The following is a 141107-nucleotide window of genomic DNA, read 5'->3' as shown; positions in this document are numbered from 1 at the left end:
TAGAGCTATGCATGTGACTCAGTCATTTGATCCATATGGTTTGGCTGCAAATCACTACTCAGCACGTCAGGCATTTGGACCGGCATATCAAGTCTCACGAAGTCGGAGGAATGGGTGTTGGTGTTGTGGAAATCTAACTCACTTTAAAGCACAGTGCTTTGAGTACAACAACCGAATGTCAAGGACCACTCAACATGTGACTTATCCTAGAGATATGAGACCACTCAACAAGCCGCTGTTTGTTAAAAGGAGTGGTATGTATTGTAATGTAGCACAAGCTGAAGATAAGTTTGGTTCGGATCAAAAGAAGTAGTACTTTGATAGCGGCTGTTCCAGACACATGACTGGAGCTCATACCAATCTGTCGGAATTTGAGAATGTATCTACTGGTCGGGTTACCTTCGGTGATGGAGCAAAAGGTGAAATCAAAGGAAAAGGAGTTACTGGTGGGAGTGCACAACCTAGTCTGAGGGATGTGTTCTTGGTTGATGGTTTAAAGGCGAATCTTATTATTGTCAATCAATTGTGTGACGAAGGCCTGAATGTCACTTTCACTAAACGAGATTGCAAAGCTGTTGATCAACAAGGATCTGTGAAACTCGAAGGCAAGAGATCGGGTAATAATTGCTATATGTGGAAGTCAACAAGTCATTGCTTTCATGTGTCCACTAGGACCGACACTGACTTGTGGCACCAGAAGCTTGGTCACCTGAACATACGCACCATCCAAAAACTCTCACATCAAGACATTGTTCGAGGAATACCTAAACTTCAGACTGATCAATCTTTTGTGTGTGGACCATGCAACAAAGGAAAACAAGTGAAGGTGTCACATAAGGCAGTTCCCGATGTGCGCACTGAGCGTATTTTGGATTTGGTGCACATGGATCTTATGGGTCCAATTCGTGTCAATAGCCTGTCAGGAAAACGATTCATTTTCGTTCTGGTTGATGATTTTTCTCATTACACATGGGTGCGTTTCCTTAGGGAAAAATCAGATACACTTGAGTGCTTTCGCATCTTGGCTCTTTAAATCAAAGGCGAGAAGTGGGCTATCAAGGCGATACACAGTGATCGGGGTGGTGAGTTTGTGAATGAGCAGTTTAGTCAGTTCTGCACAGCTCAGGGGATTATGCATCAGTTTTCCGCACCGAGGACTCCGGAGCAGAATGGCGTAGTTGAACGAAAGAAAAGAATTCTGCAGGAGATGGCAAGAGCAATGCTACATGGGAATCAGGTTCCACAACAGTTCTAGGATGAGGCTGTCAATACTGCATGTTACATTATCAATCGGGTGTATGTTTGACCAGGGACCTCCAAGAGACCCTATGAATTGTGGAAGGGTTTCACTCCCTCTGTCAGCTATTTCCATGTCTTTGGTTGTGTTTGTTACATCTTAAACGACAAAGATCAGCTGGGCAATTTTGATTCCAAGAGCGATGATGGGTTATTTCTGGGTTATTCTGGCAACAGTACTGATTTCCGTGTGTATAACAAGCGCCTGCATTCTGTTCAGGACACTGTCAATGTGGTGTTTGATGATATTTCTTTCCAGCGAGTCTCGCTCATATCAATTCCTTCTCCTGATGATTTGGTAACTGATGCTCCTGATGCTCCTTCTTGTGTTCTCGAGCCGCCAGCTGTCACAGTACCTCCATGTGTCTTTTCTGAGGTGTGTCCTCTTCCGGATGTCTCTCAGGTGCATCGGAATCACTCCTCTAATGACGTTATTGGCGAGATTCAGGGGGAAGAGTTACCAGGGGGAAACAAATTGATTTTCTCCATCTGGCTGGAAAGAAACAACGATCAATCATTCAGCAAGTGCCTCAGGACTATGAAGTTGTACAGTTTGCATGTTTCGTTTCCTCGGTTGAGCCAAAGAATCATAAAGAAGCACTGGCTGATGAATTTTGGATAACAGCCATGCAAGATGAGCTTGAACAGTTTGCTCGGAGTAATGTATGGGAAATTACACGAAGACTGGTGGATATTAATGTGGTAGGAACCAAATGGATTTTCAAGAACAAGAGCGATGAAAATGGATGCATTGTGAGAAATAAAGCTCGTCTTGTTGCTCAGGGTTACTCACAAGTAGAAGGAGTCGACTTTGATGAATACTTTGCACTAGTAGCGAGATTGGAATCCATTCGCTTCCTGTTTGGCATGGCATGTGCATTAAATTTCACTTTGCATCAGATAGATGTCAAGAGTGCCTTTCTTAATGGAATTCTTCAAGAGGAGGTCTATGTTGAGCAACCTAAAGGGTTTGAAGATCCACAGTATCCGCAGCATGTGTACAAACTGAAAAAAGCTCTGTATGGGCTTAAACAAGCACCTAGAGTCTGGTATGAAAGGTTGACAACGTTCCTTATGGAACAAGGCTATGTTCGCGTGAATGTGGACAAGACTCTGTTCGTTCTTAGCCTTGACAAGGGCCTGATGTTTGTACAGATCTATGTCGATGACATTGTCTTTGGGTCAACTTGCCAGCAACTCGTTAATCAGTTTGTCCAAAATATGACTGATGAGTTTGAAATGACTATGTGTGGTGAACTAACTTATTTCTTGGGTTTTTAGGTACAACAGTCAGCTGATGGCATATTTGTGTCTCAAAGCACATATGCAAGGGGCTTGATAACAAGATTTAGTCTTACAACCAGTAAGGAGGCCAAGATACCTATGGGGGCGAATGACAAGCTCTCAAAGGATGAAGGAGGAGAAGATGTAGACGAGAAGTTGTATCGAGGGATGATTGGTAGTCTTCTGTATTTGACCGCAAGTCGTCCGGACATCTGCTTAGCGGTTGGCCTGTGTGCTCGATATCAAGCCAGACCTAAGAAGTCACATCTCCTAGCTGTGAAGAAGATCATCAAGTACATCAAAGGCACAATCGAACTGGGTATCTATTATACCAAGGACACTACCACCAGTCTAACAAGCTACTGTGATGCTGATTGGGCGGGTTCTGTGGATGACCGCAGAAGCACGAGTGGTGGTTGCTTCTTCATGGGAAGCAATCTCATATCCTGGCACAGCAAGAAGCAAAACAGTGTCTCTGTCAACAGCTGAAGCGGAGTACATAGCCTTGGGTAGCTGTTGCACGCAACTGATATGGATGAAGTAGATGGTCGCTGATTATGGTATTGTTTCTGATTCTGTTTTAATTCATTGTGATAATCAAAGTGCAATAAACATCTCGAAAAATCTTGTTCAACACTCGCGAACTAAACACAAAGATATCAGACATCACTTTATTAGGGAATTAGTTGAGGCGAAACAGATTGAGATCGATCATGTTCGTACTGAATTTCAATTGGCTGATTTGTTTACTAAACCTTTGGACTTTACCAGATTCACTAATCTGAGAAAGTCCATTGGGATCTGTGAAGTCTAATTCTTGTTGAGTTATGCTGTCATGACTGTTAGAGACACATTTCAAATCAGACCATGGAAATCCTAGGATATATAGGAGGTTAGCAGTTGTCTTGTAATTAAAGACTGGATGGAAAATAGCTGCCTGTCATGCCGGTCCATGTCCCAATAAAATGTTGTCATGTCATTAGGAGGTCAAAGAGCTGAGGAGAGACAAAGCCTTGTGTTATATTTAGAGGCTTAAGCTGGCATTAGTGATTGATTAAGTCAAATGATATCACTGGGTGTCAAGACCTTTGAAGCACGCAAAAGGTATCAGTTCTAAGCCCCAACACTGTGAAGCTTCAACGCAGTGAAAAAAAAAAAAAAAAAGAAGGGGGGAACGAATCGTACTGCTAGACCTCTCCAAAGAATATCCAGCTGCCTATGCATGTTTGGTCGGCATCAAAAGGACTAAAGGCATGACAGTGTGAAAGTCTAGCCATCATTTTCGACTAATGATCTTTGACAATCCAAGAGGTTGTGGTAGTATCTGAGGTGTGTACCGATACAAGCGAGTGACATGATCTCACAATGAGAAGGGTTTCAGGTATGTTTCATGTGTTTAAAATTAAAATATCATGGTCTGATCTCTTTCTGGGTTCCTCAACAACTCTCTATGAGGTATACACAGGATCTTAATGTTGAGTTACATACTCTTTCATGTTTGCGTTTCCCCTGCTTAGAAAGGGCTGTGTTGCACTAAACTGTTGATTGAGTGTGTGCAGTACAAAGAGGTGCTGATTTGTGTTAGGATGATGGTACTGTCAGCTGTTTGATGAGATCTCTGGATTGATTCTAGCTCTGCTAGCAGGTAAGTGACTCTCATAACTCAGACCACATGTCAGTTTTTGACTTGGTTGATCACTCAAGCTAGGGGAAAGTGTCTGTTTTTTTATTTCTGCTGTAAAGAGCTCTGTGCTTGTGGGGGAGAATCCTTGTTTATAGGGGAGACTTAATGAATTAATTGGGTGACTTTAGATTACTAATGGTTGTGAATATGCCGATTGCTTAAGTCTGTGTAGAAAGCTATTAAGAACATGATTTCCGCTGCTGATTGTTCGGGTCCTTAATGATTGTTTCTGCTAGATAATGATTGGTGGTGTTCTAGTTGTTGCTTGCGGTGTTTTTCGCTTGTGTTTGTTGGGATGTCTTTTCAGGTTGAACCAGAGAGATGCTTGAGTGTCGAACTCAGTCAAAAAAGGGGAGATTGTAAATGCAGATTCTGCAACAACTCACTTAGAGGAACAAGTCGTTGTACCGAGCAGATCATTGTGTCAATCAGGGAGCTGCTTCAGATCATAGACAGACGAGTTGCTGACATGGTTGCGTGTGCTGACTTGGCAAGTCTGGGTGAGATGTTATGAGAAGATAAAGCAGAATCGAGAGAGAGGATATCTAAAGAATATCATGTGCGATGGATAAGGAAAGTGGATTGTGGCAAACAAGATATTGCCTTATTTGAAGACTTGAAGATCTTTTTAGGGTTTAAGGATGATCGAATATAAAAGATCTAGGCTGTGTGTGGTAGTTTTTTTTGTACACTTGAAAAACCTTTGCGTGAGATTGTAACTTCAAGGTTAACAAAAAGAAAGCTAAGAAGGTGAGTGTTGTTCTCTTAGATCTATACTAGTGAGAGTTTAGATAGAGAAGAGAGGTGTGCTTAGATTTATTCTTGTAAACCGGTTAAGAGTTTGATAAGAATAAATATTAAGAATGTTTGTTTGGTGTTTTTCCAAGCAGGAAATTGTGGTGTTGTCCCTCTATACCTTTACACTTCCTCGATATTGCTAATTGATCCTCTCTTCTCCCACTTAGCCCATCTTCTTGTGTTCATGTTGATAGACAAGTTTTCACCAAGGGTATCAATTCCCTATGCAGTTGTAGTACAAAGGGTTATCAATCCAAATGGTTGTTATGCTAGCAGATAGGATGCAATCAGAATCAAGCAAGTCAAGCCAAGAAATAGTAGGGGGTTTTGGTTCTAACAGTCCTAATATAAACAAAGTAAAAGAATATGAACAAGTAAACCACACGACCTAAGCACTCGATGCAAGCAATCGAGTACAGGATCGAGTGGGATGATCGAGTATGCAAGTGAACTATAAACAGCTCGAGGTATTACTCGATGCAGGTTATAGTGTACCTGATCGGGTAAGTGGTCGAGTAAGTAAGGAAAATGCAAGAAATGAAATACGAAAGTTCCTAAGGATGGGGGTAATCGAATCCTAAGTGTTCTAGACCAATACAGATGCCTTACATGCCTCAAGCAATTATTTCCTAGACAATGAACCTCAAGCAATCATTTTTGTCAGTATACTTAGACTTATCTGATTTTGTCACTGAAAGTTAAGTATACCTCTAGCATTAACCTAATCAAGCATTTTATCTACTCCTTTCGGCCTGTAGTATTATAAACGCCCTAGATCTAATCTCAACCTTTCGGTCTGTTGACCGCATTAAGAACATCAACCTAGAAGGAAATTTATCTATCATAACAATCAACTAAAGCATCCTAACCGATCAAAAACACCTAATCATCTATCCCATCCCTAGAAACTTTGCTACACTACTCGGACATAGAAACGAATGATAAAGCCATAGAAATAAACGAAAATAACATTATTAAAAAGATAGAGTAGAGTAGAAAAGAGTAAAGATGAAAGATCTATGAAAAACTACAAAATAAAAGTACAAAAACAAGAAAAATATGTTGAGTCGCTCAGTTCTCTCACAGAAGCTCTCGCTCTCTAGTTTGAGGGTCTACGGCGTGCTCGTTTGCTAGCTAGGGAAAGAGAGGGTTTATATATGGAAACTCATTTGACCTAGCTTCCCAGACCTGCCCGATGGTCTACTCGATGGGGTACACGAGGCTTGAGTCGGGTAACTCCTCGGGTGGATCTTCGGGTTGCTCTTCGCGCTCTTGGATCCTCTTCAATCGTGTTGGGGTTCGGACATGTTCTTGTAGCTCGATGGCTCCTTCGGGTACATGCTCGAGTTGTCCTTGTTTTCCCCCATTTTTGGCTCTTTAGCCCATGTTTTCATCCAATATATGCAAATGCAGAAATGCAACACCCTAAATGCTCTAAAACTTGATTCCTACAGTAAATGGTCTAAAAATGCTAAGTTAGAGGTATGAACAATGCAAAATATGGACAAAAAAAGATGCTAAAAACATGTAAATTAGAGTGTTATCAGACCCCCAAACTTAAATCTTGCTAGTCCTCTAGCAAGGAAGTAAGAAGGTACGGTTTGAAAGTGGAGACTCATAACGTTAAAATGCTAACCGAAGGATGCAAGCTATAGTCCTTAAAGATAGTTTAATGGTGCTAAGATCAATCAACATACATACAAATATTTTTCTATGATTATTGCCATGCATCGATCTAGCTCAACCTCCAACTAAAGATAATGAACATCTCTTTCACATTCAATTAAGTGTTTGGCGAATTCTTGCAAATGGAAGGTGAATCAAGCTCAATCAGTTTCAAGGGTAAGGCTTTTTGATAAGGTGGTTTCAAGCAAATTTTTTAGGTGGTTTCTCTCAAAAAGTGGAATGCTAGACAGTCGTGAAAACTATCTAAGACTGAGAACAATTTGGGCATACAAAGCTTAACTCTTGATGATCTACCCTTTTCTCATACATTCATAATATATATATTTTTTTATTTAAACCTCCACATTTGATTTTAACTCTTTCTTCTTCTTTTTTTTTACTCCCTAAGATTTAGACTTTTAGACTTTAAAATTCTAGCTCTTAGTCTCTTTTCTTTTTTTTTCTTTGCTAAACTCTTAATATAGATATATTCTTTTTCTTTCTTTTTAGGAGACTATAGCAAGAATTTTTTTTTTTTTTTTTACTTAGAGACTTAGAGCTAATTAATTCTAACCTTAGGGACTTTTCTCTTCCTTTTTTTTTTTTAATTCCAAAATCCAACCCCAGATAAACATTCTAACCACCTATCCTTCAAAACTGAATCTATTAGCTAGTTCAAATCTAACTTAGCTAAATCAAGAGGCAGTTCTTTGTCGTTCTCAATACTCTCAAGGTTTCACAACCTATAGCACAATGAAAAAGGCCTCACTCAACAATTCACAACAAGGTTTGAAAGAAAGGTTTGGGTTCAAGGGTAGGACAAATGATTCGGGTTAAACGAAAAGATTGGTAAAAAGTGGAGTGCTAACCCGAGTTTTAGAGTTATCATGAGCAAGTATTCAAGTTCCATAAGCAAGACAATTAAATTTCAAATTAAATCCAATAATATAGAGATGTTCTAATGTTCACGCAAGTGGAGGAAGCATTCAATCGACACAAAGGGTCTAAGCAAAGATTTTTCATTTTTTTCCAAAGATTGATCTAGCAACAATGAACTGTGACTAAGGGCTATAGCTTCAATCCTAAGGTTTGATTTTTAAACAAGGTGGTTTTAATCATTGTCCCCTAAGATGCATATGCAACAATCCTATATGAAACAAACTAGACTCAATCCTAATATGTAAATGCAACTACATGAACACTCTTTTTTTTTTTAATTTTTTTTTCGAACTTTTTCAATTTTTTTGGGTTTTTTAATGCACATAGATGCAGACTCAAATGAATAAAACTAGCACGCAAAAATTTGAAATGATAAAAATAAAAAAAATAAAACACAATGTTAAATACATTCTAGGACCCTCCCCCAAACTTAAATTACACAGTCCCTGTGTAAGTAAAAGTTGGAAAAGAATCCAAGAATCACACAAAATGAATTAAACTAAATACAATGTTATTTACAAAGTTTGGATGAATGTGGTACCTCATGGGTTGGTGAAGAAGGAGGTTGCAGCAGCCTCCATACTTGCCAATGTATAGCCAGGGTCATCTCCTGCTTCAGCAGGTGCCGGTGTTTGCTCGTCAGAGAGCTCAGATATGCGTACAGACGACTTACTCGGACCAGCATCCGAGGTGTTGATCGAGGGTGGGGTCGCGTAGCTCATCGGGTAGTAGGACAGAAATGGCGGAAGAGGCCCAGAATGATCACCGATGTATCCACTTGCAGGGTGCATTGTGTACGGCATCGTGTATGGCATATGGTACGGTGGAGGAAAAAGTCCAGCATAATCACCCGATTGGGTGCTCGATGGGTGCATTGTATAGTGCATAATGTAACCCATCGGATTGTGTGTCGGGTAAGCGTCAGATTGGCTTCTCCTCGATGCTTCTAGTCGGGTGATGTCTTCCTCAGCTGGAGGCTCGTATGATGATGCTCTTTGAGGTTCAGAGGTGGCAGTCCTCGATTTCCTCCTAGTGGTCCGCTTCTCCCCATCCATGTAGGTGCTTGTGCCGAGGTAGGAGCTGAGGCACAGCTTGCCTTGTCTTGCAACTCCTTGATCTGACCTCCCATTACCTTCACTGAACTGGCAAGATCCTTCACCTTCTTCACCAAGAACTTGTTCATCTTTTTCAAACACCCGATCCTTTTGTGAGCTTCCCTCACTCCAACCGGTTGCTTTTGAGAGCATGTATACTCCTCAAAATCAAACTCCTCCGAGCTATCTCCTTGTCTCTGCCCGGTTTCTTCTCTCTTCTCAGCCTTGGACTCCTCCTCCGGGTTGTACAGCTCTTCCAACGGTGGTGCGAAGTCAATGTTGTGTCCTAACCGAACCTTGGTGCAGACGACATTGGGTAGAACCATTTGAGCAGCTCCGGCGGTTGGATGGACAAACTTGAACAATGTCATGTCATTAGGCCTCTCATAGGCCAAAAATCTCGCCAGCACGAGGTAGTCCGTATCCAGCCACCTAGGTTCGTGGACAATTCCCTTTAAGGGCACATCGCATGCCACTAAGATTGGTGTGACTAGTCCCCTAATAGAGATCTCTCTGCCTCTTTCTCTCCTTTTCACAGCCCAAGATTTCAAGTACAGGAATTGATCGAGTAGCACGAACAACATACTAGTATCAGCTATGTCTCCTACTAGCGGTGTTCAATCCCAATGCAACAACTGAAGCTCATGGTTGTTCACATTCCCAGTCTCTTTTTTGTAGCAAAAAGAGTGCATGCGAGGGACTTGTGAAATTACCTCAAAACAGGGCTCCTTATTTGAGCAGATTTGGAGCTCGTGGACTTATAGGGGTGCTTGTCTCCTATTGTCATCCATAGGGACCTCATCTCTTCCTTGCTGACCTCCATACCTTTCCCACTACCAGCTTTGAAGCCATACAGAGGCTCCATCTCTTTGAAAGTCAGCCGGTATTCCGTGTTCCGAACGGAGAAGGTGATGAACCCAATTCCCCCATCGGGTAGTAGGGTCGGGTAGTCCTCAAAATAGTGCAGCTTTAGGGTTGAAAGGAAGTGGACCGTCTCCTCCTCATAAGCCTCTAGATGGGATCGCATAATATTGCCCAAGTGGCACATATCGAACAGAAATTCAACTTCTCTAGCGATACCCAATTGCTTCATGGTCTCACGGTGTGGGGTATCGGGTACCAACAAAGCTCATCTTCCGGAAGACTTTGAACAATCTCGCCGGAGTGTCTACTTCCTTTTGCTTTAGCCTCCGGGAGTCTTGGCGGGTTCTCTCTCTATGCTCCTCTTCTCTTTCTCTTTCCTCCTCCTCAGCGTGTTGATCTTCTTCCACCACTGCTCTCTCAACCACCTTCTCAGCCTTCTCCGAAGCCGGTCTTTTCCCCCTTGTAATTGCGGCTCTACTCCTTGATCGAGAGGTTTGGATCTCACCTTGTTCTTCTCCTCCAGCATCAGAATTGACCTCCATAGGGTCGGTAAGTGTCTTTTCAGACGTAGACAGATCCCTACATCGAGGAACACAGCGTACAGCACTCGCCATTGGACTCGGTGAGCGAACTCGGGGGCTTACTCGATCGTTTACTCGAGCATCGGGTCGGGTGGTGGATCGAGTTGTGCATCGGGTTAGGGAGGCTAAACGTCCACCCAACGGTTGGGAAATGTGGAACATTTCCTCTTCCTTGGGGTTGTCGAACTTCGGCGGCGTCTCCTCCAGTTGTAGCAGCGGCGGAGGTGGATCTTCTTCCTTTCCTTTGGTAGGTTCTAGCGGTTGGCTCCATATCGATTCCTTGAGAAGAAAAAGAAAAGCTAGTTCTTGGGATTAATAGGGTTAGTCTCCAAAGAAAATCGAGTAAGGCTTGAGGTTGAGAGATAATAGAAACTTTGAAACACAAAAACTTTAGGGTTGAGAGAAACTTATCGGTGATGCTTGGGGAGAGAAAATCGAGACCCTTAAATAGGCTAGGGTTTGGTTGGTGGGCTTCGCTGAGAGTGGGCTAGGCTTGTGGAATTCAGACTCCACGCGCTACCCAAGCAGGGACACGATCAGGCGCCTCGAGTACGGTGTCGGGTTGACTCTCGGGTTTACCAATTTCCTCTTCCCAATTTTCCATTTTTTTTTTATTTATAAAATATCAAAAATAGAAAAATTAAATAAAAGTAAATAAAGCAAATAGACTAAAATTAAAAGATACCTTTGGGACTTCCTCCCAAGTGAGCTTGTTTAAAGTCACTAAGCTTGACTTTTCATGCTCCTTAAGCATAGGATCCATGTGGAAGAGGTTATGGAATCCTCTCCACTACAGTAGGTTGGTTCAAAAGCTCTCCCAGATTTTGTCCAGGTTCCATGGCAAATGTGGTGTTGACCTCTTCAAGATGTAGCATTTTTCTTTGTTTGGTCCTGGTGGAAAAAGCTTGACCATCTATGGTTGGCCTCTTAACCCCTTTCTTCACCTCAAACTCCATCTTGAAGTGTTCACCATGTTCTATCCTGATCTTGCCTCGTTTCACTTTGATCACCGCACTAACTGTTGCCAAAAATGGTCTTCCTAGAATCAGTGGATCGTCTGGTTCCTTATCCATATCCAGGATCATGAAGTCGGTAGGCACTTCCAGTCTCCCAATCCTTAGAGGCAGATTCTCTAAAATGCCAATCAGATGTCTTACTGTTCTATCAGCTAGAACCAGATACTGCTTACTTGGTTTGAAGTCGTTGAATCCCAGCGTGTTAGCAACTGAAAGTGGCATAATGCTGACCGAAACTCCAAGATCACACAAATAGCTCTTGAAAATCCGAAATCCTATTAAACACGGCAATGTTAAAGAGCCAGGATCTTCAAGTTTTTCCTCAATTCTTACCTCAGGATCCAAACAAATTCCACTTCTCAGAATTTCAAATCCGATCTCCTTGACAGCCTCCTTAACCTCATCCTCCAATCTAGCTGCTTCCTTTGCAGCTTCCTGCTGAATCTCATGTGGGGGCAAAAGCTTAGGTGGTGGAGCTTTGCGCTTAGCCATTCGCTCTGCAAGCGCCTCCAACTGGATGTCAAGTGCAGCATTGAACCTTTCCTCCAACTCCCCTCCTACCAGTGCAGGTGGTTGAGGCTGATCTCCTTTCTCAACATCTACTCGATGCATCATCCGATCAACACCATCGTGTAGGTCATCGAGTTCCACTTCGGGTTGTTCATTAGTTTGTGATTCTCGAACCAGTGCTCGATCATCAACTCGATCAGTCTCTTCGGGTGTAAGCTCGGGTTCATACTCGGATATATAGTATTTGGCCTGTCATCCACATCCTCCCCATCTTGATCATCACTGTCCCCAGTGAGGTAGTCCTCATAGTCATCATCCAGGAAAATGGCTTGAGCAGTCGCATAATCCTTGGGGTTTTGAACAGCTTTACCCGGCAGTTGATTGATCTTTGGTGTGGGTTGGTTGTTGTGGTGGCCTTCCAAGTATCGAACCTTTGTGTTGAGTGATTCGTACTTGGCATTGAGGTCAATGTATCCTGAGTCGATCTTGTTGCTCATTTCCGCGAACCGTTTTGCGATGTCCATAGAAGCTGTAGCCTGTTGCTGAATCATTTGCTGAATAAGACCTCGTAACTCGGCTTCTTGTGACTGGTTCGGTGGACCTTGGTGTTGTTGGAACCCTGGTGGTTGGTTGTAGGGCCCTTGGTATTGTTGCTTAGGTGCATAGCCTTGGTTGTATTGGACAAAAGGCTTTTGTTGGGTCTGGTTCCCTTGAACTACAGATGGGTAGGTTTGGTCTTGAGGATTCGCAACATTCGGGTTCTGATAAGACAGATTCGGATTCGGCTTGAAGTTGTTGTACCCTCTGTTGTAACCTCCTTGGTTGTTGATGTAGTTAACATCCTCCAGCTACATAGTCTCCCCATCTTGTTGTTGAAACTGCTCTTCCTCTGATATAGCATGTACATGCTTCTGCTGGTTGAGGAGCTGATCGAGCTTGTCATTGAGGGCTTTCATGTTCCTCTTGTACCTGGCATCTTCCTCTCCTGTAGATCGCACAGAGCGATCATATTCCTCATTGTAGTTGCTATCAGATTGAGCCAAGTTCTCAACTAGGTCCCAACCTTCATCAACATCCTTTTTGAGGAAGTTACCATTGCTTGCAGTGTCCAGCAACATCCGTATCTTGGGGACCACTCCTCGGTATAGTGTGCTCAGCAATGAAGTATTACTCAATCCGTGATGTGGACATCGAGTAGTGTACCCCTTGAAACGTTCCCAAGCTTCATTGAACGTTTCGTTGTTCTTCTGTACAAAGCTGGAAATTTCATTTCGCAGCCTTGCGGTTCTGGAGTTTGAGAAGAATTTGGCCAGGAATGCCTTCTTGCACGCTTCCCAAGTGGTGATGGACTCCTTAGGGAGCGATTTCTCCCAGATGTGTGCTTTATCTCCCAAAGAGAATGGGAAAAGCCTGAGCTTGAATCCATCTTCACTGACTCCATTTATCTTAGTTAGGATACAGAGCCTATCAAATTCATCCAGATGATCCAATGGGTCCTCCATTGGCAGTCCATGAAATTTATTGCTCTGTATCATCTAGATGAGACTACTCTTGATCCCAAAATTGTTGTTCTGCACAGCTGGTGGCACAATGCCATTCCTCTGAGTGTGAGTAGTCGGAGCATCTCCTGCTCCTATGTTGGTCCTTGCTTGAGGAGCTGGTGGACCGTTCTGATTATTCATCGTCTCCTCAATGGTTGCTAGTTCCGGTTGAACTTGTTGTTTTCTGAGTAGCCGAGGTCTGTCGATGTTGTCGATAAAAGGACTCAGGTTCTGGCTACCTCTGGATCGTGTTTGCATGCACAGGCAAGTATCCGAGTGTGTACACGAGGATCAACTCGATCCAGGTGATCGTGTGACGGGTCGGGTGGGTGCTCAGGTTGTACCTGAGATTCAAAACAAACAAAGGCAAAAGCAAACAAGTCAGTATCCGAAACAAATATAAACAAACGAACTTGATCTAGCAAGTCCTGAAATCCTAAACGTAACAAAATTAAACAACCAAATGGCAACGGCGCCAAATTGAAAGACTAGTTTTCACCAAGGGTATCAATTCCCTATGCAGTTGTAGTACAAAGGGTTATCAATCCAAATGGTTGTTATGCTAGCAGATAGGATGCAATCAGAATCAAGCAAGTCAAGCCAAGCAATAGTAGGGGGATTTGGTTCTAACAGTCCTAATATAAACAAAGTAAAAGAATATGAACAAGTAAACCACACGATCTAAGCACTCGATGCAAGCAATCGAGTACAGGATCGAGTGGGGTGATCGAGTATGCAAGTGAACTATGAACAGCTCGAGGTATTACTCGATGCAGGTTATCGTGTACCTAATCGGGTAAGTGGTTGAGTAAGTAAGGAAAATGCAAGAAATGAAATACGAAAGTTCCTAAGGATGGGGGTAATCAAATCCTAAGTGTTCTAGACCAATACGGATGCCTTACATGCCTCAAGCAATTATTTCCTAACAATGAACCTCTAAAACCTTGTCACCACACTGTCGCACTAGTGACAATCAACCTTGAACATACTACCACACTGTCGCACTAGCAATATGAACAAGCATGCATTAAGAACAATTCATTTTTGTCAGTATACTTAGACTTATCTAATTTTGTCACTCAAAGTTAAGTATACCTCTAGCACTGACCTGATCAAGCATTTTATCTACTCCTTTCGGCCTGTAGCATTATAAACGCCCTAGATCTAATATCAACCTTTCAGTCTGTTGACCGCATTAAGAACATCAACCTAGAAGGAAATTTATCTATCATAACAATCAACTAAAGCATCCTAACCGATCAAAAACACCTAATCATTTATCCTATCCCTAGAAACTTTGCTACACTACTCGGACATAGAAACGAATGATAAAGCCATAGAAATAAACGAAAATGACATTATTAAAAAGATAGAGTAGAGTAGAAAAGAGTAAGGATGAAAGATCTATGAAAAAGTACAAAATAAAAGTACAAAAACAAGAAAAATATGTTGAGTCGCTCAGTTCTCTCACAGAAGCTCTCGCTCTCTGGTTTGAGGGTCTGCGGCGTGCTCGTTTGCTAGCTAGGGAAAGAGGGGTTTATAAATGAAAACCCATTTGACCTAGCTTCCCAGACCTGCCCGATGGTCTACTCGATGGGGTACACGAGGCTTGAGTCGGGTAACTCCTCGCGTGGATCTTCGGGTTGCTCTTCGCACTCTTGGATCCTCTTCGATCGTGTTGGGGTTCGGACTTGTTCTTGTAGCTCGATGGCTCCTTCGGGTACATGCTCGAGTTGTCCTTGTTTTTCCCCATTTTTGGCTCTTTAGCCCCTGTTTTCATCCAATATATGCAAATGCAGAAATGCAACACCCTAAATGCTCTAAAACTTGATTCCTACAGTAAATGGTCTAAAAATGCTAAGTTAGAGGTATGAACAATGCAAAATATGAACAAAAAAAGATGCTAAAAACATGTAAATTAGAGTATTATCACATGTCGTTGCTTAATTATGATCATTCATTATTGCCCACCCTGAGAATTTGGACTAGCTCTTGTTCTATAAGGTATCATATCAGATCTTCCTCATGTATGTTTCGTAGCCACTAGATCCATCTGCACTTTAGGTTTAAACTTAAACCTCTCTCCCTCTTTCCCTCTCTCTCTCTCTCCCTCACTGATAAAAAATGCATTTCAGTCCAACATCCACTGCAAAACTGTGTGCAACTTTTGAATACTTGGTTGATTTCAAGTAAACTGTTGAATACTTGGTTGATTTAAATTGAATATATTGTATAGCCTTAGTGTTGGTTTACGAATTCTTATCCGTAGCCTATATTTGTCTGGCCACCAAAATGAATTTTTAAGCGTTTGTTTAATTGCCTGCCTCCCTAACAATTCCAAAACTGGTTTTGGCAGCTTCAATTTATTTAATTATGCATTTTCACTTTCGTGCAATGCTACCATGTCTTTTGCAAGTAAGAACCCTCCATTTATTTTCTTGTAATTGTTTATATTCTAAGCTCTTCAATCATATTTGTACTTCAATTTCTTTCATGCTTTATGAGTACAATGGTTAGGTTGAAGATATAAGAAAAAAAAAAGTTTAGTATTCTTTTACTTCTTTTTTGTTTTAAAAAAAAAATTTCCAACCGCAAACGCTTGCAGGAAGCAGCTTTTGGAATTCAGAGGTTGGGAGCGATTGGGAGCGGTTGGGAGCGATTGGAAGCGGTTTGTGTGATTGGCATCAAACGCTAGCAACCGCTACCTCCCGCAAATGCAGCGTTTGTGGGAGGTAGCTGTTGAACCAGTCAACACCTTAAACAAAGCCACCAAAGTAATCAACTAAAAGAAGAAGAGGAACAAGAACAGTAATAACAAACTTGTGAAAAAAGATCAAATTCGCAAATGTTGCAAGCAGGCCGCTGCTTCCTCAGTTCCTCTGCTCAAACATTTGCTTGATATTTACGGAGATTCTTGTCAAAAGACTTGCGCTGCATCTTCCGCAAGAGCTCGGGTTTACCTCTCACAAAATAAGCATTTCTGCATTCCATGTGCGGAGAGGGAGACCCCTTAACTCTTTTAAATCCCTACAAACAAACAACATGCTCATATACATACCAAGGTTCAAAACTGTACGATAGAAGACAAAGAGAGAGAGAGATGAATCATTTGTTAAAACTTACATAATACTTGAGGTCGTAGAAGAAAATTTTGATACTGGCGCAAGACGTGAGGGCCTCAAAGTCGAAAGAAGCTTGATGTGACTATGAAGATCTCTCAGATTCCAAATGATGAAACTGTTGTTGCTTTTGCCCCACGAGATTATTGAATCCAATGAATGATCGTTCACAACCTCATATATACAGGTGTAGAATGAAGACAAAAATTCCTGAAAGTATATTTGTTACTGGTTGTTAGACTGAGTATGTTGATGCAATAGAGACGAGTGTGCAAAGTTTTGTTGTTCAACAAGGAGCTGTTGTGTGATGCAAGATGAAAACTAAACATGGACGAATCAGGCTTGGATTGAAGATGATGTGGCGTGGTTCTATTGGAGACGTGAAGTTTCCTTGAGTGGCTATCAAGATACTCTCGAATAAAGAAAATAAGATTGCGAGAATAATTGGAGCTTAGGGTTTTTGTCTAGAGTATATATAGATGGCAGCCGTGACAAAGATAGGTTGCGCGTCTAGGGTTTATCGAGAGAGGCACACATGTGTGTGATGTTGCCCCATCAAGAAGATGAAAAGATCTTTTGATGGTTTTGTTGTGAAGCTATACTCGTCGGAGAAGACAATAGAGTAGTAGTTTCTTTCATTATAATTCTAGAAAAGAGTGGTGGATGCCATATAGCAATTCTAGGTTGCTGCCTTTTCTAGTGGATGATTTCTGGACTAGGTCTCGGGGATGTAGGTTGTTAACCGAACCTCGTTAACAAACTCTCTGTGTCACTTTACTTTATGCACTTGCAAACGCGTTACACCCCTCATCATACAAATCGATAGTTCTAGCACACATATGTTTTTACAATTGGTATCAGAGCGGGAAACCGACTTGAGTCTGTAGTCTCTAACGGGTTAGATCATGGATGTGTAGCTAGAAGGAGAACATATAAGCGAATGGTGAATTTGTGTGTTGAGTTCTTGTGGAATTGAAGTCTCATAGTCAAAGAAGTTACAGAGACGGAGATCGTATCTTAGAGGGGATAAATCATGAAGCATGGTCAAGTATTCTGGAAAAAGTGGTACAACAGAAGGTCTCTGTTGCACCAACCAGGAACTCCCTCTTGCTGAAAAGGAGTTGTTTGAGAGGAAACTGAGAAATATGCAAGAAAAGTATGGTTTAGAGAAGGAAAGATCGACAAGCTTAGAAAGGGAGTTGAATGAGAATCACAAAAAAAAAAAAAAAAAAAAAAAAAATCAGAATGTTGAACAATGGAGGTCAAAAGCTGGATGAGATCTTATCGATGGGAATTGTAGGATCCCAACATCGAGGTCTGGGTTATGACAAGGAACAAGCTGTTGAACTGTTGCCTCCCAATAAGTCTGTAAGTTTTGTGATAAGCAATGTAACGCATGAAGTGGAGTCTTCTGTTCTGAACAGAGTTGAACAACAGGAGAGGGTTGTAGCACCAATAAGAAATAGACAACAACAGATAAGGTCCGTAAATTCACAGAAAATCTGGACAGATTCCAAATGAGGAAGAAGGACATATGTATATTTTCACTGTGGTAAAGCAGGTCATGTTCGAACTTATTGCTACAAATTCAAGAACAAGATCAAGGAGCTTTGGATGGCAAGAAAGTGTTTTACTGATCCTTATCGTTTTTGTAAAGTCTGGGTGGCTAAAAAGGATCTGTACAATAAAAAATTCGAGAATGATGAGAAAAAGTATGATCAAGGTTGTAGAGAGTCTGAAGAAATCAACCTATGCTACAATCTCTCGAAGATAATCACTAAAGACAATGTTGGGGTTGAACCTCAGGTTCTACAAAAGCATGTTGCAGAACCACTTGTACAAGGGATGATAGGAAGCTTGTTGTGTTTCTATGCTTATATGTCTTCATCTTTGTTTTTATATGAATGTGCACTCATGCTGGGGGAGAGTATGCATATTGGTGATGTTGTAGCTGAATGAAAGCATGAAGACATTGGATACTACAAGGCTGGTCTGTAGGGCAAGAAAGATCTCTGATTATTGAAAGAAGAAAGAGAAGCGAGCACTCAGTTATTGAAGTTCAAGCGAAGGATTCATTTTCACTATTTGTATAAGATGGTCGGGATCAATCTGAGGTAGAATACTCAGAGTTGTGTAACTCCAATTCAGTTCTGCAAGGTTAGCTTAAGTGACATCAACAAGGAGATGTTGGTCGGGATCAATCTGAGGTAGAATACTCATATTTGAGTAACTCCGATTAAGTTGTAACCCAGGAAGCTGAAGTGTCTTGTAGGTGAAAATTGGGATATCGCTTCTGAAATTCAAGAAGTTGTTGCTGCTAAAGTTCTAAGTTATGAAGGAATTTGTATGAGAATATGTGTTTAGTGAAGCCAGATGTACACATACTACAACGACAGCTGCTTCAGATATTTTTTTTAACTGAATGATTATTTGCTTGAGCATCAAACAAAGCTAAAAAGGGAGAAACGGAAGATGCTAAATCGTTTGAGTGGCTATCAACTCAGCCATCAAGGGGGAGATTGTTAGTATACTTGTGATATTGCTGAGTTGTGTAGTTGCTGAGTTGTGTAGTTGCTGGAACATGATAGAACTGTTGCAACATGTGAAACATACACATTGGGTCAAAATAATCACAGATGCGGTGACAATTTAGAGAGAGATTCTGAGACAGTATTGAAGGTTAAAGATCATCAAAGTATAAGTTACAAGATGAGCTTGAGTTCTAAAACTCAGTAACAAAGGGGGAGATTGAAAGTATATTTGTTAATGGCTGTTAAACTGAATATGTTGATGCAACAGAGACGAGTAGGCAAAGTTTTGTTGTTCAACAAGGAGCTGTTGTGTGATGCAAAATGAAAACTAAACAGGGACGAATCAGGCTTGGATTGAAGATGATGTGGCAGGGGCGGATCTACGTGCATATGGGGTGGGGCAAGTGCCCCATGCTAATAATAAAATATTTCTGATTTACCATTGTTTAATTATCTCTCATAGCTTATTTGGTAGTTAAGTGCCCCATGTAGTTTCTTAGGTGACGAGTTCGAAAACTACTCTTTGAACTTATTGGTTGCTTTTTTTATGTGTTTCTTTTTAACGTACGATCACTGTTGTCCTATTTAATACTGAATGTTTTCCTATCATTTTTTAAAATCAATTAAATTTTATTTTCTACTTTTTTCTCAACAATTATCCTTCTTTTTCTATTGTATATTTGTTAAAATATTACAAAACTAGTAAATTAGTATAACATATTATCGCTTTTTGTAATTTATCTTATATACAAAGAGTTTAAACTATTTCACAAAAATATAAAGAGTTTAAATATGTAGAAATAATATATCTTTAGATATAATTTCATTCTAAATATGTTTACTATGCAATTTAAATAAATTTAGAAACCAAATAAAAATAAAATCTTAAATTATTGTATTTAATATTTTATTTTATATTTAATATCATTAATAATAAATGATTTGTGCCCCATATAAATTTTTATTCTGGATCCGCCACTGTGATGTGGCATAGTTCTATTGGAGACGTGAAGTTTTCTTGAATGGCTATCAAGATACTCTCGAATAAAGAAAATAAGATTGCGAGAATATTTGGAGCTTAGGATTTTTGTCTCGAGTATATATAGATGGCAGCCGTGACAAAGATAGGTTGCGCGTCTAGGGTTTATCGAGAGAGGCACACATGTGTGTGACGTCGCCCCATCAAGAAGATGAAAAGATCTTTTGATGGTTTTGTTGTGAAGCTATACTCGTCGGAGAAGACAATAGAGTAGTAGTTTCTTTCATTTTAATTTTAGAAAAGAGTGGTGGATGCCATATAGCAATTGTAGATTGCGGCCTTTTCTAGTGGATGATTTCTGGACTAGGTCCCGGGGATGTAGGTTGTTAACCGAACCTCGTTAACAAACTCTCTGTGTCACTTTACTTTATGCACTTGCAAACTCGTTACACCCCTCATCATACAAATCGATAGTTCTAGCACACATATGTGTTTACAATTCTGCCATCGCTAAACACTTTGGATTTAGAAATCCCCAAAACATACATGAAACAAACCCCCAAAGACCACAGCTTTATACACAGTGTTAAAAAGACCACAGCTTTGGGCTTTTCCATATACAACCTAGTGTTTGGCTATATATAAAATCAAATAAAAGTAAAAATATTTATGTTTTAATTAGGTTGAGAGATTTAGTTATCTTTTAAATATTACCTAGAATTGATTTTAGAAATTTGGTAACTAAATATTTAAATGTCAATGACATCGCTATGTAAATAAGTTGAAATTCCGAGGTTTTTTTTACAAATGTACTTCAAAATGTATATATACATTATAATATTATATGCAGAAAATAATCACAAATTTTATTAACTAAATCTATTATATAATAATTCAAAATTATTTAAATATAAATCGAATAAAAGTGGAATGAGAATCACATATTTATGTTTTAATTAGATTGAAAGATTTTTTTATCTTTTAAAATATTATCTAGAATCATTTTAGAATTTTGGTAACCAAATATTAAATGCCAATGGCATGACCCTATAATTAAAAAAAAAAAAAGGAGCACATTACCTAACCAAGTAACCACTATACTAAAGAACTTTTTAATAATTGATGCCCCTAAAACTAGATATAAATCTGCTGCATTTCTGGTACAGGGATTAGTGATGCACATCCCCTGTCATTCCTGATACACTTGTGTCATGGTTTTATTAAAAAAAACTGGTCAGTTCGTGTTACTCATATTTACCAGGAAACTAATCGTCTAGCAGATGGGTTGGCTTAGCATGTTTTTTCGTTACTTTTGGGATTTGTTTTTTTTGGAGTCTGTCCCACTTGAGTTATAGTCGATTTTTAGGGAGGATGAGCTTGGTTTCTGTCATCCATGACAAGTTCTTGTATAATTTTTTTAACTTAATAATACAATGGGAGGTTTTCTCCTGGTCTTCTACCAAAAAAAAAAAAAAAAATCTGCTGCATAAAGCCCCTGCTTGTTGGGCTTTAGTCACATGTTGTCCCTGGTTCTATATAAAAACTTATGTTCTATATAAAAATTTCTTTCATGAGTAACATGATGACTATCCCCTGAATCTATGATCCAAACTCTAAAAACACTTAGTTTTACGAGTGTAGGGGAAGTTAAGATGTCATATAGGAGTCAAAATCCTATTCAAACAACAAATGCATGGTTTAGGGATGGGCTTAGACATAGATGCATTACAAGGGATCTTGAGTGGGGAGTGCCTGTCCCACATGAGAAATATAAGGAGAAAAGAGGTGGTTTGATTCTCCTATTGGATATGTCTAGATAGCGTCATGTTACACATCTGAATCTGGGTGAAGTGGTGGAAGAATCCTGAGAATGTGGAGCTTTATCAGTTAACTAGTATTAAACCCCGTATTACGTACGACCCATGATGTAGTTTTAGAAAAATCTTTTTATACATTCATAATGTAGTTAAAAGCAAAAGGAAAATAAAAAAGAGAAATCTATATACATGATATATTGACTATCTAACTGGTATTTTATTCCCAAAAAAAACATTGTTTTGATTTCAGTAGTTTTTTGAACACAAAATACCAATTGGTGGATGCTTTCAACACAAAACAATTGATTAAAAATTTTTTAAAAAAAAAAACAAAAAAAAAAATTGTATTCAGTACTTTTTAAGCAATTAGGGGTAACATCTGTGTTGTATTTTAAGTATAATTCAACAAAAAGTTATTTCAAACAATACAACACAAAGCTTTTGGGGCTGCTTGCTTTACCATTAAAACTTAGTTGCATTTTATGTGTTTTGTGAATACGTTGACGTTTAAAGCTTTAAACCCTCCAGAAACAGGTTCCAGTAGAATTTAATGTGGATTTGGAATACAATTGGAGAAAAATAGAGATGACATAAGTCTAAAGGATGTTCTAATTGTTATATTGAACAAATGATAGTATAGTACCTTTGAGTGTATGGCGATGGACGGCGAGACTCTTCTTGGGTATCTGTCATAGCATGTTCAGCAACTTCCTAGTATATGTGAAAATACTAAAATTGCCCCAAAATATTTTAGAAAAAACTATGGAACAAATATTTTAAATTGAATATTGTAATTTGTTTTGACTAATGTAGTTATGTAGAGCGCATTGTAGTTACTTTGTTTTTTTTAACGTTTATTTTTATTTCTTCGAAATTGAGTTTACAAAGTTATAGACCATATATGAAAAAATATGAAAAAATATCTCTAATCACTGCTGCAACTCTTCAAACTATTGACAAAATTGTAACTCTTAAACCATATATCCATAGATTTATGGTTTACGCAGAGAGGAAGAAGTGGCTCTTTGATTCAATCTCGCTGCATTTTTTGTCTTTTGGTGATGCATCTACTTTCTTGGGACATGTTATAAACCTCTCTAAATTTTTTATGTAAATATTGAAACTGTTTTTGTGATATAAAAAAGAATAAAATACATGAATATGTCTCTTTGCTTTTAATGAGGATAGACAGGTGGCACCGTCACTCAGATGGAGAGAGTTGGTCATCTTTCATAATATAGATGCATTGTCATATATATTAGTAGAGGGAGAGAAAACAGTTTTAACAGTATTGAGATCGTGCAATCGTAAAATATTCGCTTCGATTTTATTTTCTTTGATTTTTAAAAAAAATTTAGTTTAAAATACCATGGGTCAAAATTTTTTTGCCAAATAACTTGTGCTTTATAAGATAAAGGGCATAAAGACAATGTGCCATTTCACACTGTAACATTTCAGAATTTTGTTTACCGCCATTGACTTTTTTTTTTTTTTTGACAACTATAGATCAGCTCATATGAGCCAATGCGAAGGAAATGAGTCTACAAATAAAACATGATGCGGTGAAGTACGCGCTTGGCGTGCCAAAGAATCCGCACTAACATTAGCACTTCTTGGGATCAAAGAGAGGGAGAAAGATGTGAACTCCTCCCTATCCGAAACGATGTCATTGAGATAAGTCTTGAATGCCGGCCAGTCTTGAGGGGAAGACACCATCTTCACCAAGTCTGAGCAATCTGTATAAAACGCTACATCTCGAAAGTCATGTCCAATCATGCAGCGCATAGCCCAAACAAAGGCTTCTACTTCTGCATGCAAAGGGGAAAGACTCTGACGGAAATTGGTGGCTCCTTTAATCAGCGACCCATCCATAGCGGCTGAACAGACCCAACCTGCACCCGCGTAAACGTCTCCCATTTTCCAGGACCCATCAACTAAACACCTGTAACCCGAAAAGACAGTGGGTAACGATCTTACCGCCATTGACTTGTTCCAATGGTTTTAGTTATTTTCACTTAAATAAACATCAAAAGTCTGTTTGGTTCTTGTCTTTTTCTGAAGCTATCTTCAAGGTATCCTTAAGGTTTATCTTATGTAAATTTAGTTATTTTCTGCCATTTATAGAAAACAAGCACATGTTTTCCTCCAAGAGCAAACGTGTTTGGAATTTGGATGTTAAGAACGTCGAGAGAACTAGCTGACGAACAGGCCTGAGTTGACTGATGCTTCGAAGGACATTTTTGTCATTTACCCTCTTATTTTTTATTTCTACACCAAAAAAGTAAACAGCTTTCTGGTGAAAGCGGCTGCAGATGAGTGAACGCAACGGCGGCAAGTCGGAGAATTGCTGCATTTCTCATGAATTCCTCGATGCAGCCTCCAAAAACCCTCATAAAATCGCCGTGATTCAAGCTTCAGGCTTGACGGCGAGGAGGATTAGCTCGGAATCAGCTGAACCTTCTACTTCTCCGCCTGTTTACGACGGAGACAAATGTTTCACGCTCGCCGAGCTTTCCTCATCCATCGATTCCCTCACCTCTCGTCTCCGTCGTTTCCTCGGTGACGATGATTCTCGAGGTTACCCATTTAGGCTCTTTTAATATTTCTATGGTTCTCTGAGTATTAAAGCTCTTTACTTATCTCATAAAGTTTTAACCTTTTTGACATTGCAGAGGCTGGTTCAGCTGTGTATATGCCAAAGGTAGTGGCTTTATATATGCCACCTTCAGTTGAATACATAGTCAGTGTGTTCTCTGTTCTGAGGTGTGGGGAAGCTTTTTTACCTTTAGATCCTTCATGGCCTAGAGAAAGGGTTTTGTCTCTTATTTCCTCTTCGAATGTTTCTCTTGTTATTGCTTGCGGCTCTTCTTCTGATGGATCACATTGGCTTGTGGAGAGCAACGTCTGCCCTGTATTATTGTTTTCAATGGATGAGAAATTGGATGTGGAAACTGGTTGCTCAAGCTTTGTTTGGCCTTGCAAGAAAGAGAGGCAAAGAAGATTTTGTTATCTCATGTATACTTCAGGTTCTACTGGGAAGCCAAAAGGAGTTTGTGGCACTGAACAAGGTTAGGGTTTGTTTCTTTTTCATTATACAACTGTTTGAACCTGATTCTGCTACTTCTGTGAATGCAAATAAATCGTTAGGTATGATGTTCTTATTAGTTTGATAAAGAGATGTGCTTATAGCATTCGGCATTTATTTATAATAGATCACTTGTTTGACCTTAAAATTGATGGCAGTTCTGGGTTTTCCCCTAGCTGTTTACATATATTTCAATCTTTGTAATGATTGATTATTCTATGATTTATTTTCTATCCATTGTAAGTGACATGGTGTAGCTGTTGGATTGCTATTGGTTCTTTGTGAAGATGGTACCTATAACTCTCTGGACTTGCATAAAAACTTAGACCCTTTGTGATATTTGCATATCTTGTTGGAATATATATGCTATATAGCATATCTGTAGCTTATCTTATACAATTTAGTTTGTCCAAGGTTTTGCCCTAGCTGTTTTCATACTTTCAATCTTTGTATTGATTGATTATTTAATGATTTATTTGCTATCCATTGTAAGTGACATGGTGTATCTAATGGTGGGTAACTTTTTTTTTTTGTAGCTGATGGATATGAATCCATCTATAGTTTTTTTTTGTGTTTGCACTTCTTTTTCATACAAAATGATAACATCTTAAATTCCTGTCCCTAGGACTTTTAAATCGCTTCTTGTGGATGCAAGAGTTCTATCCTGTTGTCGGAAAGCAGCGATTGGCGTTTAAGACTTCAGTTGGTTTTGTTGATCATCTGCAGGAGTTTCTTGGTGCTATTCTTAATTCCACCCCATTAGTCATCCCTCCATATACTCTACTAAAAGAGAATATGATATCCATCATTGATTTTTTGGAGGTGAGAGTTGTGTTTTCTATTATAGTTTGGAAAGAAATAACAACCTCTTTCTATAGGTGTCATGTTGTTTGAGAACTCTGTAATATTTCCTAACCAAATTATTTTTGTTGCCAATATATTTTGTTCATCAGCCGTTTCTCGTTTTTCTGTTCTTAACTATTCATTTTAAAATCTGAAAATTGGTTTAAGCATCTTCATTAGGCTGCATATTGGGATCAAATACGTAACTTATAGCAATAACCAATGCTTAAAGTGGTATCGTATCATATCTTATAGTCGATTGGATGCCATGTTGCATAATGATAGTTTTTTAGTTTCTTTTATGTAACTTCAATCTACTTATAATTTATCTTCAAGAACAGCATATGGTGTGACTAGAATATTTTGTTGGATCATGAATAATGTAACTAATTAAGTCGTCATCAAGAACAAATATAGCTTTTCTTGTTGGTTGCTTGAGTTAAGGTTCCTATCATTAGAGGAAAACTGCTTTATCTTTCATTTTATTACTTTTACTTTGCATTTAAGTAATGGTCATGAAAGTTTATCCATCTTTAGGTGTATTCTATCAGTAGGCTCCTAGCTGTCCCATCGATGATGAGAGCTATTCTACCAAATTTACAACATCGTGGACACAATAAGCTTCAAATGTGCCTGAAGCTGGTAGTTTTAAGTGGTGAACCCTTTCCTGTGAGCTTGTGGGATTCACTTCACAACCTACTTCCTGAAACATGTTTTCTGAATCTATATGGAAGTACAGAGGTTAGAAAATTATGCTTACCATAATTTAATATTACAAAATCTTCTTATGGGGGTTGTATTTAAAAAGTTTGTAGCAGCATCAGCTGGTTGGTACCAGCTATTGTTTATGTCTTAAAAGATGTCGAGAATTAGTATCTGCTTTTGATTTGAAAGATGTAAATACCTTGAAGACTTCTTAATTTCACTTTATTTGATACTTAGGCGTTGTCTAACTTGTTGTAGCTGGTCAGAGTAATAATATATCCTTTATGCATTCTCTTTACTTATGCAGTAGTTTGTTGAAATTGAAAGTGTATGAATTAGCCTTTTGTTTTGTTAGTAGGTATCAGGGGACTGCACTTATTTTGACTGCAGTGGGTTGCCAAGACTCTTGAAGACCGACGAGATTAGTAGTGTTCCTATTGGCAAGCCAATTTCCAATTGCAAAGTTGTACTTCTTGGGGACGAAGATAAACCTGATGAGGGAGAAATATGTGTTGGTGGTCTCTGTCTTTCACAAGGGTACATGCATTCCTCGATAGAGTCCCAAAGCTACGTAAAGCTACATAATAACTCGCTCTGTAATCATCTAAAGAATGATTGTGGAAGCCAGCTTTATTATAGAACTGGTGATTATGGACGACAGCTTCCTAGTGGTGATTTGGTTTTTATTGGGAGAAGGGATCGAACTGTTAAACTCAATGGAAAACGCATGGCCCTTGAAGAGATTGAAACAACTCTCGAACTAAATCCAGATGTTTCTGAAGCTGTTGTACTACTTAGCAGAGATGAGAAGCAGCTTGCTTCACTTAAGGCTTTTTTAGTGCTGAACAAGGAAAGCAATTTCAGTGATGGTATCATAGTTGATATCAGAAAATGGATGAGCGAAAAACTTCCTTCGGTGATGGTTCCAAACCAATTTTTTTTGGTGGAGTCACTGCCACTTACTTCAAGTGGAAAAGTTGATTATGAAGCACTAGCAAGGTTGAATTGTCCTACAACCCTTGCTCAAAATATGATGCATAGCAATGTAACTAATAGTTTACTGCAAACTATTAAAAAGGTCAGACAATTTCCTGTTCTTACATACACGTTTTATTTTCTCCTTATGAGTAAGCCTTTTTGGTATCTGATTGCTTCTTTCTCTCTCTAAACCATATTAAAAATGAAATCTTTGATCATTTTCTTTGGGTAACCTTTGGACGGTTGCCATTCTGGGTGGGAGATATAGTTGGAATGAGAAACTAGAGTTTTGCAAAGGGATCTGGTCATAAAGGTGACTGTTTAGGGTGTAAGGGTATTTTTCTGTCAGATTTGTGATCATAATGTTTGAGCCTGGAGTAAAGGAACACGGAGTAGAGAACATGAACATGAGGTGCAAGGAATTTAAAAGCAAATGCAATACTTGTGTTAGGATACTAATCTAAATTTCTTTGGAAAGAGAGAAGTTTAGAATCTTAGTTTTTGGTTGAGTAATCATGCTTATGAAAAATGTAGAGAACATTGTTTGTTTATTTTTAATCTTCAGAATCTTATTGATGATAGAAAAGGAGTTATATCATTTCGTTAACTTTTGATATAGGCTGTCTGTGATGCATTACTGGTCAAAGAAGTTTCAGACGATGATGATTTCTTTGCGATTGGTGGAGACTCCTTAGCTGCAGCGCATCTTTCACATAGTCTTGGTATTGATATGAGATTGATTTATCAACTTCGAAGTCCATCTAGACTTTTCATCTTTCTGTCAAAGAAGGAAGGTAAATTAAGAGAAGATATGCAACACAACACCACTCAGAAGCTAGACCTCAAGACAGAGAGTCAGAATGGTAATGTGTTGGTTAGTAGAACTGTTTCACTTCATTCTGGTGTTTCAGCAGGCCCAGAACCTTCAGGAATGCAGTGTAAGAAGAATAATTCCCCAAAGCGATTGAAAATTGATTCTGAACATTTTTCTCCCAAAAGAATGAAAAAAAATATATCATGGGATTCAGGATTTTCTCAAATACAATGTGCATTCAGTCGGTGCAATAAGGTATATTCTCCAAACTCATGTAGTAATGAAGAGGCGAACCAAGAAAACTGGTCGGTGGAGTCTCCAAGGAACCAAATGGTCTCTCTGCAAGAAATATGGAAAGTTCATATGGATTCTTGTGTAGATGCCTCGCCCCTAGTCGTATTGAAGCATTCAAAAACTTACCTATTCATTGGGTCTCACTCACGCAAATTTTCGTGCATTGACGCCAAAAGGTATGCATCATTATAAATCTGCTGTAACAGATGTTGAAAGATGTAAGTTATCATAATCAAAGAGGTGTCATCATCGTTATGGTTAAATTGAAATCACTATCTAGCATATGAAATTTTTGAGTTTTTGCTGATCATTGGATTAGGATCTAATATGAAATGAGAGGTTTGTGTTTATTTTATTTTTACGAAATAGGCTGGACTTTTAACAAATGATACACTTTACTGTGCTAATTAGTGGCTCTATATATTGGGAGACTATTCTAGAGGGAAGGATAGAATGTTCAGCCATGGTAGTTGGTGATTTTAGTCAGGTTAGTCTTCTCATCAATTTGTATAGATCACTGTATCTTTTCTAATATACTTAAACAGTTTTAGGGACATCTCCAATGCTAGGTCGTTATTGGATGCTACAAAGGAAAATTATATTTTTTAGATTTCTCAACTGGAAGCTTATGTTGGACATTCCAAGCATGTGGCGAGGTATGCTCTGAAGGAAAATTGATCGTTCATAGCTTTGTACTCTGTTTGTCTACCTTATTGCCGCTTTAATTTCTGTGTCATATATTCGTTCATTCCTAGAATTTGTTCTCAGATGGCTAGCTGACTTAAGACAATTTGTTTCTTTTTCGGATGAAGATAAAGTGCCAACCTGTTATGGATACATCTTCGCAACTAATATGGTAATACACTGTGACTTTTTCTTTTATCATATCCCACCAAGTCACTTTACTGAGTTGAAGAGGAGTGGTTCTGTGATCATAGTCATAATATTTGTGCCACATGTTAAATTCCTTTCCAATCTTGCTTTTGTTGGAGTGGGCGTTACATTCATACTTTCATAGTTACCAATAGTTAATTTTATGGTTTTCTTCACATTGAACTGCTGATTATTTATTTTGTTTTCCATAGAAAATATGTGAGGTCCTTGAAAAATTGTTATGACAACCAATTCGAACTGGGTCTGTGAAAGGATTTACCTTAGTAAAGATAAATAGCAACTGACAAAGAAGTTTCAAGAGAAAAGTAGGAGCAGTGACTGAAGTAAAATAGTGTTACTGTTTTAGCTCCCTTTGTGTTTACTTAAAGTTTTTCTTTAATTCTATAGACTAGATTTTTCCTAGAGTTCTTGTAAAGTCACCAACCATTAAGCTTAATTTTGCATCATTCATGCAGGTGCGGATCACATGACCACAATCTTTATGCCCTTGACTATAGGAGTCAACGCTGTGTTTATAAGCTGCAATGTGGTGGGAGCATATTTGCTTCACCTGTAATTGATGAGGTGCAGACTTTAACTACTCTATCCAAGGCATACTTGCTTGTCCACAGCTAAAACAATGTCGTCTGTGGTCAAATATTTTTTTGATTACTGAAGTCTCTTGATATCACCTGATTCATCTTTGATGCTTCACCCAGGGTCATAGTTCACTTTACGTGGCTTCTACAAGCGGTCGCGTGATAGCTGTATCAATAGAGGTATGTGTTTTCTTCTATATCTTTCGTATTCCGTTTTTGCCCCATTTTTTGCATTCCAGTCGCCCGTCATGCTATGTATAGGCCATGTCAGATGTAGAAAGTAAAATTTTCTGCTCTACATAAATTAAGCAGAATAGTCCTTGGAAGTAATGGTTCATTACTAATATTTGGGCCAAATTTGGTCATGTATGGTCTGCCTTACCCTATAGAGATGTTTAGCTTAACTAATCAGACTTCCATTTTTTTTTTGGCTCCAGAGGGAGATTTGGTCTTATAGATTAATATTGGAGATAGACCCTTGTTTATTCGGGTTAGTTTTGCAAATGCAGGATTCTTCGTTCCACACCTTGTGGTTACTTGAACTAGAGGCACCGATTTTTGGTTCCCTATGCATTAGCCCGACAAGCCGAAGCGGTTTTTTCTTCCTCCTTACTATTTTCTTTCTGTTTCCTTGATTTCATTATCATTGTTAATCTCTATTTTCTGTCACAGTTATTTGCTGCTTAGTTGATGGCCACGTTATCGCAATGAGTCCATCTGGAACTATTATTTGGAGGGTATGTGTATGAGTTGATCCCAGTTCACTTGAATGATATCATAAAGTCCATATGGCTTTCCACATCTTTTGTTCCTGTCAGATTGTTGCCATCTCATAGTGCTCAAACTTAGTCGGTTGTTACATTGATGCAGTATAGGACTGGTGGACCAATATTTGCTGGGCCTTGTATGTCACATATGCTTCCTTCTCAGGTGCTCTTGATTCCCAGTACATCTGCAGTCCACCGTTTTTGTCTAGAGATTTCTCGTTAAGGCTGATTACACGTCTATTTTGCTTCAGGTACTAGTGTGCTGTAGAAATGGAAGTGTTTATTCACTAGAACCGGTACGTTCTTATATCCCTTGGACATCGGTCGTGTACAGTTCACTTATGCTGTCTACCGATATTTATTCCAAGTAGGCTGATGTGCATGCAAGTACAACGTTATCATGTCTATGCATAGTCTAAACCATATCTTTTCCTATGCATCTTCAAGGAGTCCTTTCTGAGAGACATCATTTTTATAAGAGTCTCCTGCCTTCATTGGCTTATGATATCTGCGTTTAGATTAAAAGGAAGATACTCTCTTGAAATTAACAGCTTGTGAATGCACTAAAGATATACTTGTATCTGTAGCAAAATCAGTGGAATCAAATTTATTCCAAGGGAAATCAGTTTTAGTTTTGTGTTAATCACTTTTATAATAGGTTTGACGTTAATAGGGACGTTCATGAGGATTAGTTGTTGTGGCGCTAGTCTCAAAAGTTCAGTATAATGAGTCATGACTGTTCTGTGGAATTCACTTCAGGAATCGGGATGTCTTGTGTGGGAATACAGTATCGGGGAACCGATCACAGCATCTGCATACATCGATGAGAATCTGCATTTTGAATCGTATCAACTGCTTGCATCCGACAGGTATTAATTACAGGAATAAGCACATATGAATGCATGTAATTATCATGGTTCATTGATGTATGATGATACCTCCTCCTTGTGTTTCCATTTTCCAGGTTGGTGACTGTATGCTCGAGCTCGGGAAGAGTTCATGTCCTTCGTGTGAGTCCCATACTCATCAGAGATTCACATGACTCAAAAGTAGAAGAAATCGCGAGGCTGGAGCTGCAGGCAGACATTTTCTCCTCACCGGTGATGATCGGTGGCCGGATATTTGTCGGCTGTCGTGACGACTATGTGCATTGCCTCTCTCTTGATAGTTGCAGGTAGGGGAAGTTATAGCTCTATATACCAATGGAAGAACCAAGGAAATTTTGGAGTTGTTGTGTATATATACAAAGTAAAGCCTATTGTTGCTTAATGTTGTGAATACGAAAGTATCATAAAGCAGATGAAATTTTAGGTGCAGCAACAATGGAAAATAAAAAAAGCATTACTAGCCTCTAACCTGTGTTACATTGGAAAAACATAAAAATAGGAACTAATGTTAACAAATGGAGGACATCATACTTGTAGACATCCTCAGTAAGCTGATCAAATATAAGCTTCACCTCAGTTGTCACCTACACCTTGGGATAATTATTGTTGTTGGAGTTCCCTTTCAACCTCAAAGATTGCACGATGTAACCCGAGTTATCTGACGGTGCTATCTTATTCAAATTTTAAGAGGTGCTACAACATCAATTTAAGCTAGTTTGCTAGAGAAAAACAGTTCAAAATTGCCAACCGGGTCACTTGACACCCTTACTTGTAACATGGGTCGGACTATGGTTCTTTTACTGTAATAGGGAGGACAGCCTCAGCAGAATCAAAAACAGTTTATGCATTGGCAAATATAACTAGTTGTCACCTGAAATGCAGCTGCATCAGTGACAGTGACATTGACAAAATTAGTATATAACCATCTATAACTTCGAATGAGTTATTCTTTTCGCCAAATCATTGTGGATATCCTTACAATAACTCGAAACATCCAAATCTGGAAAAGAATGTTTACTCTCTAGGCTCGGCTCATCCAAATGTGTCTTTGTGTCTCTACTAAGGATAGAAGGTGTATCTAGTTGCAAAACACGATTTATCCTTTTCTCAATCCAAGCCAATCTTGTCTCAAAGCTCAACACAGCTCTATGCATATTCCTCGCATCAATCTAAGCGACCTTAGCGCAAACCCGTAAAAGAATATAGTAATCTGCATGAGCCGCGTATATCAATCCTCCACCATCTTTTTTCCTCCCATATTGAAGATAATCTCTTCTCTTTACTTTCTCGCGAGGCGGTATGTAACAGAACAAATTCTCCCCCATGTCTGTTTTTAGTCTTCGTATCGCTCTCTCCTTGGATATCTCCTCGTGATTATAATTATGTGGCGATGAAACACATTCCAAAGAGGGCTCATCACAATCCATTGACTTAGTTTCCCTTTTTCTTATATAACTACTACAAGTGTTTCCATCCCTCAACTTGTCATCGTTCAAGGACAGTTGGTTAAGTGATAAATCATCTTCCCAATCTCTTCCCCTCTTGGTTGGAATCTGAAACCGTTCAAAATCCTACAAAATGAGCGTAAAAGAGAGATAGTTTATTATATATAATTTTTCAAATATCCGACAGTAGAGTTTATATATATACCTCCTCTTTCGGGTAACTATTCCACAAGTTATCAACAGTTCTGTATGTGTCATCAGCTGATGCTTCTTCTAAACCAGCAAAGAACTCGTCTTTCCCGTGTAATAAATATGACAAGAGACCCTCATTTTCATACTCAACTGTCTCAGCTGCAACCTCGTAATATCTCATTTCAAGATTCTTCAAAAGCTCCGCAGTGTCATATTCAGTTTCTTTCGTAACATCTGAAAACTCTGCTTCCACTTCACTAGCATAAACAAAACCCAAACTCCGTTCCCAAACACCAAAACCGTTGATATTATAAAGCATCCTTATAGCTACAAGAATTATAGACATGACATAGACACGCGTGGGAAGCCTAAGCTCGTTCGTCAATAGCAAGGAAGAAACTTGTGACTGAAGAAAGGAAAAGCCCTAGGGTGAGATCACTCTTGTATCAGATCAATAGCATCGTAAAGACAGGGCTTTTCGACAGCTTCAGAAATCAGCTAGCTTTGGTTACAAGAATCTTCTATTTGGTTTCTCGTGGCTAGGGTTCTATCATCTTCACTGTCCTGCCTCTTCGACGATTAATCCAACTTCTCAATTCAATTAGTGGTTTAGTTTCCAAACCGGTCCAATGACTCGGTTCTTCTTCGGGTTACATTTAATGGTTCAGTTGGTTCCTTAACCACTAATGGTTGCTTGGGCCTTAATTAGGTGGAAGAAAAACGGAAAAAGGTTAATGAAGCTTCTTATTTGATTACGTAGTACTTGATAAATGGTTGGATTGAAATCAGACACTGACAATATCTCTACGTGGATTGGTAACTTGATGGGTATCATCAAAATCTCTCAAAAAATTAGCGTAGTCATCGATGACATATATAAGATGAATTGATTTTTTTTTTTTTTGGTCAAATAAGATGAATTGATTATAACTTTGAAATTCTTGGGAAATTTTAAAATTGGTGTTTCAAATTAGGCCTTTGGTTAGATGCAAGTAGAGAGAAAAAAACATCTTATGTATGAATGTATCTAACACCAAAGATTAAAAATGCATCTTATGTATCTAACATCAAAGATTTTTTTTAAAAAAACATCTTATGTATATCACCAAATAGGCAAAAACCAAAGATTAAAAATGCATCTTTAAAACTTTATTGAAAAATGCAAGTCGTAGTTTTAAAAGGTTAAGAAAAACTAAGAAATTAAAGGTTTTTAAAAGTCATAATCTTTAATCATGGGTGTGATTGGTAACCAAAAATAAAGCGCGGTACAAGTGTACAGCTTTGATTTAATTTTTACCAATCACAAAAGCTTTACTAAACACTTTATTAAAAACTTCACTCTCAGCATTTTTATACCGCTTTCATGTACAGCTCTTTCTTACAGCTTTGCACTATTCCGTAAAAGCTTACGGCTCCAACTTATAGCAGTTTTCTGTACAGCTTTGGATACGTTACCAATCAGACCCCATATATTTAGTTCCAAATTTTCACTGCAAATAGTCCACATTTTATCATGCAAATAGTACTAAAGTTAAACTAGATGCTCTTCAATACAAGGCAAATCTAGATATAAATTCTAACAGCTTAGCCCAACACAAATTGTACAAGAAAGTTTAGGAGCCAAGAACTGATCAAATATCGCCCATATCTAAAAAATTGATTCAGGAAATCCTAAAAATAGGCTGTCCGACACTGATTCACCAATCACAAAAAAATTTAGTACAGTAATGCTTTTGGGTAGGGTGGAGGATATATCCGGTGTAGTAGAGAATAAAAACATGCAATCATATAGATATTTCTAAAATATAATTCTTGACGTTTATTTAAATAAGTATGAATATAAAACTCAAACTCACTAAACATTGACATTAGACATCGGCTACATGCACCAAGCACCAGCTTCATCAAACTCCTCCAATCATGCATGAACCATCCAAAGCCTTTCTTTTTGTATTTTATTTAGACCAAGAAAAGTTTGAGAGAGAGAGAAGAATCAGTGAAATTGACGATGCTTCCACACTTATTTAATTGTGTTAATTTTAAAGTAAAAACTAAAATTTCCAAAAGCAATAACTAATTTTCTGGAAAGCAATTTAGGCAGTCGTTTTAGGTCAGGATATGACCATTTTTAATAGATTTTCCTATTTTTATCTTTAAACTAGAGAAACTCTAAAATAAAGGTGAATTTTACTTCAACTCACCTATATTCTCAAATTTATAATAGAAATTACTATTTTTTCTCTATATAATTTGTTTCTACAATAGAGATTGGTATATTTTTCTCTATATATAGAGGCAAATATAGAAATTGATTGAAAATGCTCTAAAACACTCACATGATGCATATAATCATTTACACGGTAGAAATTATATATTTTTACGTATTAAAATTATACATTTTTGTTATATAAATATTTTTAGTGTTTTAAGCGATCATAGCTAAGCGCTCTTAAGGGATCATAGACGGTTATAAGCAAAATTGTTTAGTGTGTTTTCCAACTTCTAATTATATATGTTTAAATTATACCATTTTATATTTAAATAAATTTTAACTCCACTTATGTGGTTATAAATGTTCATATGTTGTTTAATATGAATAACATGATTTTTTTATTTAATTCTTATTTACGATTTAACTTCTAACATATATATTTTTGTATAATTTTCATCTATAATATAATATCATATTTGTAATGAATGTGATACTCCAGCTTGCAGAGAGGTTTAAAAGAACTGATTTTGCCACCTATATCACCAAAGTACACTTATATTTTCGGTCAAAGATCCTAAGAGAACTCTAGAGTTAAGCGTGTTTGAGCTGAAGTAGTCTCAGGATGGGTGACCTTCCGGAAAGTAATTGTCAGAACTGTGCGAGTGAGGACAAAACACAGGAAAATATCATGTAGTGAATTGTATGGACGGTAACAAATCATTAAAGCCTCCCAGACATAGCAAACTGACCGTCGGATATGGATGAGTTCACGGGCCTAGTGAAAAGACGTGAAACTCATTAAAAAAGATGGCTCATGGACTGAAATTGGACATAGGACCCACTAAAAAGTGGTAGTTGGGACCCTTATGATATATCATGGTTTTTACGGTTTTTAACCATGATATAAGTGTGCTTTTTGAGTCTTTTGATTTGTTTCTAGGTTATTTTTGAGTATTTACAGGTTATTTAGGAATTTGGCTCGAATGGAGCAATATGGAACAATCTGGATCATTTTGGAGCACTTTACCGAAGGAAATCAAGTTGGAGTCGGATCAGAGTACGAGCGTCGATCGACACCACACAAAGGAGCATCGATCGACACTAATGTTTATCCGACGAGAGAACAACAAATTTGGAAGTTTTACAAATTTGCCCAAAGTCTTCTATAATTGCAACATAAGCCCCTGGACGTATTTTAGGATGTATATATATGGTTTTTGGGTTTTAGAAACCCTGAAGCTATTTTTCTAGCAGTTTTTGAGAGAGATATTGAGAGCTTTTTGGGAGAGATCTGATCTTCATTGAGAGAAGAATTTCTAAACTCTTTCTTACTTTTCAATATCTATTGCATGTTATTCAGAATTATGATTTGTTCTTCATTAAACATGTCTGAGTAATTTGCTTGTTAGGTTTAGGGTTTTTCATAGGGTTTTTATGATTTATTAGATCTGAGATTTTTAGGGTTCTTAATCTTTTATGATCTTCATCCTTGGTTGTTCTTCACAATAATTCTTGATTGATCACATAGAATTGTTATCTTAGGGAAATAAATTGATATGAGAATATAATTGTTTTCCTGATTAAACCATTGATGAGCAGAATTGTTTATTACAAAGAGATTTGAATTAATAATTCTGTGAACTTATCTAAACCTGTTCTTAAAGCTGATTTATTACTTGGAATTTTACAAAGAGATTTGGATTTTCTGGTTTTAAATTTAGATTATAATTGCAGTGAGAACTGATTATTTTACCAAAAGTTTAGAGTTCTAGATCTGATTTTTATTGCTTGAACCTTAATTAATTTATCTGATTTAATATTTCATAATTTCCTGAGAAATTCCCTAGGCTTAGCTCTTTTGATTTTCTGAATTCACAACACTTTTATTTAAATATTTGCATTGCTTTATTTTAATTCAATTTAACTTGTTTAGCGTAATTTACAAAACTTTACAATCTATTGTGTTTGATCTTGAGTCTCTGTGGATTCGACCCCTAAGTACTGCAGTGATCTCTTGTTTGAGAGAGTAGCTCTAGGGATTAATTTGAGCTTATCAAATTTTGGCGCCGTTGCCGGGGGACTCTCTGATCTACCATTAGATTTAAGTTTTTAATTTCGTCTAAACTTTTCTTTTTATTTTCTACTTACACGTTTTTGTTTTTTTTCTTCTCTTTGGTGTTTCAGGTGCATGCCTCCTAAACCTCACACAAGGAACAACAAGTCTGGTCCTACTGTGAATCTTTCAAACAAAGAGTTGGGAAAACTTGAACGTGAGAACAGAAAAGCAGCTAAATCTCTGAAGATGGTTAATACGATCATTCTGATGCGTGATGAGGCTGGTGTTTTGAGGGATCAAGAGGGCCACTTGCGCAATGAGCAGGGCCAAAAGCTTGATGCAGAAGGAAACGTGATTCCTGAACATGTTGTCAACGAGCAGGCTGTTGTGAACCAGCAAGCTGGTGTTGTTGATGATCCGGATCTTGGTGTTGATCGACACCAACCAGGTGGCATCGATCGACACCCACCTGCAGACGTGCGTGGAGCTGCCAACCACGTACAGAACCCAGTTCGACGACAGGAGAACAACCGGGATCTGATCAGGACTATTGCTGACTACAATCGGGCTGATCTGGTGTATGAGAACCGGTCTGCTATTGTTCCTCCCCCTTTTCAGAGGAATGATTTTGAGTTGAAACCTGCATACTTTCAACTAGTTGGGCAGAGACCTTTCTCTGCTTTGCCCAATGAGAAGCCCTTGGATCACATTGAGCATTTTGAGGATCTGGTGTAGCCCTGGGCATTCGGGTACTCGGGTCGGGTTCGGGTAAGACCCGGTCGGGTTCGGGTTTTACGGGTAAGGGAGTTTAGGACCCAATAGGGTAAATAAAAAATTTCGGTTCGGTTTCGGTTCGGGTTCTATCGGGTTCGGGTCGGTTCGGCTTTGAAATCTCAGAACCGATAAAAACCCGAAAAAACCGGGTATCAATCGGTTCGGGTAAATTTTACCCATTTATACTAAAAAACACCTGTGTACCCGATTTGTAATGCAATACTCGAAAAAATTACAAACAAAATCTTAGTTGAAACCTGCAAATTTCACATCTGACATTCAAATCCAAACATCTTAATAGATAAATATAGAGTACAATCACTCAAATTCATATGACAAAGAAAATACTTAAGCAAAAGAATAGTAGAAAAGTTTCTTAGAAATTCAAGTCTGATGCAAAACATAGATAATATATAGAGATAGCAGTAGGAAATACTACACATTCAATCTTCATTATTCAGACTTCAGGCTCAGAAATAGCGATTGTTCTCTCTTAGGTCCTATACAATTCAAAAGAGAGAAATATAGATTACAAGTCAAATTCAGTATAATTGGTAAAACAATATCAAAAGAAGAATTCAGAGACTTACTTATCTCACCCTAAAGATCTTGCATGTTGAAATCAGGTTCAAACTCTATAGAAAAATAAAAACATAATGTTAGAAATCACAAGCCATAAACCAGAATTATAACTTGTAAGTGTTAAAAGTTACCTCTCATAAGATCATCTAGCAACTCTACTTCAGAAAGTAGTTGCTGAATTGTTGAGACTCCTTTTTCATTGATGTGGATCTCACATTTCAACCATTGCTCAGTACACATCAACACTTCAATCATGTAGTGTGTCAAGTAGCTTCTGTATGGAGTTACAATTCTACCACTTGTGCTAAATGCAGATTCTGATGCTACTGAAGATGCTTGCATTGCAAATATATCATTAGCTATTAGTGATAGAACTGGATACTTCCCACTGTTGACCTTCCAAAAGGATAATACATCATATTCTGTACCTTTTAGAAGATTAGAAGACTCGACATTCTCTTTCAAATACATATCCAACTCATTAGATGAGTTTTGAACTCATGTTTCCTTCACAATCTCATCATATATGATCTCCATATCCTCAAGTACAACTCCATTAGGCAGAACTGTTGTCGGACAAGAATCGGTTCCAACTTGTTCTTGCTCTTGATAATGATTCCACGACCCTTGTGATTGAGAAGATGACCAATCTGACCCTTTGTTCAATAAACTTGCTCTAGTGTACTCATCATACAAATCCCTCAAGATGTTCTTAACTGAATCAGAAAGATGATTAGACTCCACCGAGTTCTTACCATATAGCCTATCAAAGCATAGCTCAGCAAACTTCATTTTCTTCCTTGGATCAAAAACGCTTGCTACCATCACAAGCCTATTCATTTCTACCTTTTCTCCAAATGGATTCCAATACTTGTCCAGCTTTGATAACATAGATGATGCCTTACTCTTCAGCTTTTGATCAACTATCTGTGTGCTCATCGAAGTTAAGTTTTTAGTAATGAAAACTATCTCATTGTAGAGCTTATGAGATGCAACAGAGGTAGAAGCTGAAAGAACCAATGTAGATTTGTAGAATATGCCAAGAATCTGAGCAAACGTTTCAAGATCATCCAAATCTTTTTTAACCGCAGGTCCAATCCTTTTAGCGCCATCCACTTTTTCCAGAAAATAGTCGTTATATGGTTTATCTTCAGCCTCCATCCTCTCAAATGCCGATCTGAACTTCAGAGCTTGTTCTAGCATGAGATATGTTGAATTCCATCTTGTCCTGACATCTAACGGTACACTTCCCCTCCTCATCTTCCCTGTTTCAACTCTGAATTCAAATGATTTCAATCTATTTGTTGAAGACCTCACATACTGGATTCCATTTCGAATAGCAGCCACACTGTGATCAACCTCTGTCAAACCATCCCTCACAACCAAATTCAAAATGTGAGTAGCACATCTCAAATGCAAGTACTCACCTTTCAGTATCAATGCATCATCTCCTCTCTGCAACATAGCTGCTTTAAACTTAGTCATGGCTGAACTATTAGCCGTAGCATTATCCACAGTGATGCAGAATACTCTCTTTATGTCCCACTCACCTAAAACCTGAATAAGAACATCACAGATTGTTCCTCCCTTATGATCACAAACATGCTTGAATCCTATTATAATCTTCCTTAACTGCCATGTATGATCAACAAAATGAGCTGTTACAACCATATAGCTGGCTGAAGTAGTAGGACAAACCCATATATCTGTAGTCAAGGACAACCTCTGCTTGTTATTGTCAAGAATCTTCTTCATAGCTGCTTTTTTCTTCACATATAGCTCAACAATGTCTCTTGTAGCAGTTCGGCGAGAGTGAGGCTTATACAATTTAACTTTGGAGCAGAAATGTCTCCAAGCTAAGCACTCAACAAAAGATAAAGGCAACTCAGCCAACACTAGCATCTCATTTGTAGCTTCCCTAAACACTGCTTCACTAACCTTACTCACTCTAACAGAACCATCACCATCAGGAGTCAAAACAGTTTGAGTACTGTCTTTGTTAGCACTTAACCATACCTGGTATGATTTGCAAGTGTTTAGAACATGCTTCTTCAAAGTGGAGGTTCCAGATTTGCTTGGACACGACATTTCTTTACCACAGTAATTGCAATTACATAGGTCTGGATTGCTTACAAGTTTGGTGAAATGATTCCAAACCCAAGACCATGTCTTCGGTTTCAACTTTGGACCAGATTCTTTCTCTTTCCCTTTCCTCTTGGTTCTCTTTGCAGAAGCAGGTGTTGGAACATCATCGTCCGTCGTCAGGTCAATCTCATTTGTTTCATCACCATCAACATCACTCATCGGAGTATTAGTGGCTGTAGGATTAGAAGAGGCCATCTGCATAAAATTAAAAATGAAAAACAATCATGAAGCAAAAAAACACGATTCGGTTTGGATTTAAGACTAGCCCGGGCAAAAAACACAGACCCGAAAAAACACAGACCCGAAAAAACTTTATTCAATCAAGAACAGAAGAACTCATCATCTTAGATTCTTAGTTACGACCATGAAGCAAAAGTTTTCAAAGAAATCAAAAAGACAAAAAGCATAACCCATAAGCTTTAAAGTTCAAAGAAATCAAAAATCAAAGTTTTCACATTTCACAATGAAGAACTAAAGTTACTGAACTATAATCAAATGAAGAAGTAAAATCAAAACTCAGAATTAGAAGTGAGAAGTTAATACCTCTGATTGATTTTCGTTTCTGGAAAACGCCGATGGTGGAGAAGTGATTAGAGATGGTATCAATGGAGCTTCTATTTCTAGCTCTAGGTTTGTGTTGGAAGGTAAAAAAAAGTTGATAAAGGCAACAAGAAGACACTGCATATCGAATAAATGCAAGAAACTCAATCGACAAAGTCACAAAAGTAAGTAGGAGGAAACTCAATCGGCTGTTCGAATTGGAAACTTGGAATGTGTAAAAGTAACTTAACCCTAAGGGGCTAAATCATATTAAGAGGTTTGTGTATTGTCGGTTTTTCGGGTCTGTAGGTCGGGTATCGGGTAAAACCCGAAACCGAACCGATACCCGCGGGTACACATATATAGGACCCATCAGTGTAAAATACATATATCCGAATCCGAACCGAACCGTGTTTTTCGGGTCGGGTACGGTTCGGGTTTTCGGGTCTGTGTTTTTTGCCCAGGGCTAATCTGGTGACTAGCATCAAGGCTAATGAGGTAACTGAGGACTACATCTTCTGCAAACTCTTCCCTTACTCACTTGCAGGAGAGGCATCTCAGTGGTTGAAACAGCTGCCTGCTGGATCATTGACAAGCTGGCGTGATGTCAAGGTGGCCTTCCTCAACCACTTCTATGATGATGCAATGTCAGATGAGTTGAGAATCAAGCTGTCTTCCTTCAAGCAGAGACCAGATGAAGCTTTCAAAGCAGCTTGGGTGAGATTCAAGGCTTACCAAAGGGACTGTCCACACCATGGTTTCTCAAGAGTTCAATTGCTAAGTATCTTCTTCAGAGGGTGTGACTGGGAGTATCAGTTGGCTCTAGATGCTGCAAGTCATGGGAATTTCAAAACAAGGATGCCAGAAGATGCTGAATTATTGATTGAGAACTTAGCTGCTAGCAATAGTACTAAGAGAGCAGATGCTGAAAGGAAGCGATTACATGGAGGATATGACTCACACCAGTTAGCTTCTGTTAATGCTAAGCTGGATTCTGTGCATAATCTCCTTGTGGGTAAGAAATCTGTTCATTTTGCTGCTGAAGTTGAGACATATGAGCCAGAATCTGATCAAGGAAATCATGAGAAAGAAGAGGTGAACTATGTCTATGGGAATCAGGGGCAGAGGTTTGGAAATCAGCAAGGTAGTAGGCCTTACAGTGGGAACTCTTCAGGCTACATTCCCAAACCGGACTACCAGAAGCAGCAACAAGGGAGCAACTTCACAAGGACTTATGGGAACTCATCCTATCAGTCTCCGCCTCCACAGACTTCTTCTGAGAGTAGAATGGAAGCCATGCTTGAGCAGATTCTTCGGGGACAAGAGAATTTGACAGTGACATTAAATGGGAAGATTGATAATGTCTACAATGAGCTGAATGGGAAGATAGATGCATTGAATGTTCATGTTAAGAAGCTGGAGAGTCAAGTTGCACAGACTGCTGGGTCTGTCAAACGACAAGAGGGGTATCTTCCTGCGAGAACTGAGTCAAACCCCAAGCATGCTTACAATGCTATATCAGTGAGAGATGAAGAAGTTGATGAAATTGATTCTGCAGAACACGGTGAAAAATCGACAAAATTCTCGGTTTCAGATGATGGTGTCGATCGACACCACATGGGTATCGATCGACACTCCTCTCAGACGAACCCAGAAACTGCAAAATCTCAGGTTCCAGCTGTTGAAAGGGTCTACAAGCCTAAGGTTCCTTTTCCCAAGCCAAGAAAGTCTAAGCAGGAGATGGAGGAAGCTAGATGCAAAGCAATGATGGATAAGGTGATGATTGAGATGCCTTTGATTGATGCAGTGAAGCTTTCACCACCACTTAAACGCTATGTAAAGAGAATGGTATCCAATGGTTTGAGCCCTGAGGAAGGAGCTTTGCTAACTAAGGATGTTAGTGCAATTCTGTTGAACCAGCCTGTTCAAAGGAAGAAGGAGAGAAAGCAAGAAGTGGTAGTTTCTGAGAAAGTTAGTGCAGCAATTCAGTGTTGGACTGCTAAGAAGCTACCAGATCCTGGAAGCTTTGTGCTTGATTGCTCAATCTCAGCAGGAAGGTTTTCACACTCACTCTGTGATCTTGGCTCTAGCATCAACTTGATGCCACATTCTGTTGCTGTAAGACTTGGGATGACAGAATTCAAGCCAACTCAGATTTCCCTTATCTTGGCTGATCGCTCCCGACGAATTCCTGAAGGTGTTTTAGAGGATATTCCAGTTAAGGTTGGAAACTTCATGATTCCCACTGACTTTGTGGTGCTGAAGTATGAGAAAGAGCCTAATGATCCTCTCATCTTGGGAAGATCTTTCTTAGCTACAGCTGGTGCCATCATAGATGTGCAGAAGGGAAACATAACACTAAATGTGGAAGGTTTGACTATGAATTTTGAGATGGATAAGCTGAGGAGGTTTCCTACTGTTGATGGACAGACTTTTTGTGTTGAGAAAGTGTCTGCTAAACGATCATCAGACTATGTGTCGATCGACACTGATGTGGTGTCGGTCGACACTCCTCCACATCCGCAACAGAGTTTGTCCAAAATTGATACTCCAAGTCATAAGTCTGTTACTAAACGGAAGACTCACTCCTCCACACTCCAGAGTCCTCAGATGAAGCCACGATGCACTATACCCAAGTATCGTTCTGGTCCTGCTTCTCATGTCCTTGGTAGACCTCATTCATCTACTGCTTATACACCACCTTGGATGATGAGATATTCCTCTCAGAAGCATTCACAGCCACGTTCTGATCCGCCGGACGCCTGAGCTTCGACACAGTCAAGCTAATGACTTAAAACAAGCGCTGAGTGGGAGGCAACCCACTGGTAGGAATTACTTATTTTGAATTTTTGTTTTTTTTTTTAGGATCACTAACATATTAATTTTTGGTTTTGAGTCTTAATTGTTTCAGAAAAAAAAAAAAGAGAAAAATCAGAAAAAAGAGAGAAATAAAAGATGAGATGATTTTGATCAGTTTAGAGAGGTAGGTAAATTACCATTGACCTCATTATTCTACTCTTGAGTCAAATGATCACACAAAGCTTGGAAGCGAGGGGTAGGTAAATTACCAATGACCCCGGTATTCGCTTACACCTTTGCTAAAAAAGAATAAGAAAAGAAAAAAAAAAAAAAAGGAAGTGAGAAAAGGGAGAGGAAAGGAGATGTAAGAAGAATGTCTTGGCCTGAAGAGAGTCCATATGCCACTATTTGAATACACCAAGGTAAGAACTCACCTGTACTTGCTTTAATTTATGTAATGAGATGGCAATGGTTAGACTAGAGATTCCAGAGGATTGTGGGATTTGAGTAAGGAATGTTGATGCTTTTCAATTGACAAAGTATATGAAGTAAGTTCTTGAGAGTCAAGGCGATAAAGAGTGCGAAGATCAGTTACCAGCAGTTGAGTGAATTCTATGTTTTCAAACCTCTTTCACAGGTTTAAGTTTCTGTTTTGCTTGAGGGCAAGCAAAGGCTAAGTCTGGGGGAGTTGATATATCATGGTTTTTACGGTTTTTAACCATGATATAAGTGTGCTTTTGAGTCTTTTGATTTGTTTCTAGGTTATTTTTGAGTCTTTACAGGTTATTTAGGAATTTGGCTCGAATGGAGCAATATGGAACAATCTGGATCATTTTGGAGCACTTTACCGAAGGAAATCAAGTTGGAGTCGAATCAGAGTACGAGCGTCGATCGACACCACACAAAGGAGCATCGATCGACACTAATGTTTATCCGACGAGAGAACAACAAATTTGGAAGTTTTACAAATTTGCCCAAAGTCTTCTATAATTGCAACATAAACCCCTGGATGTATTTTAGGATGTATATATATGGTTTTTCGGTTTTAGAAACCCTGAAGCTATTTTTCTAGCAGTTTTTGAGAGAGATATTGAGAGCTTTTTGGGAGAGATCTGATCTTCATTGAGAGAAGAATTTCTAAACTCTTTCTTACTTTTCAATATCTATTGCATATTATTCAGAATTATGATTTGTTCTTCATTAAACATGTCTGAGTAATTTGCTTGTTAGGTTTAGGGTTTTTCATAGGGTTTTTATGATTTATTAGATCTGAGATTTTTAGGGTTCTTAATCTTTTATGATCTTCATCCTTGGTTGTTCTTCACAATAATTCTTGATTGATCACCTAGAATTGTTATCTTAGGGAAATAAATTGATATGAGAATATAATTGTTTTCCTGATTAAACCATTGATGAGCAGAATTGTTTATTACAAAGAGATTTGAATTAATAATTTTGTGAACTTATCTAAACCTGTTCTTAAAGCTGATTTATTACTTGGAATTTTACAAAGAGATTTGGATTTTCTGGTTTTAAATTTAGATTATAATTGCAGTGAGAACTGATTATTTTACCAAAAGTTTAGAGTTCTAGATCTGATTTTTATTGCTTGAACCTTAATTAATTTATCTGATTTAATATTTCATAATTTCCTGAGAAATTCCCTAGGCTTAGCTCTTTTGATTTTCTGAATTCACAACACTTTTATTTAAATATTTGCATTGCTTTATTTTAATTCAATTTAACTTGTTTAGCGTAATTTACAAAACTTTACAATCTATTGTGTTTGATCTTGAGTCTCTGTGGATTCGACCCCTAAGTACTGCAGTGATCTCTTGTTTGAGAGAGTAGCTCTAGGGATTAATTTGAGCTTATCACCTTACATAAGGTTTTACAGCCCTAGGCGTTCGGTTTAACCAGGTTATTCTGGTCGGGTTAATCGGTTTAAGGAAAATTCGGTTTTTAAAAAATTCAACCGAATAGACCCGAAATAAAATTCAGTTCGGAAGTCGGTTTATTCGGGTCGGTTATTGGCTAAAATTTATATTCCGAAATTGAACCGAATTGTTTTTTCTTCGGTTTATTCGGTTTCTATTTCGGTTTACATATTAAAAATATGAAAATTTACTATGAAAAAATCCAAATCCACTAAAAACCCATTACAAATACAATATTAGGCCCAAAATACAATTAACAAAAATCCAACATACAATTAACAAAAACCCAACCCATTAAAATGTTAGGGTTTTGACAAAGATGTGAGCTATCATGAGCGGCTGTGGCTGTGATGGCAACAGTGACAGCAACGACAGCCTTGCATTGAACGAGGTTGATGAGTTTGTCTCTATCATTTTCACTAAAACAAGAAAGAAAACAACTAAATCAGTCAATATAATCATGAAGTCTAAGATCTAGACAACGAAAAAGCATGCAAGACCAATAATCAAACCCAAACATGAACCTCACGCTGTAAGTTCATTGAAGGCGGATCAAGTTGAGGGAGATTCACGGTCGCAGCTGCCATTGTTAATTATGGATTAAAGCTTCAATTTAGAATAAAAAGATAAACAAAGGGAATATGAGGAGAAAGACGAGAACAAAGAAGAACAAGATGTAGTAGAGTCTAGAAAAAGAGGAAGGAAAAGAAGAATGAAGATCGTAAAGGAGAAGAGAGTGGAAGAAGGAGGCGAGATCTTTTTTTCTGTGATGGATGTAATGAATTAGATCTAGGGTTTTAAGTTTTTATATCATGTTCCTTTTAACCGAATAAACCGATCGGTAATCGGATACCGAACCGAGAAAACCGAAATCCGAATTCCTAAAATAATTGTGCCAATCAGTTTACTTCTTCTCTCTCATTCATTGCCGAAAACCGAATGTTTCGGTTTGATCGGTTCGGTTTTATCGGTTTATGCCGATTGCCAAGGACTAAGGTTTTATGTTGTATATATTTTTGCTCTTTTTATAAATTTTTAAACTGCTTCAAATTATCTAAATTTTGTGGACTAAAATCTCCTGTGCCCTTTGACCAAAAGTCATATTCGCTGCTACCCTCCTGTATTCTAAGTACCCTTTGACAATTTGTTGACCAATTTGTATCATTTTTGCCCCTGAAAAATAATAAATAAATTAAATAAAAAAGAAAAGAAAAAACATGTGGAGCCCACCAACTCCAATCGGGACCCGATCCCACCAGCATCCTCCCCTCCAATCGGGATTTCTCTTTTTTCATTCTCTACTGAACGTCCTTTTCTATTTTACTGGATTCAATTAGAGCTCGGATCCTATCCCAGAGCAAAAGATTGAAGCTAAAGATTAAAGCTGAGGTGATTTGTTATCCTTTTTGTTTTCATTATACTCGTTTATAGTATATAAAAGTTGTTGTTGTGTTGTTTGTCCTTAATATAACAATTAGGGGGACGTATATTGTGTGGAGATTTAGGAATAAGATTTAGCTTGAATACTCATAGGATTTATTCTTGTTTGTAATAATAGTCGATATGGGTTAGATTTTGTTGATACTACGTGAATTTATACAGTTCAATCGAGCTGAATCATAATGATTTTTTTTTCTGAAATTAGTAGTTTCGATGTAGTACAGCTGGTAGATTTGGTACAACTTATAAGGGTACAACTGTTATTACTTGGTATACCTGATACAGGTACAACTAATATGTCTGGATATACTAGATATGGGTGCAACTGGTAATACTTGATATACCTGATACAGGTACAACTGGTAATACTTGGTATACCTGATACAGGTACAACTGGTAATACTTGGTATACCTGATACGAGTACAAATGGTATAACTAGGTACAACTTGGTAATACTATTTACATGACAGAGATGATAATGTGATCTTTTATTGTATTTCAGGTAACAATGAATAATAATCGTCGGATCATCATTATTTATGACTATGGGGGACATTATGCAACAAACGGAAATGAACTAAGATGGAAATCAATAGGAAAAGTTCATCAATCTCTTAGAATGGAGACATCTATTGAGGAGGTCACTTATTCTGCATTAGTGAACAAAATATGTAGAAAGGCAAGGGTTGATGAAGATATGATTGAACTGAAGCTGAGCTATGTTCCAGAATTAGTGGATCCTAAGAAACCGATATATATACATGATGATGAAGATGTGATGTGTTATTTGGAAATGAATCAAGATCAATTCCAAGTTTTACATGTGGAAGTCGTGAATGATGTTGAAATAAACCAGGAGCATGAGCAAAGTCGAGGTAGTGTAGGTTGTGCACTTAATGAGGAGTTTATTTCAAGTAGTAGAGCGACAGATGGAAACATGATTTGTGAAGGTGAGCCGTCTGAACGTCATGAGATGGTGGACAATAGTGATGAGCATGGGATCATGACTCTTTATGAAGAACAGTCTGAAGAACGAGTAATAGTAGATAATGGTGATATGCTTGAAGGTGTTGAGGTCACAGCAGTTGTAAGACGTGAATGGGAAGATGGTATGAATTTGACTTTACGTCAAGAATTTGAAAGCAAGCAAGCAATTAAGGATTTAGTTGAAAAAGCTGCGCATAAGAACTGTTTTGAGTTTGTTATTAAGAAGTCGGATACTATGTTGTTTGTGGTTAAATGTTGTGAGTTTAAAAAGGGTTGCAAGTGGTCATTAAGAGCTGCGAGGAATGAGAATTCTGACAGTTTCTCGGTCAGAACTTATAACAAGATGCATACGTGCTTGCGGTCAGATACAAGTACAATGAGGAATAAAAGAAGAGGCACACCACATTTAGTTGCATCTGTTTTGCGTGAAGATTATCCATGTTTGATAGACACTCCAACACCCAAAAATCTCATCCCTTTGGTTCAATCAAGAGTTGGTGTTAAAGTGTCATACTCAACCGCAAATAGAGGGAAAAACTAGCTGGATATGATCTTCGTGGAACTCCAGAGGATGGTTTTAAGTTGGTGCATTGTTATATGCACATGTTGGAGAAGGTGAACCCAGGTACATTTTATTATGTTGAATTGGATGAAGCTCAGAGGTTTAAGTACTTATTCTTCGCCTTGGGAGCGTGCACTGAAGGCTTCAAAGCTATGAGAAAGGTGATCATTGTTGATGCAACGAGTATTAAAAATGTATATGGTGGAGTACTACTTGTGGCTTCAGCTCAAGATCCGGATCATCACCATTATCCGGTTGCATTTGGTGTAGTTGATGGTGAGAAAGATATAAGTTGGACTTGGTTTTTTAGCAAGTTGAAGACAGTTGTACCAGATTGTCCTGAACTGGTCTTCTGTTCTGATAGAAATTCCAGCCTAATAAAGTCAATAAGTATGGTCTATCTGTTGGCTCACCATGGGTATTGTATTTATCACTTGTCCCAAAATGTTAAACTGAGTTGCAAAAACGTGAGCAGGGATTTAGTGGCGACCAGGTTTATGGAATGTGCTAAGGCTTACACAGAGCCTGAATTTGAGAAACTCTATGCTGATTTTATTTTAAGGTATCCAGCTGCAGGAACTTATCTTGATGAACATGTAGGACAACAAAAATGGGCTCGATGTTACTTTCCAGGAGCTAGATACAACATAGACACGACAAATACAGTTGAATCTATCAATGGTGTCTTCAAAGACGCAAGGGAATACATGTTATTACCAATGATTGATGCGATTGTTGCTAAAGTGGGTGAATGGTTTAACAGATAGAGGAAGATAGCCATAGAGACGCCAAGTGAGCAGAAATTGGTCCCTCATATTTAGTCATTGATGCACAAAAGGTGTTCAGAAGCAAAGCTCTTACCGGTTATTGAACTAAACAATTATTTTCTGGAATATAGTGTTACTGGAGTTTATGGTAGTAGTTATGTGGTTGATCTGAGAAGTAAAACTTGCTACTGCAAACATTTTGATATTGACAAGTATCCGTGTGTGCATGCTATTGCTGCTGCCATGGAAGCAGCAAGGAACACAGGAAATGAGATCCAATTGCATGAGTTGTGTAGCAAGTATTATTGGATGGAGCAGTGGGTATTAGGTTATTCAAGGACGATATATCCAGTTCCTATTATGTCAATGTGGATGGTTCCTGATGATGTACGTGCTAAGACAGTTCTTCCCAAGTTTTATGTCATAAAAAAAGGAAGAAAACGGACGAAAAGGATTCTATCAACTGGAGAACATGGACGCAAGAAAAAGAAAAATTCGAATAGGAGTTGGTTTGATAGTGAGGGTTCTCGGGCATAATTGTTTTTTTTTAAGTAGTATCTTGTTTGGACAACTAAGTAAACCTATTTTCTTTATGGTACAACTTGACCAAATTGAATTTGTTTTCTGTTATTAACATGCCGTGATTCGCTTATGAATTAGTAGCAAATATAATATAAATTTTACTTAAAAAGAACAGCATTTTTAGTTGATTTATCAAAAAAATAAGTACATCTAATATAAGAACATTTTTGCAATAATATACAATTTTGTTTTACAACTATGATACTTGTTTGTAGAAAACTATCAACAAAAATAATTTAATAACAATACATAAAAATTTTTACATTAACATTTTCATTATAGAATTCATTGTATTCTAGATTTATCATGAAACACCTTATACTTTAAAGGTTACTTCCTCATTGTAAACTACATATAATTACAAAGCTAGGAAATTTTTGTTTGACAACATATAATTATATAATTGCATGTACATGTGCTAAATATACCTTAATTAACTAAAACCATGTGTGCAACTAAAATTCTTTAGATTTAAACATGGTATAACTAAAAATTTTTAAAAAATCAAAAGTGTACAACTTGTCACTATGGGTACAATTTCAAAAATAGGAACAACTTGTGCATTTTGATGGCTACACGTGTACAATTTGGCGGCCGGACAGGAATACATGAGGATCACGTGTTTGTTGTGTGAACCCAAATTTTCAAATTTTGAAATTTTGGTAATTTGAAATTTTTTTGTGCAATTGGAGGGATAAAGGAATGGGCTCCAAACGAATTATAAAAAAAAACCAAAACGATTAACAAAAAAAAAAATCCCCTCCTTCTCCTCTCTCCTTAGGTTTTGCGATTTCTGGAGAGCTAGGTCATCGGAAATGAGCAACGACTCTGGAGCATCAGAGATCTCATGTGGTAATTCCTCTAACCGAGCAAGGTTTCCTGGCATTCAGAAAAAGTGTCATTGTGGCTCGACAATTGCTGAGATAATCTCTCGATCGACTCCAAACCCCTACCGTCGCTACTACCATTGTGCGTATGCATCACAGAGAAGGGTAAACACATTCTCCCTAAATTAATTGGATTAACAATTGTTCCAATTTATTCACCAATTGGTATTTTTGCAAAATCTGAATGTAGCTGGTGAATGATACCCATGTCTTTAAATGGGTTGATGAAGCATTGGTTGATGAGGTACAACAATTGGATTTTCAAGTGGGTTTTCTCGAAGAAGAAGTTGGCCTGATGAAGTTGGATAGGATGAGAGATATGAAGGAAATTAGAAAAACGTGTCTACTCGTTTTCTGTGGATGTCTGCTAATCGTAGGTTTTGGAATATGGTACAACTAAGTAAAACTTGTACTTTGTACTAGTACAACTAGGTATAACTTGTTCTTTGTACTAGCACAACTAAGTGTAACTTGTTCTTTGTACTAGTACAACTAAGTCAAAACTTGTCTTTGCATTATCTAAATTTCTATTGTTCGTATAATTTCTTATTTTCTAAATTTCATAATTTCTTAAAGACAAAAATCCCAAAAACAAAAAACACACATCCCATGAACAAAGAGTTCACATATAAAATGACTCAAACAAAACATAAAACATAGTTAAACATTCCGACCAAGTTGTACTTAAAAAAACATAGTTGTACCGACCAAATTGTACTAAAAAAAACATAGTTGTACCAAGTTGAACATTCCGAGTACTTAACAAAAGAGTTCAGATAAATTGACTCAAAACAGCTTAATTTTTGCCACTCTTCTGCCTTGTGACAACGGGACTACTCCTCATGACAATGGTTGATCCCTTCCCCTTCTTGCTTATAGTCTTCACCTTTTTACCTAGTTGAGCATCTGTTGCAACGTCTTCTCCATGTTTTTCTTCTTCTCTTGTTCTTTTTTTTCCATGGTATCTCACTAGACCTTTCGTGCTTCCTTCACCATGTTCCTCTTGGGCCACATCCTTCTCAGTTGCCTTCTCAGCTTTCTCCTTCCCAGCATTTTCTTTTTCGACTTTCTCCTTGTCGGCTATCTCTTTCTCCGCATGTTCTTTCTCATCTTCTTCCTTCTCCACCAGTTCCTTCTCGGCTTTGTCCTTCTCGGCTTTGTCCTTCTCTTGTTCCTTCTCGGCTTTGTCCTTCTCCGCCTGTTCTTTAGCAGCTTGTTCCTTCTCGGCTTTGTCCTTCTCTTGTTCCTTCTCGGCTTTGTCCTTCTCTGCCTGTTCTTTAACAGCTTGTTCCTTATTAGCCAGTTCCTTCTCAGCTTTGTCCTTCTCAACATTCTCCTTCTCTGCATGTTCTTTCTCAGCTTGTTCCTTCTCAGTATTCTCAAAGGTAGGTTGTTCCTTCTCAATTTGCTCATAATCAGCATTCTCCTGATAATGGTCTTCATTCTCAACACTCTCATAATGGTCTTCAATGTCAAGCAATCCCTTCTCAGAGCCAAGTTGTTCATTCTCAGACCCAAGTTGTCCCTTCTCAGACCCAAGCTGTTCCTTCTCAGACCCAAGTTGTTCCTTCTCAGATCCAAGCTGTTCCTTCTCAGACCCAAGTTGTACAATCTCAAACTCAGGTTGTACCTTATCCTTCACATATAATTCCACAGATTTGACCCTAGCATCAAGGACATTAAATTTGTCAGCGATATCTTTAAACCCTTTGTTCACCCGATCTTCTAACTGAAGCAAACTTGCTGCAAGTTTTGACAAATTCTCTTGAGCCACATCCACAGGATTCCCATCATCTTGATCAACATCTTCACGATCCACATCATCTTGATCAACATCATCACGATCCACATCATCCTGATCAACATCATTAGGCTCCACATCATCATGATCCGCATCATATACTCGGGCCGCTATATCTAGGTTGTAAAGCTCCTCGAACCATATTGGCTTCCTTTTTTCAACTAAACGCTTGTTCCAACCATCAGCAACTGGATCATCCTCATCATTCCATCCACTATCTTCATCCATGATACGACTTAAAAGGCATACCTCTCGAGTAGTTGGAGCTATGATACTATGAATCTCCTGAGAATAAAAAGAAATATACAGAAACACACAATTTCAGTCAACTCAAATGATACAAAATAATGAATATGATAAGTAATTCACTTTATCATGGTTTCTAACCTTAGTTGTCCCAAGTTGGTCATAAATTTCATTCAAAGAAAAACCTTTCTTTTTACTTGGTTTATACTTCATCTTGCACATCCGAGGACAATTACGATGTGCGTCACTAACAACTGTTCGAAAATTGTTCTTTAGAACAGGAATTGCTTCAAACGCCAGAAACTACACACAAAACAAAAACATTCAATACTTATTTCGATCCTCTAGTTATACCTCTAGTTATACCAAGTTGTACATTTAAAAATCTATTTACCTCCAAGGGAATTATGAAACTAGGAAACACCCACTGTGTACCCACATCTCCACCAAAGTGGCCCATCATATGAAAGATGTCTTTCATGTTCTCATCAAACGCCAATCGACCCCAAGGGAAGGTTTTACACACTTCAAGATCATCCACGATTCTAAGAAATAAAGGCTCCACAGAGGTTGCTTTCTTCCCTCCTTTTTTCTTCCCTATGATGATGCTACTTAAGAAATACAATACTGCCATTTTCAAACGATCTGTAGAAGGTCTTCTCATGGATAGTGGCTTGGCTTTGACATCTTCATATTTTATTTTTGATCCAACCCCAAAGTGCTCCCCAACAAAGGTTAAACTGCCCAAATCTTCCTTGAAACGTGGATAATCATGACAGTATAACCCAGAAATGATTGCCATTTCTCTGAGAGAATACCGGATGGGTACACCGTTTACCATGAACCAACATTCTTTTTTCTTTTCCAAACGCGCCATGCGAAGCAAGAGCATCCACATACCCATCAACTTATGATTGGAGTCTTTGGGCATATGAAAGAAATGCTTGAACTGTGGGTGCAATAGGAACCAATCCAACTCGTCTTGTTTAAGATGACTTCCCAATAAGTTCACCGCCTTGAAATATAACACTTTCCAGACAACTTGAAAGGCTTCATATACTCGGTGTAATCGAAGTACCTATTTAGAGGTTGCATTACTTCGACATCATCCTCAGATTCCTGCAAACAAACATATCTAGTTATACCAAGTTTTACTAAGTTATGCTTTTAAAAAACGAATAAGTTATACTAAGTTTTACTAAGTCATCTAGTTATACCAAGTTATACCAAGTTTTACTAAGTTACCAAGTTTCTACTTAATTGTTCAAAGTTTAGATACATACCGACGAATCCCGATCATTTGACTCAGTTTTATCTGAATCACCTTCGGAATCATCTCCACAAGTCTCGTCTTCTTCTTCACAAGTCTCTTCTTCTTCTTCACGAGTCTCTTCTTCTTCTACAATTGTATCTCTTCGATCTGATGGTCCAATGTTTGGGTTCTTTGTGCGTGCCATTGCGATTCTTCCACAAACAAAAAAAAAAAGAAAACAAACTCGATTAACAATTGCACTCGAATTCTAATCTACTTACCCAACATTCACAAAATCGACAAATTCAATGTACCCAATTTCAACATAAAATTGAAAAAAAACAAAAACAGAATTCGAGTTACTTAGAGACTTGAGTTATCCTTAGTTGTACTAACACTGGAGGGAGAAGAAGAATTTGACTTAATGCGATTTTGAAACTGTTTTCGTTCGGACTAGGGTTCAAAAGAAAAATAAAAGTGGAGAAAGAGGGTCCGAATTTTGTGGTTTTCCTTGAATGGGTGGGGGACGTGAGATGGGTGGTTATGGTAGGTTGGATGTGTAATTTAGAAAAAAGGTTAAGGGTTAATAGTCTTTACCCAATTTTTTTATTTTTTAAAATTATTAAATAAATTCGACTTTGGTCAAAGGAGAAACTAGAATACCAATTTTAGTCAAAGGGTACTAGAGATTTTAGTCCAAATTTTATTTACAAGTTGTAGATGTCACATTACTATTTATTTATCGCTTAGTGATTTCTTAACTAATTAAAAATATCCTCAAAGATCTACAAAGTTATCATATTTCGATATCAGCCCTAAATCAAATACCAAATTATTGTAAAATCTAGATCAAAGACCAGGTTATTACGTTATTGCCCTAAGTGTATATACTAATTAAAATAGCTCTACAGTACTTTTTCTCAATCAATGGTGTTCCTAAAACCCTAGCCAAGCCGAGATACCCTAAAATCACAATCTTCTGATTGATCTCTCTCTCTTTCTCAAGCCGAGAATGAGCGACGGTAACATGGACGTCGACGATTCACCGCTTTCTTGGAAGGTAAAGTCCCTGGAAGCATTAGTCGATGGTTCTTTCTCGAAGTCTCTCTCGAAACTCTCATCGTCTTCCCGTTTGATTCCGGCGAGTAGAGATTTCCATTTTTACTACAATTTCGATGAGTTCAAACGCCCAATCGATGAGATAGCTGGAACCTCGCAGTCGGCTCTCGAGACGATCGGTGATTCCGAGCAGGTTTGGGAGAAATCGATGAAGTTCCCTGGCGATGTTGATGAAGTTGAAGCCGAGGATTGGCTTTGTAACGTGAATGATGAATTTATCGAGAGATTTGATGTTTCGGTTGATGAGTTTAAGAGGATTAGGAAGAAAGAAGAGGAAATTGGTCGGCCTGTGGCTTACGATGGGGATGATGGGTTTCAGATGGTTTATGGGAAGAAGAAGAAGCCGGTTGGTAATGTGATTACTGGCTCGGCGGCTAAGAATACTAACGGTGGTGGTTCAATGATTGATGTTAAGTTGGCTGAGAGGGAGAGGAATTCATCTGGCAAAGCTAAAGTTCCTTTCCATGTACCAACCATAAAGAAGCCTCAAGAGGAGTATAATATCTTGGTGAACAACGCTAATCAACCGTTTGAGCATGTTTGGTTGGAGCGGAGCGAAGACGATCAGCGGGTTATGCATCCCCTGGTTAGTGTTTTGCGTTTTCAGAATCATCTGTTTAGATTTGCCTTTGAAAAAGTTAACTTTATATGAAAATTGACTCAACCAACACTAATTAGGGAGGATGCTGATGGTATAGTGTAGAATGAGAGAGTTTTTATTTGAGTGTAGTGAAGTTATTTTAAAAAATCCTGCCCTGTGCTGCCATTAGTGTAGTATTTTGATTTGCATTATCTTTGTTTGTAAGTGCTTCATTAAGACTCTAGACTCTGAAAGCTTACTGTATTGTATTGATGACATTGTGGCTTGGGAATAGATATGCTCATAACTCTCTTATGCTTAATTTTTGGCTGTCTGCATTTGGCCTTTTCTTGGCAGTTATCTTCTCGTCTTAAACTTTTATAATACTATGCAGGAGAAACTTTCAGTGATTGACTTCGTTGACAAAGATGTAAACGAGATGGAACCTGTTAAGCCCCTTTCATTGGAAGAGACTCCATTCAAGTTTGTTCAAGATGTGAAAGATCTGAAAGAATTAGTTGCTAAATTGCGTAGTGTTGAAGAGTTTGCGGTAAATTTCTTTTTTTGGTTTTCTTAAGTGTTGAAGAGTTTGCATAGTGTATTTTTTTGACCATAATGTCTTTTGATAGAAGTAGTAAGAAATTTGAGAATTCTATCATTATTATGTAATGGCTTGTTACTTGATCATTCACTTTTACAGAGCGTCTTGAAAATAATACTAAACTACCATGGGTTTCAGCATTTTGGTTTGGAGAATATAAAGTTGCTTATCTAAAAATTTTCATTGATTATGCCAAAAACAACTCAATTTGTGAGTTGCCAAGGCTGATGCCTCTCCCTTCTCTTATTATCGTTTTTCGTTTTCCTTTGTTTAGGTTGATCTGGAGCATAATCAGTATCGATCTTTTCAAGGATTGACATGCTTGATGCAAATTTCCACCAGAACAGAGGATTACATAGTTGATACATTTAAGCTTCGTATTCACATTGGTCCTTACCTAAGGGAGATATTCAAAGACCCTAAAAAGAAAAAGGTTTTTCCTTGATACATTGATCTTCTTTATAAAAGACCTAAATATATGTTCTGTACTCTGAAATCTGTTTATGTAATTAGGTAATGCATGGAGCAGATCGAGATATTATCTGGCTTCAACGGGACTTCGGCATATATGTCTGCAATCTCTTTGACACAGGACAGGTTTGATGTTTTTTCAGCAATGGTTTCTTCTTTTTTGTTTATTTTTTGCGCGATATTTACTATAAAACATAGTATATCCATTTTCCGTAACATACACCTTTTGCTACATGGGAGAAGAATGATGGTAACGTATGGGCATTTGAACTGGGTATCCAGCGTTCTTCCTTTTTTTTCCTCTATGGGTTGGTCATGGAAAACTAGAATTTTCCTCCATTACAAAAAGTACCCTGAACTAAGAAACTATTTTCAGAATGGTTTTGGTTAACTATACCATCAAAGGGATAACGCCATCGATGGTTTTAGTTGTCCTTTAACAGATGCTTTTAACACCCTCCTGACTTTTAGTAACTTCTGGTATGTCTTGACTGTTGTAAGATACTAGTCAATAGGTCAAGCTTTGGATCTCATATTGTGGTGACGAAGAAGCACCTACTGGAAAGAAATTTTAGTTATTTAGCCGTTTTTCCGTAAGTAGGAACATTCTGATTCAGATTTAATTCTTTCAGGCCTCAAGGGTGCTAAATTTGGAGAGAAATAGCCTGGAGTTTCTTTTGCAACATTTTTGTGGAGTTACTGCAAATAAAGAGTGAGTACTAGTCTGGCCCTATCTGGATTTATTTTCACTCTCGTGTCTCACTTGTCGTTCAACTTTTTATTTATTTATTGCTGTAGATACCAAAATGCAGACTGGAGAATACGACCCATTCCAGAGGAAATGATAAGGTCAATCTTCTCCGTCCTGTGTCTTACTGTTCTGGCATCAGTTGACTTGAGCTCACATTTTTTTATTCACTGCAGATATGCAAGAGAAGATACCCACTACCTTTTGTACATATATGATGGAATGAGACTAGAACTGCAAAGAATGGCAAAGGATGACGCGCATACTGATTCTCCTCTGCTTGAGGTAGTCATCATCAAATTATGCTGACAAGTAGCTTTCTTTTTACTATCTTTCTGTTAGTTTCCCACACTGGTCAAGTAGTAATTTGTGTGGCTTAAAGAAGTTGATGGCATAGTATTATTGTTTGTGGAAAATGATGTGTGGTCAAGTTGTTGGGTGTATTTTGGTGAGTTATGTTTTCTTGTAGGGTAATTAGATTTTCAATATTCTTATTATATTAGCTGCTAACCTAGGTGATTCTTCACATTTACAACATTCTTATGTTTTTAGAGGGACTTTGGGAGGAACTGGTCAGTTCTAGATAATTGGTCATTTGTGTTACAGCATACACAAATTGGAATTTCAGTGTTCTTATGGTATACTACGTGCCTCATCTAGGTTATTTTTGTTATGCAACAGTCTTATACTTTTAAGAGAACTTTCAATGTTATCTGTCATGCATAAAATAGCTCTCTGGCTAAATTCTTTTTTTTGTAACCACAGTCCAAAATCTCCCGACCACATTTTGGGAACTCGCTATGGTTATTGGTATTCACATTTGTCTATAATTGGTGATAACTCCATTGACTCATTAACGTCTTTGCTTGTCTAGATTAGTTAAATCCAGTGGATGTATAGCCTAGGAAGAATATGCTCTTTCTTCTTCAATATTTTCAACTATATTGTCTTGCTGTTTCTTACAGGTCTACAAACGGAGTTATGATGTGTGCACACAACTATATGAGAAAGAGCTATTGACCGAGAATTCATATCTTCATGTCTATGGGTTTGTTATATTTTCTTGAGAGAATCAACATACTTGAGTTTTGTTTTGTTTTAGCAGAAAAACTGTATGCGTTTGTTTTGATGTTTCATAAGCTGGCTTTTCTTAAGCTAAGATATGTAAACCAGTATTATATTTACTATCCTGGCATTTTGTGGTAGGCTTCAAGCAGCCGGCTTCAAAGCAGCTCAACTTGCCATTGTTGCAGTACGATGTTCTCATGTGATGTAATGAATTATGCATACGTACTCTCCTTTTTCTTATACTATATAAAGCTAACTTAGAATCTTCTTTCTTTTAGGGGCTCTGTGAATGGCGGGATTTCATTGCACGTGCAGAGGACGAGAGCACTGGTTATGTGTTACCAAACAAAGTTCTCCTTGATATAGGTATATAGCTGAGAGTTCAATTTTGCCATCTGCCAGAGAGTGGATTTATTTGGCAATGGCTAACTTGCTCTAATGTTGTTATCCTAATAGCCAAGGAGATGCCTCTTAGTGTTGGAAAATTGCGTCGGATGTTGAAAACAAAGCATCCTTATATCGAGCGGAATGTTGATTCGGTGGTCAGTGTCATCAGGCAGTCGGTGCAAAATTATGCTGCATTTGAGTCTGCTGCTCTATCTTTAAAAGATGCGTCTCCTGGAACTGTAAGATATCACTATTGATTTATTTTCTTGTCTCTTTCTGTTTATTTTTAGTTATAACTGTTAAGCTTTCTGTTGAGGTGTATAAGCTAGTTGAAAGCCGATTAGTGTATTGAAATCCTCTGCTACTCACCTGCAAAGAAAGCCATAGCATAGAGTTGGAAAAATGTCAAGGGATAAATGTGAATCCAAATTTTTAGTTCTGAAACCTCACCAATAGCTCAGACTCAAAGTGCACGTGCTGCTTTTTGGTTTCTACTGTTTTCCTGTATTCTTCATGTCTGTTTTAACTATGGCCTTCTTTGATTGTAGGTAATGGATAAGAATATTGAACCTATTATTGAGAAGAAAGACGTTTACACAGGAGATGTAGCTTCTCCAAGTTTGAAAGATAATTCTTTGCAAGTTGAAAGTACCAGAGGCCTAAATACGGTTGCAGCAAGTACTAGTGAAGGGAGAGATTTAGGCACCGGCTTGTTTGGTTCTGCTAAGGTGACTACTAGTTATTTCTTTTCGTTGGTGCTCTTTATTATCCATGCTAGTCTTTCAAAGACATGTCTGTCAATTATCAGGTTTCTGCGGCTGTTCGGATCTCTAAGAAACCAAGCAGTGGTTTAGGAGCATTGCTGGGAAGTGCAGCATCGAAGAAGAAATTTCGAACTGATGAGAAGGTGAGTTTATTTATTTGAAAACTCTATAGCTGCTTTTGGTTGCAGAATGATTGATGAATATGTTTACAGGTGAAGGAAGATGTGAAGCTCGACCAGATAAGATCATCTGTAAACCTGTCATTCCCTTCGTTTACAGAAAAACTTCCCGAGTCAAGGTCAGCTACTGGAACATCGAAGCTTCATGGGAAGCCTGAAGAGGTGTCCACTACTATGCCAGCCTCTGTTCCCAAGGAAGATGGTGTGGCAAAGTTGAAAGATGATTCAGAAGAAGCCTCAGAAATTGTTGGTACTTCGGGTAGAGTTTCAGTGTCTGAAGTATCTAGTTCCGAGACTGGTGATATTATACTATTAGAAAATGATGATGGTGATGCGAAAAAAGTTGAGACTGAAGATGAACCAATGTCTCTCTCGGAGTTGTCCACAAACTTTCAGAAGTGCTTTAACTCCATGAAAAAGAGCAACAAGGCCCAAAAGCAGACCGAGTTTATAAACATAGAGCCGTTTGATTATGAAGCAGCAAGGAAAGAGTTGAAATTTGGGGAAGGGCAAAAGGGCAGACAAGGAAAAAAAGAAGCTGGAGCAGGTCAGAAAAAGAAGGGGTCTGGTCCGGAGCAGTCAGAGTTTGGTCAAGGAAAACGTCGTCAAGCCTTTCCGGCATCCGGGAACCGAAGTGCGACCTTTAAAAGTTAGGTTGACAAATTCTTACCCTCTCTCCAACTGAATCCAGAAGTACAAACTGATCTTCTGGCAATCAGTATGGTTAAGTTTTTAATCATTATTCATTTTGGTGTTGGCCAATGGTGATTTTGTTTGATCGTTTTCAATTTATCTACTACATAACTCCCGCTTTGATGGGACTTAGGATACACAAACTCTTTTGTTCGAAACTTCAAATCTGATTCATAGTTCAAATTATGAACCTGTATCACTATGCTTTTTATATATCTGATTTAGTCTTTGACTTGGAGTGGTATCACTTCTATATCTTGTAACCAGATAGGGATTTCATTCACCGAGATCGGCCATAACAAACTTGCCATTATTTTTATCGTTCCACTGAGGCCGTTCAATACACAGAGCTTTGGTTCAACTGATGCAGTTCTGCTTTGTAAGATAGTGGCGAAAGTGTGATGCAAATTAATAACGCAATATCTTCAAAACAATCAGTAGTAAAAAGGCATAAAATGTGGTAAGGAAGATAGGAGAAATTCTAAAACGTTGGAAAAGTATTGTAGCTAATAATTTATAACAATAGAAAACCCCCATGAATGGAGAGATCTAGAACAAAAAAAAAACACATGAGCACTTGTGACGTGCAAAAATAAACCGCAATTAATATTACTATACATCCGATATTTTAATAGCTTTATATAGTGATAGAAAATATATGAAAGATGTATCAGGCTTTGATCTGGAACCTTGAACACTTGATGGATCCGATGGAAATGTCGATTTCGATCAGATTATCGTCTTCATACTCGGCTGATAGTTGGATAAGCCTGAAATCTGGGATGTTGTTGTACATGACCTTTTGATCTTGTTGTCCAATCATAGTACTGTAGTGGTGGCCAACGTAGTGACCACTAGGTAAGGAGAGCTCTATGAGGCTTTCCTCATCAGGGATTGTTCCGTCTTCTTCGTCATTATTTTTGACAGTATCATCAGTGGTCGTCGTAGATACTTCACTCTCTCCTAGAGAGTGCTGATCGTGTTGACTAAGATCTTGAACCTTGGAGTTTGGTTTTTGGATTGTGAGAGGGAAGAAGAAAGATGACAAGAACAAAGCAGCTGAGGTAGCTAGGATTTGCGAGAAGCGAAGTCCTACGATGTGAAGAAGTAGTGGGGCAAGAAAAGACAACCATGAAACTGGTCTCTTAAAAAGCAATGAAATAAAACTCACCCCTTCTTTCATTTTTATGCTCTCAAGATTCATATGAAAGCAGTTACTTTGTAGCTCCACCAAAAAAGATAGAAGAAACAAGAGTTCAACCATTTTATAACACTCAGATTCAAAACAAGAAAAAGATTGAGAAAAGATGTTGCTTGATTAAAACACTTTTCAAAAACAAAACAAAAACCCTAGAGAACTAAATATGAGTTGATGTATAAATCTGGAAGAACGAAAAAAAAAAAACCCAAAAGAGGTTAATGTTCTACTAGACTTAAGAGACTCCACTAGGAAATAGTGGGTATAATAAGGAGAGAGGACTCCAAAAAAGTTTAATACGTAAATGTACTTCAAATAATCAAACGTGAAAGGGTTTAAATAGGTGATTTATAGGAAGAAGATTGAGCATAAACAGATAAACTATTATATTTTGCATCGAGATTTAATCAGGAGCAACAGCTCAATCCATAACTAGTCCTCCTCATTAACGAAATTTTGGAATCTCGAGATAAATCACCCTACATTAAACTAGATAATTTTTTGTTTGAATATTGCAAACAATACAAAATAAAATAAAATACTGTAATGGGGCTATATTTCGTATATCAGATATATAGCAAAATAAGGAATAACTAAAATTTATAGTGGGTTAGCTAAACATGATAACAAATTTGTAGAAAAAATGTAAAACGCTAAAAAGCTAAAAATCTATTTGAAACTAGACTTTCAATTATTCGCTAGCAAAATTCAATTATTCTATAATATTGCTATTAATTTTATGATATATATCACTCATGCCTAAAGATTAATTTTTATTTTATTTTTCAAAGTTATATTTCTAACATATTAATTAATTATATAGCTAATTTACTTTTTAAAAAGTTAAAAACTTTTTACTAATGGAAATCATCAAATTTATGAAAAGGGCCATTTTGTTGGAAGACTACAAAATATTTAACAAAATGCATTATTGGTTTAAACAAACACTTCTTTCTGAGTATATATAATAATAAACTATTGAGTTTATCATTAAAAAAAAAATTTACTTTCTAAAATATTTAAACGTACTAAATTAAAAACTAAATTCATAGTCGGATCATCGAATCGATCTACTAACGTGAGAATTTTCTGATCCAGTTATTTAAAAATTGCTATTAAAGTACTGGTCTTATAACCTTTGATCAGTCATATTAATTGTTTTCAGACAGTTTTTCAATTTAAAATGAAACCGTCAGTTCAGTCTTCTGTGTTTATCTTTCAAAATATATTAACACTTTCTTACTAGAAATACATGTTGTAGTACAAACTACAAAACAAGAAAAGAGAAAAACAGTGAAAGATAAAAAAAAAAAACAAAAAACGTTCGTAGTCTATTCTTTTGGAATCGGAGAAGCCAAAAGAGCAAAAAGACCATAACTAATAAACCTTTTAACTGTACTTGCTCATAATGCTCCTCCATTCACCAAGGCTTTTTAAAACTTGAGAGTCTCGGTGAGCCATGTGCAACCCTCCCTGCTTACCATCTGGCGACATTTTAATTCCTCCCGTCTCTAAAAAGTTCACTACAATCCAAAGCTTACTTTTTTTTTTTTTTGTCGGCAATATAACTTTCAATTCCACAAACATCAAATTACATGTACCATGATATTACAAAGCTTGTTTGGTTTATTCTAGCACTTTTTGCTAGATCATCGGCTACAACATTAACAGAACGTGGAATTTTAACAAACTTTATAGATTCATATGAGCGGGCAATGTTCTCAATATCTTTTAAGTAGGTCGCCAATAGAGTTTGGTTTGCTTGATGATAACAATGGCTACCACTGGAAAAATGGGATAGTTGCTGATATAGGATCTCCGCATCCCCACAGAACGTAACATTGCCATAGCCCAACCTGTTAATATGATGAGTCGCCATCTTTAATGCTTCAGCTTCAACTTCAACAGGGGAACTCATAGGACGGATAGATGCCATGCCTCTAAGGACAACTTGCTCTTTCCTGTTGTATAAAACCCAGCCAATCCCTGCACAATCATTTGGAGAGCTCCATGAACCATCAACAAAGCAGCTATATTCCTTAGCTTGTTGAATAATAGAACTGATTGATGCATTCGTTGCAGTGGGTTGCTGCTTCTTTGGAATCTCTTTGTTTACTTCACAGCTCTCTTTCCATTGTTGAAAGTCGAGAATAGCTTTATTAATGGTATCTGGTATGGACCATTTTTTGTTACTGAATATGAAGTCATTTCGCATTTTCCAGATACGCCAACCAATGAAAGGGAATAAACTTGCTTCCTTTCCTTGGTTTTTATTGAGACTCAGCAATAGCTCTATGTTCTTATCAACAGAGGTAAAAGAGAAAGATGAACTTATACCATAGAAATTAGTGGTGAGATCCCATATCTCCTTGCTGATGCGACAATGAAAGAGTAGATGGTTAATATTCTCTGGAGCTTCACCACATCTTTGACATGTATCATCCTTCAACAACCTTCTCCTTCTTAAATTCTTTGCAGTTGGTATCGCATTATGAAGACATCGCCACTAAAAATGCTTGATTTTCTGAGGCATACTTTGTTTCCAGAGTTTTCTAAAGGGTTTCCCGGAAGTGATATTATATGAATGTGCAGAGGAAAGTTGTCGTTGAATATGATACCCAGTTTTTACCGAATATACACCATTTTTAGTATGAATCCACGTAAACATATCATTCAAACTTGTTATAGATGGTCGAATCTTCTTTATATGCGGGATATCCTCAGGATGAATGATGCTATTGAGAAGAGTTTCATTCCAATATCCATGAGATAGCAGGTCACTAACTTTGAGATTGGGGTAAATAGATGCTCCAGGTCCTCGAGCAGGTCTTAGTGGGTTAAGAGGTAGCCACTGATCCTGCCAAACATTGATCTGCTCCCCATTACCGACAATATATTTAAGACCTTTAGAAATGATGTTTATACCTTGAGAAATGCTTTTCCAAGCATAGCTGGCAGTCGTTTTGCATGTTGAGGTGAGAAGATTCTGCTTGGGGAAGTATTTGGCTTTAAAAACCTTTGCAAAAAGAGAATTTGGTTGCTGTAAAAATCGCCAACTTTATTTAGCAAGAAGAGCTAAATTGAAATCCTTAAGATCTCTAATTGCCAAACCTCCAATATCCTTTGGGTCAGTTATCTTACTCCATGCTAACCAAGGTATTTTGTGCTTATCTTTTGTGTTTGACCACAAAAAATGTCTCATCGCTCTTGTGATTTGATTGATTATCTTTGAAGGAAGGAGAAAGCATGACATGCTATAAGAAGGAATTGTTGTAATTACTGATTTTAGAAGCACTTCTTTTCCTGCAGAGGATAGAAGTTTAGTATACCAACTATCTATTTTTTGATCAATACGTTGTGCTAGATACGAAAAAGCATTTGCTTTATTCCTTCCAACAAATTCAGGTAGACCAAGGTATCTTCCAAATCCTTCTGTCTTATGAATTTTCAAAAGACTGCTAATATTTTTTCTACTTACTGGATCAATACCTTTGCCAAACGTAATAGCAGACTTTTGAAAATTGACGCTCCGTCCTGAAGCTTGTTCATATTGCTGAAGAACATTTAGGAGGGCTGTGCATTCTTCTATTGATGCCCTGCAGAATAGTAGCGAATCATCTGCAAAAAGTAAATGGGAAATTGCAGGACCATTTCTACTTGCTTTGAAGCCATGAAGCTTTTTCAACTGAATATTATCTTGAATTAGAGCTGACAAAGCTTCTGTGCATAATAAATATATGTAAGGTGAAATAGGGTCACCTTGACGGATTCCTCTGTGAGGCTTAATTTGGCCAACTGGTTGTCCATTGATAAGCACTGAATAAGATACTGTGGTGATGCACTTCATAATCCACTTGCTCCAAATCTCAGAAAAGCCTATGTGCTTCATTACTGCTTCAATAAGCTCAAAATCTCAGAAAAGCCCATGTGCTTCATTACTGCTTCAATAAAGGGCCATTCAACCTTGTCAAAAGCTTTACTAATGTCTAGTATTGCAGCAATAAAAGGTTGAACTAGCTTCTTTGTGTGGAGAGAATGTATAAGCTCATGCGCAATTAATATGTTGTCTGTAATCAGTCTCCCTGGAATGAAGGCAGATTGATTTGCTACATTACGACAAAAAAAAAAAAAAAAGACTTGCTAGATCTTCGGCAAAGGAGTTGGTCATGGGTTTTCGAATTTATTAAAGATCTCCCAATTTTTTTGGTAAAAAGTATTCATTGGCTAAAACTTAAACTTAAGATTTTAGTTACAAAATGAAGTATTTTTGTAAAAAGGTATTGAAAAAAGTATTTTTGTAAAAAAGTATAGAAAAAAAATAATTTTGCAAATATCCTATCAAGAAACGCTAAAATAAAAATAATTAATAAGTGAAAAGTTTATGTATGACTAGATAAGGTCCCGCACGATGTGCGGGTTTAAAAATTGATGAAAAAAATAGATCGTAAACCTTAAATAATTTTTTAAAAATATATAAAAAAATTATTTCCTAAAATAAATATATAAATAATTTAAGTTAGAGAATAGTTGTATTTACCTACATACATTTATTTATATTTATATATTTTTCGTATATTATAACAATTATTACAATAATTTAAAGCTAAATTATATCCCACTAAAACTTTTGCCAAATACTCATCATTACAAATAATATTATTGTCAAATTTCCAAAACGTTTCACAACTTATTCACAAAATATCTTACATGCAACAAATTCATCAAATCAACATCTAATAAGTAATCACGGACAATTTTACTATATGTTTTACCATTAAAAATATGTTTTTACACCCAAAATTATTTTATTGTTAAAGTATGCTCTTTATCATCACCTATAAAATGTCTTCTAAATAAATTAAACAAATTTTATGTTGCTTTACTTTCATTTTGGCATAATTATAGTTCTTATAATTACTAAATTTGTTTTGTGACACAATTTTTTTAACCATGAAGTTTTTTTTTACTCCAAAGATATTGGATGAACAACTGGTGAAAATTATCTACTCGATTACAATGATTTTATGACTAACCAATAAAAGTTGAGAAATTGAAAAAAAATTAATATAATATAATAAAAATAAAAATTTGAAATTATAATCATGATGGTATATATAAGTCTTAGATAATTCAGATATACAAAATAGAAACTTTATATACAATAAAAAACATGACATATGTCATAATCATGTTAAGGATCAACGACCTATTTACTCTTCAGAAGTATCCAATTGTACCAAAAAAAAACTTAAAGTTATGACCTCGTCTCAAATATTCTCGAATCATAAATTCTCAACTTATTTTTATCCGAATCAAAAGTTCTCATATATTTCTCCATATACCTGGTTTAAACGGTTTACAAACCTAATCCGATAGAAAACCACATAAATCCGGTTAGAAACCAATTTTAAAATGGTATACCGTTTCAACTTCCCAAATTTGAAAACGCTTCTCAAATATTCGATCAAGCAGCTCTTGTTTCAATACCGGAATCATCAATATTATTCAGAAAAGAAAACTTTAAATTTTGACCAGAAACATCAACCATCAACTTATCTTCCAAACTTATAATACTACTAACTGTAGAATCACTTTTAGAACCTCCATCAGTGTCTCCATCTTCGATTAAATTAGCAGACATTATATACTTCGATTTCATTTCATTGCATCTGATAGCTTCCATTGAAAAATCTGCACGAATCAAAGACCCACACAATAGATCTACAAAATTGATCTCTGATCGTTAACTGACAGGTGTCACAATCTGGTTTGATATTTAATCGTTAAAATTGATACGTGTCACGATCTGGTTTGATATTTAATTGGTAAAACTAACACGTGTCACGATCTGGTTTGATATTTAATCGTTAAAATTGATATGTGTCATGATCTGGTGATTTTTTAACTTTGATCTCTGATCGTTAAAACTGACACATGTCACGATCTGATGAGTTACTAACTTTGAGAACTAATGTTTATATAATAAAATATTTTTTTGACAAAAATTAGCGGAAAACTCATATCTCGTTAGTATTTACCTTAAAAATCACTAAATTATAAATACATATATATTTTCACCTTTTTTAAGATCTAAACAAAATCGCTTAGACTCAGCTATCCACAAAACTTGCCGCTGCCACTGCCGAAAACTATATGCAGCCACTTTACCATGTTGCCGACTCCAATTTCGTTCTTTGTCACCGACCACATTTGCCATCTCATTTAACATTGAGGTGAAATTTAGGTAAATCTCTCTTGTTTGTATTTCTTTGTTACTTCCTCTCATTTCTCTGTTTTAAGTTTAGTTTTAATTTTTTTTTTTTACAAATTTACGTGTTATCATTTAAACCAAGTTTTAGATATTAAGATATATATGTAGAGTACTTCTTGAACGAAAATAGAATATCCTATCTAGATAGATATATGTGTTGTAAATATAGAGTATGTTTTGGTGTCTAACATGTATGTTTTGTTAATTAAAAAGTGTATATTGTTCTTTGCAAACACCAAAAAAATGCATATTATTTTGTGTGTAACGACTAACCAAAAGGATAGAAAAAGACTCTTGGAAGCTATGAACGAGGATGTGTCCCCTAAAACTGAACATGATTATTTTTGGATGATAAACAGTAAAGTTGATAAATTTCACGCACCGAAAAATGCCAAGACCTCTGTTCGCACTATTACTTTGAGTGAAACTAAATCAAATTATATTCACAGACCTCTAGATGTATAGTTATAATCTCTTTAAGAATTTAACGTTCCAATCCTATTATTGTAGCATATAATCTGGAACATCTTCTATTTCTCTCCACGTACACCTACAATAACAATACAAAAGAGAAAGTGAAGTGAACTTAGTGCAATGACAAATAAGTCCTTAATGCATAAAGCATCATTATACCAGGAATTGAATCTCGCTTCCTACGAATGAAGGGATTTGGCTAATGGTCGACCTGTTGTGGCCAAAGATTGATAAAAAAAAGAACTGAGACAAAGAAAAAGACTGAAATCAAAAAACTATAAAAACTTTTAGAAATATATATATCAAAGAATGCACATGTTTAGAGAATTGAACACACAAAAAACCTTAAGATGCCAAAAATATATGTTACATAATATAGAAAGATTTATATATATCTAATTTTAGCTTGTAACCAACACGTGTCAAACAGTATAAAGTTTCATTGGTCAAGACATAAAAAGAATCAACAAAAAAAAGGACTAAAAATTGCGTTCAACTAAAAATGGTCCTAATACAAAATTACTATTATAAATTAGGTAAACAAGATTACAAAAATAATGCAATCAATAACTTTGGAACGAAAGAAGAAGAAAAAAACAAGAAAAGCACCAAAGCACCAAAAAAAAAAAAAAAAGCAGGTGCCACTTGTCGGCCAGTTGCAAAGGTAGTAGCTAAGCATCCTCTTGTTTGAAGTTTTGGGTACAAAACACCTTGAAACCATGAATTAACAGCTTTAATTACCAAGCAAATCTCTTGATTAACAAATTTTTTAATTTAAGTTGTTGATGAGCTTTGCCTAGGAAGTGACATTAACTCGATAGGAATGTCGTGAAACTAGGAGATTGGGGACCATCTTCTCAATTTGACGAGGGGACCCGTACGTGTGATGTGGTGTGGACCATCCTCTCAATCTAGTGAAGCTAGAAGATCATGTTTTGATCAAAATACTTCCCTTGCAAAATATATAGAGTGAAGGTTTACTTCCCAAAAACTAGTTGAATTTTTTTGAATCATCTTTTTCCTTTTTTTTTTTTTTTTTTAATAAAAATGATCAAATTTTAACGAATTTATGATAGAAAAGATTCATCTCAATTTGATCTTTAAACATTGTAGTTCATGAAACTCGAATTAATTTAAGAATACAAAAAGATTTAATAAAAAGTTGTTGATCAACTTTAAGAATAACAGAGGGATTGTTATTATTTTCAGAGGGAACTCATCAACCTCTTCTTCTGTTTTGAAGAGAATAAGTAGTCATCAACCTCTGCTTTGATTTCTCCAATGAGTTCGTCTTTGTACTCTTCAAACGTGCCTTGGAAGAAAGTCACTGTCCCATCATTTACAAGCCTAATTTCACTCTTCTCTTCGTCCTCACAGACACGAGATATGACGTGACTCACGAACACAACTCCTCCTTTGAACCCAACTAGTGCATCTGCCAACGCTGACGCATCTATAATCTGCATGTCCAGGTGTCGTCAAGAACCAAAATGTGTGGCTTCTTCATTGAGATAGAGGCTAACACAACCCTAGCCTTTTGTCCTCCAGACAATCTCGCAATTGGAGTTAAATGGTAGTGAGTGGTAGGTCAAACTTGCCTAGTTTCGCACGCACCGCTTCTTGTTTGCTACATCCTTCTTGGTCAGGATACAGACGAAGAAGATACTGAACCGGTGTCTCCTCCATTGTTAACTGGTCAACAAAGTGCTGAGAGTAGCTGCCAATCCTCAGCTTCTGGCTTCTAATCACTTCACCCTCAGTTGGATCTGAACCTCCGGCTTCTCCCTTTCCCACAAGAAGATTCAAAAGAGTGGACTTGCCTTCCCCGTTAGGTCCAAAGATCGCTACTCGTTTCCCCATATCTATGGCTAAATCAACATTCGAGAGCCTGAAATCTTGCCTGTTGGGATAGCAGAAGCTAGCTAACCTCTCTCAACTTCAGAAGAGGACGAGAAGGATGTTGATTGGTTCTGGAAAGTCAAGCACCACGCTATAATAATAATCTCTCCACTTTAGTTACTTTGAGATTCGAGACATACATGAGAGAAGCGAAACCGGAATCGATCGAGAGGTTGAAGGAGCTTTGAGACAGAGAGAGTAGTAGGCGGCGGGTTGTATATGAAACTGATGCAACACCATAAAACTCTCGAATATTGGAGCCCGCATCATTCAACTGAACCAAGCCTATTTTTATTATTGACTTTTTCACGGTTTATACGACATAAGCCAATCCGGGTAAACAACATGTATGATATAAAGTATATTTATCAAAATTATATTACACAGTTACAATAACTATAAGCACCACTTTTATTCTCAACAATAATAGAAATATTGACGACAGGTGGTGTTGTGCTTCAAACCAAGGGAAATTGTGTGAGGATCACAAAGGCTGACATTTCAGACTCTCTCAGGTACCTCAACGTTCCTCTCTCCATGAGTTTCACCAGCTTCTGGGTGATGTGTAGTCCTAAACCTTCCCTTGATGTTCCCTTCCTCAACGGCTGAAACATCTCTCTTACCAGATCCTCAGGTAGCCCCGGTGCCGGGTGTATTATCCTGAACTCTAGCTCCACTCTTTTCATTCTTTTCCCTATAGCTTCTATCCGCGCCATTACCTTGAATGACACGCATAATCCCTCCCATGCAGGCGTGAATCGTATGCTGCTTAACAGTGTCTCTGAGAGGATCTGCTGAAGCCTTAGGTTGTCTCCATACAGTCTCATTGATGAAACTTCTTGAGGATAGTCGCAGATGATCTGAACTTTACGTTCTATGCTGAGCTCCGTCACTTGTTTTACAACTGCTTCTAGGGATTCTTGCAGGCTGAATTCGCTGCAACCCAGTTCCACATAGCTGATTTAAAAGCCATAAATAAAAAGTAACAGGATTAGAACAGAAGATTCTAGAGTTCACAACTAAGCTAATGAGAACTATAGAAGAATCAGGTTTTTGGTACCCTTGTTCGATCCCCTCTATGTCTGAGTCGCTTATGACTTTGGCTAACTGCTCCCTGCATAAAACACTTGCCCTCAAGAGCTGCTTTTGCTCTTCACTTAATCCAGATGAATGTAGCAAATCTTGAAGGAAGGAGATTGCCTTTTCGGGGTCCTTCACTTCATGGCGGAGATATGCCAATTTATTGAGCGTGCAGGCAATCGCCTGCTCTGATATTTGCTGAACCTGTAGAGCATATTGGAGTTCTGGACTAGGTACTTGCAAAAAGCACAAAATCCCAGTAACCTTTCCCTCAATATCAGTCCTTTTGTTTGCTGAAAGCAATGCCTCTATGAAGTTACCATCACGATGGTAGAAGCCAAAGAAAAGCTTCTCTATGTTCTCCTGGCCAGAACCCACAGCATTCAAAGCTATTCTCAGTTTAGTTAATGTGTCATGGTCTTTAAGACGGCAACCATAATCATTTGAGGTAAAAACCTCCCCGAGAAGCATTTTATTGACAACTTCATCTCTCTTTATCCCAGAGAGCTTCTGCATTGCATCGTTCCACTCTGAGCATAATCCATTCTCATTGGTCATAAAAATTGGCGGAATGAGTGTTGAAGGGCTCCACATGATTCTGGCATAATCTCCTTGGACACGGCTGTAGTTTTCAATAAGTGTTTTCTGGCCTGTAACATCTTGTCCAATGAAGCATACACCAAGAACATTATTTGCCGTATCTCTGCTACAGCAAGTGTTGACAACTAAATCAACTGGACTGCTTTTCCTTTTAGGACCAAATGCTCTGATCCTGATTTCAGCACCACGTTCTTCACTACCTATTATGTATTATGAACACAAGGCACAGATGAAAATCTGCGAAAACAGTCAAAAAGGATGAAAACAAAATATAAAAGGAAGCCAAGAAACCAGATAAAGGAAATTTGCTTCCAGACTGGAGAGGAACATGTTAGCATTACCTTCAAGTGCCAATGCTAACATGTTCTTAACGGTTTCTGCATTATCTTCCTCAACAAGTTCTGATACAGGTTTGCCTATTGCTTGTTCAACTGCCAATCCAGTTACCTCGGCCGCTTTTGAATTCCAACCATTTATAACACCAGAGGCATCAACCGCAAATATTGGAACAGCGGCTGTATCAATCAAACGCACCATTTCATTCACGATAACACACAATTCATCTACCTTCTGAACCCTATTATCCACAGGCGGGACATCCACAGCAGTCTTTGAATGCTCCTCTTGCAACGAGCCTTTTATTATTAGCTGCAGAGAATTAATTGCGTCCAATTCCATGTCATCCCATGGCATACTTTTCCACCTTACTATTTCCATAAAAGCCTTGAACGAGGATCTAGGATGCATCCTCTTACCATCTCTGTCATTGGGATCATGTCTTGCACCACCCCACTTGATCTGTTTTGCAGTGCTAGACCGGAACCAGAAAAGGAAATCTTTTTCGGTAATATATACGGCAGCCATTCCACAGATTGACTCCCCAAGAACAGAAGCATCCGGATAGCCAGACTCCATTAGACTTTCAGTGGTAAAGCCAGTATTTCCTCCATTACTTTTGAGAACCCAATCGATCAGATCTCTAATTTGTGTCTCTGTCGGAGTAACCCCCAGAGACCAGAGTTTCTCTTTGTAATAAAGGGCTGCTCCATCACATTTAACAAGATCCATTATATTTGGTGATTGAGTGACTATACCTATGGGTGCATTACGAAAAAGCATGTCACATAGCACACTCTGAGTTTGCAAAATACGCTTCTCTTTCAACAGAACAGCTGATTCCGCTTCTTTGTTGATCTGCACACCAAATACTTGAGTCAAGAATTCACAAGCATATCTTAACGGAAAAGGCACGAATCTAGGACTTGCGTGATGACAAACCACCAAGCCCCATAAGTGTCTGCCAGTCTGTAGATCTATGTTCATCTCATCACTATCGCTACCATTGATTGTTACGGACATGGCAAGAGACGCTACTGAGCCCATATTACTCATATATTGTGCGTGACAGCCATGAGGAGCTCTCAAAGTAGATCCAGAAAGACTTATTGGCTGTGAGAGACTCTTGTCTTGAACTACTTTAACAGGAACAGCTGAGCAATCACAAATCATCCTAACCTTGTTTCTCATAAAGAGAAATCTCGAAGCTTGGGGTATATCAGTGGCAGAGTAATGTAACCCAAGATAAGGTTCCATGTCTTCCCTGCAGCATTCGGCGACCACTTCCCCATGCCCATCTTCATGAAACTTATACACCATCACCCTATCATAACCTGTTAATTCACTAACTTCCTTGACAAGAGCATCACATAACAACGACATATTCCCACTAGGCAATGCCTGCAACCTTGAAATCGATTTAGCTGCAAGCTTATACGATCTCAAAGCCCCAGCAGTAGTAACTGGCACCTCATCCGGACTCACTGGCTCCAAATCTATAACAAGACCCTCTTCAATCCGATGCAAAATCGCATAAAAGGGCTTACTTGAAGACTTACAATGAAGCGTGATGGGATTCAGAATACTAATCTCACCAAATTCAACAGCTTTCTGCAAAGCAGAACAACCTGGAGACTGAAACAATGAATTCACATCAGTTCCTATACTGAGAGCTTCACGCTGCTCCATACTTGGCACAGTATGTGGAGTCAAACCCAACATCTCTTGAGTGTTTTCACTAAAGGCAATAACTTTGAGGCTTTTCTCATCAACAACGATTAAACAACCAAAGGGCTGAATCAACATCCCTCTCTGAATCTTCTGTAAGTAAGTTGAGACAGCTGAAGAAGGTATCTCACATGACGAACTCGGCATGTTCAAGTTAACTGAAGCTGAGTAGTCAAACAAACGCTCAGCTTCTTCGAAACTTCTGTTTAGCTTTGCATCGACAAGGACCTGTGAAGAAACTCGGGAGTTTGGTCTAGATCGAGTAGAACAGCTTCCTGAAGTATTCGATGACATCACTCAAATTCTAAACGAATCTGCAGAAGAATGACAAAGCTTTTTCGAAATTTCAGAAGTGTAAAGCCCAAAAATTTCAAGGATCCGAATAAATCCTCATTAGGGTTTCGTTTCCTTTTAGATTTTGCTGCGAATTCTCTGAGAGAGGATCTTTGGAATGTTCTTCCTTGGTGGTGTGAGAGAGAAGCCGAGAGAGGAAAGGGGGAAGAAGATAGATGCGTGAAAACGTCATGCTCATTTTTAATTGAATAAAGGGAACTACGTGGCGGGTTGAAGCACGGAGCACAATAACTGTTGTCTCGTGTATTAAGAGTGTAACTGCGTGCCGCTTTCGTCATGTTGGTGTTTAGATGTCCAAATTATATTTCCAGTTGTTCACTACATTACAAACGCAGTCATTTTCGTTTATATAAATTAGGATGTCGGCCGGTGCAGAAATTGAAAACTTGAAATGACTAACATAGTTAATGTCACATTTCGAGTGAAATCTTTATGGTAATTATTTAACTGTATAGTCTAAATATCGAAAATAATGATTAAGATGAATCAACCAAATTAATTAAATAAAATTTTTGTTGTATATAGAAAAATTGATACAGTGACAATAAGAGAACAATGTTAAAGATATATTTGCTGAATCTTACTTAGATAATCAATTCTAAAAAATATTCACATAAAATAAAATTTAAATTATTATTCTATCAAAAAAATAATAAGAGAAGCACGGTGAAAGAGCTCATAACTGCAACCAACCAAATTGACTAAAAAAATAAATCTATGAAAAAATAAAAATCACAATCAATTACGTACCTACATTAATACTTGGAATAAGATAGAAAACGACACCAAACAAAAATTAGATGAATGAATCAATAAACAATCCAAAGGTGTGACAAAGTGAATTGATTAATAAATTGAAAACAATATAATACTTAAAAATTATTAAATTTAAATGTGTGAAACTATACTCAAAGAACAAAAACTCTTTTCAAGGTACATAAGATATATATATATATATACTAGATGAGGACCCGCCCGATGTGCGGGTTTAAAGTTTTATAAACTTAATTAAATTTAATAAAAATATATTAAAATTTATTATAGATTTTTTATAAATTTTATTTTTGTTATAATACACTCTATATAGGGAAATTGGCACAGATAACTCAAAAAAAAACTATAATTAACTATCTAACTACTCTAACCATATAAATACTATACACACTATATAATCTACAATATATACAATTTTACCCTTGATTCAATACTAATACCAACCCCTCTACCTCCTATCAACCACCCACCACCTCCGCCGGACCGCCGCCGGACCACCGCCGGACCGCCGCCGGACTACCGGCGGACCACCGCCAGACCGCCACCAGACCACCGCCGGAACCTCTTAACCACCATCCCCTAGGGTTCCCAATATATTATCCCTTAGGGTTTAGTTTTCCCCTAAACCACCACCGCCGACCACCGGCCTCCGGTCGCCACCACCACCGGCCGCCTCCATCTCCGGCCACCGGACCACCACCAGACCGCCACCAGTCTACCTCCGCCGGACCATCGCCGGGCCACCTTTGCCGGCCACCTCTGCCGGCCACCTCCACCGGTCACCTCCGCCGGCCACCTACTCCGGCCACCTTCACCACCATCAACCACCACCTATCAACACTAAATTGGTAATTTTCCCTACCCCTAATCCTACTTTCCTAATTTTTTCAAATATATGGTTATTTTCTTCTATACTTTTATTGGTTTGGTCAGTCAGCAAATTCACCCCTCTATATATCCATTTACAAATTTTTTATGTGTGTTACTATTAAAAGTGTATTTTCTTACACCTAAATATACTTTATGTTACAAATATATTCTTTATCACCACCTACAAAATGTCTATATGAACACATTAAGCCAATTATTTTACTTTCACTTCTGCATAGTTTTTTAATTATTAAAATTGTTGGCTCAAAAAATATTTTGAATAAAAAATATATTACATAATATACTAATCAATGAGGAATCATCACAATAATGTATGACCACCATAGAGAAAACCTCGGTTCCGCCCTCATCCTTTATGGAGAGAACCTTGCGTCCAACCTCCTCTACCGTGGAGATAACCTTGGCTCCACCTTCCTCCCTTGGGGAGATAACCTTGCATCCAACCTCCTCCACCTTCCTTCCTTGATAATCTTGCGTCCAACCGTCTCCACCATAGAGAGAACCTCGGCTCTGCACTCCTCTTGTGTGGAGAAAACTTGTTCACGTCTTTTTGCTATCTCAAAATGGCTTGCTCTGACAACCAATGAAAGTAAAAACCTTTTTCTAACATCACAAAATCTTTTAATAGTAACTAATGTTAAAATTTCCAATTTATTCGTAGAACTATCTTTGATACATCATGATGTAGCCTCTATAACGCCTCAACCGCCACCTTGCTTAGTGAGCCCATGTCCACACTTAGTCCATGGGTCCACTTTCCTAAGTGGGCCCTACATCTATTCCTGGCACGTGGACCTACCCATATTTGATGGCCGGTTTGTTACGTCTAAGAGTCTTTAAAAACTTGTTTACTGACCCTACAAATCAACAAATGATATTTTCCTGTGTTTTTCCTGACTCGCACAGTTCCGATAATCACTTCTATGAAGGTCACCCATCATGAAGTTCTCTCAGGACCCTTGACCAGAAAAATAAGTTCATTTTGGTGACATATGTGGCCAAATCAATTCTTTAAACATTTCCATAAACCAAGGTGTCACAGTCTTTGCGCTCCTATGGATCTACCAACAACAATTTATGTTTTTCTAATCTATCTATCTATGTTTATTGTAAACTTGTGTTTGATTAGCCTATATTATCTATCAATTAGGTTGATGAGCTCCTATAAATTAAATTAAATAATCTAAAAATACTACAATAAATTTTAAAATACAGTATTAGGAAAAGAAAACGCATATATATATTTTTTTTTTGGATCAACATATTAATTTTACCTATTCCCAACTGAAAAAGTAAAAAGTAGGAAAAAATTTTGGTTAAAAAAAAATAAGAAAAAATTATCTTTCCATTAAAAAAAAATTCCAATTAAACAAAGTTGAAAGCAGTATTTTTGAAGAAATTATTTAATTATAAGATGATCTATGTTTATATAGAAGTGAGTATTTACAAAATTTAAAATTAATAATTAACTGTATATTTTCCTTAATCCCTTTTTCTATTTTTTTTTTAGAATTAAGAACTTAAAATTAAAAATAAGTAAATAATATTGTTATTTCGAATTTTATGAAATAGATATAATCTCCTTATAAATTATTTAAAAAGACTTTGTATTTTTTAATAAATTCTATAATTTTTGATAATTATCTTTTTACATTATTAATATTTTATTTTTGTTGTTATCAAAATTCTTCTTTTAAATATTAACTTTTACACATGTCAAAATCTGAGATTGATAACTTGACACATGTCAAAATCTTGTTAATGACTAACATTCAAAACCCAACTTTATATAATAAGATATATATATAAACAAAAAGGTGTGAAAACAAAGAGGTGTGAAACAAAAAGGTGCAAAAACTAACAAGTGTGAACATTGAAAGTTGGGAGTACGACGAAAAAACATAATTGTTAAATCAAAATTTTGTAACTTTTGAGATCATTAACAAATGTAGACCGTTAGATGAGATAATAAAAATAGTCACATCCGTTAGTTCTAAATTGACCCTTAAAAGTGGGTTTGCTGTTATATATAAATGAGATATAAAAATCTGATAAAATTTACTAAGAGCCTAACAATTGCTGATTTTATTCTACAAATAAAAAGATTCATAACGTCTCTCTCCAAAATAGAGCCGTTACAGACTTTCAAATTAAAAGCCATAAATTAAAAGTAGGTTTGATATAATATATAAACATATAAAATCTATGAAAAGTAGAAATCACAATCAATTATCTAGATTAATACTTGGAAGAGATGATCGATGAGGGTATAAATAGAAAATGACACCAAACAAAAGTTAAATGAAAGAATCAATAAATAAAACAATCCAAATTTTAACAAAGATGAATGAATCAATGTTGATTAACAAATTGAAATAAAATAATACTCAAAAATTTTAAAACTGGAAGATGTGAAACAATACTCAAAGAACAAAAACTCTTTTCAAAGTCCATAAAAATCTATGTATATATATAATAACAAAGAGGTGTGAAAACAAAGAGGTGTGAAACAAAAATATGTGAAACAAAAATGTGCAAAAACTAACAAGTGTAAACATTGAAAGTTGGGGGTACGACGAAGAAATACAATTGTTGGATCAAAATATTGCAACTTCTGAGATCATTAACAATTCTAAACCGTTAGATGAGATAATAAGAATCTCATCTGTTAGATTTAAATTGCTCTCTATTTTCTTGCATATTTAGAATGTTTCTATATATTATCAAAATGTTTGATACCCCCAAAGTTAAAGAAATTAAAATTTCAAGTAAAATTTCTAATAAACTTTATTTACAAAATAATGGAAACTAACCTGGATCATTTATATCCAATGGACATCCTTCATAACAAAAACAAAAAAAGGATTATTACATTTATACCATGTTTGTTTAAAAATTTAAATAGGTTAAATAAGACAATAATAGAACATATATAAAATTATACCATATTTGTTAAAAAGTTTGGCTTATTCGTATATCTAGCATCATTGCATGTCATCATGCCTCTCGTATCTCGGTTTCGGTTTTTCTGGGTTACCGTTGCTGAGTGACCACGGCTTGGGCGTACTCCGGGCAAAGAAGATGATGTTATTGATATTTTGGACTTTTTGGAGGGTACTGTCCTACAATAGAACAATACAAAAAAGAATAAAACAAACTTTGTATGCCTGAAGGTTTTATGTTTTTATAGATCATTAATGTTATACTATCTCCGAACTATATGACCACACGTATAATAATAATACTCTAACAGAGAAAAATTTAACTTTATTCGTAATTGACAGAATGGACACTAACAAGCTCATCAGTAGACACTAACAGGTTCATTCATGAGCTTTTGTCATTGGTTCAGTGAGTTTCATAAATCTATCTATATTTATTACAATGCAATGCAAATAGAAAATTACCTTGAATTGAAGATTGATGCAAGTTAATTAAAAAACACTCCAAAGAACAATTCTTTGATTTAATTTATTAACTTGTAAGTTTTAAAAATACTCAGAAAACCATAAGTTTGAAACTTGTTTTTGTAGTCCATACAAGTTTATATATAATAAACAAAGAGGTGTAATATATAAAGGCGTAAAATATAGAGGTGTAATATATAAAAGTGTAAAACATAGAAGTGTGAAACAAAAAGGTGCAAAAAATAATATGTGCGATTTTTAAAAGATAAGGGTACGACGAAGAGATGCAAAAATTAATAAGTGCGATTTTTAAAAAGTGGGGGGTACGACGAAGAGATGCAAAGATTAATAGGTGTGATTTTTGAAAGATGGGGATACGACGAAGAGATGAAAAATTAATAGGTGTAACTTTTGAAAGATAGGAGTACGACGAAGAGACACGATTATTTGAAGGAAAAAAACTTGCAACTGTTGAGATTATTAATAATTTTAAACTGTTAGATAAAATAATAGAACTAGTATCATCCGTCAGATTGAAGTTGACACAAAAAGTGAGTTTGCTATTATATATAGATTTTAAAAAACTTTCACATTTACAAGTTTGTTATAAAAAAAAAACTGAGAATCTGATATAATTTAATTTTATGAAAATTATGTTCTAAAATAATTCATATTACATACAAGACAATGATATTTACAACTAATCATTAGAAAATCGTTGATATTTTAAATTGTTAAAACAAATAGATATGAGGTTCAATCTAAAAAACCTATATATGTTTACAAACTTATATATTTTAAATTTATATTTATCATCAAACAAATTCACATATTTGTAAAACAAATGTGTGTTGGGCCGGGTTTCGTATACATTACTTTGCCCATATATAATGTATAATTTGTGATGTTATCACTGTTAAAAAGTAGATTTAGTATAGCTAAAATTCATTGTAGAACCAAAATACCCATCAAACCATATAGCATCATATATCACGCACTCCAATTTTGCTTACAATTTTAAAAACAAATCTTAACACTGGACAAAACTAAACTAAGACCAGTTGTAGTAGATTCAAGAAGATTTAACGTGGACATCCAAAAATGTTGATTTCTTTTATATATATATATATATTTTTTTTTGTCTATGGTGTTATTATTTGATGGGAACGCGTTATTAAACCGTAATATATACATATTGGTATGTTTAGTGACACACTTGGCATAAAATTGACTAGAAATTGAGGCATATATCAGAGTTGATATCACGTATGAAAATCAACCACAAACCACCGTTCAAGTACTCTTCCGGTTGATCTCTCAAAACTTTCTGTCTTGAAAATATTTTTGTTTTCTTTTTAGAATTTGTATCAGTGGCTACAAAATTATTGTTATGTTTTCTTTACAATTATCCTTTATAGACAAAAGAAGAGGATCAATAGAGATTAGAGAGACACTAATACCATGAAAAGACACAAATTGCTTTGAAGTTAACTAAACTGACTTGGTATGCTGCAGAATTATGGGTGCAAACCGACCATAAACCAACACATTGTTATTATTATCTCCCTAACTAGATCTTATTATGAAAAATAGAAATAAAAACATATTAAAAAATAAATGTAATTCATAGCATAGATTTTTTTTTTTTTTACATCTTTCATAGCATAGATTAGGGCCATTATCCATATACCAAATATATCTACTAATGAAATTAGTATCATTATGAATAAGAGACAACAAATCAGATAACGGGATGAAGTTAAAACGAAGATAAAGATTGGGAATCTTCGTATTGTTCGATAAATGATAATAGTTCATGGAAGACATGAGAAAAATATGGATGAAGAAATATTATAACAGAATGAGATAGAAGACATGAGAAAAATGTTCAACAAAACATCACTAAATTTTTCCAAAAAGTACTCAAAGTCTTACTTTGGTCCACGAAATAAGTTGAAATTGTCATGAATATAAAAATTATGTCCACATGGACTAAAACTGTCAATAAATTATTGAACTCATCTTTGTTGGTTTCACCAATTTCATGTTCTTGCCTTTTTAGAGGATTGACCTTGCTCTGATGCACTATGCTCACCTGGTGATACCAATGCCACTGACTTAGCTGATGAGAAAAAAGAAACAAGATGAGTCAAATTTCCGATGATAATATATAGCCAACAATGTCATACTTAATTGTTTTCTATAAAACTCACCTAGACATTTGATATACAAGCAAGGTGCAGTGAGAAAAAAAAATAAAAAATAAAAAGCAGCAGTAGGTTTCACTTGACGAGTACGCTTCTTCACATAGTTATCGGCAAGGGGTCTTGGCAATTGGAAGGAGAATTGAGAAAGATTAACACCTTCTCTTATGTATTCGGGGTGGTCATTCAAGAACCTGCAAACCAACGATGAGGCGAATAAGTAATTAAGAAAGCTATCTATACGTTACTGAGCACAATATGATAGATTGTTAAGCATTTCTTTTATAATTAGTTGATCTCTCAAATGCTTCAGGGATGTATTCATCAAAATAGGGATGATATTTTAATTTATTTCTTGGCATCACACATTAATTGTAGTAAGTAAAACAACGCCCATAGCTTTTTGAATATCTCCACACGACATGAGGTTCCTACTAAATGTTCCTACAAACCTAGCTACTAATTCTATATATAGGTTAGAAAAAATGGAAAGACACGGATATCCCAAGACCTAATTCTTATATATGCTCAAATAAAGAGATAGAATTCCTAAAATATTATCCTAAATTAGAAAATAGAAAGCGTGCATGCCAATCAACGTGTCGATTTCTTATAAATTACATAACACTTTTGAAACAGGAAGATGTTGTGTAACTTATAAGAACTTGGTATGTTGGAGTGCTATCAAAAAGAGGAGAATGAGTGCTAAAAATTTACTTTTTGACTTCGGATGGTGATCGAAGCCTCTCTTTTGATAATGGAGAAGGAGGATAATAGTAGCTGAATTACAACGAAAAACCAATAAGGAGATTAAGCTTGATACTGTATATGTATATACAACGAGAAGAAAGAAGAGGCCAATGGAACTACTTACACATCGGCGAATTTTTCGCACTCTCACGCCGAACCTTTACTATACGTTTCCAGCCGGTCGGCGGGCGAGGGATGCTAGGCACATCAATAGCCCAGATACTACATGATGTTTTATCTCCAGGAACATCACAAGACATATTTGGCTTCCACTCGGAAGCTGTCTCACAGACAAAGGGGTTTTCGACATGTTTTTCCCTTAAGATTTCATACTTCTCCATCGAGGGTATGAGTCTCCATTTGTGACAACGCCCACACTGAACCATTAAATCCTTGATGACGGGAGGCTTAGTTTTGGATTGGATACATTTCGCTTCCTCTGATCCTATAAGCGCATCCCATGGAAGGGTGTTGAGCTCATGACGTATAGTCTCATCAGGATTTTGATCAACCGGACTGTTGTTGGATTCGTTTCCACTGCCAGCTGACGACATAACTCGATACAAACTGCATGTTATAAATGATACAAGGTCAGAGATTTGTATTGAACCACAAGTGTATAATATCTCTTACGGCAATAAATAAAAGTATTGTCAAGCAAATAAAACAGAAATGACAAATACATAATAATCACCGATTAATTATTCATTAAATTAATCAAGAGTCTACGTATCGACATCATGTATATATATATATATAGGAGACAACATGATACAATATTACATGTATAGGAATTTAGGGAAATCAACAAGTAACACATCCAGTTTACGGTATAATTCCCTTTAGGCATAGATAATATCATTTAGAAATCACAACATAATTTGGGTAAAACACATAAATGTATGATGGTCATGACGTTCAAGATCTAAATCCATATCATAGAAGGAAATAAAAAATGAAAAAAAGAAAAAATCAATTATCATTTACACGAAGAAGAATCATTACAGGATATAATATACATGAAACCCAACAAATCTTACTTTTTAACAAGGACAAAGCTGCGATCCTTGAGCGAACTAAGAGACCAGTGAGAGAACGTAAACGTTGCGAAGAGAGATTTCTTACACGAAATCTCCCATTTTCACGAAGAGGAGAGAAATATCTGGATTTCTTGGTGTCGAAGAGAGTTTATCATAAACTGATTATGCAGTGGACTCAGAAAAAAAAAATGGAAAAAGAAGAAGAAGATGAATTTGTATTTTCACAGTATTTTTTTTTGTAGAAATAAGGTAAATATATTAGTGATGATCATATAGAAAAATAATATAAGTGTTTTTGACACTTTTTATTATATGTAAAAATTCAAATAATATAAGGATTTTTACGCGCGAACTGTGTTTTCAATGTTTAAAAATAAATAAATGATTTCAAAAAACAAAAACAAAAAAACTGTTGGTAGATTGATTATTCATTCAGCATAAATGTGTTGCCAAAAACTAACCTTTTGAATAGCATAGATGTGTTGCCAAAAAACAATTTCTTTGAATAGCCTAAATGTGTTGCCAATAAATAGTTTTGAATTGCATTGACTTTTAAAACCAATAATATGTTGCATAAATAAGGTAAATATTATAGTTTCATTATTAAAAAATATGCATTTTGTTGAAGTGACCTTAGTCTAGTGGCAAATGATTATTCCACTGAATTTGACTAATGGGTCGGCCTGTTGTAGTACAATGTTAAAAAAAATATATGCATTTTGAGACTCAATATAAATAAATTTTAAATTCTATATAAACAAATTAACCAAGAAAAATATTTTACTTTGTAATCTTCTTTTTCTCATATTCTGTTTGTAAAAACTTTCAGGATTGATATTTCATTGTTGCTAAAGTTGTTAAGAGAGTATGTTTGACTCGCTCAATCAACAAGTTAATTGATTCACTCGATCAATGAACGAAAGAAGAATGATGGACTAATCAACAAATTTAATCCGCAGATCTAGTTATGCCTAAAAGACTCACTCACTTAAGATTAATGAATAAACGAGAAAGACTAAAACTTGACAAGAAGAAAACTTTCTTATTACTTTTAACATGATCAAGTCATTCTTGAATCTTTGATAAGTAACCCGTTATCCACCTTATTAATTATGCTCAATCTTCTAATGTTCCCTTGATACTAGACACCAATCCAACCGTTTATGTCCGAGATTTCCTTGTTTTTCCGTTCAATTACTGTTTTTATCCTTTTGTCTATATATTTTAGTAAGCCGACCAAGATTCCTCCAGATCACAATCATCTGAGTGTCTGACAACTTTTGCTTTGGTACCGGTACTACTGTGAACTGTCCGTATCGTCCCCGATGATTTGTCGAAATCAGTTAGACGATATTGTGTATGTCCGGTAGCAGTATTATCCATGTCCAGTAGCGGTAATGTGCATATCTGATAGCGGCACAAAGTCTCAATCATTTCATGTCTGCTTGACAACTTCCCTCGGCCAATTCGTCTGTCTAGTACATATTTACTTGATCAGCGGTACATGTATCCGACTAGCGGTACGTGTGTCTGACAACCTACTATCGTTAGAACCGATGTATCATGTGCTTGTTAGGTAGGATTGTGTCTCTACCTGATACTTCTTGTGTCATAATTATTGTGCACGTGATAGTTTTCCTCTAGTTTATGATATCTATAACATCAAAAATTGTCAAAAGACACCTAATATATATATAAGAAATAATTTGACTAAATGTATCCAAATATTGATAAATTAATCATCAATTGAATTCATATTGATTTTGTTATAAGCATAAGATTTTTTGGAAATAATGGGCTTAATAAATTTGTGGATTTAGATTAAAATGTTTAAAATGTAATTGAAAATGTGTAAGAATTTGAAACATTAAATTGATATGTTTTTCAGCCTAAAAAGAGAGGATAATTGGTGCTTTTATGTTATTTTTTGTTGAAAAATTCAGAGATGGTAAAATTCAATGAAATTTGAATTAAGTAAACTAGATGTAAAAATTATGAAATTAGCTTTTTATACAATTTCATATTTTCATTATTGTGTTTGAAAATTTAATAAAAACATAAAATGTAGTTGTGATTAACCTAACTACTTTTTTTATGCTATTTATTTAATTTTTCATAATCATAAATTTAGATGCATATGAAAAATTCGTGGGTGTTAAATAAGTTTTTTTTTTGAGAGAAAAAAATGGACCAAAAAAAAATCAAATTTCTCTATTTTTTGCTAAAGTAGAAAAAATCAAACTTGTTTGGAGTATTTTGACAAGTAATATAGATGTGGATAATGCGAGAGATATAATAAAACTACTGTTGTGGATAACGTTAAGAGAGATACAAATGGCCTCACACGAAGCAAAACACAATGGCATCACATTTGTTTCTGACGATCCAAGAAGATTTGCATGGCGACACATTCTATGATCATCCCTTCTTCTTCTTCCTCATCTCTGGCTGCTCCTGCGTCTCCGTTTAAAGAGACTCTACCACTCTTCAGTCGATCTCTCACATTCCCGAGAAAATCTTGGTTTTCTCAGTTTCGGTTGAGATTCTTTGCTGAGAAACACTCTCAGCAGCTCGAGTCCTCTAATGGCTGTGCCACTAATTTCGCTTCTTTACAAGACTGTGAGTTTCTTCTCCAATTTCTTGACGAGATCACTATGTCTCTTTGACATACAATGCTTGTTGAAGTTTCTTGCCCCTGTCGTTGATTTTGTTGTTAGGATTGGAACAGAGATCATGGTAATGTAAACTAGTTCAAGATTGTATCTTTTGTGTCTTTTATTATTCTAGGACTGAGTGTAGAAGATTAGGTAGGAATTAGTAGACCCTCTCTCTTTTTATGAGTTGAAGTAGTTTTTACAGCTTCTGTATGTATGTATGTTTCCAAATGTTTCAGCCGGAGATCATCTTACAGAGGAACATGGCACAAAAGAAGAGTCTACTCTAAGTATTACGGTGGTTGGAGCGTCTGGGGACTTGGCAAAGAAGAAGATATTCCCTGCATTGTTTGCTCTCTTTTATGAGGGTTGTCTTCCTCAGGACTTTACTGTTTTTGGTTATGCTCGGACCAAACTCACTCATGACGAGCTTCGTGACATGATTAGTAGAACTTTAACTTGCCGGATTGATCAAAGGTATAATATTCTGCTATATGCATTTTTTAGTTTGTTTGAATGTTTCAGTTAAAACTCTATGGTTTGGTTATATGACAAAAAAAGGTTTGAATTAACAACAGGGAAAATTGTGGGGACAAAATGGATCAGTTCTTGAAAAAATGCTTTTACCATTCGGGTCAGTATAACTCGGAAGAGGATTTTGCAGAACTAAACACCAAGCTCAAAGAGAAAGAGGTAAAAATTTCTTCACTCTCTCCATGCTTACTTCTTGTACCAAAGTCAGTGTGATCGTTTCTGTTCAAGACATACCACTAAGCACATTCTTGTTTGGTTTCTTGTTATTAGGGAGGAAAGCTAGCAAACAGGCTTTACTATTTGTCTATACCCCCAAACATATTCGTCGATGTGGTAAGGTGTGCAAGCCTTAGAGCTTCTTCTGCGAACGGCTGGACAAGGGTCATTGTCGAAAAGCCATTTGGTCGTGACTCTGAATCATCTGGAGAGTTAACTAGATCTCTGAAACAGTATCTCACAGAGGAACAAATCTTCAGGTTAGCCATTTCCTTTTGCCCACTACAAGCATCACCGCCATCTTTCTTTTCATTTCTAAGTTGGAACTTAATTGCAATGTTCTGTTGGCATACTTAGGATTGACCACTATTTAGGAAAGGAGCTTGTTGAGAACCTTTCCGTGCTTCGATTCTCAAATCTTGTTTTCGAGCCTCTATGGTCAAGAAATTACATACGTAACGTTCAACTGATTTTTTCTGAGGATTTTGGAACAGAAGGACGTGGAGGGTAAGCTTTTTATAGAAAACTTACAATGTTACAAGCATGGAACAACCTTATCTAATGTTATATAACTGCAGGTACTTTGATCAGTATGGAATCATACGAGACATCATGCAAAACCATCTCTTGCAGATACTCGCACTTTTCGCAATGGAGACGCCTGTGAGCTTAGATGCTGAGGATATAAGAAGTGAAAAAGTAAGAGTCTTTATCACTCACTAATAAATATGTAAAATACTCTGCTGATGTTATGCGTTCCGGTGTCAGGTGAAAGTTTTGCGATCAATGAAACCGTTACTTCTTGAAGATGTAGTTGTTGGACAATACAAAGGGCATAGCAAGGGAGGAAAGACTTATCAAGGTTATACAGACGATCCAACGGTTCCAAATCACAGTCTCACTCCTACATTTGCTGCAGCAGCCATGTTCATCAACAATGCAAGATGGGACGGTGTTCCTTTTCTTATGAAAGCCGGGAAGGCTCTCCATACGAGAGGAGCAGAGATCAGAGTTCAGTTCAGACATCTCCCAGGAAACTTGTACAAGAAAAGTTTTGCAACTAATTTGGATAACGCAACTAATGAGCTAGTGATCAGAGTTCAGCCTGATGAAGGCATATACCTAAGGATCAACAACAAAGTTCCTGGTCTTGGAATGAGACTAGATCGCAGCGACCTTAACCTTCTGTATCGATCCAGGTATATATAACAGTAACATACTATATCTGACTATAGTTTTCATATCTGAGGTTATTTGTTTTTTATTCTTTATGGGTTGATAGGTATCCAAGAGAGATACCAGATGCATATGAAAGACTGCTTCTTGATGCAATCGAAGGAGAGAGGAGGTTGTTTATCAGAAGTGATGAGCTAGATGCAGCATGGGATCTATTCACACCGGCTTTGAAGGAGCTCGAGGAGAGGAAAATTGTTCCTGAACTCTATCCATATGGGAGCAGAGGTCCTGTTGGTGCACATTACCTTGCATCTAAGTACAATGTGAGATGGGGAGATCTTGGAGACGCTTAAGCTTTTGACAGAAACAATATGATTTGGTGATATCAAATGATATGGTGCCAAAAACTATGTGTGATTTGTTTCTTTCCAAATTATACATAGATTCTGTATTTTGGTGGACCATGATTCATATTGTAGATAGAATCCATGGCCAAATCTTAGGAGTTGTTATGTTGATGTAAAGTATAAGCTTTTAGAGTTGCTTGTTTGACTGATTCCAAATTAACAAGTTTAAACTTGAAAAAGTTTCTGAAATTTTATGTGCATGGTTGAGAGTTGATATTACAGTGAGCTTTTTTTTTTACCTTGGGTTATCATCATGAAATAGCTTGAGAATCAAGCTAAGTATATTTAGGAGATAAAATGTACATATTTAGGAGATATCTAAATTATGTAATATTTCCTTAAAGTTGGTAGGCTAAATATTTGCTTCTTCTCTATATAAACGTGAGAGATTAAGGGCCTGACTGGTTCAAACACTGCGGTTGCGGTTGCGGTTGCGGAAGATTGCGGAAGCGGGCGATTGCGGTTTCAAGCGTTATCAAGCGTTTTGAACGACTGGTTTAGCAGTTTAAAATTGGAGCATTTTCGGGAGGTTTACGACTGGTTGACCAGCGGGTGCAATAGCGGTTGGAACATAATAAATGTCATATATAATATATAAATGTATAAAAACACCAAAATTTTTATTAAACTTGATTTATAATTAAAATTTATTAAAAACTACTAAAATAATTATTCAAAAAACAAATAAATTTCATATAGAAATACTTAATCCTTTATACATTTGGCTTTTCACCAAAAATTTAATCAAGTAATCTGATAAATGACAAAACATATGCTTTAGATCGTAGATCTTTTCTTTTTTCTCTTAGATCGTGGGTCAGTAGTTGCATCGGTAGGAATGGTCAAGTGAGAGTTGAGAAGAGTCACTGGTGATTTGTTTTAATATTTTTCAAAAATAATCTTATCTTCTTAAATTTCTGATGAAATATTATATTTATTTAGATTTTTTTGAACTTATGCGATGTGCCATTGAATTTACATCAAATTTTCCAGGTTATTGTTAATAGGAATATTATTTTCTTCTAGATATTTATTTTATAATCTCTGCAATCATATCCGTACTTCATTTTCTCTCATCCTTAATGATTAAAATGGTTAGATAGAAGATATAACAAAAAAAAAACTCATTATCATTGATTTCTTTTAAGTTCTTTTACAAAAAAAAAAAAAATCCAACCGCAATCGTCCGCAACTGCAAACGCTTGCGGAAAGCAGCTTTTGAAATTCAGTGGTTTCAAGCGGTTGGAAGCGATTATGAGCGATTGGGAGCGGTTTGTGTGATTGGTTCCAATCGCTAGCAACCGCTACCACCCGCAAACGCGAGAACCAGTCAACACCTAAGAGATTGAAGAGCTTGAGGTTTTTAGTGATTTTCCTTAAGCTGATAAGAGAGTTATTCATATTGATCTTTGAGTTATTAATATTGATAGTCTTTTATTTGGTATCAGAGCTTAGCAAACGATCATGGGAGATACAAAGTATGCTGATGAAATCAAACCTAGAGAAAAAGAGATGGAACCCTCCTCCATCAAGTGTCCTATGCTGAATTCAACTAACTACACAGTATTGGCCTTACGAATGAAGATTGCCCTCAAGGTGCATAAGGTATGGGAAACCATAGAACGAGGAAGCAAACAAGAAGATAAAAATAACTTGGCAACTGTCTTGCTATTTCAATCCATACCCGAAGCCTTAACCTTACAAATAGGCGACTTTGACACTTCAAAATCAGTTTGGGAGGCGATAAAGGCAAGGCATGTTGGAGCTGAGAGAGTAAAAGAGGCTAGACTGCAAACTCTGATGGCGGAATTCGATCGTATCAAGATGAAAGACAAAGACACAATTGACATTTTTGTTGGAAAACTTCTAGAAATATCTTCCAAATCAGCGTCCCTTGGTGAACCAATGGACGAAGCAAAAATTGAGAAGAAATTTCTGAAAATTTTACCACGAAAGAGATACATACATATCGTAGCAGCCCTCGAACAAGTTCTCGACCTCAATATGACCAACTTTGAGGATATTGTTGGACGACTAAAAGCCTATGAGAAAAGGATCAATGAAGATGAAGAAGAGCAACACGATGATCAAACAAAACTCATATATGCTAACTCTGATCAAGGGAACTACAATGGTAACAGAGGGAGAGGACAAGGAGGTCGCTCTCATTGGCGAGGAAGAGGTTAGGGACGATATGGAAACCATCATGATGGATCATTTCGACAAGGGCGAAATAAGGAGAGAGAGTCTCGAATAACATGTCATCATTGTGATAAACTAGGACATTATGCGTCAGATTGTCCAGATAGATTGCTTAAGCTCCAAGAAGCAATGGAGAAGAAGGATGAAGACACTCACGAAGCTGATGATTTAATGATGCATGAAGTGGTACTCCTCAATGAGCAGAAGGTAAAGCCCAAAGTCTTTGAATCCAATCTAGACACGAGTAATGTGTGGTATCTAGACAATGGAGCTAGCAATCATATGAGTTGAAACAGATCATTCTTTCATTCATGTTTCTTCTAGGATCTTGATTGCGTATCTTTCTTGTTTCAGTGTTATACCATCTTGATGTTGAAGTACCTCGATCCCAAGGAAGTAGCTTAGTTTCCTGAGATCACACATTTCAAACTTCTTTGCCATCTCTCCATTGAACTTGGTTATTATGTGTACGCTTGATCACGCGACCAAAAGATCATCTACATACACAACTACAATGAGAATGTATCCCTTCTCCTCCTTTTGATGAAGTGATGGTTCCTTTGAACACTTGCCAAATCCCAGCTCCTTTAAGTTTTGTTAAACTTTTCATTCCACGCCCTAGGGGCTTGCTTTAGCCCGTATAGTGCCTTATTAAGTTTGTATACCTTGTCCTCACTCCCTCTGATCTCAAACCCTTCTGGTTGTGTGATGTAAACCACCTCCTTTAGTTCCACATGCAATAATGCAGTCTTAAAATCAAGATGGTGTACTTCCCAATTATTCATGGCTGTTAGAGCAATGATGAAGCGAATTGTCTCAATGCGAGCTACCGGAGCAAAAAGTTCATCAAAATCAACACCGTGTCTTTGTACAAAACCCTTTGCGACCAGCCTAGCTTTATGCTTGTTGATACTTCCATTAGGATTACGCTTTATCTTAAAGACCCATTTTATTCCAATCGTCTTTGTCCCAGCTTACCGTTTTTCTTATGAACTTAGTGTTGTAGAAATTTAATAGAAAATTTTCTACTATTTTTTCATAACTTTTTCGTAAGAATTTTCCTCCTAGTTGACATTTTTCTCAAAAAGTCATAGGAAAAATGTAAGAAATATTTCCTACATATTATTCGTAGAAAAGATGATAGTATATCATGATTTTTTCTTGTAGTATATCTTACACCAATTGCCACAATCTCGGTTAGTCAAACTCATTGTTAACAATATTTGAAATTGCATTAGCTCAATATGGAACCTAGGGGTATAAATGGTTCATACAAATTTAGTGTAACATCCACAGATCAATTTTTTTGGGAGTTCTGGGATGAGTGTCGATCGAGATGAGTGTCGATCGACACCGTGGAGGATGTCGGTCGACACCCTTATTTTTCGGTTCTCCCGGTTTAGTTTTAAATAGTTGAATTGAATTGGTTGGGTTTGGGAAACCCTAAACCGGGGTATTTAAGATGGAAGTCGAGGTTGAGGGTTCTGGGGCTGCTCATTTGTCGTTTCCAGAGAGAGAAAGAAAGAGAGAAAAGTTTTTGTGAGAGTTTTGGAGTTCTGGAGAGTTCTTTGCCTTGTTTGAGAGTTTTGTTCTTGGGGAATGGTGATGTGGGGCTACGAACTTGTTGGAGGCTTGTTGTGGTGTTGGTTCGTCGGTTTTGGTCAGAAACTTTCTGCTAAAGAGGTGAGTGCATGACCATGGCTGATCTACGCCTGATAATTCTCTGTTTATATGTTCTATGAGTGTTTTTGATTGATTCCTTGCTTCTATGGCCTACTGTGATTTCTGTATGAGCCTTGGCCGCAATGGAGGCGGTGGAAGGCGGAGAACAGACCCTCAGCTTCGAAGAGAACGTATATACGGGGTCGGTATCGAAGCTGTTGACAGCGCGAGGACTTAGGCAAGTGTCGGTCGACACCACCACTTGGTGTCGACCGACACTGCTAGGATTTTCGCGTCGAGGAGGGGTGTCAGTCGACACCAACTCTTCAGCAGACGGCCACTACTTGCTTTTCCTAGTTTGATTGTGTTGTTTGTTGATTGTTGAACATTGGATTCTTAGTTGTTTGTGCATATAGCCCAATAGATGGGAAGATTGACTCCATGAATCTTTATAATATAAAGCACAAGTCACTTAACCAATAAATTTGAGACATGTGGCTTTTACTTTATAATTTAAATAACTAACCGAACAAGAAAACGTGAAATAACTTAACTGCCTCAAATAAAAGATTTTTTTAATAATATATCAAAACAATTAATCTTTAATCATGCTACAAATTCAAATTTTCTAAGAACACATCTCCCAATTTGAAGGAGAGAGTTATAAAATTCGCTCTTAATTTAACAACTCATGATTTTAAAATTTTGTATTTTTCACCATATTTTTTGGGAAAAAATCAAGGAATATATTTAAAATTTATTTATTTTTTCAACATTTTAAATTCATCAATTATTAATTATGTATTTCTACAAACTAAATAATTATTAAAAGGACAATATTAATCAAAGAACCTAACATCTACTGTTTTCTGCTTAATCTCTCCAAACTAAATAATTGTTACAAAACCTAACAGTTATCCAGTAGCAAAACCACCCACCATTTCTTTCTCAACCGCTCTCAGTTAAAATTTCAAACATTATATATATATATATATATATATATATCAATTACAATTCTTTTTTTAACAAAAACTTCTAATTTATTTTCCAAATCAAGATTAGGTTTACACAGAAACGCTAAGTAATCCGCCTCCGAGAATAAACTCCCACGCCTCTACTGTCGAAATTGGGTAAGTGTGGTTCATCCAAGATCCCTCCATCATCTCAAATATATTTACTTCAATTTCTCTTCATATTGGAAACATTAATTAACAAAAACTACAGACGGAACCATCGGCAATGACTATATCAGACGCATACAATCCCAAAGTAAACAACAAACAACATCGACCCACCGGCAAAACAAGGTCAATGAGAGTGTAGAGGTAAAACAACGACATCATTAGATCCAAATAGCACAATCATATATATTAGAACTCTTCTGTTATGTCTATGTGAAATAGGGTGGCAAAATTTGTTGAAGAAGTCAAAAGATCTAAGATTGTCACTTTTCTTTCTAGACAATTATTTTATAGAGTTTGTATATCCTTCTTTCATCTGTTTTCTATTCGGTTATAGGAATTCAATGGAAACATGTATATACGAATCAGATACATGAATTCAATACCTTGAACGGAAAAGTGAAACAAGGTATTGAATTAATCACATTAGTAGATGCATCACCACGTATTGAGGGGTTTTGTTTATGCAACAGATTTTTTCCCCTTGAATTTGTGGTGATGTGATTATTGTTTAGATAGATCAACATTTTTTTTGTTTAGGTATTTGATAACAAATAATAATAACATTTTAAATATATTTAGTTGTTAAAAATATAACATTTTAAGTTTAGAAAATAATTTCTTGTATGTAGTACGGGTCTAATACTAGTATTGTAATAAAACTCATGCGTCTTAATTGTTGTTTGTGATGCAGTAAAAGCTAGGTGTGATCATAGAATCAAGGCAATGAAGAAGAGGATGTTCTAATGGCTCGATTGGTTGATGTCTTGCTTCTGTTAGGTTGCTAGATTTGAGTCGTTAGAATGTTGCCTATGATTGCTGGTTCCTTAATTTATGATTATTCTTTTAGATAATGTTGGATAGTCTTTGATTATTGTTATTGGATTAGTTGTTATTGGTTTAATTGAAGTATTTATGTTTTATTGGGGTTAGGATGTTAATGAATATTGGATCAGTAGTTTAAAATTATATAAAAACAAAAATAAATAGGTTGAGTTTTTTCATTTAGTCAAACTGACTTTAATCAAATATTTCACATCAAAAAGATTTTTGAGAAGAGTTACATGTATCTCTATTCTCTAGAACATTGAATACTTAAGGATGCAATTTTGTTTGTTATTCACCATTAGTTGTATATGCAAACATCCTACAAACCAAAAAGTTTATTAGTAATAAAAATCTTGTACAAATGCAATATAATACCATATGAATTATAATCAATCTAATTTTCAAACAAAATATAACTTACCGTTTTCCATTTCAATAGTTTTCAAATTATCATATCTAAAAAGTCACAAATAGAAGATTAACCAATGCTTCTGATCAATAATCTAATAATAAAGTAGGCTTATACCCTCTAAAGAAGCTCTATCTATCTGCCATGTGGCACTTCTGAATCTTTTGGTTTTTTTTCTCATGTTTAAGCTAATTATTAATAGGTTGTAAATGGTTAATGGGTCACAGAAATATCTCGACTTTCCAAAGCAAAACCGACAGAATCTCACAATTCCGTCTTTTCCTCTTTCCCGCCTCTCTCTCTTCCCCATCCCTCCCCTCTTATCTGATCAAGTACTGCTAGAAACCCTAACTAATCTTACCTCCGTTTTCATGATGTTTCGTTGACCAACAATGGAGATCTTAAATCAATATTTCGTTTGTAAAAAGATTACGTTAACGTCGTTAAAAATCGTAACAATGATACGTGGGATATTTGGAAATCGTGATAGTTCATGTATTTTTTTATCACCTATAAAATAGATTAAGTATTTTTCTGCCAACGAAAAAAGTTTATGTTTTTTTCTGGTAAATATTAAATAAGTCATGTATTTTTTGTCATTTTTCCTTTTTTTTGTTTCATCTTTCTAATTTAAAAATATGAGAAACACACTCTTCTATTTTTTATTATTATCATCTAATTTAAAAATATATAAGTTATTTTCATATTTAATTTGTTTGTGACATAATTTCATGTAATTATCTTTTAAATTTTTTTTGTGGTCTCTTTTTAATATTTTTTACTTAATTATTTTATATTTTTATATTATATAATATTTTCTAATTTCAGTTACTCTCTCCTTACTGGTCTATTTGGTGTTTATTTTCTTAAACATATAATATTTATTTTTAATTAAACCTAAAATACAACATATTGAATCATATGCAATTATGCATTAATTCATACTTTAAATATACACTATAGTACTAAACTGTAACATAAATTACATAAATTGTGAATTGACTATTTGTTTTCTCCGTTCACTTTCATTAAGTACCCTAGCAATTATTATTATAACTTCTCTAATTTAATTTTTGAGAAATGTAACTTCCATCACTTATTATCCTATAAATAATCATTCTCACATCCTCCTCCATCATATCTCAAATCCTAAATATTTTTTTTTGTTTTTTGTTTTGTTTTAAATGTTCTTGCATTGGTTGAAAACTAAATGAATATTATATTTTTATATTATATAATATTTTCTAATTTTAGTTACTCTCTCCTTAATGGTATATTTGGTATTTATTTTCTTAAATATATAGCATTTATTTTTAATTGAACCTAAAATACAACATATTTAATCTTATACATTAATTCATACTTTAAATATACACTTTAGTACTAAATTGTAACTGAAATTACATAAACTATGAATTGACTATTTGTTTTTTCCATTCACTTTTAGTTAAATACCCTAGCAATTATAATTATAACTCCTCTAATTTAATTTTTGAGAAATGTAACTTTCATCACTTCTTCTCCAATAAATAATCATTCTCACATCCTACTCCATCATATCTAAAATCCTAAATATTTTTTTTTTGTTTTTAATGTTATTGCATTGGTTGAAAACTCAATGAAGAAAATATTGTAAGAGTTTAATAATATATTTACATTGTTCTGCATTTTATTTCTTCTTTCTTTTATGTACTTCTTTCTTTACTTTAGATGTTAGATTATTTCTTACATATTCATATATATATTTATTTGATTCTTAAAAATATGTAATGTTCTAACTTGTAAGGAAATAAAATTTGGTAATATAATTTTGAAATATCAAATCAATTTTTCCTAACTCTCTCTTAACTCTCTCTTACCTCTAACAAAATTGTAATACATTTTAAAAAAATACTCATCATTATATTTAGTTTCTGGTTAAACATATAATTACATAAAGATCATTAAGCTATATTTATTTAATTCAAATATGTATTTCAAAAGGATTTCTCTATATAAAAAACAATATAATATTCTATTTTTTATCTAACTTTTACTATAAAGATGAAACAATTATAACTAAATCTAGCAATATAAATTAAAATGAGGGCAATATAAAAAAGAGACTTAAAAGTAAAACTAATCTTTGGAAATTGTACTTTAAAGTTTCGCTTGCACTTCATATGATTTTATAGAGAACAATTTCGTTTCTCTCATTTAATACTTTAAGGGGGGTGTATTCAAATTGACATTTTAAGGGATTTGTGTAAAATTCATAAATCCTATGTTATTCAATCATTGATTTTAAAAAGTCTTTTGAAATCCAATGTTATTCAATTATGGATTTTAAAAAGTCTCCTGAAATCCACTGTTATTGAATTAATGATTTAAAAATCTATCTTAAAATCCATTGTTATTCAAAACAGTTTGTAGATTTGGATTTTAATATTTTTTTGGGATTCTGGAGGATTTGAGAGGATTTCTTTAGTTAAAAATACAAAAATCCAAATCTCATAGTTTTAGATAGAATTTTAAAGTATTTTACAACAAATCATATCAACTTCCCTAAAATCATCAAAATTATTTAAAATCTCATGAAAACTAAAATCACTTGGAATATTAGATTGAATACGTCCCCCTAAGGTTATGTGTTAACTTATATGAACAACTTAAATTAGTATTTGAATATTATAGTTAATTTTCATTTTATCATTTTGTTATTTAATTTCAAATCCCCAGAGAAACTAATGAAAATTATTATCAAAGTTAAATAATAATAAAACAAATAAAATCAAGAGATATGTATGTGTGATTATATTTAAATTAGTTATATATTATGAATTTATATGATTTTTTTAAAATGTAAATTTTGTAAATACATTTAGATTTATTTTTTTTTGCTTTTTATGATTATTAAATAAAAAGATTTTCTTGTTTTAAAAAAATTACATAATTTCAAGATTTTCTTGTTTTAAAAAAATTTCCTTTTTCATTTGATTTCCTTATTAAATTGTTTTCTTATTTAATTTTAATTTTCGTTTTATAATATTTCATTTTAAAAATTTTATTTTTCAAACAGTATTCTTAACATTTAATATTTTAGGTGTGATTTTTACAATAGTTAAATGGAAAATTAATAATATGTGGTAGGATGATAATATGGTAAAAATATGCTCTACAAATCTTTTAAAATTTTGATAAATTTGTTTGGTTGTTTTTAATAAATTATATGAGTTATTATAGCAAAACTCCCAAAAATATAATATATATATATATATATATATATATATATTATTCTCATCTATTTTACAAGTAAATTAATAACATGTATCTTGCGAAACAAAAAAACAAAAAAAAAAAAAATTGGAAGAAAAACATACCCTCCACAACCTGGGTCCCCCACCTCGTAGAAGTATGTCTTTATCTACACTTTTTGTCCTTTGTTTCCTCTCTCCCCCACCATTCTTTTTCTCCTCTCTCTCCGCTTCTTCTTCTTCCTCCCCTGTTCCTTCTCATGTCTTCCTCCTCCTCTTCTTCCAACAACGGAGACTCCGGCGCCGGTGGAAGCGGCGGCGTTTTCGAGGCCCCATCTCCTTCTCGCCCTCGCCGCGGCGCCAACGACGTCTGGCCGGAGCCTTTTCTCGAATCTCTCGCCGTTCAGGTCGCTGTTGACGCATCCTCCTCCGCTGGCCTCCTCGCCGCAGCTCCGGCTCTTGCCAACGTTTTCCGGGTCAGTTCTGACGTTCTTTGAATATCCTTCTTTTTTTCATAACGGTCGAGACACATCAATTTTCTCGTGTCTATACTTCAAGTAGGAAAAACTATTTTTATTTCTATTTAAGTAGATCTCACTCTACGTACGTTACACTATCTGAATTTGTTTACTAGCTTGAGCTTGAAAATATATAGTGAGACATAGATCTTATACAGACAAAACAAAGTCAAAGTGGTCGTAGGTCTATAACTTAAGTGGAGGGACACAATCTTGGTCTAGTCAAATGTACTACTTGTTTCAAGTCTCTTGTACTTTAGTTGTTTCTAAGCTTAGATTTGATTTCGCCGTTCCAATCCTTTTTGGTATTATATTAAACAATTCTTATAATTTTAGATCATCATTAAGTGATGAAGTTACTTAAATTGAATGTGAAAGTAGTTTTTAAGGGTGGGATTCTGAAGAGACAAATCAAAATAAAATAATTTCTATATAAAAAAAAAAAAAAAACTGACCTTTGGAAAGGTAACCGCCCTTTCTGTGTTTCTATGATGGGTCCAAGTCCAACTTTTTATGTCTAACAAGACGACATTAATTTGATGTCTCTTTCACATATCATATGGTTTGGGGACTTTGTTTTTCTTTTTATTCATTTAGAAACTTTTTGTCTTCCGTTTTTACCCAATAAGTTTATTTCTTTTCCTTTGTTCTCTCGTCCACTTTTGATACCTTTTAATGTCTATTTTTGGATCCTCCAAGGAGACCATACAACCCCATTTCGCTTGTGTAATCTTTGTGAAAATTGGGATATGTAACTCTAATATTAATATTATAATATGGATTGGAATCCCTTAGAGCACAAAATCAAGGTTTATATTTAATTTTTTTGGCTTTAAATCTTCCTTTCTTGGCATGTAGAAAGCCTCTTTTATTTTCTTAAGATCAAGAAATCCACTTTTTGACTCAAAAGTTCTTACAACTATAATCAAATTAAGCACTTTCTTGACTAGCTCCAAAAAATGTTGATAGACATTAGGCACAGTAGTCTTTAGGCCATTGCCCAATACATTTAATATAATTTCTCTAGAGAAATATTTATAACGGTATTTATCTTTCAATTGTCTGAAAATAAAATCTGTTAGAAAGTGACCTCTCACGACAGGCTCATAAAATTAGAAAATGTCGTTGCACATTAAAGAACATCTCAAAAGAGAATGAAAAGGAAACCTAAGTAAGGTCCTGTCTTTTTGCCTTGCCAATGTTAGTCTTATATTACCACATTAGGTTATTATCAACATACATGCAAACTCTATTCATCGACATATACATGATCCATGTATTATATCAGCCATACATATTATTATTCTTTTTCATTATCCTATGTCATATATGAAAATTGCTATTTTCTCTTTTGTTCATCAAAAATAAATAAATAATAATACATATATATATAATGCTGAAGTTTTTTTTATCTCATATATAGTAACGAGGAATAGTATATAAGTACTTATGTACATTTTTTGCGTCCTGCTTTTATTAGTTTTTCTCTGCCAATATATATTATGATCCAGTGAGTAATGCATGCAGAGCTTCTGACAACTTCTCATTCTCTTTTTCTCTCTCTCTCTCTATATATATTCATGTTAATTCTAAATCTTAATTAATTCCATATTATTTTCTAATAAATTGAATTTTCAAATTTGCCCTAAAGTATAGCATTTGAAGAAAACTGCAGTGTGGTTACAGCGTAACACTTTTGTCAGAGAATTAAGGCTATAAACATAGAGTTTTCATTGTTGTTTTCACTTTGAAATCGATCATGGATTCATCTTTTTTTTTCTGGCTGGATTCATCTTTTCTATCGAAGTGGGTTTTTATCTTTTCTCCTTTCCTTAATTTTTCAGTCAAAAGACACGACAGTATGGGCACTACATATGCCGAAAAGCACATGGAACCCAATGTTAAGGTTAAGGGTCTCTTAGAGCACGTGGTGTCCCTAGAATATATTATGTTCTTACATTTGAAATATATATGACATAAATATACAAAAGTGAAGTGTTCTGAATCTTGTCATCTTACACAACTCAGGAATATTTGAAATACTTTTTTTCCGTGCTTATATATCCTACTAGCCGCATGTGATTTTTGATTTTGATTGGTAATTTGCAGAATCATAGATTGGATTGGCCATGCCAACATATTTTACTTATAACTATACTTGTCCAACTGAGATAAACTTATAGAAAAGTTGAGTTCGCCATCTGCAGTGAACATAGATTAGTCATTTTATAAAATGATACATTTCGTGCCCTGAGATTATTATTGTCTTATCTGATTTTCTGACTAATAGACATTACACATTTTGACTTCGCAATGCTTTTAAAATAGAGTTCGAAATATTTTGTTTTTAGGTTTTTTTATGAATATTAATAGAGAAACAAAAAAATTATGTACTGTGTATAACACATGAAAGTAGAGAATGTAGGTCCATGGATTGTTGGAGAAAGAGAAAATAAATTCTACTTAGTAGTACAAATATATATATAAGTGTAATATTTGAGTATTTATGGGAAGCTCTACTTTTAACAAGACAAAGGCTTAAAGCTATCCTTTCTTGGAAATGAAAGAGAGAAGGGCACGCTTGTTGGCAAAGTCGTAATCTCATGTTCAGCTCTCAACTCATTTAAAGTCTACTCATCTGTCCTCCTATTATCAAAAACCATATCATCTGTTTTGTATTATTGTCACATTGATTTCTTTTTTTTTTTTGACCTGGGACTAGGGCTTCTCTCGTTATTCCTTTTACACTAGGGTTTCTGTTGTAATATCTGTTGTAGCTTTGCAGAGATTGATTAGTCGCGTCAATTGAACATATGTCATAAAATAGTTTTTTTTTATATAAAATGAGTTGTGTTTTCGATGAGTAAGACAAATATACGCAGAGCTTGTGTCTGAGTCTGTCGTTGTCTTTCTATCTTCCTAGTCCCTATATAGAGTCTTTCATGCTTCGTTGCAGGCCTACTTATCTTCTTTCTATGTCATTTTAACTCTCTACCCCCCCCCTCCCCCACCCCCTCTATTTATTTTAATTATTCAACCAATCTCTTCCTTCTGTTAGTACTGTTACATTTAATTAATGTACTAGTTAAACTTATTAAAATCTTGATATGTTTTTTAAATTGCAGGTTTGCACCACGTGGCAAGCTGTCTCTCGCTCCGACCATCTATGGCAACTCCTTTCTCGCCAAGTTTGGGCTAGAACACATCTGATGCACGACACTTGGCGGGACGAGTTCATTTACCGTCATCGGACGGCCAGAAACTTCCGGACGCGTACTCACACCTACTTCACACTCCAATTTGACCCTTCTGATGTGGACGAGCCAGACAGTCTCTCCTGCCGCTGTCTCACTCTCTCCGACATATATCTAGCAGCAGGGTTCGCCGACGGAACCGTCCGGCTCTTTCTCTTGAACAACCGTCTCCACGTCAGGACTCTACGGCCGCCTCTTCGTGACCGCTTCGGAAGATTCTCACGAGCCGTCTCGGGCATTGTTATCTCCGACTCAAGACTGACGTTCGCTACAATGGACGGAGACATCCACGTGGCGGATATAGACGGCGTTGGTCACACACGCACGGCTTACGCGGGAGATATAGTCAACGACGGTGCGTTGGTTGATTTCACTGGCTGCGGACGTTGGTGGGTGGGTCTTTTCGCGGGTGTGCCAGGTCGTGCCTTTCACATATGGGACTGCAACAGCGAAGAGACAACATTCGTAGGTGGCACGCTCACCGACCCTGAAGCCGTCATGGGATGGCACACGTTAACAGAGCTGACAACGTCGCTTGGCCGCCTAAGGATCTCCGGTAACGAGACGGCGGTAGCATGCACGAGATGGAAGATCATGGCGATCGATCTGAGAAACCAAGGAGTGATCATAGGAGAAGACGAAGAGCAACGTAGAGGACTAACGGTGACAGGTTTCGACACCAACGAAGAGGCTTACGTTAGGATGGACAGCAGAGGTAACGCTAGCGTGCGCAGGGTGAACACGCAAGAAACGGTGTGCGAGTTTCGTGTGAGCGGAGCGGCGCAGAGAAGAGTGATGGGGTGTGTGAATAGACTGCACGCGCTAATGTGCGCAGGAGGTGTAATGCGCGTGTGGGAGGTAGAGAGAGGAGCGTACCTGTACAGTATTAGGGAGAGAGTAGGAGAAGTTGACGCCATTGTTGCTGATGAAAGACATGTGGCGGTTGCTTCATCTTCATCAACGGCTCAGAGCATTATACATCTATGGGATTTCGGTGCACTGTAGCGTACCAGATTAGTAGTAATAATAACTTGAAGAAAAAGAAAAAAAGAAAGAAACTAGTATTTTTTTTTTTCTCTCTGGAAAAAGGCGAAACCCTAAACCTAGGTGTATATGTAGGGTTTCTGATTTTTAATTAAATTGGGAAAGTGACGGAGGGTGAGATGGTGACAGGAGGGGTGAGATTTACAAGGGAAGAGATTGATTCCTTCAACAGAGTTTGACCAAAGTACGTTACTGTTTTTGTCTAAAACCAAACAAAGTGGACTTCTGCTTATTGCTCTTGTTTTTTTTTTTTTTTTAGGGCTCTCTTTCAATTCTTCTGACTTTGTACGAGATGTCGTTTTTTATATCCATCTTCTTGTAATACTTCATTTATCGATTTTTTTCTTTTCTTCAGCTGATTCTATTTTGTGTAATAATTTCTAAAATTGTCTTAAAATATATTTTTAACGAGGTGTGTGGTCAGAGAATCAGAAACATATGATCAAAATCGAAAGAAAGGGTATAGAAAATACGAATCACGAGATATAGAGTTAAGAGTTGTTTGTTATATTATTCCAAGAATGTTATTGGAGTACATTCCCATTTTTATGATACATCGGAATGAATTGCTATGATCAATTTGTTTTTCTATATACGAAACTACAAGGAAAATTTGTGTTTGATATATACTACATTTATTTGTCCTTACACAAATTTACGACAACAAAAAATTTTAAGTTTATTGAACCAAATATTTAATATTTGGCCTCAATAGGAAAAATTTCCATAAAAAAAAAACTGAGACAAACTGTAAACGGTTGCAAAACGATCGTCACAAGAAAAAAAAAATGTAACAAAAAAGTCACAACAACATTGTGAATTTGTGATGAATATATATTGCAACTATTTTGTCATCATCAGTTACGGGAAAAAATGACCAAAAAAGAGTAACAAAACCATCATAATTACCGATTAGAAACAGAGTATAATAATTTCTCTGTTTTTTTTTTTTCAGCAAAGAGAATTTATTCAGAATAATTTCTCTATTATATCAATGACTATTGTATGTTTTGTTGCTAATCAAAATTTGTAAATGACAATATCTCAAAAGATTTATTATCATGGAAATAAAATTAGGTAATAACCCACGCCATGCGAGAATAAATTTAAATTTAAATAATTTTATGATAGTTTTGTTAATAGTGAAAATATATAGATTTATTTAATTTTCGTAAGAGTGTTCACTAGGTTTCAAAAATATATAATGATTGTTTAGTATCTTACAAACTATCGGTTTCCTTGTCAAATTGGTGTAATTGTTTTGGATTGATGTCTTAATAATATTTTGATAATATATATATAGTATACATAACATTTTATCATTTTTCTAAGGGGGATTTAATATATAAGGTAAACATATATATAAATAAATATTTATACATCTATATAGCGTATTTAAAATTTTAACTCATATAAATTGAATGGTTTATATTTTGATTTAATGAAAATATAAAATATGTAAAATATTAATTTTCTTGATAATAGAGGACTTAAAGCATCAAAATTTGCCAACGCTAGGTATTGTAAAATATTTAAATGTGTTTGGCAATTGGTTTAAAGAGAATAAGGATAGTCAATAATGTGTTTGATAAATGTGATAATATAATAGAATTAAATAAATAAATAAAAATAATAAAGTGATTGAGAAAAATTAAAACACTTTTTTAATATATAGACGATTTTACTTTTTTGTATGCAAAAATAATTTGAGATTGATATAAATGTGCATGATTCAGTTATATAAATTCCAGATATTGTCTTCAAATTGAGATATTGGATCTTTAATGTTTTGGTGGAGACATTTTAGAGGAGGATATCTCCCTTTTTATAGACCATTCACAATTAATTATTAATACTTTTTGCAACTTGAATTTTTTGTATTGTCAGAGACACTCCCTAATGTTTGTGCAATGGAGATGCTATTAGAGCATGTGTATTTGTGAGAAACTCAATGAGTCTCCCACCAATATAGTACTAATTTTTTTTAGTGTAGAGAAATTTTGAGAATTTTTTTTTTTTTTTAATCTTTCTTAATATTGTGTGTCAATTGGTGAAAAACTAATTTGAGTTTTTCATCAATATAATATTATTATTTTTTGATGTAACTTAATATTTTTAAATTTATTTTATTTGAATACTTATTTTGTTATTTTGTTTTGCATTTTATCTTTAATTATACAAATTTATTATTATTTTTAGACATATATATTAAATTACTTATTAAATATATTTAATTTTATTAATTAGTTATATTTTATACCATATATCATATTTGTTGGAATTTGGAGAGAGTGAGCTGCAAGATACACTCTACTCCAATATACACTGTTGTGAAGAACACGGAAGCTGAATCGCAGTGGAAGGCTTTCGTAAGAGTCGATCTTTGAAACGTTTCGGCAGTGATTTTGCTTGTTGCCGAGAATAGAGTAACCAGAACTTGTAACTTAGTAACCGAAAGTGTTTGTAACCAGAATGAGAGTTTAGTAACCAGAATGAGATTTTAGTAACCAATAATGAAAGATTTTAGTAACCAAGAGTGTGATGCCTCCGGAGTGGGTATAGGTGCTATTTTGATGCAGGATCGGAAGCCAGTAGCTTACTTCAGTGAGAAGCTGGTAGGATCGACGTTGAACTATCCTACATATGACAAGGAGCTGTACGCCTTAGTCTGGGCTCTTCAAACGTGGCAGCATTACCTGTGGCCCAAGGAGTTCGTTATTCACACTGATCATGAGTCCCTGAAGCATCTCAAAGGACAACAGAAGCTCAACAAGAGGCATGCCAGATGGATGGAGTTCATTGAGACTTTTCCCTACACGGTTAAGTACAAGAAAGGTAAGGATAATGTAGTGGCAGATGCATTATCCAGGAGGTACACTCTCATTTCTACTTTGTCCTCTAAGCTAGTAGGTTTTGATGAGATAGTAGAGCTTTATGAGACTTACATCGATTTTGCTGAGAGCTATGGCAAATGCCATAAGTTTGCTTTTGAAAACTATTATAGGCAGGATGGATATCTGTTCTTTAAGGATTGATTGTGCATAACAAGAGGATCCATGAGAGAGCTGCTGATCAGAGAAGCTCACGGAGGTGGACTAGCTGGACATTTCGGAGTGTCAAAGACTCTACTTGGACTGCAAGAACACTTCTATTGGCCTCAAATGAAGAAAGACATTGAGAAGGTTTGTTCTAGGTGCCATATCTGCAAAATGGCGAAGGGTAAGGTACAGCCCCACGGCTTGTACACTCCTCTCCCTATCCCTTCTCAACCTTGGACTCATATTTCTATGGATTTTGTTCTTGGCTTACCTCGAACCAGAAATGATAGAGATTCGATTTTTGTTGTGGTTGACAGGTTTAGCAAGATGGTTCACTTCATTGCAAGTCACAAGACGGACGATGCTGTTATTGTAGCTAACTTGTTTTTCAGGGAAGTAGTACGTCTACATGGAATACCTCAAGTAATCGTCTCAGACCGATATACAAAGTTTCTAGGACACTTCTGGAGGACGTTATGGGCTAAGCTAGGAACCAAGCTATCATTCTCAACCACATGTCACCCGAAAACAGATGGGCAAACTAAAGTGGTGAACAGGATGCTATCTACACTCCTCAGGACCTTAGTGAGAAGCAATCTCAAATAATGGGAAGAATGTCTACCACATGTTGAGTTCGCATATAATCATGCTAAGCATTCTGCTACTATGTTTTCTCCTTTTGAAATTGTTTATGGTTTTAATTCACAATCACCTCTAGACTTGATTCCTTTACCTTTAAGTGTGAAGTGTAGCTTTGATGGCAAAGAAAAGGCTGAACAGGTGAGGAGGATACATGCTAAAGCTAAGGAGAACATAGAGAAAAGGACCAAGCAATACGAGAAGCATGCGAACAAGGGCAGGAAGGAGCTTGTTTTCGAGGAAGGAGACTTAGTGTGGATTCACTTACGCAAGGATAGGTTCCCAGAAGAGAGGAAGAGCAAGCTTCTACCACGAGCTGATGGTCCATTTGAAGTCATCAAGAGGATCAATGACAATGCATACCAGATTGATCTTCAAGGTAAGTATACCATATCATCAACATTCAATGTTTCTGACTTGCTCCCTTACTATGCAGATTCCGATTTGAGGACCAATCCTTTTGAAGAGGGGGAGGATGATATGATCGTGGCAAGCACAGAGCCAGAGGCTGCAGAGAAACCGGAGATGGTGGGAAGGATCACTTGGTCAAGAGCTAAGGAGATGGCCAAGGAAGCTCATTCACTCATAGTTGATGGGTCATTCAACCTACCAAGGATCCAAGTCTTCAACATATCCACCTTGAAGACTTCACCCGATAATGATAACTAGGTAACTTAGGTGTGAAGTTTGTACTCTTTTTCCCATAGCTGAGTTTTGTCCCAATGGGTTTTCTCAGCATGGTTTTTAATGAGGCAAATGGATCACTACGTCGAGTTATCTAGAAGTCATTACCAATGGGGAATAATGTACTTCTGTACTAGTACAAGTGACTTCTGTACTACTATAGGTCACCTAGGACGTTTTGCTGTTTTCTTTTTCCTTAAAACGTCTTGTTGTTTTATTTTGAACTACCTGTTGTTTGGAGTGTCGAGACTAGGGTTGATTATAAAACCCAATAGCACGCCTCCTTGTTCTTTAACGAAGAAGTATGTTGAACAAGTATTGTTAAAATTTTTCTCTCAATTCGAATTCTTGAATGCGTTCTTGATTTCTGGGTTTCTATACACTTTGTGATTCAGAAACTCTTCACTTTATCTCAATCCATACAACCCCCTAAACATCTATCTCCATCGAATCATTGTTCTATCACTCGATCATCGCCACCTCCATCGTATTTGTCACTTCCGTACCATCACCATCGAATCTCATCACCAGTCACTAGTCTATAGCCTTTCATCGGAGTTCTATCCTAGGGAGATCGTATTATTTGGTATCAGAGCCAACTATGTGCCAAAGGCTAAGCGATTCTAAAACCCTAATCTCTTGTGTTGTTTACTTAATTTCGTTTGTTTAGTTTTAGGGTTTGAATTTGTGTTGAGTCGTTTGTGTCTAGACCGAATTCTGTGAGTTTAGGATTTAGTTTTGTGTTGTTTCGAAACTAGACTGCAACTAGGGTTTAGTCATTTCGAAGTTTGTTCATTATAGGGTTGGTATTGATTGATTCTCTTGTAGTGTTGCTCAATATTAGGTCTATATCCGTGAGTCTATTGTTTACGAGTCTCAGAGTTTATTTTCGTTTCTCTCATTCAAGGAACATTTTACTTCGAGTTTTCTTCTTTAATTTGCAGGTCCAATGGAGCTTTCTCCACCAGCTATGGAAGCTTTGAACCAAGCCATGGCTAAGCAAATAACAAAAGCAAACAAGACAATGTCTACTCAGTTCCAGCAACAGATGGAGCAGCTCAGTAACAAGTTTGAGAAACAGATCAAAGATATAGCTCAAGCAACTAGCACTTCAGAATAGAGTTCTTCAGAACCGCCTAGTCCTAATGAGGCTCTCCGCTTAGTTAAAGGAAAGGCACACGTGGGAGCTTCTTCCAAACATACACGGATTAGAACAGCTAAGTCACCTACTGGGGGGAGAGAGACTTGTTTCAATCAGAGAAGAAACACTCTAAGCACATAAAGAGATCATCGCAGAACTGGTAGAGAACCTACACGTCCATGACGAGCTGAACAAGTAGCTGGGCATCGAATATAGTTTGATACAGATAGAGAGTATTCAGAAGAGGATGAAGCTTCATATCATAGCCAAGAGATAATGAGGAGAAACAGAAACAGAGATCACAGCAGGGAGTATGATCCTTTGAGGCAGCAGCTGAATCATCTCAAGATTCAGTATCCTTCAGTCCATGGTACCAATGATCCAGAGACTTATCTAGACTGGAAAAGGAAGATAGAATCTAACTTTCAGGTTCAAGGTACTTATGAGTTGAACAAGGTGAAGATAGCCATATCCGAATTCAACGGCTATGCTTTGTTGTGGTGGGAGCAGTTGGGACTTACTAGACATCGACAGAGAGAACCTGCTATCACTACATGGGAACAGTTAGTCATGCATATGAGAAAGAAGTTTGTGTCTACACACTACCAGAGAGAGACTCTTAACAAGCTTAGGCGTCTCATTCAAGGTACCAAGTCTGTTAGAGACTACTATCAAGAGCTGGAAACGCTTATGATCAGGGCTGATCTAAGAGAAAGTGAAGACATGGTTATGTCTAGATTTCTTGGAGGGTTAAACAGAGAGATTCAAGACAAGGTAGAGCTGCAGAATTATGAAGATGTGCAAGAAATGGTACATAAGGTAGAGCTGATTGAATTGCAGATCAAGAGAAAGGGAGTGAGGTCAACATTTACACCTAACATGTCCAAGCCAAGAGAGTTCAGTAAACCTGCCTTCACCAAGGACAGCAAACCCGCGACAGCCACAGTCAAAGAGGAAGTTAAGATCGATTTCAAGCCCAAGAGTAGCACCTCTACAAGTCATATATGGCGTTTCAAATGCCAAGGAATGGGGCATTATTCCAGAGACTGTCCTAACGAGAAGATGTTTCTTCTTCAAGAAGAAGGAGAGATTGTGCCAGTAGACAGTTCAGAGAGTGAACCAGAGTCTGAATTCGGTGAAGAAGGTGAACCAGCAGTCATGGTAGAGATGTTGGTAGCACGCAGAGCTTTAAGTGTTCAGATTCATCTAGATGACAGAGGGCAGCGAGAGAACCTATTTCACACCAGGTGTATGGTTCAAGACAAGGTCTGCACCTTGATCGTTGATGGTGGTAGCTGTACTAATGCAGCTAGTGAAGAGATGGTATAGAAACTTAACCTCAAGACCACTTCACATCCAAGACCTTACCAGCTGCAGTGGTTGAACAACAAGGGAGCTTTGACAGTTTCGCAGCAAGTGATGGTGAAACTAACAATTGGGAAGTATGAGGATGAGCTGCTATGTGATGTGATTCCAATGAAATCAAGTCATATTCTGCTGGGAAGACCATGGCAGTTCGACAGAAGAGTGTTCCATGATGGCTACACCAACAAGCAATCGTTTGAGTTCAAGGGACGTAAGGTTACTCTTCTACCACTTACACCCAGCGAAATCTACAAGGACCAGCTTCACATGAACCGCAAGGATACAGAGAAAGTGTCTCACAGCATGTACATCAATCACAGCGAGTTCAACAAGCTATTTGATCCAGAGATGACCACATTCATGTTTGTTTATAAAGAGACACTCACCAGTACCAAGCCAGCAGAAGAACTTCCATGCGAGATGATAGAGATTATAGAGGAGTACAAGGATGTGTTTCCAGATGAGATACCTCCAGGCTTGCCTCCAATACGTGGGATAGAGCATCAAATTGATTTGGTACCAGGTTCAGCTCTACCGAACAGACCAACTTACAGAACCAATCCAGTAGAAACTAAAGAGCTTCAGAAGCAAGTAGAAGAGCTGATGAGCAAGGGACACATCAGAGAGAGTCTCAGTCTATGTGCAGTACCAGTTTTGCTTGTACCCAAGAAAGATGGTTCATGGAGGATGTGTGTTGACTGCAGAGCTATTAACAATATCACAGTGAAGTACATATATCCAATTCCGAGATTAGATGACATGCTGGACGAGTTATGTGGTTCAACAGTCTTCTCAAAGATAGATTTGAAGAGTGGGTATCATCAGATTAGAATGAAGGAAGGAGATGAATGGAAAACAGCTTTCAAGACCAAGCAAGGGCTCTACGAATGGCTAGTCATGCCGTTTGGTCTCACAAATGCTCCAAGCACCTTCATGCGTTTAATGAATCATGCTCTCAGACCTTTCATAGGCATCTTCGTGGTTGTGTACTTCGACGACATACTCATATACATCAAAGGTCTAGAAGAACACTTAGAACACATCCGCCAAGTTCTAAATGTTCTTCGTTCTCAATCTCTCTTTGCTAATTTTTCTAAATGTTCATTCTGTACTACTGAGGTTGTTTTTCTAGGCTTTGTTGTTAGTGCAGAAGGAGTTAGAGTGGACGATGAGAAGGTCAAGGCTATTAAGGAGTGGCCAACACCCAAAAACGTGGCAGAAGTCAGGAGCTTTCATGGTTTAGCCGGGTTCTACAGGCGATTTGTCCAAGACTTCAGTACTATTGCAACACCAGTTACAGAAGTTGTCAAGAAGGATATAGGATTCAGATGGGAGGAAGCACAAGAGAAGGCATTTTCAACCTTAAAAGAGAAGCTTATCACTGCCCCTATTCTTTTACTTCCTGACTTTATGAAAACTTTTGAGATTGAATGTGATGCCTTCGGAGTGGGTATAGGTGCTGTTTTGATGCAGGATCAGAAGCCAGTAGCTTACTTCAGTGAGAAGCTGGGAGGATCGACGTTGAACTATCCTACATATGACAAGGAGCTGTACGCCTTAGTCCGGGCTCTTCAAACGTGGCAGCATTACCTGTGGCCCAAGGAGTTTGTTATTCACACAGATCATGAGTCCCTGAAGCATCTCAAAGGACAACAGAAGCTCAACAAGAGGCATGCCAGATGGATGGAGTTCATTGAGACTTTTCCCTACACGGTTAAGTACAAGAAAGGTAAGGATAATGTAGTGGGAGATGCATTATCCAGGAGGTATACTCTCATTTCTACTTTGTCCTCTAAGCTAGTAGGTTTTGATGAGATAGTAGGGCTTTATGAGACCGACATCAATTTTGCTGAGCTATGGCAAATGCCATAAGTTTGCTTTTGAAAACTATTATAGACAGGATGAATATATGTTCTTTAAGGATCGATTGTGCATACCAAGAGGATCCATGAGAGAGCTGCTGATCAGAGAAGCTCACGGAGGTGGACTAGCTGGACATTTCGGAGTGTCAAAGACTCTACTTGGACTGCAAGAACACTTCTATTGGCCTCAAATGAAGAAAGACGTTGAGAAGATTTGTTCTAGGTGCCATATCTGCAAAATGGCAAAGGGTAAGGTACAGCCCCACGGCTTGTACACTCCTCTCCCTATCCCTTCTCAACCTTGAACTCATATTTCTATGGATTTTGTTCTTGGCTTACCTCGAACCAGAAATGGTAGAGATTCGATTTTTGTTGTGGTTGACAGGTTTAGCAAGATGGCTCACTTCATTGCAAGTCACAAGACGGACGATGCTGTTATTGTAGCTAACTTGTTTTTCAGGGAAGTAGTACGTCTACATGGAATGCCTCAAGTAATTGTCTCAGACCGAGATACAAAGTTTCTAGGACACTTCTGGAGGATGTTATGGGCTAAGCTAGGAACCAAGCTATCATTCTCAACCACATGTCACCCGCAAACAGATGGGCAAACCGAAGTGGTGAACATGACGCTATCTACACTCCTCAGGACCTTAGTGAGAAGCAATCTCAAATCATGGGAAGAATGTCTACCACATGTTGAGTTCGCATATAATCACGCTAAGCATTCTGCTACTATGTTTTCTCCTTTTGAAATTGTTTATGGTTTTAATTCACAATCACCTCTAGACTTGATTCCTTTACCTTTAAGTGTGAAGTGTAGCTTTGATGGCAAAGAAAAGGCTGAACAGTTGAGGATGATACATGCTAAAGCTAAGGAGAACATAGAGAAAAGGACCAAGCAATACGAGAAACATGCGAACAAGGGCAGGAAGGAGCTCGTTTTCGAGGAAGGAAACTTAGTGTGGATTCACTTACGCAAGGATAGGTTCCCAGAAGAGAGGAAGAGCAAGCTTCTACCACGAGCTGATGGTCCATTTGAAGTCATCAAGAGGATCAATGACAATGCATACCAGATTGATCTTCAAGGTAAGTATACCATATCATCAACATTCAATGTTTCTGACTTGCTCCCTTACTATGCAGATTCCGATTTGAGGACAAATCCTTTTGAAAAGGGGGAGGATGATATGATCGTGGCAAGCACGGAGCCAGAGGCTGCAGAGAAACCGGAGATGGTGGGAAGGATCACTCGGTCAAGAGCTAAGGAGATGGCCAAGGAAGCTCATTCACTCATAGTTGACGGGTCATTCAACCTACCAAGGATCCAAGTCTTCAACATATCCACCTTGAAGACTTCACCCGGTAATGATAACTAGGTTACTTAGGTGTGAAGTTTGTACTCTTTTTCCCATAGCTGAGTTTTGTCCCAATGGGTTTTCTCAGCATGGTTTTTAATGAGGCAAATGGATCACTACGTCGAGTTATCTAGAAATCATTACCAGTGGGGAATAATGTACTTCTGTACTAGTACAAGTGACTTATGTACTACTACAGGTCACCTAGAACGTTTTGCTGTTTTCTTTTTCCTTAAAACGTCTTGTTGTTTTATTTTGAACTACCTGTTGTTTGGAGTGTCGAGACTAGGGTTGATTATAAAACCCAATAGCATGCCTCCTTGTTCTTTAGCGAAGAAGTATGTTGAACAAGTATTGTTAAACTTTTTCTCTCAATTCAAATTCTTGAATGCGTTCTTGATTTTTGGGTTTCTATGCACTTTGTGATTCACAAACTCTTCACTTTATCTCAATCCATACAACCACCTAAACATCTATCTCCATCGAATCATTGTTCTATCACTCGATCATCGCCACCTCCATCGTATTTGTCACTTCCGTACCATCACCATCGAATCTCATCACCAGTCACTAGTCTATAGCCTTTAATCGAAGTGTAGCTTTGATGGCAAAGAAAAGGCTGAACAGGTGAGGAGGATACATGCTAAAGCTAAGGAGAACATAGAGAAAAGGACCAAGCAATACGAGAAGCATTCGAACAAGGGCAGGAAGGAGCTCGTTTTCGAGGAAAGAGACTTAGTGTGGATTCACTTACGCAAGGATAGGTTCCCAGAAGAGAGGAAGAGCAAGCTTCTACCACGAGCTGATGGTCCATTTGAAGTCATCAAGAGGATCAATGACAATGCATACCAGATTGATCTTCAAGGTAAGTATACCATATCATCAACATTCAATGTTTCTGACTTGCTCCCTTACTATGCAGATTCCGATTTGAGGACAAATCCTTTTGAAAAGGGGGAGGATGATATGATCGTGGCAAGCACGGAGCCAGAGGCTGCAGAGAAACCGGAGATGGTGGGAAGGATCACTCGGTCAAGAGCTAAGGAGATGGACAAGGAAGCTCATTCACTCATAGTTGACGGGTCATTCAACCTACCAAGGATCCAAGTCTTCAACATATCCACCTTGAAGACTTCACCCGGTAATGATAACTAGGCAACTTAGGTGTGAAGTTTGTACTCTTTTTCCCATAGCTGAGTTTTGTCCCAATGGGTTTTCTCAGCATGGTTTTTAATGAGGCAAATGGATCACTACGTCGAGTTATCTAGAAGTCATTACCAGTGGGGAATAATGTACTTCTGTACTAGTACAAGTGACTTCTGTACTACTACAGGTCACCTAGGACGTTTTGCTGTTTTCTTTTTCCTTAAAGTGTCTTGTTGTTTTATTTTGAACTACCTGTTGTTTGGAGTGTCGAGACTAGGGTTGATTATAAAACCCAATAGCACGCCTCCTTGTTCTTTAGCGAAGAAGTATGTTGAACAAGTATTGTTAAACTTTTTCTCTCAATTCAAATTCTTGAATGCATTCTTGATTTTTGGGTTTCTATGCACTTTGTGATTCACAAACTCTTCACTTTATCTCAATCCATACAACCACCTAAACATCTATCTCCATCGAATCATTGTTCTATCACTCGATCATCGCCACCTCCATCGTATTTGTCACTTCCGTACCATCACCATCGAATCTCATCACCAGTCACTAGTCTATAGCCTTTCATCGGAGTTCTATCCTAGGGAGATCGTATTTGTGTGTTCATGTGAGCTGCAAGATACACTCTACTCCAATATAAACTCACAAGAACACTTAAAGCGGAATTTGTGTGTTCATGTGTAAAGCCTTTAAGATACAACTCAATGAGAGTGTTCTTAAGGTAAAGAATGAGTTATACACGCCAATATAAGCTGTGTATACTCAAGAATAAGTGTGAGAGGCAACAATTCTCTCACACCAAAGATTGTTAGAATTAGCAGAAGAGATTGAGAGTTTGATGAGATTAGAGAGAGAGAATTTCGTGTAAACGCATAGAGTATCACATAGAATAGGTTTTCAATAGAAATTTCTTTTACAATGAGGCTACACCCTTAAATAGGAGAGCTAGCTAGGGCAACTCCCTTTTACAAATAAGGAAACATAAGATAGGGACATAAAGAGAGAGAGACACTTTCCTACTATGTGATCTTTCCTCCTCTACACCTCCAATGGCTAGATTATAAGATTCTAGATCATTGTGGGAACTAACTTCTTTCCTTTTCCTCTTGCTGTAGTAACCCCAACCTCGGATAGATCTTGACCAATAACCTGGACTTTGCACATTTGATTCTTGATGGAGAGTGGCGAGTGAACTCCTGGATGTGTTACTTCTTCATCCGGTTCAATAATATTATCAATAACACAATTATAAATACTAACATAGTTAGTCACAAACTCACAATACTAATATATATTTTTCAATTCTCATAATTTGTTTAATCATACTAATATTTTTATTGTACAAACTAATATTAATTTAAAATAATATGAATGTATTATTTAAAATTATGTATAATGAAATTTGTTTGATTGCTAATTTTATTTTATGATTTATCAAAAAAAAAAACAAAAATTTAACTATTTAATCAATTAAATAAGCTATTGAGGATTTAGTTTATGATAAATCTATATACTTAAAGTGACATTTGTCACCACTCACCATGTGATAGCCTCTCATGGGTTTATCAAATGAGCAGCTTTGAGAATCCATTTTTGACTTTTTGATTAAAAATTATTTTCTTTTTTATTTATTTTAATCATGAGAAACTCAACAAGAACCTACCAATACATATTATTTTAATTTACGCATTTTTGGTCATGTGTTATTAAGTTATCACAATTCACCATCTCGAATGCTAGCCGATCAGTCCGTCCAAGTATGGATTAGTACTCGATCAGCTTACCGAGTTCGATTGAGCTGTCTTAATAGATTTTTACGAATGAAATTTGCTCTTTGTGCAATAGGTCTTTTTTGGTCAATGCTTCTCACTTGATCGTTTGTGTTAGTTATTATTGAAATCAACTATTGAAATATATTGCTATGGAACAAGTACATTGAGAAATTTACATGTCATATATCCACCTAGATGAAAAATCAAATACATCAAGTTTTTAATGTTTTAGAGAGGTGTGTTTTCAGGGGTTTTTACATTCTTTTCAGAGTTTTTCTCCTTTTTCAGGGGTTTTCACATTCTTTTTATTTCTTTTTAATTGCTTATATAGTATTCTATCAATTTTCTCACGACTCGTTGTTTGCATACTTTACCACTTATGCATTCATCACATTTTTGTTTTAAAGCTCTTTTATGCATTTATCTAAATGGCATTGGGCTATTGGGTCTATCGTAATATACGGCCATGGAAAAAGGCAAAACAAGAAAACCACCAAAAAGAAAATCTAATAAACGGACGGTAGATCAAAAACACAGAATCTAGTCTACCATACCCGACACTAACAAGAACTACTCCTTTGTCGCGATGAAGACGACCTCAAGCTCTTGACCTGAGTTAGCGGTTCTCGTCTCCAACCAAAGCATCAACCCGCGAAATCCTGGAACTTATCTCCTGAAATAGGCTGGATTTTAGATAATCGAGACCTAATTCCTCGACTCCCCGACCTAGCAAGACCTGACCTAGCAAGAAGAGAGGACTCGAATCGAACTCTCCTTTCCTACATCTCTCACCCTTGGACCACCCTAGACTGACCAATCTTCAATTCAATGAAGGGGATGCCAAATAGTAGCAACGATAGATAACCACTGATCTTAATTAAGCTAAGCATGTCTTTGTTTCTAGTATCTTCATCACCCCAATACAAACATAATGCTTGGGGATGTCATGTCAATAACTCAACCGTAACTGATCCTACGGACCTTAAAATCTTGTCATGCCAATAGCTCAACCATATAACTGATCCTACATATGCTTTAAAATCATGTTGGCGCAAATTTGTGTGGACATTGGCGGGAGACTATTTTTTCATGTTTTCAAGTTTTGCCTCCTTTTCTTTCAGTAAGAATTTTTATATGAAGAAACGAAATATTAGATATATGATTTAAAACAAAATTTTAATAAATTGTGTATATAAATATGCGCACTGCTCATTACAGTGCACGATAGCATGAAGTAGTACTATTAGCAAATTAGCATCGTTTACTTTCACTGGTGAATAAAATTACTTAAAACCAAAATATATATCAAAAAAAAAAAAAAAAAAAAAAACCCAAAAACATAAAAATCCAAATTTATTTTTATCGTTAAATTTCCCCTAAATTTTCGATTTCTCCGATCGACGGCAAAAAAAAGGTTCTCGAGTTTTTCGCCGGCAAATTCCATTCCGCGATGTGTATGTCAATCGAAGAAACCTCTTCACTTCATCTGAAACCCTAATTTTTAGTTTGTTAGATCCACAACAAATCTCTCTTTTTGCAAGAGCTTGATCTGTTCTTGAGCTCTGGAAGAAGAATTCGCCAGCATTGTTGTTACCCACTTTTACCCAGTAAGATCGCTTCTTGTATCTCTCTCTCTCTCGCTCTTTTAAGATGAATTTGATTTTGTCGTGTGTTGAGAAATTTTAGCGAATCTAAAGTAAAAAGGGCTTTTAATGTAAAAATCTTTACTTGAAGGTTTTGTGTTGAAGTTAATAGCTTACATTTGAGGATGTACCTGTTTCAACTGAAAACAAAAGGAGAGTTTTTTTAAGCTACTTTGACTTCAAGATGAGGCTTTTTTTAGATGCCCAAATCTACTCGAGGGTTTTTTTGTTATTGTATCAGAGCTAGCCGTAGAGAAGTGGGTTTTTTTTTTTTTAAGCTTGAGACTGATCTCGAATTCTATGTTGAGCAAAGATGTGATCTTTTTAGTGACTGGGATGGGTTCTTGTTTTCTGATGGTTGTCATAATAATGTTGGGGTTTGAGCTCTTTGGTTTAAGTATTGGGTTATGTTGTAGTGAGTGAACCGAAGATATTAATATTACTCTGGTGAAATGTTGTTTGCAGATAATGGTATATATGGTGCGTGTAAATGGACAATTTTGTGCGATTTAGCTGCCCAGAACGGTCTTAGTTTCCTTTTTCAGAACTGTTGGTGGTGAAATTGAGTTTTGATTCTACATGGAAGCATACAGAGAAGAGGCTCTTAAAGCGAAGCATATCGCTGAGAGAAGATTTGCTGATAAGGATTTCGCAGGGGCAAGGAGTTATGCGTTGAGGGCCAAGTCACTGTTTCCAGATTTGGAGGATTTGTCTCAAATGCTCACGACGTACGAAGTTTATTTGGCTTCTCAGAGTAGGCGCAGTGGGGAGATTGATTACTATGCAGTTCTCGGACTGAAACCATCAGCTGGAAAAAGAGAAGTGAAGAAACAGTACAAGAAGATGGCTGTATTGCTCCATCCCGACAAGAACAAATGCCTTGGAGCTAACGGGGCTTTTCAGATCATCTCTGAAGCTTGGAGTTTCCTGTCAGCTGAGTTTAAGAAAAGCACTTTTTATTACAAAAGAAAGAAAGTCATCGATTCCATGGTGGTCCAGAAGAACACTACAGAGTATGCCCCCTCACCCGCAGGATTCGATTGTTGTCCACCAGTTTCAGAAAGACTTGATACTTTCTGGACTGTATGCACCTCTTGCAAAGTGCAATACGAGTATCTGCGGAAGTATGTGAATAAGAGGCTGTCATGTAAGAACTGCCGAGGAGCATTTATTGCTGTGGAGACTGGGCCGGCTCCTGTTAGTGCATCAATTCAATATGCAGCTCCATCTCATACAACAAATAATGGCTATGGAGGTCATGGCTATGATGCTGTTTCACGCATGCCTACCAATTCTACGTATTTCTTAGGACAGTATCCTGCACATGGATATGAATATGTTACAAATGAGTCATATGACTGGAGCTCATATGTGGGAACACCTCCTGGGAATCTGGAGTCAAACCGCTTGTCGTCAGTATCCAATGGATATCCTTATAAGCCCACCAATGGGGTAGCCTGTAGGGGAAGAAAAAAAGTTAAAGAAGGCCCTAACAGGACGAACTCGATGAAAAGCATGGCCTCTGAGCTGATATATCCAAGCCCAGCCAATTGGTCTGCTGATCCTTCAGTTATTAAGGCCAGCAGACCTGAGAAGAAGAGGAATATTGGTTTGGGGTCATCTGGTAATGGATCTTTTGAGAACATTACAAAATCTAATCCAGAATCAAAAGCAACAAATTCGGATGCAAACATGGAACATGAGTTTAAACATCCTGGGCAAAGTTATGGTTCAATGCGACGGTGGTCTTCTGCAACAGGATTGGATGCGCGGAAGCTATTGATTAACAAAGCTAAAACAGATATTAAGCAAAGACTGGAGATTATGAGATTGGCTTCAGAGGCAGCGGCGGCTACTGAGGACGCGGCTCCCCTTGATCAAATAAGTGCCTCCTCCAAGGTAGGGGATGATGTATCCAGAATAGGAAAAACAGTTTCCTCTAGTCATCAATCTGCTCGGAAAATAAACGGGCCAATAACAGTTCCAGACTCCGACTTCCATGACTTTGATAAAAACAGAGCAGAGGAGTGCTTTGAGGCTAGGCAAATATGGGCAATTTATGATGAAGATGATGGTATGCCACGCTTATATTGCATGGTCCGGGAAGTACTCTCTGTGCAACCTTTTAAGATTGACATAGCCTACTTGAGCTCCAAAACTGACATTGAGTTTGGTACAATGAAATGGGTGCAGTACGGGTTCACAAAGTCATGTGGACATTTCAGGATACGAAACACTGACATAGTTGACCATGTTAACATATTTTCCCATCTCTTAAAAGGCAAGAAAACAGGAAGAGGCGGCTGTGTTAGGATATTCCCCAAAACCGGAGATATTTGGGCTGTGTACAAGAACTGGTCACCAAACTGGAACAACTCAACTCCAGACGAAGTGAGGCACCAGTACGAAATGGTTGAGATTCTTGATGAATATTCTGAACAGTTTGGGGTTTGCATCACCCCGCTCGTGAAGGTAGAAGGTTACAAAACCGTGTATTGCAGGAGAGATAAGGAGGAGAGCAGAAAGTGGATACCGAGGAGAGAGATGCTGCGGTTTTCTCATCAAGTGCCATCTTGGTTTCTTAAAGAAGAAACTAGTGGTGTGCCCGGAAACTGTTGGGACTTGGACCCAGCTGCTATACCAGAGGAGTTGCTTTCACACTGAAGCAGGAACTGATTGATTATCATTCACTGTCGCTGCAAGAGAGAGACAAGAAGAGTAAGAGCTTTTATATCATCAATGTTAACGGTTTTTGACTCAGTGTAGAAACCAAACTCTATATCCAAAAGATTTGTGGATTATTATTATTATGTCAGGAACTATATATACAGGCAAGCCTCTGTTTGTTCATTGGAGCTGTTGTATTAGCAAATGTTGAAGAATCAAACATAGTCTGACTTGTTGTTTGTTTTTTACATTACTATATTTCCTTCTTTCTGTATTAACCTTAGTATAAAATGTAGGCAAATGTCATTCTGCTTTTTACTTGTCACTCTTCCTTCAGAAAAGTTTGGCTAATCTATACTAGTATACTGCATGTGGGTTACTCTGGTTTCATCAGTTCCATCGACTTCAATTTGTTTCAGATCAAACAGTGCTCTTGTACTTGTATAGTTTTTTATTTATTTATTTTGGATTCGGTTAGAAACACGTGAAGCTCGTTATGTTGAACCTAGTAAGAGATTAAGCTCTTGGGGGAGAAAAAGACAAAGATAGAAACGTTGTCCGAGAAGAGACATTAGTTAGTGTCTTGTAATAACTATCATCCCCTTGTCCCTCCACACAAGAGATCTAGAACTCCCACGTGGCAACCTAAGCGTCAAGTCTGCTCCCCCAAAGCATTGAATCTCAATTCTAGTAGTAAACCACTTCAATACCTTTTTGATCATTTACTAATAAGTAGTCACCAAACCCCAAACAAGTGCATGTTTAGCTTAAGGTTGATTCTGGTTAACTAGGTTTACTGAATTCATTAACAATTTTTTTTCTCCCTTTGTAACTTTTTAGAAATGTGAATAACTAATTACGGCTAAAATACTGTTAAACTAGGAAATGTCCCGTGCTTTAAACACATACCAACATTTAAAAACAAAATTATAATAGAATAATAAAAGTTATTATTATATATATTTTTTAAAAAATATTTTGTTTGAGAAAATATTTATTTTTAATTGATCTGTAAATCTATATATGTTTTTTGAAATACTAATTATTTTTGATGTATATTACAGTTTTATATTGTTTGTTTGTCGTATTTGCATCATTATTTTGTGAAATATGTATTAACAAATAAAATTTATTAATTTATTAGCTATATAAATTTAGTTTTACCAACCCGCCAATGTGAAAATTAAAACACATTTTATTTTCATAGATTGAGTAATATATCTTTGTTTTTTAAAATTCAAATCACAACATATGTAGAAAAAAATCTGCATTTTATTAATCATAAGTATTATATGAAAATTCCAAACAATTTGTAAATAAAATAAAATAAAGATGATAGGAGAATCATAATTTGAAATTTTAACAAAATCTTTGAAATCTAGTTATTAAAAATAATTATATTGACTACTTGGATATAAAATCTTAGTTTTTTAAATTCTGATTTGTTTATATTTAAAAAAAAATATTTTGTAATTTTCGTCCATAATTTATTAGAGAAAGAAAATATTTTTTTAACTAAGAATTATTTAAAATCAATGGCATGACAATGTAAAATTAAAGAAGAAAATAAACTCTACTTGAAAAAAATATATCTGTATTTTTAAAAAATCTTTGCAGTTAGTTTTTTTTTTTTTTTTTTTTCAAGTACAAATTAGTTTTGATTTGAATAGATTTCTTTTAATTTTCTAGATTTTTTTATATTTGATCTGTCAGTGTTTTTATTTTTTAGTCAATTATATTTATTTATTTATTTAATTAATCTTAATTAAATTTTTCTAATGGCAATTGAATGTAATTTTTACACATTTTAAGGTTAGTTTCATATTTGTACTTATCAATTAATATAGTAGGATTTGATATTATTTAATTTCTACCTCCTAATTAAAGTATTTGTAGAAATTAACTAGTCGGAATTATTTTTGTTTTCTGAAGTTTTAGTTATTAATTAAGGAAAAAAGTGTTTTTTTAGAAAATATAAGAGAAATTCCAAATAATATTGTATATTTTTAAGTAATTGTTTCATCGATTTCAAATTTTTTTTTTGTCAACCATTGGGGTACAATTGGCCGGCCCATTAGCCAAATTCCTACATTCGTAAGAACAGGGACTCGATCCTGGATGTAATGGTGCCTTCTACAATTAGACTTACCTCATGCCACTGCACTAATTTTTGTTTCGTCGATTTCAACTATTTAGTATAGTAATGTCATATCTTTTAGGTGGAAAACACTTAAAACAAGCATAGAAATTTTTAAATCAACTGCAAGAGCTAAATAATAAAAACGAAAACTGCAAGAATAATGATCCCCCAGTTTAATTTTTAATTTAAAAAGAAATGTAAAAAAACGAAATGAGTCCAAACGAAAAACAATTAAATGGAAAAAAAATAGCCATATATATAAGTTGGGATAGTGGAGTCAAACCAGAATGTTTCAAACCAAAATATTCCATCTAACTCTAACTAAAAGAGGCATGCCCCATGCAAAACATAATAATTTAATAAAGGTTATAGACTTATAGGGTCAATCGATCCCACCCTCCACTTCTATAACTTTTGCTTGGTTGGCCATTTCGAAATACTGTATATTTTTAATCAACTACATGTATTATATCGAGTTTGAATTTGAATGTGGATATATACAACAACAATTCTATCACCAAGACACCAACCACTTGATTATTTATCTTAATCCATTACAATTTATGCATGTAGATTTCTAAATAAATTAGTTATACTAATATCACAATCTTGAAGATTCAAGAATAGTTTCCTACAAAATGGATCAGAGAATCATTAAACTATGGTTGGGAGACAAAGATACATAAACTGATTAAAGAAATAAGAGGTGTCTATGTAGAATCAATCAATACCCACTTCTCGTAAAACCCACTCATCGTTATATTTTAAACTATGATAATAAAACAAACAATTTTCGAAAGACCAAAAATAACAAACAAATAACAATTCCACTTTTATTGATTCTTGGTAGTCTAGTTGGGTTTATTTATATTGTCATTAGCCAATCCATTTTTGTCCTTCCCCACCTAGATGATGAGATAATCATAGACTCAAAACCTCAAATTTGTTCACCAAAAAGAACGAAAAAAAAAAAAAAAAATAATAATAATAATCAAAAATAGAGTAAAAGAGAAAAGAGAGAAGTGACATTTTATTTTTCTTTCGGTCATAATAATTTCCAAACAAATGCACTTGTTTTTATCCAAAGAGTCTGATCATTGAGTCCAGTTGGGTAATGAGAGACACCAGCTGGGTCTTTTTCTTCACACAACACAAGCATCTTGAAAATAGAAGAAACAGAGAGAGAGAAAGCTTGAACATTTTTCTTTACTCTGAAACCATGAAAGAAGAAGATAAAGCTTTGTCCTTTTCTCTTTTCCATTTCTTTACTGAACAATGTCTTTCTCCCATTGCAACCACTGGGTTTGGTTCATCTTGTCGTCTTGCGTCTTAAGTAAGAGAACCCAACAAACAAACAAAAACAAGAAATCTTTCCGCATCGGACTATGTCACAGCTTCTTCTTGGGGTGGTTTCAAGAACTCAACTTTACATCATGAGATTGTTGTTCTGTTGATAGAGTTTTACAGTTTTGGGTTCCGAGAGATCTGAATTCACCCCAACACCACTAGCTGAATCTGAGATTAGTGTTCTTTCTACAAGTCTGACCATGTCTATAACTTGTGAACTCTCGAATCTTACTTCAAAGAAGGCAAAGGAGTCGAGCAGTGGCCAGACTTGGCTTAAAAAGCCTCTCTTGTTCCTGATTCTGTGTGGCTCTATGGTAGTTATCGTTCTTGTTATGTTCTCACGGTTAGGTAGGACTCAGAAGGAGCAGAGATGTTCTTGTAATGGAGAAGCTAAAGTGCTGTATAGACATCAAAACGTCACCAGGAGTGAGATTCATGATTTGGTCTCTTTCTTCTCTGATTCAGATCAGGTAATTTATCTGAAATTGACTTTGTTTCTTGTTAAAATTGTGCTTTTGAACACACCAGATTTGCCTTTAAAGTGTGACACTTGACCATTCTCTGCATCTGTTGCAGGTATTATCCTTTGAATGTAGTAAGGAATCAAGCCCTGGAATTTGGGCAAATTATGGTATTACATGTTCCCTAAATATGCTTTCCGAGAAACAAGAGACTGGAGGGGTTCCCTGGAATCTTAATCCTTCAGGCGTAGCACATTCTGTCTCATCAACATCTCGTTTCTGTAATAATCTTGAGCAGGTAACATAACATTGGATTCTAGCATATGTGAAGAAGCCTTCAAATTTGGTTATCTAGTTCTCACAAAAGTTTATTTTGAATGTTTTGGTTATTGGTAGAGTTTACATCAACCCGAAAACCTTGAAGAAAAAGACTATGAAGATGGGGAGGATCAGGGTTTATCATCTTATTTAAGAAATGCATGGTGGTGTCTAATCCTTGGTGTGTTACTGTGCCATAAGATTTATGTATTTCATTCTAAAGCACCAACTGAGAGTAAAGAAAGAGTGCATCTGCAAGAGCCTTTAGCTCAAAAGAAGCAGCAACAACGTGCTCAGACCTCTTCTAGAGGGGCTGGAAGATGGAGGAAGAACATCCTTCTCCTCGGTATCTTAGGTGGAGTTTCCTTCTCCGTGTGGTGGTTTTGGGACACCAATGAGGAGATCATAATGAAAAGAAGGGAGACTTTAGCAAACATGTGTGATGAACGAGCCCGCGTGTTACAAGATCAGTTCAATGTTAGCCTCAACCATGTTCATGCCTTGTCTATTCTTGTATCTACATTTCACCATGGGAAATCCCCATCTGCCATTGATCAGGTGATGTGTTTTTCTTACTGCTAGTTCCATTTCGTATCTCAAGGTTATGTTTAAATCATTCTTTGGATCTATGTTTAAATCATCACTGTATGTTACCTTTACAGAAAACATTTGAAGAATATACTGAGAGAACAAACTTTGAGAGGCCTCTTACAAGTGGTGTAGCGTATGCTTTGAAAGTCCCACACTCGGAAAGAGAGAAATTTGAAAAGGAGCATGGATGGTCAATAAAGAAAATGGAAACTGAGGACCAGACAGTTGTCCAAGATTGTGTCCCTGAAAATTTTGACCCAGCACCTACTCAAGACGAATATGCGCCAGTTATATTTGCTCAAGAAACTGTTTCCCATATTGTATCGGTCGACATGATGTCTGGAGAAGTCAGTAACGTTTAAAAGTTTCCTTTCCTATTGCCAAACCAATGTGTGCTAAAAGAGAACTCAAAAGTCTAACTGTCTTGCAGGAAGACCGTGAAAACATCTTGCGGGCAAGGGCATCAGGAAAAGGAGTATTAACATCTCCATTTAAGCTTCTTAAGTCAAATCATCTTGGCGTCGTGTTGACTTTTGCTGTATATGACACGGGCCTAGTGCCCGATGCTACAGAAGAACAACGTATTAAAGCAACAATAGGGTACTGCTTTTACTTAAAAAATAAATGGTTTTGCTATGTAGCTAAGACTGATCTCTGTCTAGACAATATTAATAAGATACACCTAAAACAGGTACCTTGGTGCATCATACGATATGCCATCGTTGGTGGAGAAACTTCTACACCAACTTGCCAGCAAACAGACGATTGCTGTGGATGTTTATGACACAACTAACGCCTCAGGTCTAATTAAAATGTATGGCTCAGAAATTGGAGATATAAGTGAACAGCACATAAGTAGCCTTGATTTTGGTGATCCATCAAGGAATCATGAGATGCACTGCAGGTTAACTCTTAACTCTAGTGATATTTTTGTAAGATATGTTCACTTCTCTCTTTCCTGAAGTATGGAAATGGCATTGTTCACTTATAGGTTTAAGCATAAACTTCCCATTCCTTGGACAGCGATAACACCGTCGATCTTAGTTCTGGTTATTACTTTTCTTGTTGGTTATATATTCAATGAAGCCCTGAATCGAATTGCGACAGTTGAAGAGGATTGTCAAAAGATGAGGGAACTCAAAGCTCGTGCTGAGGCTGCTGACGTTGCAAAGTCACAGGTGAATTATGTGAATCAAATAGTCTCAATAGCTTGAAACCTAACCTTTTCTTTTTGTTAACAAGAGTTGTGTCGTCACTGAATTGCTTCTTATTTGCAGTTCCTCGCAACAGTTTCTCATGAGATACGGACTCCGATGAATGGAGTTTTAGGTACTATTTCTACTGATTCTTTCTCATTGCATGTTCTCTAGAAAATCAGCTGAAAAGTTTAAGCATGTTGTTACAGGAATGCTGAAAATGCTGATGGATACGGATCTTGATGCAAAGCAGATGGACTATGCGCAAACTGCTCACGGAAGTGGGAAGGATCTTACATCACTCATAAATGAGGTTCTTGATCAGGCAAAGATTGAATCAGGAAGGCTCGAGCTTGAGAATGTGCCTTTTGATATGCGTTTTATTCTGGATAATGTTTCATCTCTCCTCACTGGCAAGGCAAATGAAAAAGGAATTGAGGTATACTATAAACTCCATGACCTTCCAGCTTCTTAATGTTTTCAAATAGCAACCAAATTCCATATCTAATGTAAACTTGGTTTCTTGTTATAGTTGGCCGTTTATGTTTCTAGTCAAGTTCCTGATGTCGTAGTTGGTGATCCAAGTCGGTTTCGGCAGATAATTACAAACCTGGTTGGAAACTCAATCAAGGTGATTAATGGCTTCCATCTTACCAAAACAACATACTTATTTACCACTAAAGTACTCACTTGTTCTTTCTGTAATAACAGTTCACACAGGAAAGGGGACACATATTTATCTCAGTGCATCTTGCAGATGAGGTGAAGGAGCCTCTTAGTATCGAAGATGCAGTGCTCAAACAGAGACTAGCGCTAGGATGCAGTGAGACCGGTGAGACAGTTAGCGGATTTCCTGCTGTAAATGCATGTGGAAGCTGGAAGAATTTCAAGACATTTTACAGCACTGAGAATCATGATTCTGATAAAATCAAGTTGCTAGTTACAGTGGAGGACACAGGAGTGGGCATACCTGTGGATGCACAAGGCCGAATATTCACTCCTTTTATGCAAGCCGACAGCTCCACATCGCGGACTTATGGTGGGACTGGCATAGGTTTAAGCATAAGCAAGCGTTTGGTTGAACTCATGCAAGGAGAGATGGGGTTTGTGAGTGAGCCCGGGATAGGCAGTACTTTTTCATTTACTGGAGTTTTCGGGAAAGCAGAAACAAATTCACCAGTTACTAAGTTGGAACGATTCGATCTAGCTATTCAGGAGTTTAAAGGATTGAGAGCATTAGTTATTGATAACAGAAACATTCGTGCTGAGGTGACCAGTTACCATCTTCGGAGACTGGGAATATCTGCAGACATTGTTTCGAGTCTTAGATTGGCATGCACCTGTGTCAGGTACTTTACATGTACTAGTGTCTGTTTTTCTTTACTTTTCCAACTGCAAGAAAGCTGTATTTGTAGAGATTATAGTTGGTTCACTAAAAGCGTTCAATTTTTTTTCTGGACTCTTTGCAGCAAAATAGACAATTTGGCTATGGTTCTAATTGACAAAGACGCCTGGAACAAGAAAGACTTTGCAGCACTCGACAAGTTGTTTACCTTTAGCAAAGTAACCTTTACAAGAATCCCAAAGATTTTACTTTTGGCAACCTCTGCAACTCTTACTGAGCGAAGTGAGATGAAGTCTTCTGGTCTCATCGATGAGGTGGTAATAAAGCCTCTTCGGATGAGTGTCTTAATATGTTGCTTGCAAGAAACACTTGTCAATGGCAAGAAGAGGCAACCAAACAGTAAACGAAGAAATCTTGGACACTTGCTCAGAGAAAAGCAGATTCTGGTTGTGGACGATAATCTGGTGAACAGACGAGTTGCCGAAGGTGCACTTAAGAAATATGGAGCTATAGTTACATGTGTTGAGAGTGGCAAGGCTGCATTGGAAATGCTTAAGCCGCCTCACAACTTCGAGGCTTGCTTCATGGATCTCCAGATGCCTGAAATGGATGGGTAGCAAACTATTTTTCGATCTTATCCCTTCAACTTGTTGATTTCTTGAATGTAATTTCATGATTTTTTTGTGCCAGATTTGAAGCAACGAGGAGAGTCCGTGATCTGGAGTATGAAATCAACAAGAAGATAGCTTCTGGAGAAGTTTCTGCTGAATTGTTCTGTAAATTTAGTAGTTGGCACGTCCCCATATTAGCAATGACAGCTGATGTTATACAGGCTACTCACGAAGAATGCATGAAATGTGGCATGGATGGTTATGTATCAAAACCGTTTGAAGAGGAAGTGCTCTACACAGCGGTTGCAAGATTCTTTGAACCGTGTTAAAAGGGAAGACTGAAAAGTCATTCCCTTGTAGGAGTATATATATATCGACCCGAGAGCTTTTTGACGTCGGGTAGTAGATCTTGAACATCCATGACACTGCAATTCAACTTGAGATCAAGGCAAGAACCAGTCCATTATTGATTGTCCTTCACAGGTCTCTTTCGCTTTTAGACCTCGTCTGGTTCAGTAAGCGAAAGCCGCAGTCACTCTCTTTGTATAGACAGTTTGTCATCTTTGATCTCCACCTGTGTGTATAGCAGATTTCTAGTGTATAGCTCCATTATATTCATTCTTATATAAAACTCAAAACTCCCTCTTAACTGTAAAACAGCTTGTATGTTGTGTACAAATAGTAATGGCCTTTGATTACATGATAGGAAGTGTATAAGTGACTGTCTTCTGAAAAGCTTCCAGAAGCAGAACAAAATCTTCCTCAAAACGAGGTAAATGCAGATCTGGCACATGATTGCATCTGAAGCAAACCAAGATTCCCTACTCATAGAACTTGAAAGTACTGATTCTTTCTAACTAGTATAAAGGGGTCAAATTGCACTCATTGTTTTTAGCTCTCAAACTTATCAACTAGATCAGATCTGAATCTCTCTGTACCACTCATTGCCTTCTTGGGAAAGATGTCAACTTTCTTGATAAGGATACTTCTTCCTTTGCTAGTCATAGCAATGACATTTCCGCAATTTTCAGGTAAAACTATCACTGCAATGTTCACACTAGTGTATGTCCTTTTTAGGCTTTAACAAGAGATGTATGTGAGTGTATGCATAAACAGAGGCAGAGTCGGAACAATGGTGCATAGCGGATGAACAAACGCCAGACGATGAGTTGCAGGCAGCCCTATCGTGGGCATGCGGTAGCGGTGGAGCTGACTGCAGCAAAATGCAGCAGGAGAACCAGCCATGCTTTTTGCCCAACACAATCAGGGATCATGCCTCCTTTGCCTTTAATAGTTATTACCAAACTTATAAGCACAAAGGTGGTTCTTGTTACTTCAAAGGTGCTGCCATGATCACTGAGCTTGACCCCAGTAAGCTCTCTCCTTCTCTATATCACTTTAATCTTAGCAGATAGTGAATAATCAGCGTCTGATCTGGATATATTTGTCACAGGTCATGGTTCTTGCCACTATGAGTATAACCCCTGATTCAAATGATACAACAAGATGAAAAGCTATAATTTTGCATTTATACATTTTCCCTATGTAATGTGCTTCCCCTGGAAACTGTTCTCTCATTACTCTTTATCTTTGATAAAATTTCTTCAATACAACATGCTTTCTATTGTGCATTGAATTTTTTCCAAAGTATCAAATCAACCTGTTCACTATTCCTCAATCTAATTACTTCACAATATGTAGTCGCAGCAGTAGGCTGATTCCATTTTTGTTTAGAATACGTGGTCCTCACGCGGTGATACCATATAACAACATTGGAATCAGAAACATTGGATCCAGTCGTATACATCATAGGAGATCCATCAATCTTGTCTTACATTATACAATATTAAATACACTATTACATTATATGATAATGTGGGAAATAAATGATTACATTGTATACTAGCTAATCTAGTGCCGCCTGAACAACTAACTATACATTCTATTAATAATTTTTCCTGCCTAGGCCGTTTTTAATGGTCAAAAGAGCTGAATCATGCGGATTTACTACCAGAACTTGAACATCTATAGTAGCTCCTGATACAGGCCATTAAGAGAATCAGACTGAAGCAAGTGGGAGTTCCAAAATAAGAATAGATACAAGGCTGAAACTAAAAGACGACCTTGGATAAGGGCTGCCTTTAATTGGTTTCTGTCCATATTTACGGCATCAGTATCCATCATTCACAACAATAACCAATGACTGAGTGTGAACCAGTGCACTGTACTTCGGTTTACATATTCTACCTTCCTTCTTCGTATAACAAACTAAACAGAAGGAATATTGATGCAAATGGCTTGTTCTAGATGCATTTAGAATCTTAAACATCGATAAACAAACAATACCTTCTTTTTGATGCAGGATTATTCTGCTTGTGTGTATCCTCCTTTTTGCTACTTGATTGTGAAGTACCAGTTCTCAGTTCAATTGCCAATAATAAAGCAACTGAAACTTGAAGTTTTGTTTGACAATGTGTAAATTCATTTCCTTTAACCAGTTTCTGCTCATATTTACGCCAATTGCACCCGTCTTGCATTACTTTCTCACCGATAAAAGGGTAGTTCCCTTCTGAACCAGACTGCAAAGACAAGCCAGTACTTTCAAGAGTTGTCAATGTTTTTTCTGATCCCTTAGAAGCAATATCTACATCAGGCACCCTTTTGAGGCTCCTTGCAGTGGTACGGTTTTAGATTCTCTTCTTGAAGTTGCTGGCTTTTACAAGCCAAGCCTAGCTCATTGATGATCTTCTTTGACTCGCAGTTTTTAGTTCCAGTTCCAGTGGCCGCTCCAGCCTCTACGTTATCAGTGACAGCATCACCTGTCTTAGTCCCGCTTGCAGAACAGCAGAAGCAGTCATAAGTAGGAAGTCTGCTTATTGCAACCATATCAACCAATTAACTTTATCAGCAGAAAAATGAGTCCAAGTGATCTTAAAGCCAGCAAGAATTGTATTCACTCCACGTCCATTTAGCTGCCAATGACTAGAGCAGCCAAAACAAACAAGAAAATGTTACTTCTAACAACACCTGAAAAAGAAAAACAATAAGAGGAACAATGTAAACCAAACAAGTAGAAACAAGGTTCAAGTACAAGCTCTTCTGCAGAGTGACGGAGAGGACCTCTTAAGAACATAACAGATTGCTTTGAATCGTAATATAACGCAACCAGTGAGAAATGCAAAAAGGTTCTTGCTTTGGAGAGCCTTCACCTTTTACCTCTAACTAAGATAAAAATTCATAGTTGACACAACAAAGGCCTTAAAACGAAAAATGAGTGGGAACTTGTGTGATTGCTCCACCAACAAGCTAAAGACTTGGTGATCCTTAAGTGTAGTATACAGATTCAATCTTCAATCCACAATTATCAACTTTGAATTTTTCTTACTACATACCAATTCTCGAACATTCTGTTTTAGGCGAGTGGTTCTAATTTGTTCTTAGACTTCACTATGCAGGTCCAAAAAAAAAAAAACTATTCCCTCAACCAATGGAGTGAGAATCGCTGGAGTTCTTCTCTCCCTCAAACTCACGAGGAGAAGCACAAAAAAAAAAAAAAAAAAGGATTGACCCAAATTACCAAAACCTAGAATCACACACTTGCCGGAGTTTTTCTTAACCTCAAAAGTATTTAGTAGACGAGAGGGAACTTGAATACTCGCGCGAAGCATCGACATGATTCATCCAACCGAACAAACTTGGAAACGAAGATGATGGCAATGTCGGAATCCGAATACCCTCTCAAGTAGTAATGTCTAATGTGAGAGAAGTGATTTAATTAGGTGCTACGCGGCGCACTGAGGCATATATGTATGCAAGCAAGTCCTACTAAAAAAGGGCAAAAACCCAAAAAAATAGGCTATCTAATTTTTTTTGGCCTTTTAATTCCTCTAGTTATTAAATTTCATAAAAAATACCTGGTTTAATTTTCATTGTCTTTAAAAACCTTTATCTTATTAAATCGGTAGATCCATACTTAAGATATAACGACTATTAATTCTAATGACGGAAATGTAAACCATGGTTAAAATTTAACCCCCACATGTTTAATTAAAGATAACCAATGACACTGTTGCCCTTTTCTTCTTCTCTTCCACAAATCGATTTCGAGTTTAAGATAGATAGAACCCTAGAACCCTAAGATGATCTTTGTTTGATTGTATGACTAATGTGTAATCAATTAATCATGGTTGTGTTATAGGATAATGATGACCCATAGAGCATCCACAATGCACCAAAAAGGTGGAGGACTGCTCAAAGTCAATCTACACCACCTCTTGCTCAAAGTCAATCCACACAGAATCAAGAAGTTCTGCAACATTCAAGTGCTCCAGCTGCAACTAAAAAACTGGTACAGAACGTGCACGTGGACGTCCTCCTGGACGTGGAAATGGCTGTGGCAATGCTCAAGGCAAGTGTCGTGGTAAGGGTCGTGGTAAGAGTCGTGGTAAAGGTCGTGATGATGCTCCAAAGCCGCCTGTGTTTTTTATGTCACCTTGGTCTGATAAGGTGTTTGACGTTTGGCAACCTGAGAGAAATTCAGATTAGTATTAAGACCAGTCTCTACCAGTCTTTTGTGTAACCATAACTTGTAGGATGGTTTCGAGTACGATGATGTCTTTCTTAACATAGGATCCTGATTGTTTTTGGTGGAAGGATCCTTGTATTTTCAAACTATCGGCTACAAATGACATTAGATTTCTTTGGATTTAAGCTTTTTGGATTTCAAGTGTTTTGGATTTCATTCATAAGAGTACAATTACATCCATAGATAAAGATAGGCAAAACAACTTAAAATGCTTCAAACATGAAAGTTACATCCATAGTCGTAACCTACTTCCCCATTGCAAGAATCAACCCAATTACAACAATGAATCCACCCCAAGACAACAACAAGAACTGTCGAAGCATTTTTTCATTAGCTGCCATCACTGAAATTTTGAGCTTCATTTTCTCTTCATCCTCTGTCTTCAGTAAATCGGTGTTGGAACCACTCACCATTTGCTCATTCATTGCCTTGAGAGATTCTTTCAGCTGCTTGATCTCATCTCTCGCCTCTAGTAAGCTCACCTTCTGCCACCCATATGGTGAGTGTTCATCTGCCCAACTGCAGAATCCATGAAAAACACATTTATAGAATCTTCTATCCGGATTGTCATTGGTCCATGACTTCGCAACAATCATAACTCTACCACACGTGCTGCAAAGAGGACCCCAGCTCCGGCTCAAATTCGCATCAAACAGTGAAGTTTGGCTAACCATTGTCTCAAACCAAATCTGATTTCTTGAAATTTTAGGGTTCTAGCTATCTCAAACTCGAAATCGATCTGTGGAAGAGAAGAAGAAGAGGGCAACAGTGTCATTAGTTATCTTTAATTAAACACGTGGGGATTAAATTTTAACCATGGTTTACATTTCCGTCATTAGAGTTAATAGTCGTTATATCTTAAGTATGGATCTGCCGATATTAATAAGATGAACGTTTTTAAAGACAATAGAAATTAAACCAAGTACTTTTTTGGGAAATTTAATAACTAGAGGAATTAAACGGCCAAAAAAAAATTAGATGGTGTATTTTTCGGGTTTTTTCCCATTAAAAAAACCATTCTTATTATTAATACAAGGACTTAGACCCCCTCCCCCCATATCGAGGGAAAATATTTTAGAAAAAAAAATTATACGTTATGAAATTATTTTTATGTAATACAATAATAGAATAGTTTAAATACATAAACATTAAACATAATCTGTTATTAAAAACACAACCATCAAAATGAAAACTTATAACAAAAAATATTATGTAGAATAGATGCAACTTGGCAAAACATATTATTTAAAGTATTAGAAATATAACATATTTTTATGAAGAATTATAGTAAAGAGTTATAATTAAAAAAATCATTATGACAAAATGATCATAACTGAGAATATTGAACTAATGGTTGTAATGAGTAAATATAATTTTCTATTAAATAATTATAATTAAAAATATATGTAATAATGAGTGAAACTGTATCAAAGAAAAATTAAAATTAGAATACATAACTCTTAAAAACAAAATAAAATAAATTTTAAATATTAAAATAGTTTTTAACGAAAAGTTACGATAAATAGACGCAACTGTAAATTCTATATTAAGTTTTATTAAATTTCTATATTATTATAATTATTTCTAAAATTTTAGGTAGATTATAGAATAACATTGAATATTAGATATTAAAATTCAAATTATTTATATTCAATAGAAAACAAAAAATTTCTTTCAACGAACAATGATATGTTAGTTATTAATGAAGAGACAAATATATATAGAGTTCAAAAAATATGACTATATAGATAGACACCTATTAGAATGAAAAGTTGTGATGAAAAAATATAAAAAAATATAGTGAAAAGACACAACTCTACAATGAACAAATACAACTGTTTTTTTTTAAAAAACCATCTTTTTACAAAAAGTACTATGAAAAATCGCAACTGTTGTTCGCATTAATTCAGATTGTTATTATTTTTTTTAAATATTAAAATATTTTTTGAACGAAAAGTTACGATAAATAGATGCAACTGTAAATTCTAGATTAAGTTGTATTAAATTTCTCTATTGATATAATCATTTCTATAATTTTAGTTAGATTATAGAATACCGTTGAATATTAGATATTAATATTCAATTATTTAGATTTAACATAAAATGAGAAATTTGTTTCAACGAACTTGTTAGTTAGTGATGAAGATACAAATATAAAGAGAGTTCAAAAAGCATGACTATTTAAATAGACACATCTATTAGAACAAAAATTTATGATGAAATAATATAGTGAAAAGACACAACAATGAACAGATACAACCGTTTGAATTTAAAAAAAAAAACAAATTGTTAAAAAAATTTACAAAAAGTTACTACGACAAATTGCAACTGTTGTGTTTGCTTTTAAATAGAAGAAATTTTTATTACCATATTCAAAAGTAAAATCCAAAAGCTAACTATATAATCCATCTAACTCTTCGAAAAAAACTCTAGGTATTTTCATTAAATGTATATATATATATATATAATTAACTAAAATTTTTAAATTATATTCATCATTCCAAAAATCTTTTGTTAAATCAAGAATTTAAGGAATTTCTTTACTTTTAAAAGAATGAATGCTAGAGAATAATTTAGAGAGCTGTAAAAACCGTTGAGATTGAAATTTATATTATTTATGTCATGACAAAAAAATAAAACAGTTCAAACAGACAAATATATATAGATTTCAAAAGATACGAATATTCGAATAGACACAACTCTATAATGAACAGTTGCAACTTTACAAAAACACAGTTACAATAAACAATCATAACTTTTTGTAATACACACAATTTAAAATTTTCTACAGATTTTTTTTAAAAATTATCCAAAAGGTACGATTGAAAAAACACAACTTTTGATGGCATTTATTCGAATTGCTATTATATATAGATTACATATAATATTTTTTCATTAACACGAAAGTTATAATGAATATTTTATCATTTAAATTTGAGTTGTAGAGGAAACCCCTAATTTTATCTTAATTTTTGAACTTGAAAATCTATAATTTTCAGAAAAAAAATTAATTAGTAATTTGTATTAAATTAAAGGGCAATTGACAAAAATAGCACCCTTTTAAGTTTTTCTTCCACAACTAGCATACATTTTCCTATTTTCCAAATTTAGCACATAACTTCTAATACTAAAATTATTAATTAAAATATTTAATAAAATTGGGAAACGCGTCGTTGTTATACCACGGCGAACACCGTATATTTATCTCTCTCCCGTAATTACTCCTTCACACCCCCACATCCTCCTCCATCTTCAATTGGCCGATCGATCTGGAACGTTGCCGCTCTATCTCCGCCGTAACCGCCAATTAGCTTAACCTTCCGTTGCCGCTCTATCTCCGCTGTCACCGCCGATTAGCTTAACCTACCGATTAGATCAGAATTCAAAGAAGAGGAGTGGTGTTGGAAATATCAGATAGAAGGCGGCAAAGGTTACATCTTCATCTTATTCGTCTGTATGTATGTTTAGAAGGAATTGGGTGTTAGTTGTGCCGTTATTAGCGCTTCCTAAAGGCGAACGACGAGTGGGGTTATTCAGGATAATAAAACGATATTGTTGTGTATCTAAAAAATGTATTAAAATCTCTCTTTTTCCTTACTAGCTTTTCAATTAGTGGGAAAATGTCAAAGGATGGTGAGAAATATTTGCAGTCGTCTTGTTTGATGCGTGTGTGAAGTTGGTTTCTTTTGTATTTCCAAGTCATGTGTTTTGATAGTGATTAATTATTGGAAATCTCCTTAGTGAACGCCATATGAAGTACTGTCATATTTTCTTTAGGTTATAGCATTATGTGAGAAATTCAAGGAGATCTTAATGGATCAAAGCAAACGTTCAGGTTAGTTCTTTGTCTTGCATATCTCTTTGGTTAATTCTTTCTACTGCTCCTGATAAAACTGAATTCAGGAATTGAGACAAAAAGATGTTAGATGAGAAGGAGCACTTAGTATGGGAGAAGGAGCGCTTAGTACGAGAGAGGAATTGGGATCTCCTTGAAGTCGATCCAAACTATCGTAATTGTTGTTTGTGATGGTAAAGATGGATATATTTATCTTAAGGACTGTCTCGTATCCCAGTTAGCTTCATGTCTAAAATCACTGTTTTTTTTTTCGGTTTTTCTTGTTAATGTTTTTGCCTCAATGTATACTCGAATTAATGGCTTAGATTATTGGCTAGACACAAAGTTATCAGGTTCAAATCCTTAAACCACAAATTTTAGGAAGACTTTCCTAAAACTTTTAGGATGGTTTAGGAAAACCTTCCTAAAACCACATAGTTATTATGTCCATGGGACCTTTGATTTCATGAAGGTTTTCTTGAAATTCAGGATGGTCTTCATAAAAATATTTGGATTTTTTAAGATCAAGATTATGATATATATAAAATAAAATCGCTACCCTCTTTTTACTGGAGTAATCTACTAATATTTGACACAGTGAAACAAAAATTCAAAAAACAAAAGTGTTAAAATCATATTTATTTAAATTTAGGAATGATTCAATAATATTCAGGAAGATTTTTTTTTTGCAATTTAGGATGACTTTCATAAAAATTAGGAAGACACAAAATCAAATCATTACTCATATGTATATATATATGTATATATATATATTATGATGTGCAACAAAATAAAATTTAGGAAGAATATAGGAAGAAATTAGGAAGAATTTATGATGTGCATTCAAAACTCATTTTTATAAAATTTAGGAAGAATTTCATAATGTTTAGGAAAGTGTCTTGAAATTTAGGATGATTTTCCTAAATATTCAGAAATCCCCAAAATTATGATGACTATAACCAAAAGATCATCTACCATTATACTCTGCCTCATTGACACTAATAGCCCACTTTATAACTGATTAACGAGAAGCCAGAGAAGCTGACTATATCAAAACCGATGAAGTCACATATCCTATCACCGAAATTAACGACAAAACCACATCATCCCCCAAAAGATTAGAAATTTTGAATAAAGTTTGCATCTTTTAATTACATGTGAAGTAAGAACTTGAAACCCATTTACATCAACGCTTATCTATTGAATCTTCCTTGTTTTCGCACAAGCCTTAAACATAGACAAAAACGTGAACCGGTTCAACAAACTCATCACTCATTATCTCACATAAAAATGTGATCGCGATTACAACTTTATCTTCATCACTCTCACTGAAACCTTTAATTATAGTATTTCAAGAGAAGCAATTTCATTGTGGCATTTGATTAAAGATGGGAGATACGAAAACACCAGAATGTTTTGTGGTCCGTACAATCTCACTGTAGCTGCGAATCTCACCATCGCTGAGTCCATTTTCATGGTTGTGGAGATGGGGATTCGCAAGGGTGAAACGACGGTGGCATGGCGGTGGATTCGTCATCTGCAGAAATTAATATGAAAAATCTGGTTAATATCAATTGTTGAAGAAGAAGAAGATTTGAGATTGAAATTGAATCTTAGATCAAAAGCTTCACCGAGATCAAAGTGGTAAGATTCCCGTGATTACAATTGTTTCATTTTTTATAATTTAATAATTAGTTTTAAAGAAATATTAATATAATAAAAATGCTACATTTGGAAAATTTATGGATGTGTGCTAGTTTTGGAAAAAAAACCTAGAATAATGCTAATCTAGGGTATTTCTCTAAATTAAATTAAATGAGATTAAAATATGAGTGAGTTACTAGAATATTGCATAAAATCTTCCTTATTACAAAAGTAACATACAATTGTTTGTAATTACTAGACTAACACATTGTACCTATACTACCCCTGAAACTAGTGTTGAGAAAAAACGTAATTACGGCTAATGCCATTAGAAAAAAAAAAAACATTGGAAGTTGGGACTAAGTCTACCGATCCTTTGATGGTAGATTTATACACGTGGACTGATTAAAGGTGTACATCAGATATTTTTGGTACACTTAGTTGTAGTCTTGGTACACTTATCGGTCACTGTAGATAGTACACTTAGTTGTAGTGTTGGTACACTTATCGGTCGACGTACATGAAATCGATTCGTTAGATTAAGTTGGTAGAGGAATTTCCCTTTGATGATAGACTTTTGTTTTAAGCGCGTGTAGCGCCAAACGTAACAGGGTGGGAAGATATTTATAGTAGACTAATGGCCTGTTGCGACAGATTTATGCGACAGCCTTCTCTCCTTACAGATATTTTTGGTATACTTTGTTTGTTTTTTGAAATAGTTTTTGTAGTATTGTGGTAGGCTTCTTGTGCGTGGTAGATTTAGTAAGCAAGATTGACAGCTGTAAAGTCTTACCAGAATAACACGAATTTGTTTGAGCTGGCAAAGACAGTCGAGCGTTGCGATAGACTTATTGTTCTTCCGATCTAAACACCTTTACTGTTCTTCCGATCTATGGTGTTCATGTAATAAAGTTTGTAGCAGATTCATCAATCGTGTTCTGTTTGTCTGCCGGAGCAAACGTCTTTTTCCTACTCAGTTTCTTTAATCTTTGATCTCGGTTCATCCATGGAAGAGCAAGATATCGTATTGGCGTGTGGGAGGTGGAGGGTAGACAAAAAGCGATGGTTGTTTGATGTTGATACTAGGAAAGGGTGCAGGATTATAGTTGCCGATAAAGAAACAAAGTTTGAAGACTTTACTGCTATGGTGTACGATGACTTTGGTTTCTGTGAAAGAACTTCCGCGATAAAGTTGAGTTATATGTTAGATAGATATAAAAAAAGCGGATGTTATATGCCACCGGTGATTGTTTCGAATGGTCGGCAGTTTCAAAACTTTCTCAAACAGCATAGGAGTGAACTCATCCGGCTATGCGTTGAGATCGAAGCTAAATCTGGTGAAACCTTGTTCGACGAAGATAAACCAAAAACCCCAGAACCAACACCTAAGACCCCTGAAGTCGTTGTAGATGATTTCGTAGGCGTGGCAGAGGAAATGGGAGAGAAAGATGATGAGTACGAGAGTCGGAAGGAAGACGGTGAAGATAATGTAGGAAATGATCTAGATGAAGATGAAGCAGATGACGAGGACAACAGTAGATTTGATTACTGTGACGACAGCGATGGTGCAAGTTCAGGGGATGAAGACTATCTGCTGTACTCCAACTTCGCCCCGGATGAAGCAGAGGAATCATTGGACGACGGACCTGGGGGTGGGTCTTGTATAGAGGAAAATGTGTGTAACACAGAATCAAATAACCGTACCCGCAAGACTAACTCTGCAGCTGATGCAATTGAGAAGGAGGTTCGCAAAATAGAAAACGGAGGTGGTGATATTGCTGTGGGGGATAAGTTTGATAGCAAAGAAACGTTGGTGGCAAGGTTGAGGGTGCTGAGTGTATTAGATAAATATGATTACAATGTTCGATATTCAACGCCCGTTTTGTTAATCGTTGAGTGTTGGGTAAAAGGTTGTAAATGGAGAATACGGGCTTCAACCATGGGTGATTCGCCGGTGTTTCATATTCGCAGATATTGTCGTGAACATACTTGCTCTGTTACGGAACGAT

The 141107-nt window shown here is 36.4% G+C and overlaps 13 protein-coding genes, 3 long non-coding RNA genes, 1 other non-coding gene and 6 pseudogenes across 33 annotated transcripts; 12 read left to right on the top strand and 11 right to left on the bottom strand.

Annotated features, from left to right (window-relative positions):
* The first annotated feature begins 12904 nt into the window (after positions 1-12904).
* LOC147931015 (small nucleolar RNA R71) lies at positions 12905-13011 on the top strand. The gene has a single exon (XR_015576805.1). It is a non-coding gene; the product is annotated as a small nucleolar RNA R71 (small nucleolar RNA).
* A 10219-nt stretch (positions 13012-23230) lies between these two features.
* Positions 23231-23701, bottom strand: LOC147931014 (uncharacterized). The gene has a single exon (XM_087477138.1). The coding sequence runs from the start codon at positions 23699-23701 to the stop codon at positions 23231-23233; it is 471 nt and encodes a 156-aa protein (XP_087333264.1).
* A 164-nt stretch (positions 23702-23865) lies between these two features.
* LOC104732560 (putative acyl-activating enzyme 19) lies at positions 23866-32026 on the top strand. Of its 12 annotated transcripts, none has more exons than XR_015575139.1 (18): positions 23866-24295; positions 24391-24786; positions 25429-25625; positions 26184-26387; positions 26710-27429; positions 27949-28267; positions 28422-28613; positions 28849-28924; positions 29007-29093; positions 29206-29293; positions 29787-29895; positions 30030-30089; positions 30419-30503; positions 30582-30646; positions 30780-30839; positions 30928-30972; positions 31436-31545; positions 31641-32026. XR_015575139.1 is itself a non-coding variant. In XM_087479424.1 (17 exons), exons 1-17 carry the CDS (start codon positions 24031-24033, stop codon positions 31852-31854), a joined length of 3402 nt encoding a protein of 1133 aa, XP_087335550.1. In that variant the 5' UTR covers positions 23866-24030; the 3' UTR covers positions 31855-32026. The 12 variants fall into 12 exon arrangements, 2 of the variants coding, with proteins under 2 accessions (XP_087335550.1, XP_087335551.1); XR_015575142.1 differs by having other exon boundaries at positions 28358-28613; positions 29250-29293; XR_015575141.1 differs by having other exon boundaries at positions 28358-28613.
* Positions 32027-32489: 463 nt separating this feature from the next.
* On the bottom strand, positions 32490-34707 carry LOC147931013 (TATA box-binding protein-associated factor RNA polymerase I subunit B pseudogene; annotated as a pseudogene).
* A 7462-nt stretch (positions 34708-42169) lies between these two features.
* Positions 42170-42270, bottom strand: LOC147931012 (small nucleolar RNA R71; annotated as a pseudogene).
* Positions 42271-48290: 6020 nt separating this feature from the next.
* LOC147931011 (uncharacterized) lies at positions 48291-50539 on the top strand (annotated as a pseudogene).
* An 860-nt stretch (positions 50540-51399) lies between these two features.
* Positions 51400-51871, top strand: LOC147931010 (uncharacterized protein At4g04775-like). The gene is made up of 2 exons (XM_087477137.1): positions 51400-51576; positions 51662-51871. Exons 1-2 carry the CDS (start codon positions 51400-51402, stop codon positions 51869-51871), a joined length of 387 nt encoding a protein of 128 aa, XP_087333263.1.
* Positions 51872-52267: 396 nt separating this feature from the next.
* On the bottom strand, positions 52268-54631 carry LOC147931009 (uncharacterized). Its single transcript, XM_087477136.1, has 3 exons — positions 53913-54631; positions 53660-53821; positions 52268-53557 (listed from the first exon to the last, which is right to left on the bottom strand). Exons 1-3 carry the CDS (start codon positions 54447-54449, stop codon positions 52268-52270), a joined length of 1989 nt encoding a protein of 662 aa, XP_087333262.1. The 5' UTR covers positions 54450-54631.
* A 976-nt stretch (positions 54632-55607) lies between these two features.
* LOC104732559 (protein RRP6-like 2) lies at positions 55608-61591 on the top strand. Of its 2 annotated transcripts, XM_087478450.1 has the most exons (14): positions 55608-56475; positions 56864-57019; positions 57345-57503; positions 57584-57667; positions 58174-58253; positions 58340-58390; positions 58466-58574; positions 59255-59337; positions 59496-59541; positions 59636-59723; positions 59814-59983; positions 60293-60472; positions 60553-60651; positions 60721-61591. In XM_087478450.1, exons 1-14 carry the CDS (start codon positions 55783-55785, stop codon positions 61339-61341), a joined length of 2619 nt encoding a protein of 872 aa, XP_087334576.1. In that variant the 5' UTR covers positions 55608-55782; the 3' UTR covers positions 61342-61591. The 2 variants fall into 2 exon arrangements, with proteins under 2 accessions (XP_087334576.1, XP_087334575.1); XM_087478449.1 differs by lacking the exons at positions 55608-56475; positions 56864-57019; positions 57345-57503; positions 57584-57667; positions 58174-58253 and having other exon boundaries at positions 58322-58390.
* A 278-nt stretch (positions 61592-61869) lies between these two features.
* LOC104732558 (uncharacterized) lies at positions 61870-62875 on the bottom strand. The gene has a single exon (XM_010452124.3). The coding sequence runs from the start codon at positions 62642-62644 to the stop codon at positions 62051-62053; it is 594 nt and encodes a 197-aa protein (XP_010450426.2). The 5' UTR covers positions 62645-62875; the 3' UTR covers positions 61870-62050.
* Positions 62876-70528: 7653 nt separating this feature from the next.
* On the bottom strand, positions 70529-71489 carry LOC147931008 (ABC transporter F family member 4 pseudogene; annotated as a pseudogene).
* Positions 71490-71491: 2 nt separating this feature from the next.
* On the bottom strand, positions 71492-75537 carry LOC104732557 (phytochrome C). Of its 2 annotated transcripts, none has more exons than XR_015575033.1 (3): positions 73244-75537; positions 72283-73139; positions 71492-72179 (listed from the first exon to the last, which is right to left on the bottom strand). XR_015575033.1 is itself a non-coding variant. In XM_010452123.2 (3 exons), exons 1-3 carry the CDS (start codon positions 75258-75260, stop codon positions 71681-71683), a joined length of 3336 nt encoding a protein of 1111 aa, XP_010450425.2. In that variant the 5' UTR covers positions 75261-75506; the 3' UTR covers positions 71492-71680. The 2 variants fall into 2 exon arrangements, 1 of the variants encoding a protein (XP_010450425.2); XM_010452123.2 differs by having other exon boundaries at positions 72283-73102; positions 73244-75506.
* Positions 75538-79969: 4432 nt separating this feature from the next.
* Positions 79970-84533, bottom strand: LOC104733798 (methyl-CpG-binding domain-containing protein 2-like; annotated as a pseudogene). Its single transcript, XR_015573702.1, has 6 exons — positions 84387-84533; positions 83471-83913; positions 83314-83376; positions 82606-82790; positions 82447-82514; positions 79970-80107 (listed from the first exon to the last, which is right to left on the bottom strand). The product of XR_015573702.1 is annotated as a methyl-CpG-binding domain-containing protein 2-like (transcript).
* A 2106-nt stretch (positions 84534-86639) lies between these two features.
* LOC104732556 (glucose-6-phosphate 1-dehydrogenase 1, chloroplastic) lies at positions 86640-89562 on the top strand. Of its 2 annotated transcripts, none has more exons than XM_087478469.1 (8): positions 86640-87005; positions 87280-87517; positions 87619-87733; positions 87845-88050; positions 88148-88297; positions 88369-88489; positions 88559-88989; positions 89073-89562. In XM_087478469.1, exons 1-8 carry the CDS (start codon positions 86786-86788, stop codon positions 89317-89319), a joined length of 1728 nt encoding a protein of 575 aa, XP_087334595.1. In that variant the 5' UTR covers positions 86640-86785; the 3' UTR covers positions 89320-89562. The 2 variants fall into 2 exon arrangements, with proteins under 2 accessions (XP_087334595.1, XP_087334596.1); XM_087478470.1 differs by having other exon boundaries at positions 86684-87005; positions 87602-87733.
* Positions 89563-90837: 1275 nt separating this feature from the next.
* LOC147931007 (uncharacterized) lies at positions 90838-91980 on the top strand. The gene is made up of 3 exons (XM_087477134.1): positions 90838-91555; positions 91655-91782; positions 91900-91980. The coding sequence occupies exons 1-3, from the start codon at positions 90838-90840 to the stop codon at positions 91978-91980; spliced, it is 927 nt and encodes a 308-aa protein (XP_087333260.1).
* A 7018-nt stretch (positions 91981-98998) lies between these two features.
* On the top strand, positions 98999-104061 carry LOC104732555 (transcriptional regulator STERILE APETALA). Its single transcript, XM_010452119.2, has 2 exons — positions 98999-99364; positions 102532-104061. Exons 1-2 carry the CDS (start codon positions 99149-99151, stop codon positions 103663-103665), a joined length of 1350 nt encoding a protein of 449 aa, XP_010450421.2. The 5' UTR covers positions 98999-99148; the 3' UTR covers positions 103666-104061.
* Positions 104062-118180: 14119 nt separating this feature from the next.
* On the top strand, positions 118181-121273 carry LOC104732554 (uncharacterized; annotated as a pseudogene). The gene is made up of 2 exons (XR_015574573.1): positions 118181-118322; positions 118824-121273. The product of XR_015574573.1 is annotated as an uncharacterized LOC104732554 (transcript).
* A 2911-nt stretch (positions 121274-124184) lies between these two features.
* Positions 124185-129734, top strand: LOC104732553 (histidine kinase 2). The gene is made up of 13 exons (XM_087478520.1): positions 124185-124982; positions 125089-125271; positions 125370-125849; positions 125954-126229; positions 126313-126482; positions 126574-126786; positions 126874-127060; positions 127160-127211; positions 127288-127517; positions 127611-127709; positions 127790-128427; positions 128548-129036; positions 129114-129734. Exons 1-13 carry the CDS (start codon positions 124713-124715, stop codon positions 129361-129363), a joined length of 3537 nt encoding a protein of 1178 aa, XP_087334646.1. The 5' UTR covers positions 124185-124712; the 3' UTR covers positions 129364-129734.
* Positions 129735-129776: 42 nt separating this feature from the next.
* On the top strand, positions 129777-130665 carry LOC104724012 (glucan endo-1,3-beta-glucosidase 1-like). Its single transcript, XM_010442464.2, has 3 exons — positions 129777-130065; positions 130151-130405; positions 130488-130665. Exons 1-3 carry the CDS (start codon positions 129996-129998, stop codon positions 130520-130522), a joined length of 360 nt encoding a protein of 119 aa, XP_010440766.1. The 5' UTR covers positions 129777-129995; the 3' UTR covers positions 130523-130665.
* A 144-nt stretch (positions 130666-130809) lies between these two features.
* Positions 130810-132789, bottom strand: LOC109128198 (uncharacterized). The gene is made up of 3 exons (XR_015574572.1): positions 132652-132789; positions 131158-132061; positions 130810-131071 (listed from the first exon to the last, which is right to left on the bottom strand). It is a non-coding gene; the product is annotated as an uncharacterized LOC109128198 (long non-coding RNA).
* Positions 132790-133864: 1075 nt separating this feature from the next.
* On the bottom strand, positions 133865-134293 carry LOC147931006 (uncharacterized). Its single transcript, XM_087477133.1, has one exon. The coding sequence runs from the start codon at positions 134291-134293 to the stop codon at positions 133865-133867; it is 429 nt and encodes a 142-aa protein (XP_087333259.1).
* A 2443-nt stretch (positions 134294-136736) lies between these two features.
* LOC104732551 (uncharacterized) lies at positions 136737-137814 on the top strand. The gene is made up of 3 exons (XR_758880.3): positions 136737-137049; positions 137397-137454; positions 137523-137814. It is a non-coding gene; the product is annotated as an uncharacterized LOC104732551 (long non-coding RNA).
* Positions 137815-138557: 743 nt separating this feature from the next.
* LOC104732550 (uncharacterized) lies at positions 138558-139190 on the bottom strand. Its single transcript, XR_758879.3, has 2 exons — positions 139086-139190; positions 138558-138991 (listed from the first exon to the last, which is right to left on the bottom strand). It is a non-coding gene; the product is annotated as an uncharacterized LOC104732550 (long non-coding RNA).
* Positions 139191-141107: the final 1917 nt, after the last annotated feature.

The sequence above is a fragment of the Camelina sativa genome, chromosome 12 (assembly GCF_030686135.1).
Source record: "Camelina sativa cultivar CO46 ecotype springtype chromosome 12, ASM3068613v1".
In the NCBI taxonomy this organism is placed as follows: domain Eukaryota; kingdom Viridiplantae; phylum Streptophyta; class Magnoliopsida; order Brassicales; family Brassicaceae; genus Camelina; species Camelina sativa.
This window is presented reverse-complemented; position numbering and strand designations above follow the sequence as displayed.

Bases quoted from the DNA above. Each gene is read 5' to 3' on its own strand.
- LOC147931014 (XM_087477138.1), bottom strand. From the start codon at position 23,701: ATGGCGGTAAGATCGTTACCCACTGTCTTTTCGGGTTACAGGTGTTTA.
- LOC104732560 (XM_087479424.1), top strand. From the start codon at position 24,031: ATGAGTGAACGCAACGGCGGCAAGTCGGAGAATTGCTGCATTTCTCAT. The intron at 28,925-29,006 runs GTTAGTCTTCTC...CTCCAATGCTAG, and splicing joins TAGTTGGTGATTTTAGTCAG to GTCGTTATTGGATGCTACAA. The intron at 29,896-30,029 runs GTGCAGACTTTA...TGCTTCACCCAG, and splicing joins CTTCACCTGTAATTGATGAG to GGTCATAGTTCACTTTACGT.
- LOC147931010 (XM_087477137.1), top strand. From the start codon at position 51,400: ATGAGCAACGACTCTGGAGCATCAGAGATCTCATGTGGTAATTCCTCT. The intron at 51,577-51,661 runs GTAAACACATTC...ATCTGAATGTAG, and splicing joins CGTATGCATCACAGAGAAGG to CTGGTGAATGATACCCATGT.
- LOC147931009 (XM_087477136.1), bottom strand. From the start codon at position 54,449: ATGCCCAAAGACTCCAATCATAAGTTGATGGGTATGTGGATGCTCTTG. The intron at 53,822-53,912 runs GTAAATAGATTT...TTTTGTGTGTAG, and splicing joins GTTTCATAATTCCCTTGGAG to TTTCTGGCGTTTGAAGCAAT. The intron at 53,558-53,659 runs GTTAGAAACCAT...TTTTATTCTCAG, and splicing joins ACCAACTTGGGACAACTAAG to GAGATTCATAGTATCATAGC.
- LOC104732559 (XM_087478450.1), top strand. From the start codon at position 55,783: ATGAGCGACGGTAACATGGACGTCGACGATTCACCGCTTTCTTGGAAG. The intron at 58,391-58,465 runs GTCAATCTTCTC...TATTCACTGCAG, and splicing joins ATTCCAGAGGAAATGATAAG to ATATGCAAGAGAAGATACCC. The intron at 60,652-60,720 runs GTGAGTTTATTT...ATATGTTTACAG, and splicing joins AATTTCGAACTGATGAGAAG to GTGAAGGAAGATGTGAAGCT.
- LOC104732558 (XM_010452124.3), bottom strand. From the start codon at position 62,644: ATGGTTGAACTCTTGTTTCTTCTATCTTTTTTGGTGGAGCTACAAAGT.
- LOC104732557 (XM_010452123.2), bottom strand. From the start codon at position 75,260: ATGTCATCGAATACTTCAGGAAGCTGTTCTACTCGATCTAGACCAAAC. The intron at 73,103-73,243 runs GTAATGCTAACA...AATACATAATAG, and splicing joins GTTAGCATTGGCACTTGAAG to GTAGTGAAGAACGTGGTGCT. The intron at 72,180-72,282 runs GTACCAAAAACC...CTTTTAAATCAG, and splicing joins ATAGAGGGGATCGAACAAGG to CTATGTGGAACTGGGTTGCA.
- LOC104732556 (XM_087478469.1), top strand. From the start codon at position 86,786: ATGGCGACACATTCTATGATCATCCCTTCTTCTTCTTCCTCATCTCTG. The intron at 87,518-87,618 runs GTATAATATTCT...AATTAACAACAG, and splicing joins ACTTGCCGGATTGATCAAAG to GGAAAATTGTGGGGACAAAA. The intron at 88,990-89,072 runs GTATATATAACA...ATGGGTTGATAG, and splicing joins AACCTTCTGTATCGATCCAG to GTATCCAAGAGAGATACCAG.
- LOC147931007 (XM_087477134.1), top strand. From the start codon at position 90,838: ATGGGAGATACAAAGTATGCTGATGAAATCAAACCTAGAGAAAAAGAG. The intron at 91,556-91,654 runs GTTAGGGACGAT...GTGATAAACTAG, and splicing joins CTCTCATTGGCGAGGAAGAG to GACATTATGCGTCAGATTGT. The intron at 91,783-91,899 runs GTAAAGCCCAAA...TGTTTCTTCTAG, and splicing joins TACTCCTCAATGAGCAGAAG to GATCTTGATTGCGTATCTTT.
- LOC104732555 (XM_010452119.2), top strand. From the start codon at position 99,149: ATGTCTTCCTCCTCCTCTTCTTCCAACAACGGAGACTCCGGCGCCGGT. The intron at 99,365-102,531 runs GTCAGTTCTGAC...TTTAAATTGCAG, and splicing joins CTCTTGCCAACGTTTTCCGG to GTTTGCACCACGTGGCAAGC.
- LOC104732553 (XM_087478520.1), top strand. From the start codon at position 124,713: ATGTCTATAACTTGTGAACTCTCGAATCTTACTTCAAAGAAGGCAAAG. The intron at 127,061-127,159 runs GTGAATTATGTG...TCTTATTTGCAG, and splicing joins CTGACGTTGCAAAGTCACAG to TTCCTCGCAACAGTTTCTCA. The intron at 129,037-129,113 runs GTAGCAAACTAT...TTTTTGTGCCAG, and splicing joins CAGATGCCTGAAATGGATGG to ATTTGAAGCAACGAGGAGAG.
- LOC104724012 (XM_010442464.2), top strand. From the start codon at position 129,996: ATGTCAACTTTCTTGATAAGGATACTTCTTCCTTTGCTAGTCATAGCA. The intron at 130,066-130,150 runs GTAAAACTATCA...ATGCATAAACAG, and splicing joins GACATTTCCGCAATTTTCAG to AGGCAGAGTCGGAACAATGG. The intron at 130,406-130,487 runs GTAAGCTCTCTC...TATTTGTCACAG, and splicing joins GATCACTGAGCTTGACCCCA to GTCATGGTTCTTGCCACTAT.
- LOC147931006 (XM_087477133.1), bottom strand. From the start codon at position 134,293: ATGGTTAGCCAAACTTCACTGTTTGATGCGAATTTGAGCCGGAGCTGG.